General features: G+C 33.7%; 7 protein-coding genes and 4 long non-coding RNA genes across 25 annotated transcripts; 2 read left to right on the top strand and 9 right to left on the bottom strand.

Moving 5' to 3' along the window:
* Positions 1–1958: 1958 nt before the first annotated feature.
* LOC111421255 (uncharacterized) lies at positions 1959–3023 on the bottom strand. Its single transcript, XM_071200763.1, has one exon. The coding sequence runs from the start codon at positions 3021–3023 to the stop codon at positions 1959–1961; it is 1065 nt and encodes a 354-aa protein (XP_071056864.1).
* Positions 3024–20679: 17656 nt separating this feature from the next.
* On the bottom strand, positions 20680–20975 carry LOC139432276 (uncharacterized). The gene is made up of 3 exons (XR_011642127.1): positions 20880–20975; positions 20757–20824; positions 20680–20707 (listed from the first exon to the last, which is right to left on the bottom strand). It is a non-coding gene; the product is annotated as an uncharacterized lncRNA (long non-coding RNA).
* A 5517-nt stretch (positions 20976–26492) lies between these two features.
* On the bottom strand, positions 26493–28434 carry LOC139432272 (uncharacterized). The gene is made up of 2 exons (XR_011642124.1): positions 27898–28434; positions 26493–27705 (listed from the first exon to the last, which is right to left on the bottom strand). It is a non-coding gene; the product is annotated as an uncharacterized lncRNA (long non-coding RNA).
* Positions 28435–30810: 2376 nt separating this feature from the next.
* LOC111421762 (neuropeptide CCHamide-2 receptor-like) lies at positions 30811–38646 on the bottom strand. 8 transcript variants are annotated; one of them, XR_011642122.1, is made up of 11 exons: positions 38252–38645; positions 38151–38194; positions 34974–35137; positions 34698–34917; positions 34278–34635; positions 34104–34223; positions 33876–34047; positions 33111–33693; positions 32370–32995; positions 32068–32315; positions 30811–32001 (listed from the first exon to the last, which is right to left on the bottom strand). XR_011642122.1 is itself a non-coding variant. In XM_071200754.1 (6 exons), the coding sequence occupies exons 1-5, from the start codon at positions 38282–38284 to the stop codon at positions 34105–34107; spliced, it is 774 nt and encodes a 257-aa protein (XP_071056855.1). In that variant the 5' UTR covers positions 38285–38646; the 3' UTR covers positions 33700–34047; position 34104. The 8 variants fall into 8 exon arrangements, 1 of the variants encoding a protein (XP_071056855.1); XR_011642117.1 differs by lacking the exon at positions 34974–35137 and having other exon boundaries at positions 38252–38646; XR_011642119.1 differs by lacking the exon at positions 34974–35137 and having other exon boundaries at positions 32068–32302; positions 38252–38646.
* A 304-nt stretch (positions 38647–38950) lies between these two features.
* On the bottom strand, positions 38951–40455 carry LOC139432273 (uncharacterized). Its single transcript, XR_011642125.1, has 2 exons — positions 39878–40455; positions 38951–39812 (listed from the first exon to the last, which is right to left on the bottom strand). It is a non-coding gene; the product is annotated as an uncharacterized lncRNA (long non-coding RNA).
* Positions 40456–55738: 15283 nt separating this feature from the next.
* LOC111425082 (neuropeptide CCHamide-2 receptor-like) lies at positions 55739–99167 on the bottom strand. Its single transcript, XM_023058847.2, has 7 exons — positions 99039–99167; positions 57329–57482; positions 57062–57272; positions 56638–56998; positions 56464–56584; positions 56235–56415; positions 55739–56048 (listed from the first exon to the last, which is right to left on the bottom strand). Exons 2-7 carry the CDS (start codon positions 57478–57480, stop codon positions 55896–55898), a joined length of 1179 nt encoding a protein of 392 aa, XP_022914615.2. The 5' UTR covers positions 57481–57482; positions 99039–99167; the 3' UTR covers positions 55739–55895.
* On the bottom strand, positions 69785–74980 carry LOC139432277 (uncharacterized). Its single transcript, XM_071200762.1, has one exon. The coding sequence runs from the start codon at positions 74978–74980 to the stop codon at positions 69785–69787; it is 5196 nt and encodes a 1731-aa protein (XP_071056863.1).
* A 12121-nt stretch (positions 99168–111288) lies between the features above and the next one.
* LOC111416705 (ras-related and estrogen-regulated growth inhibitor-like) lies at positions 111289–111735 on the bottom strand. Its single transcript, XM_023048799.2, has 2 exons — positions 111630–111735; positions 111289–111575 (listed from the first exon to the last, which is right to left on the bottom strand). Exons 1-2 carry the CDS (start codon positions 111733–111735, stop codon positions 111289–111291), a joined length of 393 nt encoding a protein of 130 aa, XP_022904567.2.
* Positions 111736–112706: 971 nt separating this feature from the next.
* LOC111416704 (E3 SUMO-protein ligase ZBED1-like) lies at positions 112707–113795 on the top strand. The gene has a single exon (XM_023048797.2). The coding sequence runs from the start codon at positions 112707–112709 to the stop codon at positions 113793–113795; it is 1089 nt and encodes a 362-aa protein (XP_022904565.2).
* Positions 113796–115132: 1337 nt separating this feature from the next.
* Positions 115133–117608, bottom strand: LOC111416725 (uncharacterized). 2 transcript variants are annotated; one of them, XR_011642129.1, is made up of 5 exons: positions 117198–117608; positions 117012–117144; positions 115673–116344; positions 115496–115626; positions 115133–115409 (listed from the first exon to the last, which is right to left on the bottom strand). It is a non-coding gene; the product is annotated as an uncharacterized lncRNA (long non-coding RNA). The 2 variants fall into 2 exon arrangements; XR_011642128.1 differs by having other exon boundaries at positions 115496–115613.
* A 17004-nt stretch (positions 117609–134612) lies between these two features.
* LOC139432274 (neuropeptide CCHamide-2 receptor-like) lies at positions 134613–142486 on the top strand. Of its 7 annotated transcripts, XM_071200760.1 has the most exons (11): positions 134615–135106; positions 135164–135207; positions 138160–138323; positions 138380–138599; positions 138662–139019; positions 139074–139193; positions 139250–139421; positions 139604–140186; positions 140302–140927; positions 140982–141229; positions 141296–142486. In XM_071200760.1, the coding sequence occupies exons 3-6, from the start codon at positions 138304–138306 to the stop codon at positions 139190–139192; spliced, it is 717 nt and encodes a 238-aa protein (XP_071056861.1). In that variant the 5' UTR covers positions 134615–135106; positions 135164–135207; positions 138160–138303; the 3' UTR covers position 139193; positions 139250–139421; positions 139604–140186; positions 140302–140927; positions 140982–141229; positions 141296–142486. The 7 variants fall into 7 exon arrangements, with proteins under 7 accessions (XP_071056859.1, XP_071056860.1, XP_071056857.1 ...); XM_071200758.1 differs by lacking the exon at positions 138160–138323 and having other exon boundaries at positions 134613–135106; positions 139634–140186; XM_071200759.1 differs by lacking the exon at positions 138160–138323 and having other exon boundaries at positions 134613–135106; positions 140904–140927.
* The last annotated feature ends 1693 nt before the right edge of the window (positions 142487–144179 follow it).

Raw genomic sequence — 144179 nt, 5'->3', positions numbered from 1 at the left:
AATATGTTATTACATATTATAATAATTTCAATTTTTTGTGCCCCACGTTCGGGTGACAATTTTATGTGTTGATTTTGGTGGGCCTTACGTTTTGGTGCCAATTTGTAGCGTTAATAAAGAAAAATTATTTGATTTTTTGATAACAAACTATATAATTTTTTTATTTTTTGAGAACAAAATAAATATTTAAAAATATTTAATTAACAATAACAAACAAAAATGTACTTTAAATTCTAACCTAGCACGAGACTCAAATTATTTTACGCTCAGGGATTTTAGTCGGTTCTCTTAGCGAAACACACAAACTCCAATTATCTTTGTTTGTAAATGAATGTTTGAAATTTAAAATATTATCCAGAAATAATTAAAATGATTCAGTAATTTAGAGGTTTCTATTATTAGATCAAATATAGTTATCGAACTGTCAAAATACTAAATTGGATTCATAACCTCGCTTTCTGTTATGAGATGAATGAATACAAACAAAAATAGTTTCCGCAGAATTCAATCAGAAAAATTTGTTAATTGTGGAAAATGAGTGAAATTATCATTAAATTTAAGGTAAGTGATTTGTTTAAATAATCAAATGAGAAAGAAAAAATCGAAAATTTTTAGCTTTAATCCTGTTTTCAGATGTCGATTTATCGCATTGAACTCGAAACAACCAATTCCTCTCTGGCTGGTCTTTCTTTTTTGGATGGTTCCTTTTATTTCTTCACCTCGTCAATATGGACCTTTCCTTCAGCTCGTCGAAGATGGATCTTCTCCTCTCGGGAATATTTCCTTATTTTTTTTTTCTCTTCTTCAAACTCCTCCGGGATTAAATTTTCTTCTTCCAGGTACGTAGATTTTGAGTTATTATTTTGACTATTTCTTAGTTAAATTCTTTTAATTTTCTTCTCTTGATGATAATTATCTTTTCTTCTCTTTCAATTTCTTAATTTCTTTTTTTTTTTTTTTTAAATACTTCGTAGTTTTAGGTTAAATGTCAAAAATTTTGATACACGAACTGACCACTTCGACTGACTTACGTAGACTCTTCTGTAGACTGACTTTTCTTCGCTCTTATATAGACTCGGTGTTCCCCCTCTGAAAATTTCCTCATTCCCATGGCAACTGGTCCTTCGCCGATCAAACTTTCCAAATTTGGTCAAAAATTTCGATTTTCGCGCCATCTCTTGATTAAATTCGGAACTAACCAAATTTTCCAAACTTTCACAAAAATTTCCATAAAATGACCATTTTACTCACATTTCTTTCTACTTTCTTGATTCGCGCACTTTATTTTACCCCAGCAAATGGAGTTTCTTTAATTCTCCTTCATTTCGGACATTTGGCAAATTCACTCCGAACTACCCAATTTCCCCTTCAATCTAAGCTTTCACCATTGAATTTTCTTTTGATTTATGATATTTGTATTCTAATCTTTCTCTTTTTAGTTACTAAAAGGTTTTCTTTTGGAAAATAAATACATTGAAAAATTGACATTTGAGGTTATGTCTTTCGCTTTTGAGGTTTCTCTAGCTAAGTTAAATTACAAAGGAAATACGCAACTTTAAACGAATCAACAACGGCAAATACCCTGGTTTACGAATAAATTTACTAACAATACAACGGAACTTAAAATTACAATAACTTAATCTAAACAGTGAACAAAGTACATGGCTACTCGTAGGAATCTCTATTAAAACGTTAAACCGTAAGTTATTTCTTTTTAATTCGTTCAATACTGATCTGTTCATTTAATTTAACTAATTTGGACTCATGGTTTTTTATTTGATATTAATTTAATTTATCTCTTTTAGGTAGAGGAACCACGTTTTGGTCTCCGATACTAATGATTCTACAGTTGTACTTCTGATCTCCCTAACTTCGTATTCTGGACTTTATTTTTTAATGTATTCTAATTATTTAAGTTAGATCTTAATACTGGTAGGTAGATATTACTACAATATTTTTTACAATAATTGCTTCACAATTTTTGTTAAGGGTGAGTACTGGAATGCCTTATCATGCAATATCAAACAGTAAGCCGTTGTATTATCGGGAATCTCCTTTTTCGTGGAAAATTCAATTTTTATTTCAACTCCACTTCTATGCAGAGCTTCAGGTTGATGACTACAATCTATTCCAATTAATGGAGCGTTGATAGAATATTGAGATGGTGATAATAATGGTTCACTTTGTTGATAATAATAAAATTGTTGAAATCTAGCATACATATCATACAAGATAGCAAAATGATTACTTTCAAAATCAACATTCATATTATCGTATGGATAACGTTCACCATTTAAAAATACAGTCAAATTACTTGATGATATATTATCAAATTTAGCCATAGATTCTGTTACCCGACTTTTTCTATTCGTTTGAAAACCGATTATTATAAAACGAGGGGTTTCCAGCTGTGGTGCCGTCTTAACGGACCAAGATTGTTTTGTAGTTTTCGGTAAAGATTGATATTCATGAATTTCCCAACTTCTAAATGGCATAGGTATATTAACATTTTTACCAGCTAATTTTGTTAACATCAATTGCTCTCGAAGTCCAACTGATACATGTGGTACCCTCCAAACTACTCTATCTATCACAATCTTAACCTTTTCATCCTTAGCGATATCTGGTTGAATGATCACATCAATATCATCATTATTACGAATTAGTACCAGTTCTTGTCGAATGTTCATTATAACTTTCTTAAAATCCTCTGCGAAACCTAATAATGTATTGAGGGGTACGCTAATACCGAACTTTCCATTAACATCTAAAGCATTAGACGTTCCTGTTAAAACACCTTTTCTACCTTTGATTGATTCGTCTATTTCAATATTCCACCCAGCATTTTCTAGTTTTACCATATCATTTCTTTTATATGAAAAATAACCTTTCATGCATGATGTAATCCCAACATTTCTGACAGAATCGACTTGAACACCGTTTAAAAGATATCTGATATCGCTGAACATAAAAGCTGCTGGGTTATTAACCAACTTTGCCGTTTTACTAACGTCTTTTACCATCAGCACCTACCTTCAAAACACTACCTTCAATATATAAGTAACTATCGCTAGGTAAAGTATAATTGTCGATTTCAGGTATAGTTATTCTAATTTCGTCACTGTTATCATAACTGACAGAACCGAAAGGTTGATGTGTGTGATATTCATAGCTAACTATAGAATTATCAACTGTGACTTTATCGGTAACGTTCAATATATCCATTTATAACAATACTGTGTATCCTAACTGCTCTAAAAAGTTGCGGTTAATAGGTGTTATCCTTTGAGTGGATTTTTGTCGACTGTTAAGTTGTAAACTTTTTGTGTTCTTCTTATACTTTCTTTTAAAAATGTTGTTTAAAAAGTATTTTGTTTGCACTTGTTGTCTCTGATTATATATTACACCCATATTATTATTATTGTTATTATTATTGCTATTTATTATTATTATTATTATTAGTTATTATTATTTATTTATTATTTGTTATTATTATTATTTATGTTATACAGATCTTAAATGTAGTCGAATCGTTACTTCTTCACCTCTAAAATCAACCAAGTTTCCGCTTTAATCTATCACACGCACAATTAGTGTACTAATTACATTTTTGGTAATCGGTAAATATATAGGATGTTGCGGTGTCTCGATTATTTTAAAACCGGACGCTACATTCGGAAAAAAATGGTATAAGACATGCACGGGTTCACCATTATTGTATGAACCGTTAACTATGTTACAATATATCTGTAAAGCATTCACCTTGTTGACATTTGCAATAAAATCTGATACATCTTCTATGTTTGCAGGTATGATCATGCTTCGTATGATTCGTATGTCAACTTGTTTTCGAACGTACTCTGCAATATCATCAATGTCATAAGTTCCTACAGGTATTACAATTTTGTCCGTCCATACAGCATTATGCATTTGATGACTATAATTCAATTCATTGTTACTCTCATCAACATTTAGGATTGAATTAAAAGCATCAAAGTTTAAAAGAGCTAACTCATAATCACGCGAAGGATCTAAAAAAATCGGTGGATTAAAATAGCATGACAATTCTGATGCCTTCCCCGTTAACGTAAACGTATAGGATGCTGTTGTCCGCGCATCCATCGTATATAAACTAAAGTAATAACCTTCTCGTCAAATCGTTTTATGTAACAGAAATTTTAAGCACAAATGCCCGCAATTTACTTCCCAATCTTTTTGAAAGTTCTTATAATTGTAAGATATAATGTTAGCAGGCGAATCCGACAATAAATAAGTTTCAATTTCATGTGGGGGTTTCAAATCTCCATAGCTATCGAAGTATGACACGATTTTACCTTTCTTTTTGTATGCCACCCAATGAGTACCATCACCTTCCATATCATCTAAATTAACAACCCCACTTTCACATTTTCTTATTTTACGCCGTGTGGGAGGCGACGTTTCGCATATAAACTCCTCGAAAATATGGTATCTTTAATAAACATGCATATTTCTCTAAATCAATATTAGTTAACGGTCGCCGAGGCAATTTAATCAGTTTTTTGACACATTCCCTAAAAATAACCCACATCCTTTCTTATACGGTTTTATATATAACCCTCCGTCTATCGATTTCGCCTCGATCGCACGATTATGACGTTTTTCCTCTTCCAGTTTCTCCCTGGCATTCTTTGCATTATTAATTGTTTTAGCTATACCACCTATAACACCACCTAAAGATCCTAATGCACCTAAAGCTGCAAACAAGGGTATCAAAGGTAAAAAACTACCACTTTTAGGAATTCTAATTACTCTTCCTCGAGGTGGATTTATTCTACCACGAGCATTCTTTAAAATGTTATATGCGGCATTCACATTTTGTAAAATATTTTTTGATCCGGTAGTACCGATTGCACGACGAGCTAATTTAATTGCGTTTCGAAAGGTTAATACCCCACCACGTTTTCTGCGCTTCAAAGGTCTTGATTTTAATCTTCGTCGACGGATACCCATTCCTAGTGCGGTTTTTACTTTCATAGCCGCGGCCACTGTTGAAGACGCTAATTTTTCACCAATGCTCGCGTCTTTACTTACAATTCGACTCTTCGCTGTCTCGTATAACTCCTTATCTGCTATGTGTCTGTTTGAAATGTTTACACTATCTGTATAAGCTATATCGTGTTTTTTACACGCTTCATCTAATTTATTCACACCACTATCACCTCTTGCTAATCTTTTTTTAAATTTTGTTCCGGGACCACAAAAATTGTATCCGGGAAGATGTAATTCAATAGGTAATTTATCAATTAACTTATTTAGAATTCCACGACCAGATCGCTTCACTGTTCGAGTACTACTATACTTCGATTGATCTCTACAACGCATTATATATATTAAACAGGGTTTTTAACTAACTCTGCACGGTTGGATATCTGTAATGAAACTAAAATTTTAAATTCAATAACACATATTTATTTCCAATTACTTACATATCGATGATAAATGACTAATCTTACTGTTTAAATACTATGTTTAAATCGTTCATCATACACTTTATTTCGATGATATAGACCTAAATACGGTTCTAATATTACTTTCATAATTTTAATTCTATTATTAAATCTAACATTATCTAAATAAGCTTGCTCCCAATCACCCTTTCTACTTTGCGTATACGCGTATGACCAAGTATACATAAGATATGTTTTATTATTTTCTTCACAAAATCTTACTTTTCTCATGTTAACAACAATTTACGTAAATCTATGTCCCACATAATCTTATCTATACCATAAACCAGTATTTCTTTTGTTATACAACTTTGTTCACAGATAGCACCATTTAGTACCGATACTACACATTGTTTAACATCACCACACATTAAAGACACTGCGTTAATAATTTCATCGTAATAGCTTTTGTAGTTCAAATTTCTTAACAATTCTAAGCGATTAGAAACCACATCACTAATCTTCCATAGTTCGTGAACAGAATCATATGCCAGGAGTAGATGTTCAATACCTCGTTGTAATTTTAAAACTTTTCGAATATTCTCAATCCAATCGCAAGAAAATGTAATACCAGAGAAAGCTAAATTTAACGAAGTTTGACTTCCGAAACCATTCGTTATTGTGGATTTATGACACAACATATTGTTCCACTCGGTTTGCTTTAACGTTATACACTGACCTTTACCCATTATTCTTATTACTGGTTCAAAGTGCAGGTCGGCTAATAACCCCACAGCCAACCATTTTGTGTGGCTTTTATTTAAAAAGTACACCGACTGAATATAGTGGGGCTCTGTTCCCTTTCTGAATATACTCGTCAATAGGACTTTGAATATTATTATCTCCATTGATTGAATAGTCATTGAAGTTTTGACCCATCTCGTCAATGGATAGAGGCTTATCGCTTTGATGAATTGTTATAGTGTCGTGATGCTCATTAATTTGAGATTGTCTCCCCTTTTTTGATAAACTCATTATATCAGCTGATGTTGTCGCCCTCTTTTGCCTAATTTTTCCAAATTGTTGTTGATGTTGACTTTTTTCTGACACTGTATAATTATAAAAAATAATTAAAAAGTTATTGATATATTTTTATGAATCATTCGAAGAATAGAAAAAAATATAGGAAAAATATATAGAAAAATAGAGGAAAAATACTTACTTTTGAATATGTCTGGTGTAAACACAATATTACACTATGGTACCTATTATGAACTAACAATGATAGCAAGTTCCGCATTTATATACCTTTCAAGAAATAGAGGGGGTTATGTTCCAAGGTCACTTGTCATCTAAAATTAATAACCTATATTTCAACATCAACCTTGCAAACTTTGTTTAAAAAAAGAAACATATAATGTATGTATGTATGTATGTATGTCTGTATGTATGTACAGTGTGGCACTTCTTTTTAAACAAGCAAAAGGGCAAACAAAACACCAGACGACGTCAAGGTTACGTAAAGGTTTACTTACCTCAGCCAGCCTTTAGACAGTGGAGACGGCGTGGATTTTAAAGTAATATTCAAAGATGTTAATGGGCGCCACGGACTTATATAAAACCTTTACGAACGTACTTGACCACACCCTAATCAAGTCCGAACTTAGAGCTACAGAAAGGAATGAGAACAAATAACCAACAACCACATTTGAAACTGAAGAAAGAATATCTATATTATATGTAATCGTAGAAAAACATTCATGTATACACATGTAAATATACGTGGGTATATAAAAAAATATGTAATGACAATTGGAACAAAGTTCTCAAATTATAAGAATAAAGTTTATACAACTTAACCAAAATGTTGCTGTAATCGCATACAAAAAAAGAAAATATAGCACCCCCCTGTATCGTAAGTTACACAATTACGATCCTAACTTTATTTAGAATAAATGAACTAAAAACATTATCGCGAAAACTTTTCAGATTGGCCAATTTGAACAGTAAGGGGATATCAAAAATAAACGATAAAAAAATTATAACCCCAAATGCAATTACCCTTACAAAAATGTAAATAATTAAAAAATAATACTTTGAATTGTCAAGACAACAAAAAAAAGTTAACAATTAATATATCAGATTTTAGAAGTTGAGTAACTCTAACTTCTCTGATCAAAATTCAGATTTTATACAAAAAAATAATAAAGTTGATGTTCACATAAAACAAAAAAATACAACTTAGCCTTAATCTTCCACGGGCCCAAACAGCATCCCACGGTTCCAATTCCAATCCAATTCAGAATAATCTTCTCCAAACAGATAACAAAGGTACCAAAATATTGAGGTTATGGATGACCCAAATCTGTCATCAACAGATTTCAAATGACTTTCAAACGACTTTCGATGGCGCAGTTTCAAGATGACGTTCTAAAAATTCTTCCACTAAAATTCTTTACCAAGGGGAAGATGATCTCGTTGATTGGTGGGTTGATAATCGTTTAAGACATTCCACGGAGGACCAAAACTACCGTAAACGCCTCCAATAAAATAACCTTCGTTGAAACGATGATGGCGTCGCTGTTAACGTACGTGATCCAGTTTTATATCCGCAATTGCGACGTCGAAATTTATCGACTAATAATAGATACGGAAGTCCACAAATCCCATCAAATGGTCGAAGAACAATCCCAGTAACAACCAAACTCAATGATTGATTCTTCAAAAGGACTAAACCATTCTAAAATTTAACTGAACCACTAACGACAGTGAGACAAGATCTTCTCGAGACCACGACCTTTTCTCATCTCCTCCCAAATCGCGACCGGAAATTTAACGTTCCGCATTCATCCGACCAATCAAAAAGAAGCACGCAACAACTCCACTAAAAAAGGCGCGAACTATTAGAATATGAGTACGAAAAATAACGATTTAAAGAACGAAATCTAAGAAATTCAATAACCTCAAACGGAACCGTTACATTCCCCCCTTACAACAAGAAAGTTTACTCGTAAACTTTAAACTTTAGACAAGCAACCCTAACAACCAAAATCCAACCCAAAAATAAGTATATGCAACTATGGAACCAACCACCTGATCCACCTCGTGCCCATAGCCTTCAGGTCTTCGACATTCGGTCGGAAGGGAAAATAATAAAATAATAAATGAAAATACAGAGATATAGAAATCCATGAATACTATCAATAAGTCGCACAGTGATCACTCCAACCTCTGACATCCGTAAACAAAAAAATAAAATAATAAAATGGGGGAATAGAAGGGAATAGCACTAAACGAAATAACTAGTTGTATCAAACAATCACAACCAATTAGGACAAAACACACTCCGTAAGTTCCCAAGATGGACAGAACCAAAATAGAAACAGATGTACACGAAACGGAGACAGCCGGTCTTCTGGAGTAGTCTAAGGCCCCTGCCAGGTGAGCCAACAAATCAAACAAGGAACAACTAACCCGGGTCAACAAGGTAAGGCTTCAAATCCTTAGCGTGCCAAGTTCCAACATTATTACCCTCACCATCCCTCAACTCGTAAGTCCAAGGTGACAAGACCTTATAAACAGAATACGGACCTACAAATTTAGGAGCCAGCTTTGCCGAAAAATATTTAGATGCATTAGACAATACAAAGTTTCTCTTCCAAACCTTTTGGCCAACCATAAACTTATCGCTTCTCCTCCTCAAATTATACCGCCTCTCATTCACACCAGACGCCTGTGCAATGCGTTTCCTAACATCAGCAAATACCTTCGACAGATCTTCGTTATCTAAGCTCCACTCACCATCACTCATGACTTTATCATACTGTTTCCCATTCAACACCAACTCTCGACCCGTACATACGAAATGAGGTGTTAATTTCGTAACCTCGTGACGAGCGGAATTAATCGCGCAAGTTATTTTAGGAACACTCACATCCCATTTACGTTGATCGTCTTTGCAATACAAGGACAAAATTCTTTTAAGCGTACGATTCACTCGCTCTACAGGGTTAGCCTGAGGGTGATAATTGGCGTTAAACCTAACAGAAACACCATACTGTTGAGTTAGTAAGTTCAATTTCCGGGATCTAAATTGAGGACCATTGTCACAAATAAGGGTTTTAGGAACTCCAAATTTAAGAAAGACTTCCGTCTCAAGTATCTGCGAAATCTTATCTGCGGTAGCAGTTCTTATGGGATAAGCAAGTACAAATTTACTGAAGTAATCGGATATTACGAAGATAAATTGATTACCTTTTCTCGAACGAGGAAGAGGGCCAACAAGGTCAATTGATATAAGTTGCCAAGGTCTATCACTATCTGGGGTACGAACGAACTTACCAGCTGGTTTAACATTCGGAATCCTATAAGAAGCGCACAACCTACATCCAGAGATATACCTTACCACGTCTGCCTTCATTTTAGGCCATATATAGAGCTCAGAAATTCTACCAAGAGTCTTGAAAACACCCATATGACCAGCGGTTTGAGAGTCATGAGAAAGAGCTAAAATCTCTTTACGAAAATCTCTTGGGACAACCCTTTTCCAAGGTTCGGAATTTCGTCCCAGAACAGATGACACTACATACTTATAAACCTCGCCATTCTCTACTCTAAATAAGGGGTGTTTAGCGGGAAAATTCAGAACTCTTTCTTTCAGCCTTCTATACCACGCGTCAGAAGTATCAGAGAATTTCAATTCGGTCCTCTCTTGGATCGAATCGACGACCTCGAACGATCTCGAAAGTAAGTCAGGCACAACGTTCTCACAGCCTTTACGATGTTTAATGACAAAGTCGAATTGTTGCAATCTAATTGCCCATCTCGCGATACGCCCAGTAGGAACTTTCAACTTTAAAAGCCAAAGGAGAGAATAATGATCAGTAACCACCGTGAACGGGACTCCCTCAAGATAAGGTTTCAGCTTTTCCGCAGCCCAAATCACTGCCAAACACTCGCGTTCTGTGGCCGAGTAGTTACGTTCGGCCGGACTTAATGACCTACTCAAGTATACCACCACTTGTTCACCATCCTCACCAGGTTGCAACAACACGGCACCCAAACCAACACCAGAGGCATCCGTGTGCAACTCAAAAGGTAGCGAATAATCAGGACATCGCAAGATTGGAGCAGATACAAGCTTTTCCTTAATGATTCTAAAAGATCTTTCACATTCATCCGTCCATTCAACTGGCTTATTCTTTTTCAGCAGGTTCGTAATCGGAGAAATCAAAGTCGCGAACTCGGGAATAAAACGTCTATACCATGAAAAGGTACCAAGTATACGTCTAACATCTTTCTGACACTTAGGAACAGGAATCTTAAGCATGGCGTTAACCTTTTCAGGGTCTACATGAAGTCCGTATTTATCAACGACATAGCCAAGGTAACGCAATTCAGATCTGCACAACTTACATTTCTCCCAGCTGACCTTCAATCCAGCAGCGAGCAACCTCTCAAATACACTCGACAGAACCTCAAGATGTTTTTCGAAGGTATCGGTAACAATGACAACATCGTCCAAATAAACGAACACATTAGGTTCCAACTCAGGACCCAGGACCCTATCAACAAGCCTCTGCCACGTGGCAGGAGAATTGTGCAAGCCAAAAGGCATACGTGTAAATTGATATAGCCCTCTACCGGGCACCGTAAAAGCAGTAAAAGCCTTAGAAGCATTCTCCATGGGGACTTGCCAAAAAGCGGACTTAATGTCCAGGGAAGACAAAAACTTTGCGTTCCTGAGTTTATCGAGAGTTGCGGAAATATACGGGAGCGGATAACTATCACGTTCCGACACCGCATTCAGACGACGATAATCAACACAGAACCGATATGTGTTATCTTTCTTTCGCACTAACAGGATTGGGGAAGACCAAGCACTCGATGAGGGTTCGACAACGCCCTGCTCTAACATGATATCAAGTTCTTTATTAATGTGCTGCTGCATGACTGGAGAAACGGGGTAATAGCGTTGTTTAATGGGATCAGCTGAAGTTCTAATTACGTGACTCACCAAGTGAGTACACCCTAAACCGTCACCCATTTTAGCTTTAAAAGAGTTAACCATGGTTTCCAAAAGTTGCTTATTAGAAGGGGACAAATCATCATCAAGAGAATCTATCTCGAAAACAGTCTCGTACGCGAAGTTCCAAGAGTCATTTCTAAGGTCAGGCACTACTCCAACGGACTTGAAAAAATCAACACCCAAAATAAGGGTTTGGGGAAGTGTAGGTATCACCAACATGTCAATAAGGGTAATTCTGTCCCTCAAAGTAACCGGAACCGTAACCACACCCAAACTCTCAACCAATTGTCCATTAGCTATTCTGACCGAAGAACTAACGCGACGACAATGAAATCCTAAATCGGACACGACTTTCCATCCCACACCTCCTAATATAGTTCTAGAGGCACCAGTGTCCAACAAACCTAGTAACTCTCTACCTAATATCGATATTTTCAGATAAGGCCTTTCATCCTTCTTACAACTATCTAAAACGAACTCCAACACGGAAGAAATCCTATCAGCCGGTTTTTCGTCTTCAATGTCAATTAGCCGGCGACCTAGTGACGACGATTGGCATTTCCCGAAGACCTCCTATTACCATGGGGACATTTAGGACAATTTTTTGTAGTAAAACCCTCATTTCCACACTTAAAACAATGCAGTCTCTTGGGACTAGGACAACCACGAGCCATGTGACCCAAAACTCCACAATTGAAGCACTTAACAGGACTTGACTCAACCGCAGAAAAATCTGAAGTTTGGGGGTAGCTCAAGCAACCTAAATAAGCTAATTCGGGTTCCAAAGTCTTATTGCGAATTTTAGGGGGCTGAAATTCCTTTACCGCGCGCCTAGACTCCTCTAACTGCTTACACTTGACCTTCAAATCAGAAACCGTATCAATAGTGTGAAGAGCTAGTTGGGTTTGAAAATAAGGTAAGAGGTTCTTACGGATAAGTTTAACCTTCGCCTCCTCGGAAAGTGGACAAGTGAGTCTACCGAATAAACCTAACATATTGGCGACGTAGATTGCAATAGGCTCTCGCTCACCCTGGGTTCTGTGTCGTATCTCATCCAACAGTTGTTCGTTGTAGTCGGAAGGTAAAAATTCACCCCTCAATAACACCTCTAATTCTCCCCACGAGCTAACTTCATCCCTGACAGAACGATACCAAAGTAAGGCGGGACCCTCAAATAAATCAAGAGCCGACACAAAAACTTCTCGAAGAGAAACACCTCGAGCTGCGGACAATTCATGTACTCGCTCTAAAAACGCTCCCACCGAAATACCCGTCCTTCCGGAAAATTTAAGGCCCCATTTATGTACGGGAATAGCCTTAGAAGACATCAAGGGTGGAGGACTAGTTGTTACAGGGGTAGACGAAGCAGCGCCCCCGCCTAAAGATACGTTCAGGGATCTTTCAAGGGCTTCTAACTCAATTGGCCTAGAAACGGAAGCAATGGCCTTCGTTAACCTATCCTTCAAAGACAAAGCCTCACGGAGAACAACGGCACGATCCTCACATAATTCACTCATACGCCTTATTCGCCCCAAAACATGCCAAATCTTAGTTTCAACCTTCTTAACATTCTTAGATCGAAAATCATCTAACAATGTGGTAATTTCGGCCAGCTTGTCCCTAACCGCTAACAAATCTTCCTCTTCTGTGTAAGGGTTATCTGGGTAATCGTTGACCAAATCAGGGTTAAGTTTCTCCTTCTGTAGTAAAGAAGCAAACAACCTACGCATCTCATCGACACTAGAGGGATCCAAACCTCGGACAGTAAATTCATAACTCAATTCTTCCTTAGAAAGGTAATTAATCGTGACTTTAAGAGCCATCCTAAAAGGGTTGATCTCTCCTGAACCCGAGAAGAGATTGGTCAAATCGAAAACAGGGAACCGAAGAGTCGAAATAATTGGAATGGAATTAAGACACAAACCGAAGTCACTTTGTGTCCTCGATACAAATAAGGGTTCCGATAAAATTAAGAACTTCCAAGACAATACAACAAGGGCTCCCAAAACGATATGGGTCTCCAAAACAATAGGGGACTTTTAAAACAATATGGCCCTCCAAAACAAAATGGCCCTCCAAAACAATATGGCCCTCCAAAACAATATGGCCCTCCAAAACAATATGGCCCTCCAAAACAATATCGCGCCCCACGTTGGGCGCCAAAAATTTGTGGCGGCTTTTCAACAAAACGACAACAACACAATCGAACCCCTTTTAAAAAATACAGATCTGCAACACCTCGGCTTCCCAGTGAAGATGGGGTGGGTTTGAATTTATAAGGCGCCACGCAGTTTCAGTTACAGATCGCTCTAACTGCGAAGAGGGCTGGAAGGGAAAAGGTTCGACAACACCAACATATAACAAAACACAAAGAAATCGCGAAATCATATACCATATAAAAACAAATTTATTAAGGGAAAAAAAATATGGTAAAACAAAATATAAAGTATATAAGTAGTAAATAAAATAACGGAGATTGTTCAAGGAAAAAAAATCCCGAATAACTAGGGGGGTAAAAGAAAAGAAAGAAAAATGTAAATAGATAATTAGGCAAGAATGTAGGGTTGGATGATTTTATGTAGTGTGAAAGGAGTTTAAATGAATTTAGGTTTAAGTTAGTATTAAACTAAAATTAGAGAAAATGTAAAAAGAAAAACCTACCTCAAGGTGGTATGAGGTTTTAACCAGCAAAATGAATAGTCTTTGTAAAAATGTGCAATAAATCCGGTGAAACCGTAATCGTTGAATAATTTCCAAACGAAAAATTAAAGGATTAATTAACTCAGATCCCGATAAATACGGATATAAATCGATCCAAAATTCTACACAGAATTATACCAAAATGTCGACTTAAAATTCTTGTTAACCATCCAAACACTACAAAGGCTGGTTTCAAAAGAGGAAGAGTAAAATCGCGCACGGGTATTCATTTCCCAAGATTTTAACCAAAAAACTCGTTATAAAATCGCGCGGTGCCAAGAATTCAAAATCACTCCCTCCCTCTATTATTGACAGTCCGAACTTAAAAATGTAAACAAAATTCATGATAGTAATGAAGAAGAGAAAAAGAAAAGTTTTAAGGTTAAGATTTATTGTGTGATTGTAATGAAGGTAATGAAAAAGAAAAAGGCGTTTAAAATGAGCGAAAGGAAAGGATTTAAGAAAAGTGATGAAAAGGAAAGGATTTTCAAGTGTTTCCAAGTTCGGCTTGCTGTAACAAAAAAACAAAAATTATAACAAGGTAAATAAACAAAATGGTATATAATTCCCCGACTTCTAACAATTACAGACAAATCACAAGGAAATTCAATAACCTCGAACGGAACCGTTACACCCAGATGCATCAATGTGGAGAATTTTTCAAAAGTGTGGAAATTACAAGAGTGTTGAAAAAAAACGGTATCCGGAGCAGAATACAGAAGAACTTTTACCACAAAAGTTGTTGCAAATTGTGCCCTTAACACAATGGTCTGTAGCCTTTTTGCTCCCAGATGCATCAATGTGGAGAATTTTTCAAAAGTGTGGAAATTACAAGAGTGTTGAAAAAAAACGGTATCCGGAGCAGAATACAGAAGAACTTTTACCACAAAAGTTGTAGCAAATTGTGCCCTTAACACAATGGTCTGTAACTTTTTTGCTCCCAGATGCATCAATGTGCAGATTTTTTCAAGAATGTGGAAATTACAAGAGTGTTGAAAAAAAACGGTATCCGGAGCAGAATACAGAAGAACTTTTACCACAAAAGTTGTTGCAAATTGTGCCCTTAACACAATGGTCTGTAGCCTTTTTGCTCCCAGATGCATCAATGTGGAGAATTTTTCAAAAGTGTGGAAATTACAAGAGTGTTGAAAAAAAACGGTATCCGGAGCAGAATACAGAAGAACTTTTACCACAAAAGTTGTTGCAAATTGTGCCCTTAACACAATGGTCTGTAGCCTTTTTGCTCCCAGATGCATCAATGTGGAGAATTTTTCAAAAGTGTGGAAATTACAAGAGTGTTGAAAAAAAACGGTATCCGGAGCAGAATACAGAAGAACTTTTACCACAAAAGTTGTAGCAAATTGTGCCCTTAACACAATGGTCTGTAACTTTTTTGCTCCCAGATGCATCAATGTGCAGATTTTTTCAAGAATGTGGAAATTACAAGAGTGTTGAAAAAAAACGGTATCCGGAGCAGAATACAGAAGAACTTTTACCACAAAAGTTGTTGCAAATTGTGCCCTTAACACAATGGTCTGTAGCCTTTTTGCTCCCAGATGCATCAATGTGGAGAATTTTTCAAAAGTGTGGAAATTACAAGAGTGTTGAAAAAAAACGGTATCCGGAGCAGAATACAGAAGAACTTTTACCACAAAAGTTGTTGCAAATTGTGCCCTTAACACAATGGTCTGTAGCCTTTTTGCTCCCAGATGCATCAATGTGGAGAATTTTTCAAAAGTGTGGAAATTACAAGAGTGTTGAAAAAAAACGGTATCCGGAGCAGAATACAGAAGAACTTTTACCACAAAAGTTGTAGCAAATTGTGCCCTTAACACAATGGTCTGTAACTTTTTTGCTCCCAGATGCATCAATGTGCAGATTTTTTCAAGAATGTGGAAATTACAAGAGTGTTGAAAAAAAACGGTATCCGGAGCAGAATACAGAAGAACTTTTACCACAAAAGTTGTTGCAAATTGTGCCCTTAACACAATGGTCTGTAGCCTTTTTGCTCCCAGATGCATCAATGTGGAGAATTTTTCAAAAGTGTGGAAATTACAAGAGTGTTGAAAAAAAACGGTATCCGGAGCAGAATACAGAAGAACTTTTACCACAAAAGTTGTTGCAAATTGTGCCCTTAACACAATGGTCTGTAGCCTTTTTGCTCCCAGATGCATCAATGTGGAGAATTTTTCAAAAGTGTGGAAATTACAAGAGTGTTGAAAAAAAACGGTATCCGGAGCAGAATACAGAAGAACTTTTACCACAAAAGTTGTAGCAAATTGTGCCCTTAACACAATGGTCTGTAACTTTTTTGCTCCCAGATGCATCAATGTGCAGATTTTTTCAAGAATGTGGAAAGTACAAGAGTGTTGAAAAAAAACGGTATCCGGAGCAGAATACAGAAGAACTTTTACCACAAAAGTTGTTGCAAATTGTGCCCTTAACACAATGGTCTGTAGCCTTTTTGCTCCCAGATGCATCAATGTGGAGAATTTTTCAAAAGTGTGGAAATTACAAGAGTGTTGAAAAAAAACGGTATCCGGAGCAGAATACAGAAGAACTTTTACCACAAAAGTTGTTGCAAATTGTGCCCTTAACACAATGGTCTGTAGCCTTTTTGCTCCCAGATGCATCAATGTGGAGAATTTTTCAAAAGTGTGGAAATTACAAGAGTGTTGAAAAAAAACGGTATCCGGAGCAGAATACAGAAGAACTTTTACCACAAAAGTTGTAGCAAATTGTGCCCTTAACACAATGGTCTGTAACTTTTTTGCTCCCAGATGCATCAATGTGGAGATTTTTTCAAGAATGTGGAAATTACAAGAGCGTTGAAAAAAAACGGTATCCGGAGCAGAATACAGAAGAACTTTTACCACAAAAGTTGTTGCAAATTGTGCCCTTAACACAATGGTCTGTAGCCTTTTTGCTCCCAGATGCATCAATGTGGAGAATTTTTCAAAAGTGTGGAAATTACAAGAGTGTTGAAAAAAAACGGTATACGGAGCAGAATACAGAAGAACTTTTACCACAAAAGTTGTAGCAAATTGTGCCCTTAACACAATGGTCTGTAGCCTTTTTGCTCCCAGATGCATCAATGTGGAGATTTTTTCAAGAATGTGGAAATTACAAGAGTGTTGAAAAAAAACGGTATCCGGAGCAGAATACAGAAAAACTTTTATTACAAAAGTTGTAGCAAATTGTGCCCTTAACACAATGGTCTGTAGCCTTTTTGCTCCCAGATGCATCAATGTGGAGAATTTTTCAAAAGTGTGGAAATTACAAGAGTGTTGAAAAAAAACGGTATCCGGAGCAGAATACAGAAGAACTTTTACCACAAAAGTTATAGCAAATTGTGCCCTTAACACAATAGTCTGTAACTTTTTGCTCCCAGATGCATCAATGCGGAGAATTTTTGAAAAATATGCAAATTACAAGAGTGTTGAAAAAAAACGGTATCCGGAGCAGAGTACAGAAAAACTTTTACCACAAAAGTTGTAGCAAATTGTGCCCTTAACACAATGGTCTGTAGCCTTTTTGCTCCCAGATGCATCAATGTGGAGATTTTTTCAAGAATGTGGAAATTACAAGAGTGTTGAAAAAAAACGGTATCCGGAGCAGAATACAGAAAAACCTTTATTACAAAAGTTGTAGCAAATTGTGCCCTTAACACAATGGTCTGTAGCCTTTTTGCTCCCAGATGCATCAATGTGGAGAATTTTTCAAAAGTGTGGAAATTACAAGAGTGTTGAAAAAAAACGGTATCCCAAGCAGAATACAGAAGAACTTTTACCACAAAAGTTGTAGCAAATTGTGCCCTTAACACAATGGTCTGTAACTTTTTTACTCCCAGATGCATCAATGTGGAGATTTTTTCAAGAATGTGGAAATTACAAGAGTGTTGAAAAAAAACGGTATCCGGAGCAGAATACAGAAAAACTTTTATTACAAAAGTTGTAGCAAATTGTGCCCTTAACACAATGGTCTGTAGCCTTTTTGCTCCCAGATGCATCAATGCGGAGAATTTTTGAAAAATGTGCAAATTACAAGTGTGTTGAAAAAAAACGGTATCCGGAGCAGAATACAGAAAAACTTTTACTACAAAAGTTGTAGCAAATTGTGCTTAACACAATGGTCTGTAGCCTTTTTGCTCCCAGATGCATCAATGTGGAGAATTTTTGAAAAATGTGCAAATTACAAGAGTGTTGAAAAAAACGGTATCCGGAGCAGAATACAGAAAAACTTTTATTACAAAAGTTGTAGCAAATTGTGCCCTTAACACAATGGTCTGTAACTTTTTTGCTCCCAGATGCATCAACGTGGAGAATTTTTTAAAAGTGTGGAAATTACAAGAGTGTTGAAAAAAAACGGTATCCCAAGCAGAATACAGAAGAACTTTTACCACAAAAGTTGTAGCAAATTGTGCCCTTTACACAATGGTCTGTAGCCTTTTTGCTCCCAGATGCATCAATGTGGAGATTTTTTCAAGAATGTTTAAATTACAAGAGTGTTGAAAAAAAACGGTATCCGGAGCAGAATACAGAAGAACTTTTACCACAAAAGTTGTTGCAAATTGTGCCCTTAACACAATGGTCTGTAGCCTTTTTGCTCCCAGATGCATAAATGTGGAGAATTTTTCAAAAGTGTGGAAATTACAAGAGTGTTGAAAAGAAACGGTATCCCAAGCAGAATACAGAAGAACTTTTACCACAAAAGTTGTAGCAAATTGTGCCCTTAACACAATGGTCTGTAACTTTTTTGCTCCCAGATGCATCAATGTGGAGAGTTTTTCAAAAGTGTGGAAATTACAAGAGTGTTGAAAAAAAACGGTATCCGGAGCAGAATACAGAAGAACTTTTACTATAAAAGTTGTAGCAAATTGTGCCCTTAAAACAATGGTCTGTAGCCTTTTTGCTCCCAGATGCATCAATGCGGAGAATTTTTGAAAAATATGCAAATTACAAGAGTGTTGAAAAAAACGGTATCCGGAGCAGAGTACAGAAAAACTTTTACCACAAAAGTTGTAGCAAATGGTGCCCTTAACACAATGGTCTGTAGCCTTTTTGCTCCCAGATGCATCGATGTGGAGAATTTTTCAAAAGTGTGGAAATTACAAGAGTGTTGAAAAAAAACGGTATCCGGAGCAGAATACAGAAGAACTTTTATTACAAAAGTTGTAGCAAATTGTGCCCTTAACACAATGGTCTGTAACTTTTTTACTCCCAGATGCATCAATGTGGAGATTTTTTCAAGAATGTGGAAATTACAAGAGTGTTGAAAAAAAACGGTATCCGGAGCAGAATACAGAAAAACTTTTATTACAAAAGTTGTAGCAAATTGTGCCCTTAACACAATGGTCTGTAGCCTTTTTGCTCCCAGATGCATCAATGCGGAGAATTTTTGAAAAATGTGCAAATTACAAGAGTGTTGAAAAAAAACGGTATCCGGAGCAGAATACAGAAAAACTTTTACTACAAAAGTTGTAGCAAATTGTGCTTAACACAATGGTCTGTAGCCTTTTTGCTCCCAGATGCATCAATGTGGAGAATTTTTGAAAAATGTGCAAATTACAAGAGTGTTGAAAAAAACGGTATCCGGAGCAGAATACAGAAAAACTTTTATTACAAAAGTTGTAGCAAATTGTGCCCTTAACACAATGGTCTGTAACTTTTTTGCTCCCAGATGCATCAATGTGGAGATTTTTTCAAGAATGTGGAAATTACAAGAGTGTTGAAAAAAAACGGTATCCGGAGCAGAATACAGAAGAACTTTTACCACAAAAGTTGTAGCAAATTGTGCCCTTAACACAACGGTCTGTAGCCTTTTTGCTCCCAGATGCATCAATGTGGAGAATTTTTCAAAAGTGTGGAAATTACAAGAGTGTTGAAAAAAAACGGTATCCGGAGCAGAATACAGAAGAACTTTTACCACAAAAGTTGTAGCAAATTGTGCCCTTAACACAATGGTCTGTAGCCTTTTTGCTCCCAGATGCATCAATGTGGAGAATTTTTCAAAAGTGTGGAAATTACAAGAGTGTTGAAAAAAAACGGTATCCGGAGCAGAATACAGAAGAACTTTTACCACAAAAGTTGTAGCAAATTGTGCCCTTAACACAATGGTCTGTAGCCTTTTTGCTCCCAGATGCATCAATGTGGAGAATTTTTCAAAAGTGTGGAAATTACAAGAGTGTTGAAAAAAAACGGTATCCGGAGCAGAATACAGAAGAACTTTTACCACAAAAGTTGTAGCAAATTGTGCCCTTAACACAATGGTCTGTAACTTTTTTGCTCCCAGATGCATCAATGTGAAGAATTTTTGAAAAATGTGCAAATTACAATAGTGTTGAAAAAAAACGGTATCCGGAGCAGAATACAGAAGAACTATTACCACAAAAGTTGTAGCAAATTGTGCCCTTAACACAATGGTCTGTAGCCTTTTTGCTCCCAGATGCATCAATGCGGAGAATTTTTCAAGAATGTGGAAATTACAAGAGTGTTGAAAAAAAACAACACTTCTTTGTTTATTATTTTTTTTTCATTATATCGAGCTTTACCTTAAAATTTTTTTTTTGTATTTTGTTAATGAGTATCTCCTCAACCTACCTTAATCCTATTTCACACACATCGTCACTTCCTCGTTAGTGGGTGTCGCAGGATTAACGAGGTGGCGCCTTTAAATAAATTAAATTGTACCCCTCCCCCGACTCCACTGAGTCATCCAGGTACCTGCGGCAACAACACTTGGGTTGGAAAAGTTGAGGAATTGGGATTGTCCTTGTTTGTGTGGATTTTCAACGTAGATAACAACGCTAACGATTTAAGGCGTGACAAATTTGAAAGTAACCTGCAGCGATTGCAAAATTCTATCAGACTCGGAAGCAACCTCTGATGCCGATAGTTTTTTGATTTATTTCCGTACTCATAATTTTGTTTACGGTTATGAACAGGTTGTTTTCTTTGTTTTTATCTGCATCCTCCTTTTTTGTCCACCTCCACCTTTTTGTAAGCCATACTTTTGCAATGAATGACCTACGATACAAAGATCAATAGTTATTATTGCTATACAATAATTAGCGATAATTTGAAAAAAATAAAATACCTTCATTGCAGCGCAATGCTGTTATATGTGCTCGCGTTTGGAATGAACCTCTCTGGGTCAAATTTAACCTTTTTCCGCAGTTCAATTTTGCCAGCAACGACATATATAATTCTGCTTTATTGTTCACTTCATTGTGAATCAATTCATAAGCTTTTTTTAATAAATTCTCTATTGCGCCTATGTAGGAATAATTACAGTTAGCAATAGTATACAGGTGATCCAAAAGTAGGCAGCAAAATTAAAATCCCATGTACAGCAACTAGTTTCAAGTCGAAATGAGATAATAAAGTTTTTCTGGTCGGCTTTTGCTTTCGAGATATTCGACATTAGTTTTATGTGGGTGTGACATTTTAGTCATTCAGTTCAACTCGAAATTGGTTGTTCTATACGGGATTTCAATTTTGCTGCCTACTTTTCAATTACTCTGTATCTCGTAATAATATATATTAATACCATACCATTTATGTGATATAAAATTCCAGTTGATTTCAAGCGGTTCATCGTTTCTATGTTTACAACGCCACCCTCTTTGCAGAAATCAGCACTACAAAACTGGTGATTTTTAAACACGTGATTTATCGTGTTCGGTATTTTTGCTTTGAGACGTATAACATCTCCCTTGCCACGATCAATCGCCCTTTGTGCGCTCTTTTGCAGTTGTTCTTTTGTAATTGGGACGGTAAGGTATTTACGCCCTTGCGAATTAATAGAGGTGTCCATCTTTATTTTGTGCAAGGATTTTCCATAATTTTTTATTGCATGGTTTGTGCATTCGATTTTTTCAACTGCACACCCATACGACACCTTTCGCTGTATTTGATAAAAAACACTGGAATCCCATCAGCTATAAATTTTAAATACATCACTCCACCTTTCTCCTGTTTTAAGAGGCCACCCTGGACGCTTGTAGACAGGAGAGCACATGGCTGTTTTAAGAAAAATATAATTATACTTGCAGTTTTTTACATACCACTTCACTGTTCAGCACATCAGCAAACAAATTGTGAATTTAGCAATATTCATAAGAAAAATGCGCGTACAGTTTATCCCCAACTTAATATTCACCAAGTCGGGGGTTCTCTGTACGCTTTCAAGTATAGATACTTACCAATAATAAAAATATAAAATTCACTAATACTAACACAATAAAACAAACTTGCACAAAAAGTGTCTAAAGTATATAAATGTAACAATATAAAATAACTAAAATAAAAATAACCATATATAGACCACGAAAAAACACAAGAAATAGATATTATAATAACGACACGCCTTCATACGAGCTTCTGCAAATACGCTATGAACGTTTACGGCATCGAAATAATGAATAAATTTTTTATTAAATAAAAAAAAAAAATTACGGTGCCAGTCGCACGTTGAAAATCCGAACGCCGCGCGCGCCACGACGGCACTAGCGCCCTCTCTACAGCAAGGTCGTAACTATATAAATTTTGTTTGCACTTTTAACAACCTCAGCGAATTGAAACGCGGCCTTAACAGTTAGTGTTTGCTTAATTATTTTTTTTCTCAGAAATTATTGAATTTTCGAAGAACATCAGAGAGACAAAAAAGTTTTAGAATAGTTTTATCTATCTAACTGAAATTTTTCCAATGTATTTATCATCTTCATAAAAAAGATAATATATATTATAATATAATATAATATATGTATAATATAATAATATAATATATATAATTATATATATAATATAATATATATATATATTCATAATATATATATATAATAAATTTATTATATATATATAAATAAATATAATAAATATATATATGTATATTAAATTTATTATAATCTGACCGGCAAAAAAAACCGGCCACTATAAATTTGCCACAACTTCAAAGCTGGCTTTCTCGCGAACCGCGCATTCGATTTTGATGATTCTTTTTTTGATGGAAAGGTTGATTCTTCTGTAATAATCCTGTGATAGAAATTTTCGTTCAGATTTTAATTTGAGCATATACGGGGTGAGAAAAATGAGAAAAACTTTTATTCTCGAAATTTGTAACACCTTGTGAGGTGCAGCTGCTACAGCAGAGGGTATTACCTAGAATCAAACAGTAGCCCAATCTTTTCTGAGCATTTTCTTTTTTTATTTACTCTATTATCTCTGTTACTAACGAAGATGCAGCATTTTAAAGCGATCGCCTGTGAAAACAAGATGTGTGACAATAGTAGCTGATCACCGTTTTATTGTTCTAAGCAATCGTAGAACGACAGCTGCATAAGCTCAGCATCGTCTTCAAATGGTGCGTGTTGTTGATGTCAGTGAGAGAACCATTCGCTGAAAACTTGCTAGAACTGGTCTGGCTGCAAGAAGGCTGCCAAAGGGCCGAGGCTGCTTCTTAGATATCGACGTGCGCGTCTTCAATCTGCGCGCTTACATATGAATTGGGACATCGAGCAATAGAGGAATGAGTAGTGCAATGGAGGTCCTTTTTACGGATGAGTAATGGTTTTGTCTACTATCACCCGATAGTCAGGAGCGAATATGAAGACGTTGAAATGAAAGATTTGTGGACTATACAATTATGAAACTCGAAAGTTTCGATGATGGTTCTGTGATGGTGTGGCCGGGAATTTCCAAAGAAGCCTATACAGAATTTTAATCATTGTGGCCAAAAATGGCGCCTTAAATCACTGACCTTGAAAACTAAAACTGGGCACTCGAAACAGTTTTTCAGAAGCACTTACATTTTCTTAGAATTACAGAATTGCGTACGTCCTTCATTATTGTAAACATCTGTTCTCAGTTCTAATATGCAGTAAAAACAAGGACACATAAACAAGAAAAAAAATTTAATTTAATGTAATAATTAATAATAACACGAAAATTAATAACGTGTGTGCCCCCCACGAGCCAAAATAACGTCATGTAGTCGACGTGGCATCGAACTGATTAGGTTTGTAATTGATTCCTGAGGAATTGCGGTAAACTCTTCTTCAAGAGCAATTCGTAACTCCTGAAGGTTGTCCGGTAGGACAGGACGACGACGAATGCGTCTCTGAAGTTGATCCCAAAGATGTTCGATAGGGTTAAGGCCCGGGCTGCACGCTGACCACTCCATCCGTTCAATACCCACCTCATCAAGATATTCGCTAACCACACGTGCTACGTGCGGTCGCGCATTGTCATGCATTAGCATGAATCCGTCACCAATAAAATGGGAATAGGGCACGACAGCTTCTTGCAGAATATCTTGGATATAACGGTGGGCATTTAGCGTGCCATTTTCAACAAAGATGAGCGCTGTATGCGCTTCCATCGAAATACCCGCCCATACCATGACCGAACCTCTATGGAAAGGTACTCTTTCCGAAATTGTGCAAGTCGCAAACCTTTCATTACGACGTCTCCACACTCGTTCTCGACCATCAGGTGACCGGCGACATAATCGGGACTCGTCAGTGAAGAGCACCTTACCCCATTGTTCCATTTCCCAATTCGTATGTAGGCGCCCAAATTGAAGACGTGCTCGCCGATGTCTCTGGAGCAGCCGCTGTCTTTTGGCTGGTCTTCTTGCAGTTAGATCACTTTCAGCAAGTCTTCGACGAATGGTTCTTTCACTTACGTCAATCCCACGCACCATTTGAAGACGATGCCGAGTTTCTATAGCAGTCGTTCTACGATTCTTCAGAGTGTTTAGCACAATAAATCGATCATCAACTGCTGTTTTCACTCGTCTTCTACCGGAACCTTGCCGCCTAGTAAAATTTCCTGTTTCCACATATCGGTTCCAGGCATCCTGAACTGTTGTTCGGCGTATACCCAACGTATGGGCAACGTACCGCTGACTTTTGCCATCTTCAATTAAACTAATAATACGCGCAACATCAGTTATTGACAACGGCATCTTTGACAACTGTCAATTTACTATTCGAAACAACTGACATACGCTACTTACCGCGCCACCTTAGATTTTGTATGCTTGTTTGTCTTGTTTTCACAGGCGTTCGCTTTAAAACACTGCATCTTCGTTAGTAACAGAGATAATAGAGTGAATAAAAAAACAAAATGTTCAGAAAAGATTGGGTTACCGTTTGATTCCAGTTAACACCCTCTGCTGTAGCATCTGCACTCCACAGGGTATTACAAATTTCGAGAAAAAATACTTTCTCATTCTTGCACCCTGTATATGCTCAAATTAATATCCGAATAAAAATTTCTATCGCAGGACTATTACAGAAGAATCAACCTTTCGATCAAAAAAGGAATCATCAAAATCGAATGAGTGGTTCGCGAGAAACCCAGCTTTGAAATTGTGGCAAAATTTTAGTGACCGGTTTTTTTTGCCGGTCAGTTTATATATATAAAATAAATATAGCTATTATAATAAATTTATTATATATAAATATAAGAAATTTATTATATATATATAGATCATATAATGTTTCTTTTTCTTTTTCTAGTATCCATTTATTTTTTTATATATAAAAATTTTAATTATTAATCCTCACATATTAGGTTAATATTATTAATTAATAATATTTATTAATATTATTAATTAATAATATTTATTAATATTATTAATTAATAATATTTATTAATTAATAAATTCTCCTTATATATATTCATTAAATATTTATTGAAAAAAAAAAAATTTTTTTTTTTCATTTCTACACATTTTACCATAATACCAAAAATCGAAAAAAAAAAATCCGAAAAAAAAAAATTTCAATTTTTGCTAATACACATTTTACCATAATGCCAAAAATCAAAATTCTTAAATTTTTAATTTTTTTTTCATTTTTAATTTAACTGAAAAATACAAATAAAAATTAAATTAAAATAATTTAAATTCAATTTTCATAAATAAAATTTTAATTTTTATTATATATTTAAATATTTATATTAAAATTTAATTTAAATATAAAATAAATAAATTTTTTTTTTTTTTTTATATATTAATTTATATATATATATATAAAAAAAAAAAAATATATAAATATATATATACTTATAACGCCGTTACGTACCGGAATCAACAAAAAAAAAAATTTTTGACCAAGATGGTTTTCCTTTAACCCTTCCGTGCCAACCCAAAAAAAAATGAAAACACCGCCGAACCTCAACTAGCTCAGTGAAGACGGGGAGGTTCGTTAATTTATATCTGGCGCCACGTAATTTATTACAGCGATGTCCATCAATTACGAAATGTAGATGTTCAGGAATAGGAATAGACACACAAGGATCACATATACAAAATTTCTATAAAACACCTGATATTACAAAAAAAATAATTTGGTTTATTAAAAACAAAAAAATTTAATTGTAGAAAGAAATGGAATAATAAAAAAAAATGAAGATTCGAAAATATAAACTAAAGTATTATAACTTATAACTCAAATTTAAATAAATGGGAAACCCACTGTTTTGGGAGAAGTTAAAATTAACTTTAAAATGAAAATAAAAAAAAGACTGTAGAAAATATTCGGGGGTAAATACACAAGAGCTTGACTTTTAATCGGATAATTTTATTTTTACACGAAAGTTTTGTTACCATGGAAATAACTCGAAATCAAAAGCATGATAAAATCGCGACAGCTTTAGCTGGAGCGATTTTATCTTTTGATTTTGATTGAGAGTTATTTCCAAAGGGTAACAAAACTTGAGTGAATTAAAAATAAAATTATCCTGATTTAAAATCAAGCTCGAGCGTATTTTAGGGAGATTAATACACGACAATTGCACAATTTATCAACAATTTTTAATTATTTATTAACTATTTTTGACTTAATTATAGTTGTCAAAAATGTGACGTAAGCAAAAGTATATATATGGTAGTCGCGTTTTAATCAGTTATAAAATATCACGTGTGATTTATTCAGTTGAAAAACCTAGGTAACTTTTATCCACTTAGAAATACACCTTATTGGTCGAAATTTTAAACGATCGTTACTCTGATTGGTTGTATATTATTGGAGTGCATTAATCGGTAATAAAAAAAAATTCAACAAAAGAACTTGAAACAAATTGATCCCGATACGTTTTGTTTAAAGTACAAGCTTGTCTTTTGAAACGTAGTAAAACCAAAAAAAAAATTCGACGAGAAAAAAAAAATAAAAAAAAATCACCCCAAAATTTAGATTTTACCCTTACAATCTGCAATAATTTATTTGCAAGGTAAGTAAAATTTTTAAATGTTTATAGTAAATTCTCAAATGTAAGTATTAGTAACTTTTCTTTTTATAGCGATTCAACACATTAATGAACACAAAATAACTTTACATATACGTTCTGACCTTGATACGGGTAAGATTCTTCTTTATGCAGCGATTCCTCTGGAGAGGGAAAGTATTCGGAGTCGGCAGAGGGGAGGCACTCCACCATACAATTATATTATTTGATTTTTTTTTTTTCTTTTGGAATGGAAAAATCCCAATGTAAAAATCCAAAGAAACTATTCCCGGAATAATAATATCCCAAAATAGGAGGCCTAAAAATTAGTAAAAGGACGATACAAAAAATTAAAAAAGAAGGAGAAAGAGAAGAAAGAAAAAGAATTGTTAAATTATTAAGTTAAACAAATTTTTTTTTTTTTTTTTGGAATTACCAAATATTATAAGTATTGATTGTGTCTGAATAAATGATTGAATGATTAAATTTCTATTAAATTACTATCACATACCTCAGATGTTAAAGGCCTCGCACGTGTGAAAAGTAAATCGACTCAAAACGCAAAATAGCCGGGTTAACCGTAAGAAAGAACTTAAACTTGTTCTCAAATAAATTGTCGATGTGATGATCCCGATTAATTCGGATGCGTTAAATCAAATTATGACCAAATGAATCACTCAAAATGTCAACCAAAACGCCTACACAACGACGTTACACGTTGAGTCTCGTGCCACCAAAAAGAGTGAGACTTCCTCTTCGAAAACCTAAATCCAATTTCGAAAAAAAAAACTCGACCTGCGCGCAACAACTTTTCCGTATGAAATTTAAAATAAGTAAAGAATTAAGAAAATAACATCTATTAAAGAGAAGGCGAAATATAAGAAAAGAATAGAAAGAAAAGAAAATTTATAATGATAATTCCGTACAAATGAAGGAATAATAGGAAGGGAAAAAAGGATCTCCAGATTCTGTCGCTTAAAAAAAATTACAATATAAAAAAATTTACAAGTAACATAAATACAAAACATTGGAATAAATTAGACTGTAACAAAATGTAGGCATAAATTGAACGGGGGTGGTTACGTTTAGTAGTTTAGAAGGGTAGGTTGAAAGTACAAATAGGGTCAAAACGTGCCCTATTATGAATTAAACGTATTCCCCAAATTTCATTTTGCCAGCGTTTATGGTTTTTGAGAAAAAAAAGTTAAACCAAATTTTTCCGCCATTTTTGGAGGGGTGTAGCTCCTTAGGGGAACCGAAGTCGCCCATGGTTCAATGTATCAAAGTACCCTTAAAATTCACTAAAGAATCACCCCTTGAAGTTTGTTGCAGTCATTCAGATACACCTGTATATACACCTTTTTTTTCGTTGAAGGAATGAAAGGAGGATTGTATGATTCAGGAATGGCTGTGTGAAATTACCGTATTTTCTCGAATCTTATCCGCACTCGAATCTAATCCGCACCCCAATTTTAAAAATGCATAGTGGTAAAAAAATTTTGTTTGCGAATGTCAACACCAAAACGATGCGATGCTTGTTGTTAACCATAAATATATATTTTTTCCGTTGACTGACGCTAATGTACCTAAAGAAACCTTGCTTACGACGAGTTTTTATTAGACTAGACTTTAAATTTACCAAGCCAGAAAAAATTGGAAAATAAATATAATTTTAAAAATAAATAGTAATGCCTAGCACGAATTCTGTTCATATACTGCCCTCGTAGTAGCTCGAACGTGGTGTGTGCTTAATTAATCATATAATAGCGTAATTATAAAAAAAAAGTAGCAAAAATCTGAGATTCTTCTATACAGCAAAGTTTAAAGAGATGTAATTAAGTTAGCGTTAAGGAAATCGAAAAGCTGGTACAATTTTTGCTGTTAATGAGAGTAACGTTGCGGCTGTTGCGGAAAGACAACTGTTGCGGACTGTGAGGCATCGTGCAAAAAATTTACCGGGCCAAAGAAGAGATGATTTCATGAAATTGACGAGGCAGTTTTTAGTTCTCTCAAGAAAAACGAAAGGAGGGACTAAAAGATTTTTAATACTAGCTAAGGTTGGACTGTGGGATTTATGCGCCGAATGGTGTTATCGTTGAGGCGCAGAACTGCAATTTCCCAAAAGCTCCTAATGATTTTCAAGAAAATTTCAATTTGTCTCAAACTGTAAATGTCAACACCATTTCGTTGACATTTACAGTTTGAGTATATCTGGATTGCCACCCAATTACACACTGGCAAGAAGAGGTGTGTGGGAAATTTCTTTATAAACGAGTAGTTGCGAAAAATTGCGCATAACATTGATGCTAGCAGTAACAAGTGATAGGGAAAAATTGCTGTCATTATTAATATTGAGAAAAAAACCATTCTGAAATCTGAAAGACTTCCCGAATGATGTTGTAGTTAGGGCACAACAAAAAGGATGGATAATGGAAAAGCTGATGATGGAATGATTAAGACAAGTATGTAGTCTTAGACCAGGAGGATTATTAAATAAGGATATTAATTAATCATAGACTGATTGCCCTTGGTTTAGACTTCTTGTCATAATAATAATACCTGGTGGAATAACATCCATACTACAACCTGTGTATGTATATGTATATTAACAAACTCGAGAATTAACAAAACCGGGACCAATTAAAGGAGCTTCTGAACTTGCTCGGTGAGTGTAGGCGACATGGAAAACGTTCCCTGAAAACAATATTATAACATCATTTAAGAAGTTTTGTATAATCCGAATTGATCTGTATTGATCCGAAGATGACGTAATATGGGAAGAAAATGGTACATAAAAATGTAAATATCGTTCTAAAACCCTTAATAAAGTCTTATTGTTATAATGTGATTTTATTTTACTATTTTTCAAATTGCAACTATACGACTGCGAATCTAATCCGCACCCGATTGTAATCCGCATTTGATTTTAGAGCACATAAAATTTGTAAAAAAGGTGCGGATTACGTTCGAGAAAGTACGGTAGTTTTTAAGATATTAATTAATTAAAATAAAGTTGTAATGTGAAAATAAATGAAAATCCGAAATCTAAATCCGTTGTCGTAATTTATCTAATTAAATACGAACTTCACCAGTGAAAGATGAATCCGATAACTACGGATTGGTAATCGTCCCAAAAATTTTATAAATGTCGCAAAAGTACCAAAATCTCTAACACCGTGTGTTCATTAGGACAGCTAACGTACAAGAGAATGAGTTTCCGAAAACTCGTTTCTAAAATATAATACGGAAAAACAAAAATGAAAACAAGTAATCGCGCCATCACGTAGGGAACAGGAAAAGTAAGGATTAAGGAAGAGGAATCTCGAATTCAGCTGCCAAAAATTCAACAAAAGATACATAGAAAAGATAATCGAAGGTTTAAAGAAAATAAAACGTAACAAGATTTATATAAAAAACAATAATATTTAAGCTGTTTAATATTCAATTATTATTGAATAATTTAATGCTATTATACAATATCACATTTATTATATATCCATTTGAACATTAAAATATCGCGTCCAACGCGTCACTTTATTTAAAAATAGGAGCACGAAATTCAATCTTAATGAAGACTAATCATTAAGGTTGAATTTTGTGGTAAATCAAATTTGAATTTGGCTCCTAATTTTTAAACGAATAGTAGATTGTACATCACATTAAGAAATTTTAAATTGTATAATATTACAACAATATCTATAGTATGACTGGAACACATAATTATTTTGTTTTTAAAGGTCGATTCGTGTACAATTTATATTTTTTAATAACTTGAGTTATTTCTAGGGCTGGGCGATACCTCAAATAAGGTATCAAAGTATCGAAAGTATCGAAATATCGGAAGTATCGAATTATTGGAAATAATTATTTTATCACTTAAAAACTAAAACATCAAAAAATATTAAAAACAAAGCAAATATCTTAATTTAAACTCACTTTGTTTTATCTTTATTTACGTATTGTATCTAAGTACATTTTTTATTTATTCTTCTTCGTAGATTTTAAATAAATTACGCACCCTTCATATATTCTTGATAATTTTTCTCGATTATCGTACTCGTCGCGTAAAAACAAGTAGATACGTAAAATATCGTGTTTGAACCCTAACGGTTTTTGAAATAATGAGGAATAACCACTTTTTTAATGCTCCCTTGAAGCATTTTAGGACCTTTACGTGAATTTTTCTTAATATTCTTTTATGTAGAATCCACGCAATTTCCTGTATATACAAAATATTTTCGATACTTCGATACCAATACTTTGCGGGTATCGAGTATCGATACTTTGCCCAGCGCTAGTTATTTCTTCTCATCGATATACTCATTCGTCTATCTGCACGTGCAGTTGGATAAAATTCTTGTTGACCATCTCCATGTCTTTTGGAGATGTCCGTCCGTTGAAGCTCGTTCTCGGAACAAAGCCTCAGAAGGACTCAAACCGCTGTCTTTGGTGTCGTTCTCTTCAACTTCGACCTCCATCCAACGTCGCGTCGACTTAAAAGGCCCGGTTTACAAGGGCGTAGGAAGAAACCACTGGGTGAAACCGTCGCCGAACATAAATGACGAATCGTATTGGGTTGAATAGGATTTTAGTTGTTGCTCCCGCTTCGTTTCATCTAAAAAGAAAAAATTAAGAAATTTTTAGAGATGTTTCATTAGAACGACAGGAACTTCGGGAATACTTTTTCGACGTTTCTTGTAGTTGATCAAGAATTTCAAACGGTAACATTCGTCGAACGAGCATTTATCGGTCATCGAATACATCGAGATAAAAGCTTCTGCCCATCTTATGTTGGCTTCTAAAGTTAAAGATTCACCGTTTTCTTGTTCGATTTGTCCCGTACTATCTAAAATCTCAAAATAAACCATTTTTCCAATGTTGGGTTGGCTTCACCGATGTAACGTCTTGTAATAAACCTAACAACCATGGCTAAAATTAAATTAAATTAAATTAAAAAGTAAAGCTTGATTTAAAAATTTAAACCTGATTTTCCAATTCCCGCTTGTCCTAAAACAATAACTTTTAAAGTTTTTTGTCTTGGATAAAGTCCTAATTTAACTAAAGAAGTAGAAGAGGTAGTTGTCACTGATGATGGGGCTAGCCCCGAAACCGGTCTGACTGCATATTAAATTAAATAAAGCAAGTTTAGAAGTTTTTTCGTTATATTATTTATATAAACCACTTGCAACATGGATCTACATTCTTACAGTTCTAAGTATTTTTATCAATTTTCAAAACACCGTAATTATTCTTATAAACCGCGCATGGGACTTTGGAGGTACTTTTTTGTCTCTTTAGTTCTTATCTTGAAGTTAATAGTTTTCGCGTAAATAAATAAAAATTATAATAAAATTATTCTAAAAGTTGTCTCTGAGTTTTGAAATGCAAGTACGTACAACAGGTATTATTGGTACAAACTCACCCCCAAAGTCCATGACACGGTATATACGTGTAACAACAAATTTTGTTTCTCGAAAACCGTTAAGGGTTATGGTGTTTTGACGACCGATTTAAATTGCTAAAGGCTTCTAAATCACTCTAAAATTTCATCAATTCCGGAAGTGCCAATCGGGGTCAAATTTACCCCTAAAGTCCCATCCGCGTTTGCCCTGCAATTTATTAGAAGATTTGAAGATACGGTAAATTTGGAAGATTACATTTTTGTCGTTTCAAAAAAAAAGGATTTTGTTAGTAAGAAAATAATTTATAATTTTTTATACTTACGTTTGAAGTCTTTAACAACAGCCTCCTATTTTGGAATATTTCCTTTGGATTTTACATGGGGATTTTTCCATTCCAAAAAAAATCTATGGTGGAGTACCTCCCCCCTGCCGACTCTGAATATTTTTCCGTCGAATCTTTTTTTATTTTATTACGTTTCAAAAGACAAGCTTGTACATTAAACAAAACGTACCGGGATCAAATAGATTCAGTTTTGTTTTGTTGAATTTTCTTATATCGAATATTTTCTTGAGTTTTTTTTATTTAAAGTTTATTTTAAATTTTCCCAAAACAAATCCGGATCGTGGACGTAAGAAGATGTGTACCAATATTTACGAACCACCTAAGTTATTAATTAATTATAAATTATATTTCTTCTTTTACAATTTTTTTTATTTTGATTTTTTTAACAATCATACATTTTATTTATTCCAATTTCTTTCTACACAATCTTATTTTTTCCAATAACTTTCTTATTTTTGACATTACTTAGTGGTTTCATGCGAACAATCGTTGATTCACAACATTTTTTGTTCGTCAACATCGTCTTTTTACCCTGTATAAAAAAAAATTCGACCGTCATTCGCTAAAACAATCAAAAAGCATTTCTTGATATAAGTCGCAAGCAAATTAATTTATCTAAACTTATAAATTCACGCTCGGAATTAACAGAGATAACGCTCTTTTAAGTGGTTTCTCGTTGTTTACTAACCCCTTCTATTTACAACCATGAAAGGTTTATTAATTTATCTATCAAGAATTTATTACCTGCGTGGTGTTTTTTGTAGAAGTTGAGTTAAAACTTGTTTCGCAATTACCAAGTCGCGATAAAGGTGTCATTCCTTGTAGTCTTCTTTGGTCCTTACAGAATAAGTAGCGGTTAAAATATTGTCGGAAAACCCCACTTAAGCAGTATAAAGCGACAGGGTTGATACAAGAACTAGAAAAACCATAACTAAGAATTATTGAAATAAAAAGATTGTTTTAAATTTTTACCTCAAACAAAATGGAACGATTTTGAGTGAGTGCCAATATTCGTTATAATCAGTTTCAGCCGTTGGATGAAAGAGAAACCATAAGAAAGAAACGTGGTATGGAAGAATACATAAAAAAATACTAAAAAAAAATTAATAAATCAATAGTTTTTGATTCCATTATTTGAAAGTTTACAAAACGCAAAACATAAAACCACTCTGGCGACATTTCTTCTTGCTCGTATTTGGGATATACTTTGATTATTATGCCAGGGTATTTCGTTAACACTGGCGTAAAGTTTTTTAGCCATCAAAATATAAAAGGAAGCGATTACAAAAAGCGGCACGATGTAAAACACAAACGCTTTTCCTGCTATTATGTATTTTTTGTAAGTTGTCGTTACCGTTGGGGGAAATGGGGTGCAAATGTGGATCACATTCGACGAAGAGTTTTCGGTGTACGAAGTAATATCGGTAAAAATATCATCGGGAATTGATAAAATTATAGCTAAAAGCCATATTAACACCACAATCATCACCGTTAAGGATTTCGTCTAAAAAAAAATCCAAAAAAGATTAAAAATAAAATTAATTAGGTAATTTAATTTAGTTTTACCTGCAATCTTCTTAAAGGATGTGCAACAGCACGATATCTTTCAATTGATAAAGCAGTGATTGTAAAAACGGAAACGCCGGTTGAAATATCTTTAACTACTTCAAAGGTTTTACATAAAATAACCCCCCACGGCCAACTCTCCACCGTATAAATAGTCAAAATATATGGGACACAAGTTAAAATTAGTAATAAATCCGCCAATGATAACGAAAAAATATATCTAAAAGAAATAATTAAATATATAAGCAAATTAATTAATTGATTAATAATAATTACGTGTTTGGTACATTTCGCATCGATTTGTGCTTTAGAAACACAATAAATAAATTTTTAATAACTTTCTCAAAATAACATGACCTAAATAAATAAAAATGAATTTTTAATAATTTCGTCTCAAGTTAATTGACCTCCTCCTCTCCTCATCGAATCTCCTCCGACTCCTAAAAGAATCACCGATTCAAGAACCTCCTCTGACCCCCAAAAAAATTTGCCGATTCAAGAACCTCCTCCTAGAACGCAGGTTCGAGGAGGAGGTACTACTTAGATTTATCGCCGTTAAGGAAAATAAATTTATAAAATTTAATAATCCCTGTAAAAAAATAACTAAAACCGAATTTTTGTGTCAATATCAAAGAGAACACAAACATTGAACAAGTGTCAATATCAACTAGTATTCAAAAATGTAATAACTGGCAAACGGTTGTGAAGTTAGCCATAGATTTTAAAATCGAAAAATGACCAATTTCTGCAACTTGAAACGCAAATTAAAATTCATATTTGAGTTTAGCGGTCTTAGAATAACCCGTATACAAAAATTTACGGGGGGGTGTTTTCATTTAAGGGAGTAAAAAAATCCCAAAGTTGTAAACATCGCGTGCGCGCGAATACTGTTCGACAAAAATAGAAAAATGACCAATTTCTGCAACTCGAAACGCAAATTAAAATTCATATTTGAGTTTAGCGGTCTTACAATTAGAACAACCCCTATACAAAAATGTATGGGAGGGTAATTGTAATTAACGTTTTTAAAATATATGCTTCGTTTTTGATTTTTTCTATTAATTCATCCTGAGAGTTGACTTGTGTAAACATGCACCTTTTCTTTCATGAGGTCGTCCCACACATAAAAATCAAGGGGCGTCAAATCAGGACTCCTTACAGGCTATGGAATTGGATCTTCTCTCCCAATCCAACCATTAGGAAACATTTCATTTAATGAATTTTCAACATTTTGGGAATAGTGTGCAAGGCATCCATCATGCTGGAAACCCACATTACATCTGTTTTCTAAAAGTACATGGTCAAGCAGGCCTATGAAATTGTTATGTAAAAATTCATTGTATGCTGCGCTAGTTAAACCATCCGGTAAAAAATAAGAACCAATTAAATTATTTCCAATGAGCCCCATCCACAAGTTTAGGCTAAATTTTCTTTGATTGTTCATTTCCCTTGTTAGATGCGGATTTTGAATACGGTGAAAATGATTTAAGAATACAGTTCATTAATGGATGTCCGAGAATTGTTAAGAAAAACTAGTTACTTCCCAACGGACAGAGTACAACATATACTATCAAAACAAATTTTTTACTTCGGTCGATGCATCGGACTTTGATATTATTGCTCTCAGTGAAACTTGGATCAAGAAGAGCGTCCTAGACTACGAGATCTTTCCAGACAGGTATGACGTTTTTAGATGTGATTGATCTTTCCATAAGGGTGGAGAGATGTTACGGAAATATTCCGGAGTTGCTACTTCGAATATCATGATTGCCTCCTGTCCTATTGAATCCATTGACTTGAAAGCTGTACGGATTGACTTTAAAAAGACGAAATCGGCTTTTAACATTGTTGTCTGCTATTTCCCACCTGTTACACCTGGAGGAATGTATGTATAGTTACACCTTCGATTACATTGAATCAATGTTGGATATGTCTTTGGATACCATAGTCATGGGTGATTTTAATATTGAAGTAATAATGACTTTCTGCAATTAAATAATGTAATGAATATCATTGATAGAACTCTTGATTTGATACTTGCTTCCTCAAACTTGAGTTTCAAATTAAACACTCAGACTTTACATTGGTACGAGAAGATAATTACCAATCGGCATTACTACTTACTATTGCGGTAACGGTGCCTACGCATTTGATAGCTCGAGATGTTATCTTATCTGCCTGACATGTACGAGGCACTGCTTAATATCGACTGGACTCATCTATTTACGTTATCATCAGTTGAACAATACTGTAATGTTTTTTATGAAGCATTATATAACCTAATAAGAATGCTTAGATTAAAAAAACACCACCATAAATTGTATCGCACAAGTTTATGTCAAATCTCTGAGGGACATAAGAAAAAAACCAAAAAACGTTTGGCGTTTTGTTAACATAAGCAGAAACAATATAATAAGATCTCCAGGCTCTCTTAAGTGGGCCGATGAAAGTGTGTCCGATTTGCCAACAGTAGTTAACTTACTTGCCGATCACGATTTTGAGGCTATGCATCATTTGGTAACCTACTGGTAACGATCACGCTGTTTATGATACTAATTCTGTCACCTTTGGTATCTCCGAAGTCAGTTACGACGAAATGGTTGAATCTTTCAAAAAATTCAAGGCAAAGGCTACAATAATTGGCCTAGATGAGATTCCTACATTTTTAGTCAACGACTGCGCCCCTCTTACATATTTTCAACCTAATAATCAAAAACTCTGAATTTCCAAGCGCGCACGTGATATTCACAACTTTTTTGTATACGGGTTATTCTAAGACCGCCAAACTCAAATATGAATTTTAATTTGCGTTTCGAGTTGCAGAAATTGGTCATTTTTCTATTTTTGTCGAACAGTATTCGCGCGCACGCGATGTTTACAACTTTGGGATTTTTTTACTCCCTTAAATGAAAACACCCCCCCGTAAATTTTTGTATACGGGTTATTCTAAGACCGCCAAACTCAAATATAAATTTTAATTTGCGTTTCGAGTTGCAGAAATTAGACATTTTTCGATTTTGATCGAACAGTATACGCGCGCACGCGATGTTCACAACTTTGGGATTTTTTTACTCCCTTAAATGAAAACACCCCCCCGTAAATTTTTGTATACGGGTTATTCTAAGACCACTAAACTCAAATATGAATTTTAATTTGCGTTTCGAGTTGCAGAAATTAGTCATTTTTTCGATTTTAGTCGAACAGTATACGCGCGCACGCGATGTTTACAACTTTGGGATTTTTTTACTCCCTTAAATGAAAAGACCCCCCCGTAAATTTTTGTATAGGGGTGGTTCTAAGAGTGCTAAATCTAAGAGTTGCAGAAATCGGTCATTTTCCGATTTTAAAATCTATGGCTAGAATCTATGGCTAACTTCACAACCGTAACTGGCAATTGTAATTTTGTAAGGTTAGATAAAAAAAGAGGGTGGAAGTACTGGTTGTACAACTTACAGCTTAGCTTTCGATAAATATATTCTTATCTTCGTCAGGGTACGCTACAACGAATTAAGGGAACATTACACAAAATTCCAGCAATCAATTAAGAGACTTACATTTTGATTAGCGATATTCACCTCCAGGTTCATCTTTATAATATTAATTATATGTATTGAGAAAACAATATTTCCTTTGAAAGATGATATTTTATTTTTAATTATCGGTGCTACAAATTTGTTTCGGTTATTAAACCGTCATCAGGCACCACGTCTAATTGTCAATAATAAGTTTTGATTTCGCTTCTTTAACAAATAATTACGCGTTCTTTTGGTAAATAAATAAATCACAGAGATGCACTACATTAAACACACTACTAATTGAAAAGTAAAAAGTTACATAAAACTCGCCAAAAATAGTTAAAAATGCAGTAAAATTAGACACGTTAAAATGGAGAACAAAACAACCACAGATGACCAGATGCTTAACTTATACCCCTCTCATTTGGACCCACAGATGACCAGATGCTTAACTTATACCGCTCTCATTTGGATCTAATATTCTATCTCTCTCTAGAGAATTGAAACTGTGTAGATGGCGGTAGTGTAGTCGATCGATAAATACGAGCGGGAATTTGAATGCTCGTTTAAATAAATCTCATTACTCTTTAAATTTAAAGTTCCAAAAAATCAAAAATTGTCATCTCAAAACTTGAACAAGTTTTAAGATGAAAGCAGTGATTTTTTTGGACTTGTTATTAAAAAAAACAACTAATAAAATATTATTAAATAAAAATGCAAACTTCAGAAGAAGAAATATAAATTTTTAAATATTTAATCGTTTTCATGGCAAAAGGGTGCGTTTTTGTACAATGTAAAGCATTTGCTTCAAGGCTAGAGGAAAACCCATGAAAAACTCTAGCATACCATAAGTCAAATAAACTTCTAGACAAATTTAGGAATACAAATTGTTATTGTAAACAACAGATTTAAGACAGCCAGAATAAAAAAATACTACAGAGCAACTAAAATTAAAAGTACACAGTATTAGTGATAAAATGTTGTTTTAGTTATAAAATAATTATTGTTTCCGAATTAACAATTGATATAAAACTTTAATATTTCTTTTTATTTGTTTCTGTTCCTATCAATTAAAATGCAAAAATATTTGAAACTTAATTAATGCTTTATTATTATTACTATAACGTAAAGTTAATCTTAAATTAAAGTGAGCCAAATAATAACAAACCTAGCAAAATTTATCAGAATTAAGACAAAACGAAAAGGAACAAGATTCATGTAACATGTTTTAGTCTTATTGTTAGTCATAGTTTTAAGTTCTTAGTTCATCATTTATCATAATCATGGTTTGCATTGCTTTAACTATGATCACAACTAAGACTTAAACATATTGCCTCAATTCGTGATTAGATAATTGGAAAGTAAACATTATTACCTTTAAAAACCTGAGTAAAATATTCTGGTTTGTTTAACATATCTCTCAGTAATGTGGTTTTATTTTCATAATTCTTCTTAAGTCTCCGGATCTGTTTCTCTTTGTTCTTTAAAATTCCTATTCAACATAAAACTTTCCATTGTAAAATGTTTATTGCAAATTGTCATTCGGCTAGAATATATGTTTTCTACAGGAACACCAAGGCACTCATTCCATGATCGCTGTCTAAAATATCAAAGTAAATTTTCATTTAGTACAAAAAATGTATCTAACTAAATTTATAAATGTACTCATCGATATTTAATGGCAATCAAAATAACTTGACCACTTCCTCTACCGAACGTCCGCAAATGTAGCAAATCCTATCCAGTTTGGTCCTTACTTTACCACCAAAAACCAACTAATTCTAAGATAACAAAGTATGATAATAAAACTAAGGAAAACTAAATTATACAAACAAATAAACTACTAAACAAATCTATAATCAAACGATATAGATTTGTTTAGTAGGTTAAATAATCAAACGGTAAACACGCAAAACTGCACAATAATTAAACAAAATACAGAAAGTTCGTTCGATCTGACAGAACTGGACGTAGCTGTGGGATTTACAGATTTACGACTTAAAATACATAGCGCCATCTATTGCTTTCTCTTAACTCTAAGAATTTGCAACTTAAAAATTTTGAAATAAATGATGCCATCTATTGGTTTGTTTAAATACTACAGTAACGCGACAATTGCGCCATCTACACAGTTTCAGTTTATGTGAGAGAGAAAGTACCATACGAATTTTTCATTTGTTGAACAAGGATAGATAGGAGTGCCAATTTATTAGCCGGAGTCCGGCCTCTGTATACTCTGTGAAAACAACATTTGTTAAGGTCACCGTTCAATGGCCATTTTTATATGGGCCGATATAGGCCGATAGAGGTTACTTTCTAACACATTTATGACTTTCTGCCAAATTATTACAGAAAAGTAAATACACAGGTTTGAAGTACACATATTGTAGTAGTGAATGACATAATTTATTTTATAAAATAGTTGTTATATTAACAATAATTAATTACTAAACTTCGTCATAAAAAGGGTGTAATAAAAACTGACTTTTATGACAAATTAAGCACTTAAACGAGGTGACAATGCTTCATTCACTAGATGTGTAATATAAGAAGAGATTCCGTGACAGTACAAGTATAATAGATTTGTTGTTATCTCAGGATAGTGTTTTATCTAAAAATGTGTAATTTTCACGTAATTATTGAAATATGTAAGGGAATCTACTGAACAACCTAACTTTGGTATTTTGGCAACCGTCTTATAGATGGCGATATTTAAAGAATAAAATATTGCTTTATTATTTTAACTTTGAACAGTTAAAATTAGTCAAGCAGTTTTATACACGTGTGTCTTCTATGAGTTTATTGAAAGGAATGAATAATTTTATATAATAACAAATTTTTGTTGCCAAGATATATTTTTAAAAAAACAAGGTCCCTAAATCTTTTTGTTTGACGAAGGAAAAATAAATGGTGGCATCTTGGATTTAGGAAATGGATTTTGTAGATATGACACTACAAATACTCCCCCTTCCAAGAAGAAATAAGGTTAACAATGAAATGTAAATCAAGTAGTTATAAATATTTCAATTTTGAAAACGTATTCTTAACGATTTATTTGGAATTGAATTTTGATTAGAAGCAATTTCAAGTTTATCGTTAGCTATAAATGCTGGTGGTAATCGATCAATATTAACTGATAACACTAGTCTACAAGAAAAAATTCATAAAATATACATTTGACGCCACTGTATTTTTCTTATGTAGTTTGGTCCCCTAAACCCAAAAATCACATTTAAAATTTTTTCTATGGATACGTTTTGGAGCTATGATTTTTTTAAGGGTTAGTTAACTATTTGCAGGATATCTCGAGTTAGATATAACAGATCAGGTTGTGCTATTCATCAAATTAAAGACTATTGTGTAGCCAATAAATGGTATTAATACTTATTCCAATCGGTTCGGTAGTTTTAAAACAATGGCCCATAATATGTGAAAAGGGGATATTTTTTGGACAAAATGTGAACCAAAAATTCGTTCAATATCCGTGGGGAGTCGCAGAAAAATTCTTTTTCACCTTCTACGTAAAGTTTGCTCTTTTTAGAAGACAACAAGATACGCAGGATGAGAAGCGGTGGAAAAATTACCAAAAATTATGATCTTCTATATGTGAGAGCACAGCTCGGATACCTTGAGAAATATAATTCCGCAGCTAACGTCGCATTCTTATCTGATAACATATAGCATTCCATCATGTTACATTTTTCATAATTTTCGAAATTCATTGTAAAGTTTTATTCAGTTTTGTTATACATTCCAGCACATAATACCAGATTTGTTAGCGAATTTTTAAATACAAACTTTGGTAATTATCTGATACATTATTTTCCATCATAGTATGTATGGTTATTACTATAGCAACATTAACTTTTAAATACATACATTAGTTTCAGATAGAACAAAAAGAATTTTTGTTAATTATTCAATAACTATAAGAAATATACCCAACAAACTATATATATTTGTTATCAGAGAAAAATGACAATTTATTTTAGCTCATACCCAACTATGGTTTCCTATGTTTTCCATTTACAAAAAGAAAGTTCACTGAATTCTTCGTAAAAAGTTGCCCATATAATGTTTTATTTATAATACTCCATCTTTGATAATAAGTGAGATATTCGTGATTGTCGTTTTTGCAAAATTTTCAATTTTTGCCGATAGGGCGAAAACAAAGGACGATAGCTGTTCGCAGTTTTCGGCATTAATATTTTCTCGAAAAACGAGATCACGACATGTAAGCTACTTTTTTTCTATCTCTTTTAGTTTTGGAGATAGCCTATGCGTACAACGAAATTGGGACACCCTGTACAGGAAAAAGCTGTGCTCTTACATATAGAAGATCATAATTTTTAGTAATTTCTCCATAGTCCATCATCCTGCGTACCTTGTTGTCTTCTTAAAAGAGCAAACTTTACGGAGTCTTGAAGGATATCGAATGAATTTTTGGATCACATTTCGTCTAAAAAAAATCCCTTTTCACATTGTTTTAAAACTACCAAACCGATTGGAATAAGTATTAATTCCATATACGATACTCTTTAGTTTGACTAGCTCGGTCATCTCTAACTCGAGATTTGCTGCAAATAATCAAATTACCCCTAAAAAAAATCATATCTCCAAAACGTATCCATAGAAAAAATTTTAAATGTGATTTTTGGGTTTAGGGAACCAAACTACATAAGAAAAATACAGTGGCGTCAAATGTACATTTTATGTTTTTTTTTTGTAGACTAGTTAAAATAATAAAGTTTTTTTGAAAGCGTTTAATAACTTTAAAAGGGCCTTCAAACCTCAAGATTTTGTGTATCTTGGATTTTAGTTTTCTGGCAAGGTATGCAAGTTTTACACCATGATTTTACTTGCTTGGTTAAATGTGGCCAAAAGAAACGATTTTTGATATTATTTAAGGTGGTTTTGAAACCTAAATGTGTTAGAAAATGAAATTTGTCGAAAATGATATTTCGGAATTTCATAGGTATATATATATATAATCTAGGACGTGTAAAAGAATTCTCGTACCAAAGATCTAAGTTAGAGGTGGATGATCTAATCTTAGATAAATGGAAAGTATTGTTTAAATTTAGATTTTGTTTTTGAAGTAGAAATTTTAGTTCTTTATCTAAATTTTGTGCGTTTCCTATTATTGCCTCTGAGGGATAGTCAGAAGTTAAGGTATTGATGTCAACTCTTGATAATGCATCCGGGACTGTGTTGAATTTGCCTTTGATATATAATATCTCGGAGGTAACTTCAACTATATAGTTGATATATCGAGTTTGTTTTGGGGTTTTTTCAATGTTTGAAAACAATGCGTTTATTAGAGGTAGAATGTTTAACTGCTAGATATATAGCTACCAGTTCTCTATCGAATGTGGAATATTTCATTTGACCATTGGTCATCTTTGTAGAGAAGAAAGCCGCTGGTGGAAAGTTAGGCCAGTAAGAACTTCATTGATAAATCTCTCAAATATTTGTGCGGCATTTCGCAAACCAAAAGGCATTCGAACACCAAAAAAACACGAAAAAAACACCAAATAATATCGAGAATAGGAATCGCGTAAGACTACACCGGAATATATTCTCCAACGAATAAAATCATTCAACGGTAGGATGACTAATTGTAAGCTGATATAAAAAAGCGTCGCTATGAATAACTGAATTTAACTGAATTGAGCTCAGGACGACCTCTTTTAACCAACAGCGGAACTATACAAATTTTTTTTGTACTTTTGCGAACATCACGTGATTGAACGGCGACCTTAAAAACTAAATATCTCTGTGTCCCACCCACACAGAGAGAGATATTTATATATATTATACATATATTTATATACCCTGCTCAAAAAAATTAGGGGAACACTTTTCGAAAACTGTAACTTTTTAAATAGTAGTTCTAGACAAATCAAATTTGGTTTACTTCTGTCCGTGTTAAACGTAAAACACATCGAGAACAATTTGAATCGGCAAAGTTTGAGTTATTTTAGATTGTTGTATGTTTTTTAATTCTTATTGTGTAATTTAAAACCACTAACGCAAGAATTACTGACTGAAACTTCCAAAAACTTTAATTTTCAAAGAGTAAAGTGTCCTTTATAGAGTTGTTCTAGTGAAAATAATAGCTGTTCCAGATTGCGTTAGCTACAATAAGTATATATTTGAAATATGGAATTGACAATAGAAGAACTATGGTCACAGCAATCAACTAGACATTTCGGCGGCCAAACCTATTTTTAGTTATAACTTCATAACGCTGTATCCCATAATTTTGATTTTCTAGAACAATAACTAGAACAACCCAGAACAACAAAGAAAATTCGATTTTTCCAAAAATGGGGGGCTAGTCAGAAAACCCGTTTTTTTCGGTTTTCTCGCGGAGTTTTTATTTTTTCGATTTGCCACTTTTGAACAATGTAGAACAACTCTAGAACAATTTAGAACAACAATAAAAAATTTGGAAATCAAAAAATGGGGGGCTAAGTTCCCGCACTCCTAAATTTCTCTATTTTTACTTAGTTTATGTTATTTTATCGTCGTTACGTACGGGACACGATAACATACATTGGTATTCGATGCAACAAACTCAATTAAAGCTTACAAGAATAAAATACTAAATGGTGGTCATATGAAATACTAAAACCTGTTGGTACAAGTGCGTGATGATGTCATCAAAACCGTTGCGCGACGTATTAGGTACGCCATATTTGTACGTTACATCTTTGTACACGTTTCAACTTGGTGCTGGAGATTAGTGGCAGTTAACGGAAATGAATTTGGCCAAGTTTTTGACCCATTGGGGATTTCCACACTTAGTGGAGGTGTCTGTCGGTAAGTATTTTTGGATTTTTTTTTAAGTAAAAAGACAACCGAAGTCCGAAAGGAATCCTAATTCGTTATTCTGTCGTCATCTCCTTCAATTTATATTACAACATTTGCAACGTTTGAAGAAAAAATATGTGTTCTATGTTTTATTCGGAAGAGAGGCAGTTAGAGAGCCAGTCATTGCCGTACTCTCTTTGTTCATACGGAAAACTGTTCGCCACAATTTTAAAAAACACTGCGTCTCTTCAGCATTATACGGTTGAAAGATACGTTATTCTGAAGCGATTTTTCTAACAAAAATTTGTTGAATAATGTTTATAATAATCGCACGGGAACTGTTTAAAGTTGTCCAATAGCGATTCACGGAAAAAGTTTATTTTTCTTTCCGTGTCGAATCTATTGGCGCCGTGGACCAGCTTATGTGGGACCGATTGGCTGGGTCTGACTTTGTTACGTGGCTTTTTTTTTTTTTTTACCAAACTATAATTACTCGATACAAAAAGAATTGTTCAGTGTCTGTTAAAAAAATATATATTGGTGGAGTAGATGGCCGCTTGTGCTCCAGCCGGCGGGGAATAAGTTCGTGCAAAAAAAATATCTAATGAGCGCCACGTAGTTTAAAAATATTACATCCACCCGCACCAAATTATTGTTGAGTAAAACTACGAAACTTTGCTTTGACACCGAAATAACTTTAATTGTAGAAAAATTAATCTTTATCAATAATAAAGAAATATTACAAAAGTAATAATACAAATGTATCAAAAACGAAATTAAAATAAAAAGAAACAAACTCGTTTTACTACGACGGCGCACCAGAAAGCGGTAAAAAAAATAATCTGAAAGGAAAATCGGAACGAACCGAAATTTGGCCAAATTTTCGTCGAAACCGAAAAATAAACGAACAACACGAAAATTAAAGAAAAACGAAAAACCCGCTTCAAGGTAACCACCGGTACAATGTTCAAACGTAAATGTAAAAAAAATATATAACTTCTTCTCCTATCTTAATAACAAAACCTAAAATAAAAATAATTTTCCAAATCCAAGATCTGTCTTCAATTCAACAAAAGGGGGATTGGGCGTAATCGAAGATATAAATATTCTTATTTTTATTCTTTATATTTAGGCGAACGATGTAAAAGTTAAAAAAAATTATTTTAACCGACCTCTCTTTCCAGCACTTTCTTTTCCTTCTTTCCCTTTACCTCAATGTTCTCGGGGTGATGTCGGAAGAATATATATATATATATATATGTATTTGGATGACCAGAAAAACGTGTTCCATGAAAGGTCGGAACTAAGTAAAAAAAAACTATAATGAATGATTTAATCAGCGGTAAACTGAAAGAAAAACTTGTTCCTTACGCCTAAGTTGTTGGGCGGCTTTAAAAACGTGTAGAATCGAATTTTTTTTAAGTGTTTAACTCCCCGAAGGCGTTCCAAAACTAATGAATCGGTTGATGAAATCCACAAATTGTGTATTTTCCAAAGTTTTATTTCCACAAAAATTATATTTCAATAAATCAACTACGATATCGACCAATTCAGCACACTTGTAAAACTCGACTGTTCATCTCCACCCGGATGTATTTTTGAAACTTGAAACAAGTTTTCTACGTCAACATCTCCAAAACAAAATTCTCCCAAATTCAACGCTGGTTCAATTTCTATTTCTTTATTTGATTCTAAATTAAAATTTCGCCGTAATAACTTACTACCTGCTATTGGACGACTTTAAACAGTTCCCGTATCCTTCTACCGTATAATGCTCTGATCCGGAAGATACGGGACACCTGTATATAATCTACATTACAGTTATACAAAACCTAGCAAACTTGTCATTACAGTCGCACATGTTAAATAGAGCTTATAATATACTGATTCAAGTGAAACGGTAAAAATTAAATACAGTGCGGACGTGTCTGTAACTTTTTATCGTTTATAACAGTGGTGTCCACTAATTTTTGATCAACATCGACTTTTTATATAATTGTCTTGCCAAGATCGACCGAAGGGTTTAAAATCTTTTTTTACATTTTAAAAGTAACCTTCCTTTTTCTTTTTTTGCTCTGAGGCCCAGATATTATAGACAGACGTTATAGACACCACTGGTTTATAATAATAAGTTTATTCTAACCAGCCACAAAAACTATTTAAAAACGGTTTTTATCGTATGTTGGGACAAGACTATCATACCGCACTAGAACGGTTATTGTAATGCTGTAGAAATGACTTACCCACAACAGATAATAAAATAAATAATATTTAAATCACCTTACAGAGAATGATATTGATTGGGAGCTTTTTGTAAAATTAACACCTGATGAATTAAAGGAAGTAGTACCTTCAGTGGGAATGCGGGCTAAATTAAAAAGAATCCTGAACTCATTCTTTCAATATTTCATTTTTATTTTATAATAGGTACTAAATATTTTCAAACCATTAACATTTTAGGTTAATGCTAACAAAGAAAGTGAATCAAATAGCATAGTCAGTCGTTTGAGTAGTGACATTTCATTTGGTGAACTCGATCAGAATTTGAATCCCGCAATCTTGGAGAGCAATTTTCCAGATTTTGAATTATTAAAAAGTAAGTGATATGTAAAGAATAATTCCTTTGTGAATGTATTAAATATTTTAAATAATACATTATTTTTATAGCCGATTACAACATGAGCACTATAATATCTTTGCCAGTAAAGTAATAGAACTATTTCCTACCGAAACTGTGGGAACGCGAAAAAAACCTGTTTACTGCTGTGAAAAAAAAGGATTCGCTCACCGGAAGACCAATATTAGCAAAAGGTCGGCTTGTGGATAAATGCAAAATCTAATCTGCCGTTGTGGAGAAATTTCTTCAAAGAAACGTCGTTTGTCCGGTAATTCTGCTGAAGAACAAGGGGAAGATGTGGACGAGTGTAAGTCAAATTACTTTATTTGTTATTTTTGTTCTTATTATCCATGTTATAGCTCTCATATCACACCAAACGTGGCTAAAAATAAATTCAGAACTGCATTTTTGCTGCATTTTTAGTAAATTGGCCTAGCCTTAACGATAAAAGAGCTGATATCTTGGTAAGCAGTTATTATAAATATGATTAATAGTAGATATCGTGAATTTATTTTTAGATAAATTAAGATTACAATTTATTATATCCGGAAACAAGTACCCAGTTGTATAGTACATGGGCAACTTTTCTTGATGCCGTTTTGAAACTGAAAATAAACAATATTAAAGACAAATATAATATTGAACTTTTAGATGAACTAAAACTGTCAATAAGATCAATAATTGTTTTCGTTCAGGTATAATAATTGTGCACGTGATGTATTTATATTAATTTTCATAAAATTGCCTAGATTCCTGAAGATATTGACAAGACTATATTGACGAACGAAGGGCAGCCGCAACATTAAGGAAACAACCTGTTCAACCCTACCTTCTTGTTCTTGGATCCGCTAAAGAATCAAAGGGGTTCTTCGTAATCTTCGATACATTAAAGTATGAGTATCCCACATTAATAAAATGCTTTGATATTTTGTTTAAATTATTTCATGTGGTGAAATAATGAATCCAATTGAAAGTGAATACCTCTGGGTATTATTTCAAAGAATTATTTATAAAATTGTAACCGTCCACGACGTAATTCCGCCACATATTTACGATTTATTAAAGCTGATTAAATATTACCTTGTACAAGCTGCGGTAAATTATTTTCTTGTTTGAAAAAATATGCTTTACATTTGGAATGTGTCCATTAGTTAAGAAATTATTTTGTGTGCCCAATAACGGAATGTAAAAGGTTGTAGCATAGAAAGTTTAATTACAAACACCATATGCTACAGAAACATTCGAACTCTACAGACTCTGAATTAAACACATCTCTCGTTAAGAGTGATTCTATAAAATGTTCAATAACCAACAATGTCGAAGATTCACCATTATCGTCTATCAATTCAGAACCCACAGAAATTGACATGACTGTATATTTAAGAAAATGTAAAGCTGTTTTCAGTGAATCACTGAAGATATTTGTCGCTGGCCTTTGTGATAATTTATCAATAACAGGAAATTTGGTACAACAAATTTTAGATTGTGTAGAAAATACTTTATTGTTTAAACCACTTGAAATTTTAAAGCAGTGTTTTGACATTTTATGTAAGCCTGCATTAGACTCTAATCATGCAGTTATGTTTGATGACATGTTTACATTGCTTCAAAATCCATTTCTTACTGTTAATTCTGAATACAAAAGATTTAAAATATTTGATACAAATGAGACTTTTATAAAGCCTTTGAACCACAAAATTGGAAGTTCCTCGGATCGAAAAAGAAAGCGTAATACCGTTCACGTAACCATAAAAGACAGTTTTGTATACTACGTCCCTATGGCAGAAACATTAAAACATTTTCTTGAGTTACCCACAGTACAGTGTCCCGTTAAGCGTACGGAGCGGCTGTGTCTCGACAACGGTAAGGCCTAGAGCCTTGTTTCTAGATATAACTCCTATATAATCCAACTTGTAGTAGAAGTTGCATACTCAGAATAAAAGATTAATTGAATTTATGTGATTGAACACGAAATTGTTTAACATATAAAATATTTAATTACTTTAAGCATTACAACTAAATATTTTAAAAAATATCTGTCCTTTTTTTATAATAGAGAACCAAAAATTAACTTGCTAATTAACCCATTAATGGCCAAGGGTTGAAAAAATTTAACTTTAAATATTTTTTTAATTAAATCTATTTAAAAACATATTAAATAATACAAATCTAAAAAAAAAAATAAATAAAAAATATGTAGGTGAACTCAATACAAAATGTTGCGTTTACGCAACGTTGGCTGAAAAAGGAGTAATTTTTTTTCTTTATTTTTCATGGAATAGAGCAAAACATTCGGTATGTAAAAAAACATTACATTTTATGCATGAGAATATTGTTTGGCTTCTACATTGTCGGCATCTACGACGAATACCTTGGTCATTTTTTATTATAACATGTCCCACCTTGTCTGTTCTGATTTCGTTGGGAAGACTATTTTTGGATGGTCGCCCAAGAGATATTGTCTGTACATTTTTGAAATTGATTGGGTTCTCTGTCTTTTCAGAATCGGCTTGTAATTTTTGCGATTTTATCAAAGCTAATGCCAAATAGGACCGGAATTCTAATTGACTCATTTTGCTGTCATTTCCCAATCTATATATTCTCCATGCATTTACTATCAACTACGTTTATAAAAAAGGGCCACCACCATTTTTTTCCTCGTACCCTAATTCTGTAGTTTGCAATACCGTTGTCATGTAAATCCACTCCCCCCATATGTTTGTTGTACTGTTGTATAACATTAGGTTGAGGAATGTTCACTTCTTTCCTCTCTTTCCGATTATATCTCTTTGGCAAGCAATTATTTGAAATAACAGTAACCACAGCATTATCGTTCCAACGAACAACAGACACTTCTGCAGCTGAATCAAAATAAAAATCGAATTCACCTCTTTCTTTTTTTCTAAGAGATTTAGCCGATTCCAGGGGACATTTCTCTATTCGGTTGTCACGAATAGTTCCAGTCGCAAAAATTCCCAGTTCCTTCAAAACAGTAAATAATTTATAAGAGGAAAAAAAATTGTCGAAAAAAATTCTGTGTTCTGAAGGCGATTTTAAAACTTTTAGAAGACTAATGATTACGTCTGCTCCTAATCCCAATTCGCTTTTGTCAACTCTGGCACCTCCATATGGTATGAACTGGTACAGGTAGCCATCAGACGAACAGAGGCACCATAGTTTGCAGCCGAATCTTACAGGTTTCCCTTTTATAAACATTTTGGCTGAATGCTTACCAAAATACGGGACCATTTCTTCATCGATAGATAAGTTATAGGTAAATATTCCAAACTGCACATTTCTTTTATTTATAAGTTCAAATAAAGGACGGAGTTTGAAAAATTTATCTGTTTTATCTAGTAGAGCATTATCACATAGATGTAAATTTTTCTTTATGTCTCGAAATCTATTTCTGCTCATACAATTTTTGACCAAGGACACACCTTTATCCTCGTCTTTACTCCAGTACATATCCATTTGTGGAAGAGTGTGATAACCCGTTAAAATCATTATTCCCAAAAATTTTCTTAAATCATCTATAGAAAATATATACTGATGTCTATTATTATCATGGGCATATTTTATCGAAAAATCTACAATAAGTGTTAGAACCTCATTGTCAAAATACATTTCAAACACTTCTAGAGGACTTTTTCTTTCTACAGTCTCTTTCAACGTATGCTCACGGGTAATTTGATTGGACTCAGGCGATGAAAAATATGTGGGATGTTTTTTATGTTCCCATTTTGGACAAAATTTAGATAATTTGGCTCTTTTTTTTGGTCCAGGTCCAGAAGTAATTGGGGAAATTGGCGTCTACCGTATCATCAATATTATTTGAAATTATTTCATAAGTGCCAGCAACATCTTAGGTCAATTCATTTTCATTGCCTGAAAAATGACTAGTAAAAGTCTATCCTCATGAATGTAACGTATAGAGATAGCATTCAGAAGATTATTTTACGAAAATTACCTGTTAAATCGTTGTCGTTAAAATACTCTTCATCAGTTAGGTCATCTCCCGTTGGAGGAATAATAGCAACGTCAATTTCATTATCGGTAATATTTTCCATTTCGACTTCCAATTCACGTAAAGTTAGGGGTCTTTTTGGATTATTTTTCCACTTATTTTCACACATTTTAAAGTTAGGAAATCGAAATCAGTGTTTATTAACTGTTTTATGACAATTCTTAAAAGTTAGGTTAGAAAAATTTTCTTTTAGTTTGTATTTTTACGACAAGGGGCTCGGTCGTTAGTGCGACAAGGTAAAACTTCAAAATTATTTTTGCTCTATTCTGGAGCAAGTCACATGTCACCGTTTTATTCCCTTATACTACTTCGCGATGTCACCCCTCGAGTTTAGAAATATACTGTCAATATAAAAAGTATCAAAATAGAAATTTATTGCCTTATACCGCCAACGTTGCGAATACGCAACATTAAAATTACACTCAATTTCTTATTAAAAATTTTTTTTTTACAAAAGTGAAATTTACGTCAATATGATCCGAAAAGATAATAGTTTATAATAGACATGACAAAATCCAAAAATTGTTAGTCACTCGTCGCAAATAAATTTCAAAGTACAGTGCTGCAGAATACCTAAAAATCGGCAAAATTCAAAATTATTTTTTTTTAATTGTAATGAAAATTGTGCCAAACTAAAATTTTTCCCGAAAGCTTCATAGTATACTCGAATTACTACCAAATAATTAAACTCTAAAATAGCTGCAAACGGTTAAAAAAAAATTGTAAACAATATGTTGCGTTTACGCAACGTTGGTAATTAATGGGTGAAATAAATCAATTAGTACTTTTCTCGGATAGAATAAAAAAAAACCAATAATTATTTTCGGTTTAAATTGTAGTAAAAATATAAAAAGTCAGTTTTGATTTTTGTTCGTCCTATTGCAGACGTGGTTGCGCCGAGCGTTCCTTTGAGCAATTGGCCGACCGACAGTTTAATGGATCACACATATCAAACGAGTATGTAGTATAAACAAAGTTTTTTTGCTACTACCCGAGTTTGGATAAACGACTTCTCGTATACAAATTGCTTCTTTATTATTTCGTCATTAAGAATTCTTTGGTTAAAATACAAATACGAAAATTAAGAAATATTAATTAGAATCAATTAAATAAATAAAAATAAAGTATTTCTGATTTTATTATACCAGTGTTTCTAAATTGATGTGAAAGATTTCAAGGATGATTTTTCAGCGAAAATTACGGGGTGTCTTTCATATAACTTTTTGTTCAAAACCCCTTCTCCTCCAAGTTATAGCCCTCTAAAATTATGGGAAAAATGTGCAACTTTCTTATCTCTTGACATTTTACAACTAACAAATTGTTAATTTGATCATAAAAAATAAAATAATGCCGAGATCAATTTGACATAACTTCATTTCTTTGACTAATAATAATTAATCTCTGAATTAATTCACTTGAGCCTATGTATTATCTTATTTTTTTGTGATCAAACTAACAATTGTAGGAGAAAACGTCAAGAGACAAAAAAGTTGCGTATTGAATCCCACTATTTAAATCAAGTTTTTAAATAGAAAAATGTAGACGTATTAAAAAGTTCTAATGCAAACTATTATGGGGTTGATTTGTTCAGCCTCTTGTAATAACATTTTCGGGTTATAGAAATCGTGCAAAATTTCAATCTTCTAAATTTAAGTCTTTTCATGCGATGTTAACCGTGAAAGAGAGAATTTATTTAGTAGTGTGCTATGGTACTAGTGAATCATGTTTTCGTGAAATTATACAAAAATTCCAGCAAAAATATCCGAACCCAAGAATATCTCATGTGGGGCTCGGAAACTGATGAAAAAAATTTGGAAACGGGTTCTGTATTATCCATAAAGAGGCAGACAAAGAGACTAAATGAGGAAGACGCTGCTTTTCAGATAGCTTTTCAACAAATGACATTGTTTCTTCCCAGCATTGTCGTTATTGGAGCGATGCAAATCCAATTACCCTTAAATTTTATACGGTCAATGTACTTTCACCAAAACAGTTGCCCAGCTTACCATTCACACATTGTGCCAAATGGTTAAATTTACAATTTCGTCAAAAATGGATTGAACGAAATGGTCCTATTTGATGGCCAGCACGTAGTCCTGATCTTACAATTACGGATTTTTGTTTTTGGGGACGATTGAAACAAATTGTTTACAGTGAACTATTACAAGATGATGCAGAACTATTAAAACTAAGAATAATTAAAGCGATAGAATCTCTACCACTGGCGGAAATTCGTACTTCTTATAAAGAATTTAGAACTCGTCTTCAAATGTGTGCCGAATTGGGAGGGAATTTGTTTGAATGAGGATTTGTTCACTTACAAATAAATGATATTTATTACTTACATAGTGTGTTATTACTTAAATTTACATTTAAAATATTTTATTCAATTAGCCATATTTTAATTTGATTTGTTCGTATATTTTTCACTAACATAACTTGTAACTTTTCGGTTTCTATGGTTACATAAGGTAAATTGAACTTGAAAAATTTTTAATTTAGGAAAAGTATAATTTTTACATAAAAATGGCTATAATTAGTTAACTTCTATAGTTAGAATATAAAGTTCGTGCGATTTAGTGGTGTGAACATATCCGACGTATTATTTATGCTGAGATAAGTTTGAAAAATCAGTAACAAAAATTTGTTTCCTCTTTGTAACTCGATCCAGACCACTCAGCGTGTCATCTTGCTCTAAATCCAAAATTTTGGACAGTGTAAGATTCGTTAAGAAAGGACATTTCATCAAAAGGAGAGTAAATCAACGTCGATGTCAAAAAATGCGATGTTACCTTATGTGTTACTTGTTTTAGAATGTTACATTACAAAAACACTAAATAATCCTAAAATTTCATCAATTTCAGAGGTGCCCATCGGGGTCAAACTCATCTCCAAAGTCCATGCCGCGCTACATATGTATGTGTAGAGTCTAACAACAAATTTTTTTTCTCGAAAACCTTTCTAAGTAAAGGCACCTTTCTAGATCACTCTAAAAATTCATCAATTTCAGAAGTGCCCATCGTGGTTAAATGTACCCCTAAAGTCCCATCATTATAAGAATTTTTTTTTTGGTTACGAAATTATAAATGTTTTAAGTTTATAGCTGGGATTTATGAATAACTTCACACCACTATAGAAAAAACTTCACCACGACTTTTCAACGCGAGTGATATTTGCCTCGGATGGCCTCGGATTAGCCTCAAGACGCAAAATCTTAACCAAAATTTTCCCAAAATGTAAATTTTGAAACTACGTGGCGCTCATTGGCAATAAATTTTTGGACGAACTTATACCCCGCCGACTGGAGCACAAGCGGCCATCACTAAAGAATTTTATGAATAAGTTTACTAATAATGCGATGTTGCATTTGTGCACGTCTAAACGTCGGGTTATGTTCAACTGGTTTTGTAAAGTCCGGTGTAGACGTTAATTTTGGAAAACTTCTCAAAAGTGTGCTGTATATTTCGTTTCAAAAGAAAAGATTTTGGGAGTTGGGATGGTGTCTTTGACAATGGAACCGATTGAAAACAATTTGAAATCCGCACCAATGATTGGTTTACTAACATTGGCCATGGTAAATACGAATGGAAAATTCCTTCTTAGATTTAATGAAACCGTAAGTATTTTTTTACCGTATGTACTACCACAGAAGTGTTGTACCGAGTGCCAAAGAAACAACTCTGTTACGGTGCGACGCCTTTAACAACTAAGGCCTCCTATTTTGGGATATTGTTATTCCGGGAATATTTTCTTTGGATTTTACATTGGGATTTTTCCATTACAAAAAAAAATCTATGGAGGAGTACCTACCTTCCCTCTGCCGACTCCGAATATTTTTCCGTCGAATCTTTTTTTATTTTATTACGTTTCAAATAGACAAGCTTGTACTTTAAACAAAACGTATCGGGATCAAATAGTTTCAGTTTTGTTTTGTTGATTTTTTTATATCGAATATTTTCTTGCGTTTTTTTTTATTTAAAGTTAATTTAAAATTCTCCCAAAACAAATCCGGATCGTGGAACTGATTACGCATCCTTGCGTCAACGTCACAACTTTTCTGCACAGGAAGTAAGAAGAGATGACTATTGTGTCAACTTTTTACAGAAGTTAGTGTAAGGTGTTTACGTGTACAATACGTAGTACCAATATTTACGAACCATATAAGTTATTAATTAATTATAAATATGTTTCTTCTTTTACAATATTTTTTTATTTTGACTTTTTTAACAATCATACGATTTATTTACTCCAATTTCTTTCTGTACAATCTTATTTTTTCCAATAGCAATCATGCGAACAGTCGTTACTTCACAACATTTTTTGTTCGTCAAAATCGTCTTTTTACGCAGTATAAAAAAAGATTCGACCGTCGTTCCCTAAAACAATCAAAACGAATTTCTTGGTATAAGCCGCAAGCAAATTCATTTATCTAAATTTAAAAATTTTCCCCAATACGCTCGGAATTAACATAGATAACGCTCTTTTAAGTGATTTCTCCTTGTTTACTAACCCCTTCTATTTACTACCATGAAAGGTTTATTAATTTATCTATCAAGAATTACCTGCATGGTGTTTTTTGTACAAGTTGAGTTAAAACTTGTTTCGCAATTACCAAGTCGCGATGAACGTGTCATTCCTTGTAGTCTTCTTTGGTCCTTACAGAATAAGCAGCGGTTAAAATATTGTCGGTAAACCCCACTTACGCAGTATAAAGCGACTAAGTTAATACAAGAACTAGAAAAACTACAACAAAGAATTATTAAAATAAAAACGATTGTTTTAAATTTTTACCTCAAACAAAATCCAACGATTTTGATTTTGTGCCAATATTCGTCATAATCAGTTTCCGCCGTTGAATGAAAGAAAAACCATAAGAAAAAAACGTGGAGTGGAAGAAAACATATAAAAAATACTAAAAAAAATTAATAAATCAATAGTTTTTGATTCCATTATTTGAATGCTTACAAAACACAAAACATAAAACCATTCTGGCGACATTTCTTCTTACTCGTATTTGGTATAAACTTTGTCCCTGTAATTGGCCGGGGATTTCGTTAACACCGGCGTGAAGTTTTTTAGTCATCAAAATACAAAGGGAAGCGATTACAAAAAGCGGCACGATGCAAAACACAAACGCTTTTCCTGCTATTATGTATTTTTTGTAAGTTGTCGTTACCGTTGCGAGAAATGGGGTGCAAATGTGGATCACATTCGACGAAGAGTTTTCGGTGTACGAAGTAATATCGGTAAAAATGCCATCGGGAATTGATAAAATTATAGCTAAAAGCCATATTACCACCACAATCATCACCGTTAAGGATTTCGTCTAAAAAGAAAACCCAAAAAAGATTAAAAATAAAATTAGTTAGGTAATTTAATTTGCTTTTACCTGCAATCTTCTTAAAGGATTTACAACAGCACGATATCTTTCAATTGATAAAGCAGTGAGTGTAAAAACGGAAACGCCCGTTGAAATACCTTTAACTACTTCAGAGGTTTTACATAAAATAACCCCCCACGGCCAACTCTCTACCGTGTAAATAGTCGAAATACAAGTTAAAATTAGCAATAACTCCGCCAATGATAACGAAAAAATATATCTAAAAGAAATAATTAAATATATAAGCAAATTAATTAATAGCTTAATAATAATTACGCGTTTGGTACACTTCGCATAGATTTGTGCCTTAGAAACACAAAGAACAACGTTCCATTTCCGAGAACTGCAACCACAAATGTCATGAAGAATAGGGCCAGAACTATGTACGTTTCAGGGCGTTCATTATACGGTGTATATTCGGAATCCATTTCTAGTAAATTTTATTAAAAGTTAGATATTATAAAAATAACTTATTGTTAGTATTATTATGAAGTAAGCTTATAAAGATTTTTAGAGATATTTTAGTGGAGGTTTAGAAAATGAAAATGTTGGATACTAAGGAACAAAAAGAAACGTGTGGTGTTTACGGAAAAACTATTCGGAAACGAGGTCACATACCTCCATGTGACCTCGTTTGAAATAGACGAAATAACTTGTCTAGCTATATCTAGTAAGGAGATAGAAAAAGCAATCCAAACCCGAAAAATCATAAGACACATTACCACTTTATGTCAACTGTTTAACACAATTTATGATATTGTTTGCAATCCTTAACAATGGTTAAAATTTATCATTATCGCACTACCTAAAGTAAGAACTTGAACCCTAAAAATCTTCCTTAAAATAATTTATCAAAAATATCGTAGTTTTACAAGTTATTAATGGTAATACTCGCGAATCTGAGTATGTTACAGAAAAACTTTTAGAACAAAAATTGTAGCAAATTTTAGTCCCAATAACATTGTTATCTTTCATTTTTGCTCTTTGTATATGTAAATATCGAGAAAAATACGAAAGTATGAAAATTTGATGAATTTCGTTAACACTCGGGAATCGGAGCATGTTGTGAAAAAACTTTTAGAACAAAAGTTGTTGCAAATTTTATTCTTAACAATATCTCTTTTAATTTTGCTCTCAGATATATAAATATCGCGAAAAATTGAAAATTTGATAAATTTCGTTGTTTACAAGTTGTTAATGCTATATAAAACTTGGGAATTGTAGCATGTTTAAAAAAGGTTTTAAAATAACAGTTGTTGCAAATTTTATTCTTAACAATAGTGTTCTCTTGCACTTTTGCTCTCAGATGCGTGAATAGTTGCACGCGCCGCATTTTCCCCCAATTTTTAATTAATATCATAAACATTAATTACTCAATATTTGATTGTATTTGATCCATTAAATAATCTACCAATGCCCTAAGTATTGTTCATGATACTTGGTTTCTTATCTCACGAACAATACTCGGGGCGGCCGGCGGGTTCCAAGCCGACCGAAATTAATTCCACAGGCCCATTACTCACACGGTTCACAGAATGTCCCAACAGTTTTAACATTACACCGCTGCATAGTGGATAATATGCCAAGTATTTTTTCAGAATTAATTCCAAAAACGGTAAACATTAATTGGTCCTTCTTCCAATGAAATTTTCTTAAAAAATACGTAAAATGAACTTGCTTCGTACATTCTGTCGGTCTCCATAGGTATTATATCTATCAAATCATCGGCATCTATATACTAATGGTACATCAGCAATAAAATTGGATTTTAGTGTATATATGGCGCAACAAGTTTGAGTGTTAAAAGAGCTTGAACACAAAATGATAACAATATTTGAAAACCAAATTTTAATTAGAACAAAATTATCAATAATTAAAAGTTTGGCTAACATTCTCTTTACTGTCTCCCTGCACTTTTTATCTGTGTAATAACTATTTACATCTTTTATAATTATTTTAATAAAATGCGCAATAAACAGCAAAGGTGAATTCCTATGAAATCATCGTGTTTTTCTTTTTGATTGACAATCATACCATAGCATATGTGGAGATAATCTAAATGTTTACATCGATCTACAAATGGCGTGAATATTAGCAAAACTAAAATCTGTTACAATTCCGCTTATTAGAGGCCATTTACCTTTCTTATCGTAGAACGTTTTGAAATCATTTAAAATTTTAAATATTGTTCTTGAAAAATGAAATTCCGACAACATTTCAAATACGGGACAAATTCTATCCGTTGATATTTTCAAAACTCCAGAATACAAGAATATCCTTTTATAATGTAATATTGGCTTCCATACATGGTACCGGTAGAGGTACCATGTATTTTTTTTAATAAATTATATTGTTGCAAACTATACATTTTAACGGTAAACGGAATTGTCACTTCTTTGATGTAATTCTTGTTTTCTTTTTCCTTTTTTATTACATCAATTATATCATCGGAATCTCTATCCATGATGGATTTCGCTTCTGAACTAATTTTTCTAATCGTGGAGTCTGATTTTATATTTTGAAGATTGCCACCATTTATAACTTTTGTGTTAGCTTTCGCGATTATTTCTTAATATTATACGTTCAATGCCTTTCACATAACCCGTCAGTTTTCGTTTATGGCAATAATCCCACGATGAGGGGAAAACCATAACTTTTGGTTTATCGAGAATTATTGAATAGTGCGACGTTTATATGTTGCAGCTTGTACGACCTTGTTACAACTACCTTCAGGTAAAACATGTTTAAAATTAGGTTCTGACAAATTTAATATTGGCTTTGGTAAATTTATTTCGTTTGTGGATACATCGAATTTCATACTATAGTCGGTTATACTATTGGTACTATTCATATTATTCAACTGTTTCAAATTGAGATTAAAATTAGTACTGTGACAAAATGTGGAACCATTATCTAGACTATCTAGAGTAACAGTTAAATGTTCGCCTACGAGACTCATTATTATTTTTAATTTCACTTATATCTCTGATTAGTTTTGAGTGGTGTAGAAGCATTGTCTGGATTAACAATAAAACTTGCATCTTTTGATACCAAATCGTCAGGATTAAAGAAATCAAAGTTTTTAAATCGTTTCAGTTGATCATAAAGTTTACGCCTTGCCTTTAAAGTATTTGCTACGCCAATTTTCATGCACATGTCTGTATAACTTGATTGTTCCGATCTATATGACGGGCAGAAATAATTCGCATTTTGTACATAATCTCTAAAAACACTTTCACGGCTTAATACTTCACTGTTCAGATTAGGTATTTTGTATACTCTGGTATCAAAAATGCCTCGGAAAAATGTTTCGTTTCGTACCAGTACTTTTAACAACACGCTAGGATATTTTATCTTTCTATGCTTTAATAACCGTATGAGTTTAATTAAAAACTGATAACCTCCCCTTAATTGTTTTAATACATCGTCAAATCCTGCGTTTGGCATGTATCTGTTAATTAGCGAGGTTATTTTGATTAAAATCTTATCCATATTGATTGAAGTAGTTCACCAAAGTTCAGAAGAAAACAACACTTAATAACAGTTAAAAAGAACTTTAAAACTAAAACCAACTTTAATAACACTAAAAACAAAATTTACTATATTTACTATAAATTCATATTTCCACACTCAATTTCTAAAATTGTTCTTCTTTAACCATTCACGATGATAAGAAACATAAACAAAACGAATAACTTTCATACAAAAAATGGCAGTGAATAAGCAAATTATGCACAAAATAGAAAATATCCTTCAATCTAATGAAGTCTTAATAGAGTGCGGTCATCAGCCGTTCATTTTAAAAACTAAGGGCGTTTACACACTGCCATAGATTTTATATAGATTTTATATTCTATTAGTTCGTTTATATTCGATTTTATTTGTATTATTACATCTGTTTAGTCTAGTATTGGAGTGTATTAGGATTTTTTATCATATTATTTGTATGTTTAGTTAAGTGTTGAAATGCGTTGGGGTACATTTTTGCCTATACCTCGAAATCGAAAAATTAGCTCGTAGCCAAGTAGGTTCAGGGACGCACTTCTTTTTCGATTTAATTTTAAATTCAACAAAATAAAACAGAAATATATTATTAAGAGTTTATTGTATACAGTAATTGTTTACAATTCTATACATTATTCAAATATTACTTTCACTCTCTACCCTCTTCCTCCATTTCCACGCCCTCGGCTCCTCGGCCCAATCATCCCCTCACCCATCCCTTTGTCTCCTCACCCCCATCACCATTCTCATCCATCGTTTCCCCTCTCCCCCCTCTCCTAAGATCTGCCTTCGGTCCATCTCCTCCTCCCTCAACTCACTGCACCCATTCAGCATGTGTTCTAACGTTTCCCATTCCTCCCTGCACAGCCTACACCACCTCTCCTCATCGGCCATCCAGTATTTGTTGGCTCTCTCCTCGTTTCCACAACGGAACCTAGCCACCAACTTTTTCCCTTCCTCATCTCTTTCCAATAACAAGTATCTAGGCAGCCCCTCCGTAATTATGTCCCTGTATCTTTCGTTATACCTTCCCTCTTTTATTTGTGTCCTTCTTTCCTGTCTCTGCACATCTCGGTCCCTGTCTCTCAACTCCCTCCACATCTCCCTACCCACCCTTCGTCTACTATTTATCTCCGTTACCGAGTAGCCCGCTCGTTTATAATAGTTGTCTCTGTGTCCTCTCCCATATCTGACCTTTCCCTCTCTAATTTCCCTCCAACACTCCCCCAGGATCCCGCAGCTTGGCTTCCCTTCTATTCTTTCTTCATATTTCACTGCCCTCCTGCCCGCCTCCACCCTGACCTTATCCACCTTTACCTCTTCCCTCACTATATACCCCGGTGTTTCTCTCGCCACCCCAAGCACCCATCTCCAATATCTAGCCTGCACGTCCTCCAGCGGTCCCTGCTCCCTCCATCCCCATACCTCTGCCCCATACATCATCACACTGCTAACCAGACCTTCAAACATAATCTTCCTCGCTGCCACATTCCTTCCAAAGACTCTCTTCCCCCAACCCCATACTTGTCCCATCACCTTATTCGCCTTTTTTGCCATAGCTATCACATCCTGTTATCCTCCCTAAACACATACCCCAAGTAAGTATACTCCCTAATCTCCTCGATCTCCTTTCCCTCCCATCTCCAGTTTTCTGTTCTTTTTCTCCCACCCTTACAAAACTTCATCATCCTTGTCTTCCCCACATTTACTTCCAGCCCCTTCCCCCTAAAATATCTTTCCAATGTCTTTATCATCTCCTTCATCTCCACCGCTTCTCTCGCCATGACCACGATGTCATCCGCGTATGCTAACATATGCACCTTTCTACCTCCCACCACCAATCCTCCCATCTGCCCCTTCCCCAATCTTTCCTCCAGGTCCGCCGTATACAGTGCAAACAGACTTGGGCTCAGCGGACATCCCTGCCTCAGTCCCTTCGTCGTCCAGAACACGTCGCTCAGCTTATCTCCCACTTTTATCCTAGCCATCGTCTCCATGTATATTTCCTTCACTCTCGCAATTAGGTGTTCCGTTATCCCCCTCCTCCCATCTCCTCCCACAACTTCCCCCTATCCACCTTATCAAAAGCCGCCTTCAAATCTATAAACAGGGCGTACAATTTCCCTCCCTTCTTATCCAGCTCTCTATCTGCCAAATGCTTCAACACATACACGTTGTCGATTGCTCCCCTTCCCTTCCGAAAGCCTGCCTGCCCATCCGGCAAAATTCCCCCCAACTCCATCTCCTCCTCCAATCTTCCCAGCAGTATCTTCGTGTATACCTTGTATGCCGAGTCTAGTAGGAGTCCTGTAGCTCTCTACACTTCCCTTATTACCCTTTTTATATACTGGGCAAATTACCCCCACTTTCCATCCCTCCGGAATCCCACCAAAAGACGATAGCTGTTCGGAGTTTTCGGCATTAGCATTTTCTCGAAAAACGAGATCATGACATGTAAGCTACTTTTTCTCTATCTCTTGTAGTTTCGGAGATAGCCTATGCGGACAACGAAATTGGGACACCCTGTACTGATTACACTGTGGAACATTTTCGGGGTCACTGTCTGGGGGTGAGAAATTCCAAGTCAGGATGAAAGTACTTGGCCAGTATAGTAAAACCTCCAAAGGGTTTGGCGTTCTCAGCCCAAACTTTTTTTTTATTACCTTTTATATCTCTTTCCTTATCTTGATGTTTGTTTGCTTAATTTTTCAGTTATAACTCAAGAATCATTGATGATTTCTCATTTCCTTCTTCAGCAAAGACTAAGGCCTAGCTAAGGCTTAAATAAATAATTTTCATTAATATATCCATGTAAAAAATAATAATTTTATCGACTGAAATCTTGAAAAAATTGCCAAATTTCGAAAAAAAAAAAATTCTGTAAAACACATATAAGATAAATCCAAAAGGTGCCGTCAGATTTGGCGGTATCACTATCAGTGATTAATGCTCGATACCAGATTGTACTGCCTGAGCGGCAGTCCTGGATCGAAAATGAAAATTCTCTGGTTCGGGCAGACATTTGCTTGTACACAGATGGATCAAAAACGCCTGAACGGGTAGGAGCAGGAGTATACTGCCAGACACCACGAATTAATTGTAAGAGAACATTAAACACACTGAGTTGTGATAACAGAGTCTCTCTGATCTGGGTCCCGCGTCACTCTGGGGTTGCTGGCAATGAAGCGGCAGATAAGCTAGCACGAGATGGCAGCGCTGAAGCGTTTGTGGGGCCGGAACCAGCAGTTGGTGTATCATTTGCGATGGCCAAATATAGGATTGGACTGTGGGCTGAAGAGAGACTTCGCCTACTGTGGACCAGTTCTCCTGGAATGAGACATGCTAAGGTGTTTATTAACATCGCCACTGTCAAACCCGGGAATATTCAAGGACTTGCCCGTAGTAGCATAAAAGTTCTAATGGGTGTTTTTATTGGGCACTGCCGATTAAAAGCACACCTCAACTTGTTGGGTTTAGCCGAAGATGTTGAATGCCGACTATGTGCGGAGGAAGCAGAGACGGTTGAGCATGTTTTATGCCACTGCCCTGCCGTTAACCGTATCAGATTCTCGATTTTTGGGTCGCAGTTTATCTCCTCAAAAGATCTGAATGACCTTTCGCCTAGCAAGGTATTAATGTTCGTTAAGAGCATTGGACTGCACGGTGAAATTTGATAACGATATCTATCGGGGTACAATAGATCCTTAGGGTCGCGGTGCAAGGTTGGTTGGTCCGCCTACCCGATATGTATTCTATGTAATGTAATGTAATGTAAGTCCAAAAGGGCTGTAGACCTGAGTCTTCCTGCCCGAAGAGTATTGATTTGATGAAAATTAAGAAAAATTAAGGACAAACAAAGTTTAAAGAAGAACAAAGTTTTCATAAACATTGCTCTAGAGTCTAGGCCTTTTCGATGGTGATTGTTCGAGGCTGGGTACTGCAACTTCTGAAAATTCTTCATCATCTATCCTGATCCTCCACCAGCAAATTTCCGCAAGTATTCCTCTCGGCGACTGTTTTCCTCTGCATCTGTGATTTGTTTTTTTTATTAAAATCCATTGTTGTGACAACCTGCCCGCAAACTACGTCACACCATTTGCCACGCCCCGCAATGACAGCTGATAGGGCAATTAACTGTCATTTTTTTTTGTTTTTTTCATGGACAGTTATTTTGTTAGATTCTACTGTCCTTGATTTTAACTGCATTACTATGAAAACCTAAAATACACGTTATCATTAAAATTGAATATTTTTTATTATAACAAAATAATAAAACGATTCTTATGTGGTATACGCTCCACAATACGTATTTCACATTTTGTATGGACATAAACATTCAATTTAACGCGAAAAATGGAAGTGTGCAAGCCAGATACAAATAGCTTTTGCTATTGCTGTGGTAAATATGTACCAAAACATGAAAAAAAGGGAAATTTCAGTGCATATTTTGTTCAAACATACAAGATGTACTTCCACCAAAATGTTATAGTGAACAAAAATTGGGTGCCAAATATAGTGTGTAAAAGTTGCTACAATTGTCTAATGTATTGGAAAAATAGAAGACGTGAATCTATGCCATTCGGTGTTCCAATGATTTGGACTAATCCTGGCAACGGTCACAATCTATTAAATTGCTAAGCATGTGCGAATAAAGGAGCCGTATAATTAAGTTGGTGTTGCAAGTGGCCAAAGACCATTGCTTCATTCGGGCTACATTCCTGTACCAAAATGTTTCAACCCGGATGTTCTATTCTCTGTGACCGCTCCGACTTTTGCACCAACATATGATTCAAGTGATGATCCCCCATATGATCCCGAACCGTCTGTATCCAATCAGCCTATTTTAATAAATCAACATCAGCTTGATTCCATTGTTGCTAAACTGGAATTGGTACAGGATAAATCAGAACAGCTGGCTTCGTTTTTGAAATCAAACAATCTTTTGGCACCCGGTACGAAAGTCACAGCTTATCGAAGTCGTCAGGCAACACTCCAATGTTTATTTGTTATGAATGATGAAAAAACTTCTGCATATTGCTCGGATGTAGGAAAATTGATGGACGCAATGGAAATAAAATATGAAGCAGATGACTGGAGATTACTTATTGACAGTTCAAAACTCAGCTTGAAAGCGGTTTTGTTGCATAAGACCAATGAAAAACCTTCAGTTCCAATCGCGTATCCTACAGAAACGAAAGAAACATGTGATGCACTAGAACATATTTTAAAAATGGTTAACTACACTAAACATATGTGGCACATATGCTACGATTTAAAAGTTGTAGCATTGCTTTGCGGTCTTCGAAGCGGCTATATAAAATATATGTGCTTTTTGTGCGATTGGGACACAAGGTTTACCGGAGGTTTACCAATATGCATGCCACGAATGGAATCATAGAGAGCACAGCAGGTTAGAAATGGCCAATATTATTCGTGAACCTCGAGTGCCTATTAAACTTGGAATTGTTAAGAAACTGGAATTGTTTCATCAAAACTGTCGCCAAAGGAGATACAGTTTTCTTGTGTTTGAAATTAATTTACCGAGAGTCAGCGAAAGTAAAGTTAAAGAAGGTAGTTATAATAACACTCATTTGTTCAATTTCATGGAAAATTCCAACTTTTTCAAACATATTTCTCATGATTTTCTACCGCAATAAATTCATTTTTTCCATTAGGCGTACTAAATGGTCCAGATATACGAAAGCTTATTAAAAGTGACGCATTCAACAATATTTTGATTGACGCTGAATTGAATGCTTGGAATGCAATTAAAGAAGTAATAGAAGGCTTGTTGGGAAAGCATCGTTCTAGCAACTACAATGTTTCTGTCGCCAGGATGTTAACATTGTTCTCGAAAATTGGTGTCCACATTGAAAATTCACTATTTATATCATCATCTGCACTACTTCAGCGGACAATTGGCCACTGAATCTGATGAACAAGGCGAATGCTATCATCAAGTTGCTATGCCATTTGAAATTAGGTAATATCTATGAGATTTTTTTAAACTCATTTTAATAAAAAAACAAATGACAGATACAGAGGAAAACAGTCGCTGACCTGGTGGGGTAGACATGTGTTCGAAGACATGGATTATCCTGATGATGAAGAATTTTCAGAACTTGCAGTAGGGTCAGCAATGGAGTCACAAGTTGACATTATGTGTGGCTCAGAAACTGATGACAGCGATGATTGCGATAGCGATGACACCAGCCCCGAGCAATCATCATCGAAAAGGCCTAGACTCTAAAGCAATGTTTATGAACATATAAACTTTGTTCTTCTTTAAACTTTGTGTGTCCTTAATTTTTGTTAATTTTCATCAAATCAATGCTCTTCGGGCAGGAAGACTCAGGTCTATAGCCCTTTTGGACGTATCTTATATTTGTTTTATATATGTATTTTTTTTAATTTATTCGTATTTGTTATAGTTATTATTTTTATATTCCAAATAAATATTGTGCTCTCTCTCTAATATAGTACCACTATATTACTATGTACTTATATTAGAATACTTTTTGATAGTTACAATTCGTAGAACTCTCGAGTGAAGATGTTATTTTTCAAAGAGAATTTTTTTTTTCTAAATTTGACAATTTTTTGAAGATTTCAGTCTATAAAATTAGTCCAACTTAATTTTTTACATGGATATATTAATCAAAATTATTTACTTAAGCCTTAGTCTTTGTTGAAGAAGGAAATGAGAAATCATCAATGATTCTTGAGTTATAACTGAAAAACTAAGCAAACAAACATCAAGATAATGAAAGAAATATAAAAGGCCATAAAAAAAGTTTGCTCTGAGAACGCCAAACCCTTTGGAGGTTTTACTATATTGACCTAGTACTTTCACCCTGACTTAAAATTTTTCACCCCCCAGAATTGCTGTTGCACTGTGTAATGTATTGAATCAATAGTCATGTGTTGTAACACATTTTTTATTTTTCTACTCAATTTTGCTGCCAAAACAGCCCCGCATAGTTCTAATCGTGGTAATGTTTGTTGTTTTAATGATGCAACACGTGATGTTGCACATAATAACTGTACATGATACTGATCTGTTTCATCGCTTGTCCGTAAATAAATACAAGGTCTGTATGCGGCTTCAGATGCATCACAGAATACATGAATTTCAGCTGAATGAAACTTGATACAAGTTGCATACCTTGGTATTTCAAGAACCCTTAATGTATCCAATTGTTTGTATATTTGAGTCCATTCATAATGTAAATCTTTGGGCAATGATTCGTCCCAATTAATTTTTAAAACCCATAATCGTTGTGATAAAATTTTTGCTTTGATTGTCAATGGACCTATTAATCCAAGTGGATCGAATATACTTGAAATAAATGACAAAATGTTTCTCTTTGTTGCTTTAGTTTCTTCAATTTTAATTTATCGAAAATTAAAAACATCATTCTTAGGATTCCATGACAAACCTAAAGCTTTGATTTCCTTATCTTCAACCATTAATTTTTCCATGTTGTCATCGTTTGATATACATATTATAGTTATTTATATTGACAATTGAACAATTGAAGAATTGTAAGACGAGGTCCTAGACCGAGTACTGTAATTATGCTCTAGCCCACGTGTGATATACAACATTTTATCTATGACTGCTAAAAATTACTTAAAAATCGATTTCTTTAAAAACGCCTATTTGACATTTATAAAAATAATTTGAAATGATTGTTAACAATTTTGAATTACTGTCACTTTCAATAACATGTTTACTCATCTGGAATAAGTGTTTCGAAATGTAAAAACATAACAATTAATGTTTATAAGAAATAGTATTGTTTCTCTTTATATAAGTAGCACTTTTTCTTTTGTATTGTTGCTCGTTTTAATAAATTAAGTCTGTTCTAATTGGGATAAAAATGCGTTACGTAATGAAACCAGTGCGGTAATGAACTTCATTACGTAACTCAAATCACCTTAAATGAGTGTGGTAATGATGACTTATCCAAGCAGTCGTAGATAATAGTATATTATTCAACAAGCGTATAATGGCGGCTGTTACCCACGAAGACGAAGTTGCAATCTGAGTGGGTAACATCCATTATACGCAAGTTGAAAAAAAGAAAAATAAAACTTGATAGACATTTCAGGCATAATCTCAATATAAGAAAGCTGTCATTTCTATTAATATTCTATTTTTTGATATAATAATGGCTTCATTATTCAACACTTTGTCAGTCATGAGTAATGCGTGTCATTACCCGTCAAAAATCAAATGTATAACGAATAGATAATTCAATAGTTGTTGTTAGATTTTATATTATATTAGCTCATTTATATTGGATTTTTTTGTATCGCCTCATTTGTTTAGTCTGGATTTGAAGGGTCTCGAGTCGCAAGATTAGGGTTTTTTATCGCATTATTTTTTGGGTTGAGTTAAGTGTGGGAATGCGTTGGGGTGTATATTTCGGTGTTTAGGTAAGGGTTTTTAGTTATGACCTTAAATAAAGAAGGAGCCTGCGAGCTCAACTCGTATCAGTCATTCAGTCAGTCTTCGATTTAACACCCACCGAAACAGTACCCCTTCAATTCACGCGGAGCAAGGCTCCCTATATAACTCTCGCTATATAACTAATCGCAATTTATATGTATTAAGTTTAAGTGTAATTAATAATAAAGTTTATGGAAACGTAAAACCAAGATTTTGTTGTTAACCAGCGCCCACCAGATAAAAATAAATAATCAGTTGTAGATAAAAATATTTACTTTGCCACTTCGTGACAAAAAATCCTCTTGTTACAAGTAAATTTGTGATTTTATGCTTTAACTCAATGCAAGTTTCAACCGAATTTGAACCTGTTAACAGATCATCAACATAAAAAATGTTTTAAAATTATATTGCACGCTTCTGGTTCATCTTCCATGTTTTTGTATGCTACTTCCTGTAAACATCGTATGGCTAAAAATGGTGATGATTGTTTCGTGATCACATACAAGAGAACTACCCGTTCTCTGAGCAATCGTCCAGTAATTGTGGTTTTCTATTTGGTTTTATTCTTAAATCACTTGAACTCAATCGAATTATTTGACAAAACTAATATTTATTAATAATCTTTTTTTTGTGTTGCTATGACATTGTTACTAATGAACGAACAACTATTTTGCGTTTTGGATTGCACGTTCTTTTAAAAATAAAAACTTAAACGTCCCAAATCATCAACATTCTCCCACCTGAGACAGTATTTATCCGACACTGTCTCACACTTACTCACAAAATTTCATAGGTAATTTGACTTCGCGTCCACATCGCGTTTTCCGAACAGCGTCACTCTCGCACTTATCACTATCTTCTTCAACCGATGCTGGCTCCGACGTCAATAAGGGTACTGGTTGCTCTTCTGAATCTTGACTCGTGCACTCTAAGGGATAGAGTCTCTGAAGTGGACGGATAACTTGTCCATATGGAGTGTGGAGTTTCACTAGTCGCACCTTTCCATCGATTCCAGGTATCAGTTCAATAACCCGTCCCATGATCCAGTCAAGCCGTTTCGAATTGTCATTTCCAATTAAAACCACTTCGTTCAAGCTCACGTTTCGCGGATTTTTCACGAATCGCGTTTGTCGTAATTGTCCTAGGTATTCCGACCGAAATCTTTTGCGCAAATCGTCACGTAACTTTTGCAAATATCGATACCGTCTGTTTAACGCGTTTCTATCCACGGTATCTAAGTCCGGTACACCACTTTCTCTCAGATCGCGCAAGAACACTACCGGCGATAGAGTAATTAAGTCCCCCGTTTGCTCGGAAAGAAATGTTAATGGTCGCGAATTTACGACAGACTCACAATCACATAAAACAGTATACAGTTCGTCTTGTGTCAATTTAGCTTTACCTAGCACTTTCTTTAGCAGTTGTTTAAGCAGTCCTATAAGGCGTTCCCACCAACCTCCCCACCATGGTGCAGACGGCGGATTGAAACACCATTTAATCTTCTGTGCTGTGCCGAAATTTGATACTTCTACCCAATTTAATTTAGAAAACAGATTTTCAGTTCCGACAAAATTTGTCCCATTGTCTGAATAGATCACATGTGGTCTACCCCTTCTAGCAATAAATCTTCTCAAAGCCCTTATGAATGTTGCCGTCGATAACGAATCCACCAACTCTAAATGAACCGCTCGATAAATAGCACACGTGAACAAACATATCCAGGTTTTTCCTCCATCGCGTAAATACAATGGACCGGTCAAATCCACTCCAACAACCTCAAAACAAACAGCATCTTTCACACGATTTGTGGGTAAAGGCGGGGCTTTCTCTTCCGCACATTTTGCAGTGTATCTTTTGCAGATAACACAATCGTTCACGATAGTGCGAATTGCTTTTCGCCCTCCAATCACCCAATATTTTTCACGTAAAATGTTCATTAAGCCTTGTACTCCCACATGACAATTTTCGATATGGCAATCTCTAATCAACCTTCTTGTCACTGGATGCTTTCCTGGAAGAACGTAAGGACTCCGGAAAGTTTGTAAATCGTCTCTCATAGATATTCTCGTTTCCAACACCAAAATTCCATCTTCATCTTTCCTAACATTCAGGGTTGAAAGCCGATTATCTTTTGCTGGAAAACATTCTTGCTGAATGATGGACATCAGCCTCTTTTCTGCCTCATTTTCCTCTTCTACAGTTAGAGACTTTTCTCTTATCACATCAGGATATCTACAGTTATACACAAACCGCAACATCCAAGCAATCATTCGAACGTTTTTCCTATAACTTGAGAAAAATCGATAGAAACGACTTGCATCGTTGATATTCATCATCGACACAATTGTTTTTTTCTTTCTTTCAGCATTAATTTCTTCTTCATCTTCGTCTGGTTTAATCCCAGGCCATTCATTTGGAGGTTTCATTAGCCACTTAGGGCCCTCCCACCATTTCGATTCGAACAATTGTTTGGGAGAACACCCTCTAGATGGCAAATCCGCTGGGTTAATCGTACCCGGTAAATGTTTCCATGCTTCTACGTTCGTGAGTTCCCTGATCTCCTTCACCCTGTTCCACACGAAAGTTGACCATTCTTCACGACGTTTTATCCATCCAAGCACCGTGGTAGAGTCAGTCCAGAAATAAACATCCTCAACGACGTTTAAGGTTTCTTGCACGCTTATAGCAAGTCGAGCACCAATTGTAGTCGCTAGCAATTCCAGTCTTGGAATGGACATCTTCTTGATCGGCGCCACTCTCGACCTTGCTTGTAACAAGATTGTTTTGACCCCTTCACAGGTTTCAACTCTCAAAAAGACAGCCGCAGCATAAGCGCTGCCGCTAGCATCGCAGAATGTGTGTAGCGATGACCTGTAGTTCTCGTTTGGCCCCATTCTTATCCACCTGGGAACCTCTATACGAAAAATTAATGGTAATTCGCTCACCCATTTCATGAACATTTTGTTCGTTTCATCATCTATCTCCTCATCCCATCCAATTTTATTTTTCCACATTTCCTGTAACATCAGCTTAGGGTACAAAGTTGTGGGGCTGGTTACTCCAATTGGATCGAATATTCGCTGAGCGTAAGAAAGAACAATTCTCTTCGTAATCACGCCATTCGTTGTCTTAGGTGTATAACAAAGCATTAGAGTGTCATGTATTGTATTCCAATTTAATCCCAATAATGGCACAATGTGATCTTCCAAACTTTCTATCTTACTACACTCCCACCCTGTCAACTCAAACCTACCTTCGGCCATCAGCGCAGTAGCTTCTCTTACGAAAAGATCTTTTGTTTGCTCATCCGGTACGCTAGTAACACAATTGTCTACATAAAATGCTTTTCTTAACCGGTTTACAGTGGATTCAGAATAAATGTTTTCCTCTTCTCCTCCACAATATTTTTCAATATGTTGCTCTAAAGTAGCGCCGAGAAGGAAAGGACTTGAATTCACCCCAAATACCACCCTTCGGTGACGATATAGTAAATCTTTTCCTTCGTCTGTCTTCCATATGAATCTCAGGAAATCTCTATCTCTGACATTCAGGCTAATTTGTAAAAACGCTTTTCTGATATCCGATGTTACTCCAACCCTTTCTATTCTAAAGCGTAACAACACATCAGGAATCAACTCAATCAAATTTATACCTTTTTCCAAGCAATCGTTTAGAGATGGTCTTCCTTTTTCCTTGGCTGAAGCATCAAATACCGGACGCACCTTAGTTGTGGTACTGGACTCTTTGAATACGGGTCGATGCGGTAAATAATGTGCGGTATTGTCGATTTCATCTTGAGGTATCCTTTCTATAATCCCTTCCGACAACCACTGTGCAAAAACATCAGAGTATCTTTCAACGTCCCCAGTTGCCTGAAGTTTGTTGTATACAGATTGAAGTCTCTTCTTCGCCAAATTGTAATTATTCGGTAATGGTGGATGTCCTTCCTTCCAAGGCAACTGCACCTCATACCGTCCTTCTTCATTTACTACTGTCGTCTCCTTAAATAATGTTTTAACTGCCTTTTCTAATTCAACTTTAGACCGGTTCTCTTCTGGATCCGAAATTCCTAGTACATCCAGCTGCCAAAGTTTTGAAATCGGCATATCTTTTGTCAATAACGACGTGCTAGTGGCAAAAACGTTCCCTTTTAAAACTTTTGTCGTTTTTATTTTTCCCATAAGTGTCCACCCGAGTAATGTCTCCAACGCTACGAGTCCACATTTCAATTGCAGTTTCTTACCGGTAAGTAGTTTCCCAACAACATCTGCTCCTATCAATACGGATACTTCACGGCAATTGCCTGTGTCACTCAATTTAATACCAGCGTTTTTTAATTCCGTCGTCCAAGCCCCATTAAAAACATTGGGAATTGCGGAACATATAGTTGGCTGATCTAGAACTTCAAATCTACAGGCAAATTCACCATCAAGACGCACCAATCTTATTTCATAGCATCGATGTTCTTGTTCTTCAGTTTGAGTTCCTCCAAATAACGCATGAACAATCCTTTCTGTTCGTTTTGTCCGACACTTTATTTCGGTGGCAACAGATTTCAAGACATAAGACCTTTGAGATCCAGTATCTATAATAGCCCGAACTTCCTTCTCTCCGCCGGACCCGGTTATCTTTACCACAAGTGTCTGCAGAAAAACGTGCATATTCGTGCAATTACTCAAGTTTACATCTTCGGTCTTCTTTTGAAGTTGACTCGCCGATTTATCTGCTTCTAAGCTGGGACACAACAAAACAATATGTTGCTCTCCACAAAGAACGCATCTTAATTTCACGCGACATCTTCTACTCAAATGTCCCAATTGTGCGCATCGAAAACAGGCCCTTTTGTTATTCAAAATCTTTTTCTTTTCGTTTAAATCCATTTTCTGCGCTTTAAAACATTTGTCCGTAACATGATTCCCTTCACAAAAAACACACTTGCTTGCAAGTCCATTGTTGATGAGCCCCGCTGCTGTGGCTTGTGTTGGTTCCACATTCTTCATCTTCGCAGGCTTTCCTTTGGTTTCTACGCCAAAACCCTCCACCGCCAAAGCGATCCGTTCTTCTCCTTCAACCTCGGCCTTCAAAAACTCCATAAGGTGATTGAGCCTAGTCTTTGACGGATTACTTGCTTTATCTGTGGGTTCCGGTGTCCTTTGCCAGACACGTAACAATTCCTCAGGTAAACAGGACTCGACAAGCGGATACAACATGGCCGCACAAGTGTCGGTAGTAATTCCCAGCGTTTCCAAGGCTCTTAGTTGTGTTTCTAATCGGTCATACAGTGTTGCCATCTGGCATTTTCCACCGCGACCCAATGCGTTATTGAGCACTAACTTAAGCAATTCCCTAACATAGACTTCCACGAGCATGTCTTTTCTTCCAAAACGCGCTTCCAATGTCTCAATTGCTTTGACATAATTGTCTGCGGTCGGGGGAAAACTGTCTATTAAATCTTTGGCCCTCGAGTTTGGTATCATTGCCGAAATTAAATATTGAAATTTATCTTCCGGTGCTAAATCCTCGTCCTCGTGTACCTTTTTAAATTGGCTCCAGAAAGCTAACCATTCTCTTATGTCCCCGCCGAATTTCTTGAGTTCGATCTTAGGTAGTTTGAATTTATGCGATAAACTTTGATTTGCGAGTATCGGCGCAGATGTCGATGCCGTCGATACCGCGTTTGAAAATACTTTATTGCAACGAACTTTTAATTTAAAAAATTTAATCTGGTAATCGTCGCATTTTGCAAGTTCGTCATCAATATCTTTGTCTGCTACTCCGTTCGCAATCATTAATTTTAAAATTTGAGCATCGCTAACCTTTAGGTCTCCCATTTTCTCCGCTAAGAGGTTAAAAATAGCTTCCAAATCATCGAGATCAGGGTTGCTTGCTGCCAAAACAGTGTCTACTTCTCGGGATGATCGAGTAAAAGTGCTGCGAAGAAGTGCACGCCGCTTTCTTTCTTCGTCCATTATCGAAAACCACACCCAAACAAATTCTAACACGCAAAAGTGATAACGTCACGCGTACGGAAATCTTCACGTCAGCCTCGCGTACGTAAATCCAATCTTGCGTCCTGTCACGGTCGCCAAATGTTTCGTGATCACATACAAGAGAACTACCCGTTCTCTGAGCAATCGTCCAGTAATTGTGGTTTTCTATTTGGTTTTATTCTTAAATCACTTGAACTCAATCGAATTATTTGACAAAACTAATATTTATTAATAATCTTTTTTTTGTGTTGCTATGACATTGTTACTAATGAACGAACAACTATTTTGCGTTTTGGATTGCACGTTCTTTTAAAAATAAAAACTTAAACGTCCCAAATCATCAACAATGATGATGTTCCGTATGTTACAGTATTCAATTCAAAACATTGAATGGGATCACTCTTTTCTTTTCGCCACAAGATTCTTTGTAATGATCTATGATTTGCATGAATCATCACTTGCGTCTACATTTTTTGAATGTCTGCTGTCATAACACATTTGTAAGTTCTGAATTGCACGATAATATCAAAATGTTCGGGTTGAATTGTTGGTACCACAATCTCAATTTGGTAGTTGTGCTGGACTCTTATATATGTTATTCATAATATATTTTATTGCTTGATTGTTTAATATCTTCATTGATTTTTGTCATATGTCCCAAAGCTTCGTATTCATCCATGAATGCAAAGTATCGTTGTTTTAATGACGCGTTATTGCTGAATCGTTTTTCCATTCCCTCTAATCTGTTCAATGCAGTATCACGAGACTAGCCGAGCTCCTTGACATTTATCGACAATGTAACAACTTATCGTTCATCCTCATTTGTTGTTGTAGTGTTTTGAAAATTGATTGCACAGAACACATAATTGTTCATCCCAAAATCTTTTCCATTGGGTCTCAATATTGTGAGTAAAATGGCAATGAGTAACTGGATGTTGTTGTTGTTAATTCATGTATGTTCCAGAAATAATCCAATCAAATTGTGTCTTTTGTAGAATCGGCTGATATTTTCCTAATCATACTTGTCCAATGCACATTAATACCCAAAATATTCGTTCATAAAATTGAGGATCAGCAAGTGTAAGTTCATTTGGAATCTCTAATTTATTTGGATCTATTGATGTTAATGGTAAACACTCTGTTATTTGTGGTAAAATCAAAAATTCTAATTGTCTAGATATTGTATTTTGATTTAACTTGGGTTTTTGCATAACTAACAGCAGAAGTATTTGAATTACCAATACCTACTACAGATATATTCGTCTTGTTTGTAATTAGACCTAATTTAGTGCACAGATCTTGTGTTATAACATTATGAATATTTCTGTGTTTGTCAATTATACCAATTATTGCTGTTGACAATAAAACATTGAACATTATCTTCGAAAAAAGCATGTGATGTAACAGTCTTAATGTGAATTTTATCTATATCAGCTGATGATTTCTTCATCAATATGAAGTAAGGTATTGTGTTTTCTGTTACATCGTTTGCAAAAGCTGGATTTACAATCGTTTGACCAATAATTTCTTTCAAACAACTGATGCACACTTTTACTTCTTTATTTGTTGTAATCTGTCTGGTACATTCATACTAAGCAATTTAGGACATGTGAAGATAAAATGTGACTCATCGCAAATTAAAGATTTGTTATGAGTCCTTACATATGAATGTGCCTTTTTTGTGACTGATGCTTGTTGATTTGTATTGAAATTATTATTAGATTTATTGCTTGTTTATTTCCGTCATAGTAGGCAAATTCTAAGCCTGACGTCATAGAGATGGGCGCAGTTAAAATGCCATTTAAAATGTCATCTAAAAAGTCACTTAGTTTATTTTATTTTAACACTAATTGAAAAATTGCGTATGGCGATTTACTGTTAGCAACACGGTTAGCAACGAAAGTGTTTGGAGTCGGTATAATCTCCGTCCATGTCTGTGACGTCAAGGCTTAGGTTGTCTATGAAGATTCCCACTCTCGTAATGTTGCAGGATCCAACTTCTCACAAATCATATGGATCAAAAGCAAATCCCATTGTTCAACAGGCAGTAAAGCCTGTTGAACAATAAAAGTGTTCGTAATTGACTGCTGTGACATTCTCTTTTTAATTGTGGTAAATTAGTTATTCCTTTTATATGATTATTGATTATTAAACGTTTATTCTCGAAACGATTTTTTAATAAATCCCATGCGACATTGTAATTGGAAGCTGATGCTTCTAATGAATGAATTGCATTACTTTTTAAACATGATTTAAGGTAATAAAATTTTTGAATGTTGGCGCTTGAATCCGCACCATTCATACGTACATTTTAAATCGCGTTAATTGACCACGTAATGTACATTGCTTTTTTGTTAAAACCGTAATGTCATCCATACTGACGCTTGTATTAAAAGGAAAATCGATACCTGAATAGATCAAACAACGTACTTTCGTTTTCGTTTCAAAGAAACAAATTTTTAAAAAAGTTAATTTTTATTCAGGAACGGAATTACAGGTCGTGTTGCGCGAGATTACAAATTTAGACTTAATTCTAATATGATCTTACTCTCCTTTTATACTTTTATTTGGAATCAGCTTACTCAGATATTAAAAATGGTCTGCACCTACAAGTCCCAAGTGTATAACTCCTCCATCCCTAGATGTGACATTCTCCTGAATGTTAGAGAGTGTTTTTGAATACTTTGAATGCTCAGTTATATCAATCTTTTCTAAATTGAATTCATTTACATAACTGAGATTTTGTAAAAAAGTCACTATCGATTTTAATTGATATATTACCTTTCAGTTGGGAGCTAGATAATTACTTGTTATAATACAATGACGGTTCCGAAATCTAGTTCAATAATTTCAAATTTGTTATTTATATCTAACAGTTAAGTTTAATTATTGGGAAATCAACCAAAAAAAGGGGAAGGAATCAAAAAATCTCCTTTAATTGGATCAAGCCTTGACAAATATATTCTTATCTTCGTCAAGGTACGTCGCAGTTGGAAAACATCCAAGACACAAAGAGAAAGGAAAGGAACAGAGTTAAGGACCAGAAACTTACACAACGGACTTTACAAGCAGCACTTTTAACCCTAATAATAAATTTAAAATTTATTAAATAATAGACCCTCAGGCCGACATTAACATACGACAGAAGGCCGACGCATAAGTTAAACGTTGGTTTAAAATAACACAACCAGGGGTAACGTTTAATAGTTTCGCCTGAGATATCTAGTACTTTTCTAGCCTTAAAAAATGTATCACAAGAGATCAATAGATTACATGCTACAATATCATCCCCTCTTTGATGTTTAGTGAATTAAAAAAATTATAAATATTATAAAAAAGTTCAATGAATTGACATCTGATTTTAAGTTCGATAACTTGGTTTAAAACAACTCCAAATGGTTTGCTAACCAGTCTGACTGTCAAATACCCTAGGACGTCTAACTTTCTCTCGCTGGGTCCTAAGTTTGGCCTGCCGGTCATGTTAGATTCATCCGTGATTGAACTACTGGATAAAGAATACATTTCCAAACAGGTATACATGTCGTATGAGTAGTATAAGAAGGAGAGTTCTGCAACAGGATTATCCCATATTTTGCGCTCTGTGATTGGCTGAAATGCCAATATGGCGGTCAAAAATCTAGTAACTTTTAGTGATTTTCATTTTACATGTTGGCTGTTATGATAGCTTTAACTTGGTAGCACTGTAATTAGTTTTAGTATGAAAATGGCGCTAGTCGTAAAGCGGCAAAAACTACTCTGTAGAGAATAATAATTGTGTTGACTGAAGAATCAAATCAATAAAGATTAGTAATAAAAACAAGAGTATATTAATGTCCTTGGTGGAAATAACAACATAACATGGTGTCAGGTAATTAAAAAAAAAAAAAAAAAATGGCCGAAGGCGCGAACCGCCCGAGCGAGTTGTCGTTAGAGGGAAACCTGTGTAGAAATTGGCAAGAGTTTAAACAAAAATTTGAGATTTATTTGAAAGCAACCGACAAAACGAAGAAAAGCGACGATACAAAGGTAGCGATATTACTTAATTTGGCAGGTGAAAAAGTCTTAACTATATACAATAATCAATTAAAATTTGAAGAAGAGGAAGACAAAGATAATCTTGCAAAAGTGATACAAAAATGTGAAGAATATTGTAATGTGAGAAAGAACGTTGTGTACGAGAGATTTTTGTTCATGAATACGATTCAAAAAGAAGGTCAAGAGTTTGATAGTTTCGTTATGGAATTAAAAGTAAATGCGAAGATGTGTGAATTTTTAGAAGAAGATGCATTAATCCGTGATTGTTGAGGGAAGAAAAGTTGGATTTGGAAACTACCGTAAGGTTAGGTCGTACATTTGAGGCCAGCAAGGAGCATCAACAATTGATGGACGGAGGTGCAACAATGGTCGTGGACGCTATACAGGAGAAGACTAGACGAGGAACAAAAGTTCAACAAAATTATGACTGTAAAAAGTGTGGTAAATCACATAGTTATGGACAATGCCCAGCATATGGTAAAGTATGTGCTAAGTGTGGAAATAAAAATCATTTTGCGGTAGGTTGTAAGCTAAATAAAACTTATAAAAATTACAATAAGCAAAGTAATAACAAAAGCAAACAGGATAATAATTATAAAGATGAAAAGAAAGTCAACAAATATGTTAAACAAGTAGAAAATAAGACAGATAATCAGTCTGATAGTAATGATGACTATTATATAGATTCGTTAATGTTAAGTAATGTTTGTAACGTAAAAAGTAATAACACTGATGCATGGTTGATTGGTGTTACTATCGATAATGTATCGTTTAAAATGAAGCTTGATACGGGAGCAACATGTAATATTTTACCTAAGCATTGTTTAAACAAATTAGACAAAAATTTTAAACTAAATAAATGTAACACAAATGTAATTGTATTTGGTGGTAACCAAATTGATACTGTAGGTTCAATAATTTTGAAAGTGTTAATCAAAGACAAAATTGTAAAAATAAAGTTCATAGTTGTCAATGTTCAGGATAGACCGATATTGGGACTTAAAGTTTGTGAATATTTAGGTTTATTAAATAAGGTTAATGTAATAGATCTCGATTTTAAAGCTGAATTTATAAAAAAGTATAATGATAATATCCAAGGAATAGGGGAAATTCCGGGTACATACAAGCTGAAGTTAAAACAGGGAAGTACGCCGGTAATAAAACCTGTTCGTCGAGTTCCAGAGATAATAAAAGATAGGTTGAAAGAAACATTAAACGAGTTAATAAAGAAAAACATCATTGAAGAAGTGGAGTATCCTACAGATTGGGTAAATCAAATAACAATAGTTGAAAAAAATAAAGGAAAGCTACCAATATGTTTGGATCCGACCGAACTAAACAAGGCTTTGAAATTGGATAATTATCCAATACCCACGATAAGTGACATTCAGAAAAGACTTTCTGGTAAAGAAATATTTACGGTAATTGATATGAAGGATGGATTCTTTCAAATAAAATTAGACCAAGAAAGTAGTCTTTTAACAACGTTCATAACGCCATATGGTAAGTTTAAGTACAATCGATTACCATTTGGATTAAGTGTAAGTCCAGAAGTATTTCAACGAACCAATGAAAAAATATTTGGAGATTTAGAAATAGGAATATATTTCGATGATTTAATAATTGCAACTAAGACAAATGAAGAACACGATTTATTACTTAAGAAAGTAACGGAAAGAGCAAGTAAGTTTGGTGTCAAATTCAACAAAGAAAAAGTACAATTTAAGAAGGATCGAGTTAAATATCTGGGTAGAATATTTTCGAAACAAGGCATGGAGCCTGATCCAGAACAGGTAAAAGCGGTGTTAAGCTTGGAACCACCGAAAACTAAAAAAGAGTTACATAGCATCATGGGAATGTTTAGTTACTTGGCTCGTTTTATACCTAACTTGTCAGAACTTTCTTACCCATTAAGATTACTTTTAAAAACGAACGTACAGTTTGAGTGATCCGAGGCATAAATAAATGCGTTTAACAAACTAAAGAAAATAATCAGTAAAGCACCAGTTTTAAAGATATTTGATGGTAATTTACCAATCGACATGTATGTGGATGCTAGTAGTACTGGTTTGGGCTGTTGTTTAATTCAAAATGATTGTCCGGTGGCATTCGTGTCAACAAGTTTGACAGATACTGAAATTAGATATTCGCAAATTGAAAAGGAATTTTTATCCATATGTTTTGCTGTTAATAAGTTTCATGACTATATTTATGGCAGGAAGGTAACAGTTTATACCGACCATAAGCCATTGGTGGCAATAAATCAAAAGAATATTTGGAGAGTACCAACCAGACTACAACGCATGAAATTAAAATTAATTAAGTACAATTTAGATGTGAAATTTATATCGGGAAAAGATAACATAATAGCAGATATATTATCAAGAAATTACACCAAAGAACCATCTAAACAAGACAATACTTACACTGAAATTGTTCATTCAATTGATGAGCTCCCAATCAGCAACAACAAATTACAAGAAATTATGAAACACACTAAAGAGGATCCGGAATTAATGAAGTTAATGGTATATTTCCATGAAGGATGGCCTCCATTAAAAAAAGATATAAACTCAAAGTTATCGACATATTGGAAAATGAAAAATGATTTGATGGTTAAGGAAGGTTTAGTATACATAAATGATAAATTGTTAATACCAACAAAATTGAGACAGGGAATACTGAAAAGACTACATGAACCACATTTTGGCATTGAAAAGACTAAAAGGTTTGCAAGAAAATTTTTATATTGGCCGGAAATCTCGAAAGAAATTGAGACAATAATAAAAGGATGCCAGATCTGTGAAAAATGTGCAAAAAATAAGACCAAAGAACGACTATTACCTTACAATATCACCGAATATCCTTTTCAACGAGTAGCAGTAGATATATGTGAATGGGGAGGAAAATCATTTTTGATATTAGCAGACTACTATTCTTTCTGGCTAGAAGTCAAAAGTTTAAAAAACAAAACTAGTAAAGAGGTAATCAAAAAGTTGAAGTCCATATTTACAACTTTTGGTATCCCTAATGAAATGATAGCTGACAATAATCCGTTTAACAGTGAGGAATGTAGAAAGTTTGCGAACGAATGGAAATTTAGAATAACAACAACAAGTCCACATCATTCTCAAGCGAATGGTTTAGCAGAAAGAGCTGTGGGAGTTACTAAAAATATGTTAAAAAAGAGCGTGGAGGGGAATGTTGATTTTAAATTGATGTTACTTAATCATCACAACTTTCCAACTAGAACGACAAGTATTTCCCCTGCTGAACTGATATTTAATAGAAATATAAACACTAAATTACCAATTGCGATTAATAAATTAGTACCAAAAAAGATGGAAAAGATAAACATGTATCAAGAAAATTTCAAGAGGTATCAGGAAAAATACAAAACTTATTTTGATCGATCTGCAAAAGCACCAGAAGAATTTAAGGTGGGAGAAAATATAGTGATGAGAGATGTGAATAAGAAGGTGTGGAAACCGGGATTGGTGATGGAAAAGTGTGATACTCTAAGGAGTTATAAAGTAATCGCATCATCGATTAAAGGAAGTTGTTGTGATGTCAATCACTGTCATAACCATTACAATAATAATTTAAACTGTGCTCTTCAGAACGTACACTTGTTACAAAGGTGGATTAACTTGAATAGTGTTACTTCTGAATGGTTTGATCATCATCAAGCCTGATGCTTGGTGTTCTAACATAATTTCTCAAACTATACATTAACAAAAAATTATTTGTAAAAATTACGACCCTTGGTTTTTATTATTTTATAGAAATAAACAGATATGTATTAGAATATTATTTTTTTTATTTATAACACTTAGTTACAGCAGTTTTCTTCCATCTCCTGCAATTGAAGCACTTTTCAGTAGTTGTACTAAGTGTCCAGCACTTGGTACAACAAAGTACCCTTGGTAGAGGACATCTTTTCTGCCAATGTCCTTCTTTCAAGCAAATCCAACACACTTGGGGTACTGGAAAAGGTATAACGTTTTCCGTACTCCAACTTTCTTTTTCTTCTTGTATGATTTGTTCTAAAAGAAGATATTATGTATGAATTAATTATTTAAATGAAAAAAAAAAAATAAACTTACTACTCATCTCTATTTAGTTAACTGTACTCGAAGATGATTGATTACTTGTTTACTTACTACTCAAATTGAATGTAATATATAAACATTTCATATATGTTTATAGTATAGAAACGATTTTTATACAAAAGTAGTTATGACCTAATAAACACAAGTGAAAGGTAAAAACTAACAACATATATCAACATATTTTTTTGATAGTGGTGATTTTTTAATACTTTGAAAGCAAACAGATGAAAAAATGATAGTTTTTATATAAATTATTTTTATAAGAAATCGTATATAAATACATCACCTTAAAAGATACGTCAGTTCAAGAAATAACACCAATAGCAACAGCCAACCACATAGAGAAGACCATGGATAGTCTAAGATTATTGAACAACACATCTAACGGATTTAGAAAATTCAGCCAATAATAACATCGAGTGTAAAACATTCATGCGCTACTAGATTAAAACGTTAGTTTGCTTTTTGATGGGGAAAGAAATGAATTTTTAAGAAAAACAAAATACTATCGTAAAAAAAATGTTTTTAGGATCTCAACAACAAAAAAGAAATTTTGGCATTCCATTTAAAAAAAAGTAGACAGTTGCCATTTTGAAATAATTCGTCCAATTGAAAAGATGATATCACCATCGTGCAGAGAATGTCCTAAAACATATTACTGCCAAATATTTTGAAAGTAGTGCCCATAGTGTGGCTACAAATGTATATTAGCATCTCATTACCAGCTCAATTTACTAATCAAGTTAAGTATATCGTCTGATAAAATTTACTACGTGAATTTATCATTGCGTTTCTACTTTTAAGAAAATATTTTCTTGTGAAAAATGTCAACAAGTGTTTTCATTGAAATACAGTTTGAATCGACATATGCGCAATAAGCATTGGTTGAAACCTTATATTGATAAGAACACAAAATTACGTCAATCCGCTTAAAATGATTTCAAAAGACGCTGTGCGGAAGAGGTAGGTCAAAACCCGGAGCACGCAGTCTAATCGCAAAGTTTTTATTGAAACCTTTTCGGCAATTCAAATGGAGCGACTTCTTGTTGTTTACAACAAACCTACATACGTTGGTTTTACACTTTTAGAAATTTCAAAATTGTTAATGTATGAATTCTATTATAATTTTTTTTGTTATATGGATACGGACAGCTTCACTGTACATATTAACACCGATGACCTATATGAAGATATTAAATTAAATTTAGATAAATTTGACACGTCGAATTACCGTCTGGATAATAGTAATTATGACGGACTTTATCGGGTTACGATCGAAAATGTACGCAAATCGTGTTATTGATGGTCGTGTTACAAAAAAAGCTAAAGGTGTGAAAAAAGCTGTTGTGAAACATAAAATTAAATTTGAAAATTATTTCTACTGTTTAACTTTGAAAAACACTATGTTTGCAAAACAAATCTTATTTAGAAGTTGAAATCACACCGTATAGACGGTATTACAAAATAAATTGCTTCTTTCACCATACGATGCCAAGAGGTTTATTAAAGATGATGGTATAGATACGTTAGCTTGGGGTCATAACCGTACTGTTAGTAGTAGTAGTGAGGGTACATTACCAACTCTTAAACCTTAAACGTTAGCTTTTTTTAATATACCTACTTTTATCATTTAAGAATCTTTATCAAAGAAAATAATCTTGATGGTGTTAATATCATATTGGAAAAATAATTATCCCAAACCAGATTTTAAAATATCGAAATCTACACCTAGTTCTTAGAGATAAACTCAATTTTGATTATGTTGTTAAGCAATCATTAGAATCGCTTAATTGTTACGAGCGAAACAACAACAATGAATTGAACGTTAAAGATCTAGAATCACTGACTAGTAACGTAAGTGTTAAATTTACTGATGAAATGTATAAAAAATATTTATTAACTAATTTATTCGCTGATAACGAAGGAATTGTTTCTGTTAATAATCTTATATGTAAATACCGTAATTTGCGTTATTATTGTGATAAATAGATTTGCGATGCATTGTATTGTGCAGACAATGAATTTGTAAAAAGATGTATACAAGTTTTCAAAGCACTCGACTATGAATTTAATTTTGAGCCTCTGTCGCGAATATCACACCAGAATATAATGGCATGGTTAATAAACAGCATGAGAAATGGAGTTAAAGGGAAACTAGTTGGATGGCAATCCGTTCCCGATTCGGCACATTGGCCCGCTACAAACAAACGCGATTATGATTAAACAATATAAAGAATTACGCATTCTGAGTAACGAGACAGCTGCAAATTTCCTTCAACAACTTGCAACAGAAGAATGGTCTGATGTTTATTGTAATGGAAACGACTTCAATATTCAATTTGATGGTTTCATGAGTATATTTCTTGGACATTTCAATACATATTTTCCATTAAAAAAAATACCTCTTAATAACCGCAAAAGAATTTTTAGCAAAGACCTGCTCGCTCTACGAAATGCAGTAAATGCATTAAGTACAGCAACAAACTATGATGATAGTTTTAAACCTACTTACATTCTCTATAAAAAAACTACATGATAATACTCTTACATCAGCAATACGTAAGTTTTATGACGATAAAATAATAGACGCATCAAACAAAAACCGAGAAGTATGGCGTATTATAAAGAGTCATACAGGAAAATCATTCAAAGAAACTCTACTTTAAGCAAAATTAATGAAGGTCTTAAACTTTTTAAATGAGTTTATTAATTTTAATTTAACTATCAATGAACAGAAATCAAGATGCGTTCTTAACGCCAGTCGGCTGCAGAGTGTCGAATGCATGTCGAATGTCGCTTCCCCGCTCAACCGATTCGGCTCTTCTCAGATTCGCTCCAGGGGAAGGAATTCATTCTTCTCAACACCCGCGAGCGAACAGGGTCGACGCAACTTTAGCGACACCGCTAACACTACCTAACTTCGATAATATACAATTCCTTGCCGAAGCCTTTAACGACACGTTCTCACAAATGAACGCTGGAACTGTGCTTTCTTCTAGCGCTGTAAATATTTCAATCCAACCCAATTCATTTTATTTTTTCATCATCTGGTACTGATGATATACCAATCGATTTCCTAAAAAAGTATCCCGGATCTTATCTAAAACCCTTAACCTATTTGATAAACAAGTTATTTGAGAATGGAATATTTCCGGATTACCTCAAACAATCCAAAATTCGACCGATTTACAAGAAAGGAGACGTCAACGACTTTCATAATTAGCGACCTATAAGTCTCTTAACTGGTTTTTCAAAAATTTTCGAAAAAGTAGCTTACGACAGACTTTATAAGTTCTTCATGAAGTATGATTTGATAAATATACACCAACACGGTTTCCTCAAAAACAGAAACGTTGAAACTGCACTGCATGATTTCACGGAACAAATATATAACGCTCTTGAAAATAAAGAAGTGCCCTGTGGAATTCTGCTTCACCTGACTAAAGCTTTCGACAACATACATCATAATCTATTACTATGGAAATTGGAAAGATATGGAGTGAGAGGTACTGCTTTATCCTGGTTCAGATCTTATCTCTCTAATAGGAAACAGTTAGTCCATTGTACTGGGGCTTCAGTACAGTCCAGAAATGTGATAATATCTAAAGGTCCTTTACTTTTTGTTATTTATATCAATGACTTACATGAAATAAAAGGTAGTGTTCATAATAATATTCTAACAATAAATTTTGCGGACGATACTAACATATTAATCACCGGAAAATGTTTAAATACAATAGTGGATATAGGAAATGAATACCTACATGAGCACTTACACTTACATGAACGCATTTAAAACTAACAATCTACTAACCATATATGGAACATATATACCGGGTGATTCAGACCACCCGTACCAGGAATTTTTCTCAAAAACGCGATTACCTGTAATAAAGAATATGATAATAAAATTGTATATGAAGAATCCAACGCACCAGTTTTTATCACGCTGGTAACACCGGAAGTTGGTGTTAATGACATCAACTTAAAAATTTTTCAAGTTGTCATATGAATAACTTCAGCATTTTTTATAATACATGTTTAGTTATCATTACTGTAATCATCAATAGCACTTAAATGTTGCATTAAATCTAAGAAGAGTTAAAGCAAAAGTTGTTTATTTTTAAAATATCTATTCTACGATAAAACTTAATTCATATGACAACTTGGAAAAATTTTAAGTTGAACTTCCGGTGTTGCCAGTGTGATAAGAACTGGTGCATTGGATTCTTCATATACGATTTTATAATCATATTTTTTATTGCAACTTCTTAGGTAATCGCGTTTTTGAGAAAAATCCCTGGTACGAGTGGTCTGAATCACTCGGTATATAAAATTTTAAATTTTGTGTTTAAAAATAAACATCTTTTTGAGGCAAATATGTTCTACCATGAATATCCTACAAGATTCAAAAAAATTTTTTTTCTTCCGCAACACCGGCTAGCACTAACACAGTCCAGTTTCGGTTATAATTAATAATCAAATTAATAAATTTATAAGAGAACTATTTTTAAGTTATTATGGAATATAGAACCGTACTCTATGTGAGAGTTGTACAATAGTATTTGATAAGGGTAATAATTATTATATTATAATTTTTGTTATTATTGTTACCTTTTTTTTTTCATTTTTGACTTTTGTACGGTTCATGCATAACATTGTATGTTTGATCGCACAATAAATACTAAATACTAAATATGAAGATGTTTTAAACCTAATAGAACCATACATAAGATTACATCTTTAAATAAATAATATATTAAATACCTTTTAAAGTGTTTTATTTATTTAACTTCTCATTTTTCTTACGTAATATTTCATACAATAATTTTTCAGTTTCTTCAATACGTCTCTTAAATCGATACCTATCTGCAGTTGCTTGCAACCATTTCGATCCGTTTCTAGCATTTTTGCTATATTCGTCTTCATCAATACATATAGCACACATCTAAATCTTCTTTAAATTTTCACCTGAAATTACACGTAACTTTAATTCTTTTAAGATGTTCTAGGAGAGTAGAATAAACTCTATAGGTGAATTAGATTCGCGGTACCCGGGTGTAGTGAAGTGTACATTTATTTTATGAAGTCTTAGCAAATCTTCAATTAATTTATTCTTGAATTAATATTTAATTTTATTAATTTATTCTTGACATTGTCACAAACAGTCTTATCAGGAATTCCAAATTTACTGATATGTGCGTCAACTTATCTACAATAATAATAGCGTTTTTGTCAGGTATTTTATATGCTTGTGATAATTTCGAGAATTTATTAATGATGGCCAAAAAATTGGTTCCGTCTGCATTAAACAAATCGATATGAATTATCTGCATCCTCTTGCAGATATATTTTCCATCTTTGCAATTTCAAGTTGTTATCCTTTAGATGATGGATCCATAAAAGTGGTCGATGATCTTTAACTAATGTAAGCTTCGTGCCATATACATATGGGCGAAACTACTTACAAGCGTAGATAACCGTCAACAGTTCCCTTTCTACTGTTGAGTATTTCAATTCGGTTTTATATATAGCCACATTGCAGCATCAGTTGTTACGACAAATGGCTTTTTAAAATCCGGGAATTGTAAAATCTGGTGTTAATTCAACTGAATAATCTATCCAATCTGATCTTTGGATAAATATATTTTTGCATAATCACGAACAAATTTTCTATAGTATCCCAGAAGACCTGTAAACGCTTCAATTTCTCGTTAAGCCTGAAGATATCCTAGTCGTCTGGTTTTGTCGGAGATTGGAAAGAATGATCCGCTCCTTGGGGTTGTTTTGATGTCAGGAATTTTACCTTTGGCCTTGGGTCCAAATCACAAATTTTCCTCACTTTCACAACTTTTTATTTGTTAATCCCGTCGACGACCACTTTGTCCGTCGTGTCACTAAAGTTTTGAAAAACTACCGTCGATACACTTAATCGCGACGTTGACACGATCCTACTGAAATTCGTTTTCGTTTCAAAGAACCAAATTTTTAAAAAGGATAATTTTTGTTCAGGAACGGAATTACAGATCGTGTTGCGCGATATTGCAAATTTAGACTTAATTCTAATATGATCTTACTCTCCTTTTATACTTTTATTTGGAATCTGCTTATTCAGATATTAAAAATGGTCTGCACCTGCAAGTCCCAGGTGTATAACTACGTTGTTGTTAATAAAATACACGTTTAGCCAGAGTAACAATATATCGTCACCCTAATTAACTGTAAGTAGCTCGTTTATCAGTTATATCAATATTTTTAAAGATCCATACAATACTTAGGTGTTACGAGGTTTTTCCATGAAATCCCAAAGTATCTGGAGTTACGAAGTCACAAGATCATTACAAAAAGGTGAAAAAAATAAAAGAAATATTTTTGTTGATGATCAGTATTTACTTATTTGAAATTAAACAGAATGGTATTTCAAGAAAATATAAAAAAAAATATATATTTCTTAGAACTAGCATTAATTTACTTAAAATTAATTATAGCAAATTATCATAGACTGCGTGGTAATTAGAAAGCATAGCGGTTTTTAATGCCTGCATGGAGATGTTGAAACTTTTCTTGTTTAATTTTCAATTTTTCTTGATAGAGTTGTGGTATCTAATTAAAGGGTATGCCTAAAGGTACCTTTTTGTTAAATCTAATTGGGAGAGGCTGCCAGTCCTCAGTGTGTCGAAGCTTAAATTCAAGTGTACCATTTGGGTTATAACGTAGTTTACGCAAGTCAGTTACAGTAGGATCTCCTGATCTTTTTCCTGGCTTAATAGAAGGTACAGACTGCATGCTGCTAAAATTTCGGAAAAAACTGTACTCTAAATATTTTACTTGATATGGTTCTGGTCGTTTACGAGCTTTTTGAACATGTGACAAGAAATCTGCAGGCACATTTATAATTTTATTTCGTAGTTGCCATTCTATGCAAGAGTGCATAGAAGCAGTTTCCATTTGTGTGTGGCCACGTTCTAAATATTTCTGGACAACACGCACTTTGTGATGGACGGCAAAATTACGTAAGGCACTGGACAGAATTGCATTGCGGTTTTGGCCAGTACAGCATCGCTGAAAAAAAATTAGTTTTTGTCCAGATTGAAGATGTGGCGGCTGAGTTTCTGCAAAGTAGCGAATTATTGTAGAAAATTCATTTGCACCCACCGTTTCTTCTATTTCGCTCCATAAGGAGCAATATCCAGCATGTGTTTTAATATCGAAAATAGTGAAGTTGTGTACAGCTAACTTTGTTTTATAATACAAGGTGGAGACATTTAATTTTGGGCACAAAAGAACTGCCTGCAAGTCCATAGTATACACTTTGTTGCTCTCACTGCTTTTATCCTGCTCCTTCTCCTCTCTGGCTTCTTTTTTCCTTTCTTGATGCTTTGTGTATTCTTCTTCTAAAATATTATTCGCATTTTTTAGCCACACATAATTTGTCCTTCTTTCTTTGAAATAGACTCAAATTCATGTCGTTGAAATAGTGGTCAAAATAAGTAATAGAAAATGGCTCGACGTTCCTTTGATGACACCAATCCTCAATTACTGTAGAGTTCATATAACTGTTGTTTGGACTGCCATTGTGGTTCGAGATATAATTTCTTAGATGTTGATCTGCAATAATGCGACTCCATCTTTGGCAGAGTTTCAAAAAATAGTTTAAGGGAATCTATTCTTGTAACATCCAATTTTCTCCTTTTCTTTTGAATTGGGTCCTCATTTTTCCGGTTTGTCGCAGTTTCTATAGCTTCGTGTCATCATCAGCCGTAGTGTGTAAACCAAGTTCTGTTTCGTCTTCTTTCTTTTCACGTTGCCAGGTACGCGCTGTCCATTCTCCTATTCCCAGTAAATTAAGAATCATTCTTTTGCACATCTTGAGTGGTTTTTCGTAAATAGTAAAGCTATTTACCCTTCGTGAGTTCTCCTCGTCCTTTCGATCTCTGTGTCGTTGAGTATCACCCAATTTCATATTCAGCTGCACAAAAAGTTTTTTATGTTTTCAACTCAATTTCCAAAAACTGTCGAATTCTGATTTTCTATCGTCCTCAGGAAATAAGTAACATTTTAAAGTAGGTTTTTTTGCTGAACCTTTGATTTTTGGTAGATATTTTGCACGAACACCTTTCGTTCAGAACTCGTTGTTGCTTTGGAATGCTGTATTCCCATTTCCCATAAACTATCTTTTTTCCTTTATAAGAGTCGCCTAGCTGTCTTCTTGTTTTATTCTGCTCCCTCTTCCAGTTGCCTTCTTTAACGTGTCTTCATTTCAGTCTTTTTCTTCTCAAAGGCTCTTAGTTTTCCGCATTTTCTTCTTCGCTATTCAAGTCTTCAGTAGGTCGATAATCAGGATCTTCGGCTATTGATGTTTTAGTAGTATTTTGATCCACGCTGCCTTTCACAATTTGATCCCTAGAAATATTCCGATGAGTTAGGCTCCTAATCTTTTTCTTTGCAACTATGAACTACAGTAGGTTGATAATCTGTATCTTCAGTTTGTGACGCCTCATTGGCATTTTTCTCAGTAACTTCTATGTTTTCGTCTTCCAAAGTATCTTCAGATAAGAAATATACTTCAGTAGCTTCTATCACCACATCTTGTAAATTCCTTGCTGTGTTCTGTTGATTGGAATTAGAATTTATCTCTGTTATACTGTGTTCTTGAACTACAGTATATTCCACATTGTTAGGTGTCTAGTGCAAATTTTTCGTGCACGGGACACCATCTAATAGTTGGCACTTTACAAAAGTAAATAAATTAAAAAAAAAACAAACATTTACTTCAAAAATTACTTAAAACAATATAAATGTACATTACCTTGTTAGAAGCGATGCAAATTACGGCTCACGGTTGACTTCGACCACACCTAATTTAACATTACACACAACTATAACCTCAATTTCAGCTTTGGAGATATACGAGGTTTTCCCTTTGCACAAACCGTTACGGAGTTACGAGGTTTTTTTTAACGCTATACCGACTAAATAAACTACCATGGAGTTACGATGTTTGATCACAACGTAGTTACCAAGATATGTATAACATATGTATGTATAATTGCTAAAAACATAAAAGAAAATCAATGAAATGGATTAATTTTTGAAATCTAACAACATTAACAAACTACATACATATACAATTATTAAAAAACAAACGTATAATATTGTAACGGTTTTATTTGTAATAATTTGAAAACGCGAAATTTTTTTGGAAAAAAGTTACTTATTTTAAATATGTTTGAAGGGTTGATGAGGGGTTAAATTTTCTTAAATTTTCGGATCGTGGGTTTTTGGCGGAACGAGTTTGACGCGGCGCACAGTGATCTGAAAACACTCAAAACCTGATCGAAAATCAATTAAAAAAAAAAATTTATAGTGTTGTTTTTTTAAATGTTACATATATTTTAACTATTAATAGACTCTTAGTGAAGTTTATGAAGTCTTTGATGTTTTATAATAGCTACTGCGCGAAATAAATTGCTATTACAATTACCTTATTTTGTATAAGGAAATTTTTAAAAAAAAAGACACAACTTTAGAAAACAAAAAAGATGGTATATCACTACTTGAAAATATTGTGTCGTTGGTTTCTTATAAAGTACAGAAAGGTCTTCATTTTACGCCTTTCCAAATTTCAAAAGATGTTTGTTGAAAAAAATTACAACCATTTCTATTGACGTCAATAAATACTTATATTTTTTGACCATTCAATCTTTTAAATTAAATATCTTGCGAGCGAACAAAATCGAACAATTGTAGCTAACATTTTTTTATTGCTGAAGGTATGGTGTACATAGCATAAGAAAGAAATCTTGCGCCAACGTGCGCCTTAACCAAAAAATTGGCAGTCAAAGATTACTTAACACATAATTGTGGATCTTATTTATCAAGAAGCAAAAAACAAACAAGTACGCAGATTTAGAGAGTGTCACACAAGAAAATGTGGTAGACTTCAAACAAATGAAGATTTATTTAAAAGACTATTACTGAGCTCCGATCCATTTATTAGTAACTTTTATAAAGAATGTTCAGAAAGATATAAAAATATGAATGAAGACATGAAAAATTTACTTATACTGGATAAATCTCTAGAAGAAAAGGAAGGTAAAGAAGAAGTGATGATGATGAAGAAAGTGAAGAAGAAGACAATAATGATGAAGAAGTAAATATAGAGACTCACACAAATTGAGATAAATAACAAAATATTTTATATTATCTCGAATAATTTGAAATGTATGTGGACTATCTCAGTATCATGGGAAAATTTTACTATAAATAGGCTGCAAACTTACGTATTATGGTCTCCAATATCACTTCAAATTAAGAGCGATGAGTTTATTCTCGAATAGTTCTTAAAACATTTTTAGTAAAAGCTAATTAAAATTGAGCTATCTAACCAACTAATTCTGCCAATTAATTTTGCCACATTTTTATCAAATTCCATTTCTGATAGGGTAAAAAAATATGGGGCGTTCCATTTAAAATTTTCGACTTTCTTACCATTGAATATGGAGAAACGATAATTCAATTTTTGACCACCCTGTATAAGATACTTTAATACAATAAATGACAATCTGTTTGACAACATCTCAAGAGTAATCGTGCCAATTTAGAGCTTTTTTGAATGAACGTTGGCTGAGATATAAGGTTTTAAAGAGCATAAAGTAATTTGCCAAAGAAAAACTTAAAAACAAAATAACTCGAAAACGAAAAATGGTAGGTACCAATAACTTTTATCAAAGTCAACTTATTTTGTCGAATATAATTAAAAGGTGCATTAAAAACTATAGCATTCCATTTAAAATAACGAAGTTGTGGTCTACATCCGGTGGACCGGAAGTGGCGGCCATCTTGAAAGTATTTTAGATCGAAAGCTTCGAATGAATAATCCATGTTGTCAAAATTTCAAACCGCTACGAATAGTGGTACCTAAAAAAGTTCTAACGAACCAGTTACGTGAGACATCCGGTATAGGTCCTCTATAAAACAATTTAGATAGGAATTTGCGATCACGTAATTACACAAAAAAATGTGAAGTAATATACGTCTAATGTTTTGCACAAAATTTTATAGTAATATTCTTCTTTAAAGTCCTAATTTATATGAAAAGAAAATGAGTATGAATTTAAATAAAGTACTGCTTGCGTAGTACTACTTCCGGTTGACGAATTTAATTCAAATTTTGACACAACATTACCCTTTTGGTCTTATAATCATATGCCAAGTTTCATAAAGCTAGCTAATTGCTAACACCAAAATAATATTTTCGATCGGGTTTTCTTACCGCTCGGACCACTGTGCGGCGGGCCGTTCTTGAAAACGTAGAGATTTTGGAGAAGTGGTTGAAGCGTTGAGCTAGCGACGAAAGTTTAAATTTTATTAACATCCGCGTGCGTTTTTTTACGTTGAGATCAAATTAAGGGTTTAGTAGTGCCCTCCAAAGTTATTTCGGGATTGTGGGTCTCATTGTGAATTTTTTTCGACGATTAAGTTAGTTTTTGCAAATTTTCGTCGGTACTCCTTTGGGAGGATTTTTCAAACCACGTTTTGCGTTTTTACGCGTGCTTCTAATAAATTTTCGTGCGTGAAGTGAGACGGTAAGAATAACGTTAATTCTTTTTCTCATTGTTTCGTCGGTTATAGTTTTTTTAAAAAAAAAACTATAACTTTTTTTTTAAAAAAAGCGTGTTTTTCAAATATATATGAATTTTGAGAGAAATATTGAATTAAATATATAATTTAATATAATAAAGTTTGAGATAATAAAAAAGAAAAAGAAAAAAATATATAAAAAAAAAAGAATAGAACAGTTTATTGTTACTTACCTAGAATTATGTTTGATATTTTTATACTCACCTGAAATAATTGGTTATTTATTATTATTTGGTTTAGTTTATTTTTATTTCATTTTCTTACTTTTTTGATTTTGTAAGATCACAGTTAACTCGAGTAAACTTTGGTTAAATTAAATTTTTTGTTTCTTATAGTTTTTGAATGATTATTATTATAATTGATTTATTTATTTTTTTACTTTCACGAAAAGTTACTTTATTTTTTTAATTCTTTTAATAGAGTATTATTATTATCCGTTTTGTTTTCTTTGATTTTCGTCATTCACTTTCACTTCAGAGTGGGTCCTGTTGTGATTGGCATTGAGACAAGGAATACTATCGTAGATAAACTGGCGCCCTATAAAAAAAAAAGAAATCCACCCTTCTCTACTGAGATTGCCGGCACCTTGTTTTTCGTGGCGTTTTGTTTTGAGTTTTGGATTATTAATTTTTTTTGTACGCTACAATATATCAGTTCACATTCAATTTGAATTGGATGAAACAGGTTATATTTTTCATTTTGCAACAGTTCAAAGTTGTTGCGGTAAGGTTGACTAGGTAAGGAACTTGTTAAATATTTTATATTTTAATTTGAATTGGATCCATTTTCATATTCTAAACAAATTCTATTTACTACAGAATGTTTTTTGCAAGTAAATGATAGACATTTTGAACACTTTATTGACGCTGTTGTACGTATTTTCTCTATTACACATAAATGGCAAGTTCCACGTTTCGCTGAGGGTTGTTCGTTAGTAGCCTTTTCTGCTATCGATTGAGAGTAATTGCATTTTAAAAATGCTTCCATATCCGGTGGTAGGGTCTTATTGGTTGCTCTATAGTGTAAAGGAGGTTTCATAAATCTAACGGATAGATTTAAAAAAATGTCTACGCCAGTTTGCTATATTTGTTGGTGAAAACGAATATAAAACATTCGCATTTGTGCGAGCAATATTTAATAAATCAAAATAGATTCCACATGGCCATTTTTTTGTAATGTGAGTTACCGTCTAAGTGGCACACAATTTATCTAGTGTCAACTTTGACAAAAGGTGGAGTTACCTTTTGTCGAATTATAATCTATTATTATTTCTGGCTTATTTGTGACTACATTAATTTTTTCATATACGCACCATCTAGTTGCTTGCGGCAATAAATTTCTTGAAACTTGACATACAAATAGTGTACGGAAAAATATTCGATGACGATATACATCGTCATATCTGCCCGATCGCCGTTTTAAGGGAGAAATCACTCTTTCCGATTTTGAAGACAAGTTATTTTGACGAATCTGATGTCCGTTTTCGAGAATTTAAAATGGCGGAATTGCGAGCGCACTTTTTTTAAAATGTATGGCGGATTTCTAAAAAACGGTTAATATCAAAACTATCCCTAACAGTAACGAATCATGGAAACTCATCACTACAAGTAGCGATGCGACGTGGACGTGATAGGCTTCTCATCCCATCGGGGTGCTTTTTGAACGTGAGAGGCAAGGGGCTCTCACGAATCGGGCTGCTTTTTGACCTATACTTTAAAATTAGTACAGACAGTAATGTGGAGAGTTGTCATTTGTTACAGCAAAGAATGCACATTTGATGTTGCTTGCACATATTTAATTATTGCAATATCATTATTAGCAAGTTATTGCAGTTTTTGAAACAGAAGTCTGCAGGCGTTTCGCATTTGTCGGGCTTTTCTGCAATATACCCACATTTCCACCAAGCGTATCGAAATATATACTTAAATCTCGAAGAGAGAGAAAACGGGTTGTGTATTAAAGATTGTATTTTGAGGATGTTGTTCCGTAAATATAAATTTACATCATAATTATACAGCATAACAATGTCAGAAAATTGTCTTAAAAAATTCTTCCAAGGCCTAAAAGTATAAACTTCTAGCGACTGAATGAACCAGTTGTTCCAGCGGGAATCGTAAAAATTTGGATGTTTTTATCGCCTTTATCAATATTGACAATACGGTAGGATTAGTGGGTGCGGCGATCAGACACAAAAAGTAACTAACTTATTACTTGCAATATTTCGAAACTTTATTGTTTCTTCTACAGGCAAATTAATTGACTACTCATTAATGGATTATTAACTACTCACAAAATGGATGAAAGTTTCATCCATTTTGTAATGGTCAAATGATTGTGGCTTTTTTGGTCTTAATGAGTAGTCAAGAATTGTTTTGATGAACTTCAACTACCCCGATTTAATTTAACTATGATTAATTGCCTGTAGAAGAAACAATAAAGTTTCGAAATATTGCAAGTAATAAGTTAGTTACTTTTTGTGTCTGATCCTACCGTATTGTCAACAGTTTTTGCGATCAAAAACTCCGCCTAGCGTTTTTATCAATATTGTCAATTTTTTTTTCAGTCTGGCCAGTCTAGGAATCTAGCAAAAGAACAGAGTTTTCCCGGGTGTTTGGTAAAAACCGTGTTTGAACCAATTAATGGCAAGATCGGATGTTATCTTGCCTGATTTTGTTGCAAATACGGCAATATTGTCTGCTTTGTACAAAGTTTTTACATGCATCACTACTTGTAGTGATGACTTTCCATGATTCGTTACTGTTGGGGGTAGTTTTTGATATTAACCGTTTCCTAGAAATCCGCCTAAAAATTATCCTCATTTGTTACATTTTCTCATCAAGGTTGTACAATTTTTAAACAATTCTGTATCCTCCATTTTGAATTCTCGAAAACGGACATCAGATTCGTCATCAGCGACCTCTAAAACCTCTAATGACGTAATTACTCAACAATCGTAAAAATAATTCGAACATATCTCCAAAATCGGAAAGGGTGATTTCTACCCTTAAAACGGCTATCGGGCAGAAATGACAATATACGTGTCGAATATTTTTCCAGACACTACTTGTATGCCAAGCTTCAAGAAAATCGCCGTATGGCACTTCCCAAGTGTTACTTGTAAGTTGAATGTATAAAAGGTTTTAAAATTATCGCAATATTGAATACGTGCCCGCTCGGAAAATATTGAACCTTTGAATATTTCTATAAACTCACCAACAAAAACCGATGAAGAAGATGAAGAAAAAAAATGTCGATTCCGACAAAATTGTCATTACGGACCTGTATTTTTCAAAAACGTGCAAACGAGCCGAAACAAACCTTCATATATGACTCCAAAACTATTTATAATACCTTTATATCCCTAAATACATCCCGTAATATAAATACCGCCTCATAAATCAGCAATTAATGTGTAAATTTCTTCCCTTTTTATGGAAAAAAAGGTATAAAAATACCTTTTTTGCCATAAAGACAATATATTTTTTTTTTAATTTTTTTTCATAAAAAAAATATATACAGGTGATTCACATAAGAACCGACACAGAACAGGGACATGTAGAGGACAATAAATTAAGACGACTTAACACAACTTATCTCTATACTAAGTTGTACTCCTGAGGAGTTATAGGCCTTCAAAGTTGGGTCTTAAATTTTTAAAATATTGAATATCTTCGTAATACATTAAGTTAGAAAAACCAAATTTGGTATACGTTATGAGTGTACCGAGGGTATTAATTGGTAGCAAGTTGAGACCAATTGAGGCATTTGAAAGGGTTGATTAAGGGTGATGGTCCCCTAAGTTTTGACAGATTTTTTTAACCTTTTGGAGGATTTAACACATTATTACCTGATTTCACGTGGAATTTAATTCTAAAACTTTGTCTACTCTTATTATTTTTTGAAAAACATGTCGTTTTCATAAAAAACTCAAATAACTAAAGACACGAATTTCGTTAATGCTACTTAAAATCATCGAAAATTCAGTAGTCGGCTGTGAAATTGTACGTCAAACTTGACAAATAGGTTATAAAACCTTGTCGTCAAATAACTTTATAACCTATTTGTCAAGTTAGACAAATAGGTTGGTCGTGCGGTTATTATAAACATTTCGAAAAAATTTTATTAGAAAAATCGCTTCAGAATAATGTATCCTTCAACCGTATAATGCTCTGATCCAGAAGATACGGCACCCCTGTATATCGCGTGAAGTTTACGAAGTTTATTGAAGATAAAATAAATTTTCTTACTTTATATAGAAATTTTTCTACGGCTTTTTTCACTTTTTTCACTTTGTTTCAATTTCACATTAATTTTAAATAATGCACAATTTTTAAAATAAACAAAAATAGAAAGATGTTAATGTTCCCGATGTTACCCAGATACTGGAGCGTTCCGGGACGCACTAGCGCTACTCTGAGTATGGTTACGGCACACGAATTTAACCAGAAAATTGAGTAGAGGGGAAATCAACTCAACAAATCAGCCCAGTAAATCAAAAAAGAATTTTTATTATACTTTATATACCAGAAAGTGTTCATTTTAAACTAATTAATTATAAATTATTTCATAATACGATTAAAACTCATTAAATCTTGAAGAAAAGAGGGAAAGAAAGAGAAACTCTCCGTGGGGATGATAATTTAAAGTGAAAGTTTCCCTTGAATTGAGGAAGATCTTCATCAAGCGTGTCTTTATTACATTCGACGCGACGGTTTGTTTCAATTAATAAATGTATTACATAGAACGTAGATTCAAGGAGTTTTACAGTTCTTTTAAATGTTTACATTTCAAGTTACACGTGAAAATGGTTTAATTCTTTTTACTTTCTAGAAGGTGAAAAATTCTAAGAAAATACAACGATAAAGTTAAATCTGTAAATTAAAAAATTATTTCTCTATTTAATGTTAATTAATCTCAATTATGATTAAATAAGTGCATTATATGTGCATGGAAATGGAATAGTTTACGATTTAGTAAACTCCCATTATCCACCAAGCTTCGGCAATCAAACACTATTCACATATATTATCTCTTATAATGCGAAAGAAAAGAGAGATGTGCGTGTGGCCAGATGGAAATATTAAGAGTGCAGGAGAATAGGTGTGGATGTGGAAACAAAAAGGGATGTGTTTATGGAGAAGAGAAGGGTATATAAGAAAGAGATAGTGGGTGGCAAAAGATGGGTGATAGAAAAGTTGTACGAAGAGATTTTTCATTTTACATTTAAATTTATAAACATACTAATGACAAATATATTGGGAATAATAAGGAATTTCATTTCAAACCGGTAGCAACTTTTACCAATATGGATAAAGCAACTATAATTTCGTTATTATTTTTAGAATCGACTTACGTATCTCATAAAGGAAAAGCAGATTATAAATATTCGGTATGGTAGTCACTACTATCTAACTGGTTGCCGACCACGGTGAAACGGCAAAATGCAAAAAATGTTTTATCATTCTGAAAACAAAGGATTAATTGCTCATTTATTAAATATGCACAAAATAAACATTAAAGAGCAACTAAAGGCACGAGCTTGTCTTGCAACTTTAAATGCACCAAGTACTCCAGGCACATCCACGCCCAACAAATAAAATTAACATATTACTGTTTGAGAAAAACTGAAAAACACTTGCTGCATGTCTCGCTAGAATGACATCATCAGACGGGTGTCGTTTTCTGTTTTCATTTCATCCACGGACTTACGAGAAACCCTTCAAGCTCGAGGATTTGTATTGCCAACTTCTTCAAACACTATTAGTAAACTATTATGAAAAAATTCGCGCACATATTATTGAATTCATAAATAAAACTACGGAAAATGAAATAAAATTTAGTCTTACATTTGATGAATAGTCGTCCATTTCTAATAGACGTTTTATGACCTCAGCTGTTCCATCAGCTGGATCAAACGTAGTGTTTAACTTGTTATTTGATTTCTTTTTGATTTTGTATTTTCTTACAATTCGTATATTTAAAAATGTTGGTTTGGGTTTTTTCTTTTGTATAAATACTCCCATTTTGCTGGCTTATTGCAGGGTGTTTAGATTTGAGCCTGGTAGATGAGACAGCTTGACCAATATTTTTTTGGTATTCTCGGGCTAAAACGTCCTGTGTATGGCTGAACGCAGGCAGCCAGTACTTTTTATAATAGTTTTTATTATAAAATATTATCAAGTTGGTCGCAATTTCCGGTTCAGCGGAAATGAACAACAATTGACATTTTCAATGAAGCTCCATCTTGCATAAATATAAATCATTCACTGATCTGCGGCAATTAATGTAAGAAGTTTTTTAAAACTTCTTTACATTCATTCTCTTAATCCATTCAGTTCCTTTCCTATTAATAACAAACCCAATTTCGTTGGTTGCTTAACGGTTTGCACGAAATATTATAAATACTACTCTTTCATTGTAGCTGGTAACTTGAGCTTTCTGGCGAATCTACAAGCCATGAAACCTAATTTATTTCACAATTGTCTACGCATAGTGCGTTCCGATGCATGTAAAACGCATTTGCGGTTTGAATGGATTTTTGTGTTTATAAAGGATCTCCTTTTTTTGAATTACTATAATAGTTTTCTAATGTTCAAGTGACAGATCAAAGCACAAATAAACAGAGATATTCCCTATCTTTATGATAACTTGTTGCTTGTGGATTTTGAAACCCATCGCGTAATGTCTTCGTTTCCACTGAATATGAAATTGACTCATTAAACAAGAGATTTGTTTAATACCTATACATTGATATACGCGATTCGCTAATTTCAGCCATGTATGAGCCCGGAAAAGGGGAGGAGTGCTGTCGTCGTAAGGATACAAAAAAAATGATGTGTTTAAGAAATACATTTATTATTATTTTCATTTATATGTTCGTATTGAATTAGCATTGTGCCAATGTGGCAAGGACGAAAATTACAATAAATAAGCGTATATATGTATTATTTATATATTATGTTCCCCATAAATGTTCTCCTTTTACACCTTTCCTCAACTACTTTCAGTGATATCAAATAAAATCAAGTTTCGGATAATCACCACTTCAACTTGATAGAAATATGAATAAAATTTTATTAAATGCGAATTTCGTGGAAAACATGAACTATTAACAGAATCAAGTACTAAACATTATTAAAAATTAATGATGTATTTTAAATAGAATGCGAGTAATTACGTATTTTCTTTTAATACAATAAAAATTCTTGTGTTATAGTATTCATAATTAGTTTAACTTTGCCTTCTATAAATATATTATAGAACATTGCGGCTCCATTATTTCGATAAGGTTTTACTCTGCGTGAGTAAAGTTCCATAAGGAAATACACCCTTCAATACGCTAAAAGCTTTCTAATAATGATGTTCCTAGTGAAAGATAATTTACCGTCTATAACAAGGTTTAAATTAATATAATTTCTGCAACACCAACTTGTTTTCGCTATGAACGTTTATAAATACCGGTCGCTCCACAGCACATTTGACCTACACAGCGATGAAAATCAGGTAACATGTCTAACAACGCTTTACATATCCTATAACATAACTGAATCAGATTTTTAAATACATAGTCCAATTGTGTCTAAAAAAATACGTAAAGGTTGAAATTAAAACACTTTTTTAGCATTAATTTATGCGTTTCTTAATCAACTAATCTAAAAAGTTATTCAATACATCTGTAGTTTACACTTCTAAGATAACATTAAAAAAAGAAATTCTGAATTCTAATGATAATTACACTGTAAACTACGTCGGGGAAAAGTCGTAACCAGAGCCACGACGCGCGTTTCGGGCTGTTGATGTCACCATCTGTATAGAGCAGCGAACAGGTTATAGCGTAGTAGCCTTGTTTATAGATATACATAGTTATCCAAAGAATTTAGTTCGTGGTCGTGATGCCTAGATGGCAGGACGCCATTCATAAAAATTTAAATTTTACTATACGCGCCCTAACGTATTACTACGAAAAACGTAAAATAAGTTGCATATATTTTAGTATTTCTTGCATAGAGAAAAATCGAAAATGTATCCTTCAAGAATAATACCGAATTGTTGAGACTATTCGTCGGTAAGTACCGATTTGTAGACGCCAAATTTTTTAAGTAGGTGTATGAACTTGTTTTATAAGAGGACACCAACTGCGTTGAATCTTTTTAAGAAGTTTGTTTAAAAGACTATATTTAATATACTGAGTAAGGCATTGCAATTGAGACTACCTAATAATAACTCATAAAATATCGATTTTATCAAAAAAGTTTAACAAAACTTTCATCGTGTAAAGGGGGAAAGTATTTTGAACGATTTCCATTGCATTTTAGAAGCGCCATCAATATTTTTCATTTGTTAAGTATGCTTTTCTAAAACGGCCCTTACACGATCGATAATATTGACAATACCTTAGCATATTGACAATAATATTGACAGTGTAAGATAAAAAAATTTAGTGACGGTGGCTGCGCAAGCGCGGGCATTTAGCAAAAATTTAAGAATTACGGCTCGACCCGAACCACACACACATATTTTTGACTTCGCCTTTGTAACGCGTCTTTTTAAAAATTATTTTTATAAGTTACGCATTCTTATAATATACAGTGCTAGCGTAAAGTAACCCCCCCCCTGTTTAACTTCCGAACAAATTGAGATATCACTATGAACAAAAAAACGTCAGTTTCTATATTTTATCAGCACAAATATTTTCTTATGGAAAATTTTGCCATCACTTTTAGTTTTTCCGGAAAATAGATCAACTTTGTTTTTTTAAATGGAACACCCAGTATATTATGGTATCTTCCGAAAGATGAAACCAATACGAATCCAACGGTACCTCACAATCAAATATCGGTTTATTAGTTTTTCGCATAAAAATTAAACAAAATGCGGAATTTTGCCGGAAAAACCAACGTATCTTCGTCGACTACCTGTCGAAATGCAATCGGCCAGGTAAATGGTGGACGGTAGGTTAACGGTCGGTATACGCTCGAGCTGAGACGGATTTAAAATTGCAAGTTCAATTACTTATTTTTTTTAGAAATGAAATAAAAGTTGTTTGGAAGTATATTAAATTTATGAATTAATCATATTTCATATCAAAAAATATTTATAAAGAAAAAAAGTCAATATAAGAAATGAAATTTTCTTATTAAAGATTTTGCTAGTATAGGTAACGGTTGAAAAATTTGCTTAGTGTTGTTATTGAATAATAAAAGAATTTTTTATTTATTAAGAATCAAATATTAAGTAAATTGTTCGATATGATTACCTTGAACTTCTAGGCAGTGGTACCATCTTTGTAGTGTTTCCTCTTTCACACGGCTTAACATGTGATGATCAATATTTTGGCAGACGTCAATAATTTTTTGTTTTAAATCCTCAATACTACCCAACGGAATTTCATATACCTTGGATTTTAAATAACCCCATAAAAAGAAATCTAAAGGTGTCAGATCTGGTGATCTTGTTGTCCATTAAAATTTTTATCAAGATAATTTCGTACCATTGGCGCATAATGTGGAGGTGCTCCGTCTTGATGAAACACTAGTTCCATTTCAAAATCGTCAGAATTCTGTTGTACAATTTGCAAAAGTCTTGAAAAAAAAACATTTACTTTCTAATGAAATTGAGTGATAACGTCACGATATTCATGTGGATTAACATCACGCCGATGCAATTTTCCACCCAAAAAGAAAGTACATTCATCACTGAAACAAATATGTTTCAAGTATAATCGATTTCGTTCAACCATATTTGTCATTAGCTCACAAAATTCTGTTCTTCTATATCAGGGTCATCTTCTGTTAATTCATGAAGCATTTTTATTTAAAATGGATGATATTTATTCTTCTTTTAGTATTTCCACGTCGTCCAACAACGACGCGGAAATATTTAACACATCACACGTTGATGCGATAGCAGCAGACGACATCATGGGCACATTAAATACTTCTGTTAATATCTGACGACCAGTTCTTTTGCGGTCTTCGACGCTTCCAGTTTCCAAAGACTTATTCACAAGTTCTCTTAAATATTTTCGACTAATTGGATGTTCAGGAAATCGTTCCTTAAATTGTCGCTCTGTTTCATGTAGATTTCTGTCAGCACGAGCGAATATTAAAATTGCTTCGATATTGTGCTCTAAACTCCTTCTAGCCATTTTGATCTCGCCTTTCTTTGGTTATACTTGGTCGGGTAGAATTCAAAGATAGAAATGAAGGAAAATATTTGCATGCTGCCTTAAATACAAAATTTCAAAGTACCTACAAACTTTAAAATTGTTGTTATGACAATTTTTTCTTAGAAGTTTTAAAAAGAACTTTCTTTTTATCCTTTTCTTGTATTGATTGTTTCATAAAAACATTCTAAAAGAATTGCTGATTTTAACCCTGCTTAATCCGAGCGTAGACCGACCTTTAACTGACCGTCCACCATTTATCTGGCCCATTGTATCTCGACAGGTAGTCAACGAAGATACGTTGGTTTTTCCGGCGAAATTCCGCATTTTGTTTAATTTTTATGTAAAAAACTAATAAACCGATATTTGATTGTGAGGTATCGTTGAATTCGTATTGTTTTATTCTTTCGAAAGATACCATAATATACTGGGTGTTCCATTTAAAAAAACAAAGCTGTTCCATTTTCCGGAAAAACTAAAAGTGATACCAAAATTTTCCATAAGAAAATATTTGTGCTGATAAAATATAGAAACTGACGTCTTTTTGTTCATATTGATATCTCAATCTGTTCAGAAGTTAAACAGGGGGGGGGTTACTTTACGTTAGCACTGTATATAAAAACTGTGATATAGTGTCGAAATCGCGATAGGGAACAGCGATAGGGACAATAAAGTAAGAAATTAATAATAATTATTCATGGTCTTTTCCTTTTAATATCTTCCTTTTTTTTCTTTGAATCAGCACCTTTTATTTTGTTTCCGAACCGTTTTCGAGCAAACATTGGTCCTTCGAGCCGGATCTATTCCGGAATCTATTTTTTTTCTTTTCTCTCCCATTTAAATTAATTATTCATCATTCTATCTTTATCTACTAAATCAATTCATCATTGTCGCTATCTTTTTCCCGTTGCCACGCGCTCAAATTCGTATTCACCCACATCTGGTGAATTTGGTTCGAAGTTGCAAAAAAAAAGTGGTTCAATTTATTTTTAGAATTTATTGTGGAATATTTTTCTGTTCTTCATAAAAATCATTGTCGAATTATAATAATAACTATTATTTTAATCCATATTCTTCTTTAAATGTAAAATGTAAAATCGGCTAAAGAACGGCGGAGTAATTAACAATTAATCAACAATAATTAACGGACAAATTTATAACACAAATCAAAAGATACCCTTACTTATACGGAAAATCACAAAAATATTTTCAACAAAATCGGCCACTGTTTACGGCACTTATATTCACAAACGTTTTCCCGACCACATGTTTCACGTTAAAACCAATTAATCGGTATTAATTTACGCGCACCTTAACACAAAACAATTTCAGCAGTTGGGTGATGTTCGGGGCAATCCTACATGGGCAATATTTTCAACGGATGACCATCAGGAATGGAGTAATTTAATTAATTACGATGCGGGATGATTTTCGGTGAATTATTGTATTAATAATAAGCGGATCATCTTTAGAATCGTTCAACGGTTATTTCATGATATTTGTAAATGTTTGAAATCGGTTTGATCCGTCTACGATTTCTAATTCCGCATCATAAAAAATAGTCGCTATACGGTAGCTCGACGGTAGCTCGCTGGCTGCTGAAACTTCCTCGGGACGGTCGGCTGGACTGATAGAAACATGTGGCTTGTCGTATCTTGTTTGGAAATTCGTTAATTTCGGAATTATTTAATTATTTGATAATAATTTTTCGGAAAGCACATGTTTTCGTGATTCAGAAATTTTATTAATCACTTTCATTTATTGATGATTCGGTCAGGGAACGTTGTTGGAATTTAAGATAACGGTTTTGAAATGGAAAACGGAGAAATTCAAAGTCTAATTAAGAAAGTTATCAAAATTAATGAAATGTGAATTGGGTTGCATAAACGGGCGGTGATAAGGTGATAAGATATCTTTTTCGAAATTTCTACAAATCGGGTGGAAACTGTAACGTATCGAGGTAGTGTGGGAAGTATACTCGGATATATTTAATTTTCGGTAACTTTTCTGGATATTCGGTTTTTGAAAAAATAAAAATAATGTAACTGCGTTACACATTTAATGACTGTTATCAGTTTTTCGGAAAATGTTTTAATTGTTTTTCTTGCTAAAATTACAATTAATGTTAATGTATTGTACAGCAATGGGTTCAGAAAAAAAATCTGTATCCAATAACGCGAAGGAAAACATACCGAGCAATTTGAAAATCTGAAGTTGATAATCGCTTGAAAACGAAGATGACGTTGGAAAAAGTTTATTTGTAGCATGAATCATAGTATTCATCAAACCATTGCATTTGATACCTCGTTCATGAAAATCGGAATGTAATTGGCAGAGTTACAGCTTGGGGCGTTTTTTATCCGACAACTATTCAATTGCCCCTGTACCTGCAATTAAAAAAATATTAATTATGGATTATGGATACTATAACAAAATTGGTAGTGTTTAATATTTTTATCTTTTTATTTGTTTAAGCGCCATTGGATGTAATTTGATATGGGATATTATGAGAAAATACTTGATTGATAGAAGTAATTATAGTTTCTTTTCAGCCGTATTTCTCCATTGACATTTTCTAAGCATAAATATATATTTTTTTAATGTAACGGCTTCAGATAATGTCATTCCACTTTTATGAAGGCTGTACAAGCTCTTTATCTCAATAATAGAATCGTCGCCTATAGGTCCTATATACCAGAAAAAAATAATTACTTTTAAATTTTAAATATAGATTAACAATACCATCCGGCGATGCTCCCAAAAAGCCATTATGAACATCTACAAATCAGCCAGCAGGCTTTACTGTAACGCCAAACTCCCTTTCAAATCTTGCACGGGCCACTATTTCTTTTTCACTGCCATAAATCATACCGGCACTTTTAAATGGTTTATTATAAAGTAACCGATACAATAAGTTTTGTGAAGTTGTCGTTTGGCGTCTTTTAACAACTTCACCAAAGTTGGATGCAGTTAGTCAACTTCTTTTTCCTGAACATAAGTGTCACAAGCATACTATCCAAGAGTTTGCTCCGCTATTTGATTGCGTTGCTCTGGTGAAACCTGATATTATTACAATTATTTTAATTTTAAAAACAACGTGCTAGATACATGCAGATTTACATATCCACTAATCTACAAATCACTTGTAAAAAAAATCTACATACTGTAAGCTAAATTATATTGTAAGTACACAAACCCTGAACGTTGTCAATGTGCAAAAATAATGCTAGGAAAGGCAACACAAAAGAATACATGAACTATTAAAAAGCATGAAGAAAAGAATGCTACTATGCAATACTATTACTACATATATTATAGTTGTACCCTACACACTAAATAACCTGTACTTCTGTAATGTCAGGAGTACGTCTGAAAAATATAATATTTATGAAATAAAAATATATATTCTTTTTTAAAGCCCTTGTTCGAAATTTGAAAATAACCTGCAGCGACTGCAAAATTCTATCAGACTCGGAAGCAGCCTCAGATGCCGACAGTTTCCCTTGTTTTGATTTATTTCCGTACTCATAATTTTGTTTACGGTCATGAACAGGTTGTCTTCTTTTCTTTGTTTTTATCTGCATCCTCCTTTTTTGATATTTGTCAATGTATCTTAAAAATTGCTGCCCAACTTGTCCACCTCCATCTTTTTGTAAGCCATACTTTTGCAATGAATGACCTACGATACAAAAATCAATAGTTATTATTGCTATACAATAATTAGCGATAATTTGAAAAAAATAAAATACCTTCATTGTAGCGCAATGCTGTTATATGTGCTCGCGTTTGGAATGTACCTCTCTGGGTCAAATTTAACCTTTTTCCTCAGTTCAATTTTGCCAGCAACGACATATATAATTCTGCTTTATTGTTCACTTCATTGTGAATCAATTCATGAGCTTTTTTTAATAAATTCTCTATTGCGCCTATGTAGAAATAATTACAGTTAGCAATAGTATACAGGTGATCCAAAAGTAGGCAGCAAAATTAAAATCCCATGTACAGCAACCAGTTTCAAGTCGAAATGAGATAATAAAGTTTTTCTGGTCGGCTTTTGCTTTCGAGATATTCGACATTAGTTTTATGTGGGTGTGACATTTTAGTCATTCAGTTCAACTCGAAATTGGTTGTTCTACACGGGATTTCAATTTTGCTGCCTACTTTTCAATTACTCTGTATCTCGTAATAATATATATTAATACCATACCATTTATGTGATACAAAACTGGTGATTTTTAAACACGTGATTTATCGTGTTCGGTATTTTTGCTTTGAGACGTATAACATCTCCCTTGCCACGATCAATCGCCCTTTGTGCGCTCTTTTGCAGTTCTTTTGTAATTGGGACGGTAAGGTATTTACGCCCTTGCGAATTAATAGAGGTGTCCATCTTTATTTTGTGCAAGGATTTTCCATAATTTTTTATTGCATGGTTTGTGCATTCGATTTTTTCAACTGCACACCCATACGGCACCTTTCGCTGTATTTGATAAAAAACACTGGAATCCCATCAGCTATAAATTTTAAATACACCACTCCACCTTTCTCCTGTTTTAAGAGGCCGCCCTGGACGCTTGTAGACAGGAGAGCACATGGCTGTTTTAAGAAAAATATAATTATACTTGCAGTTTTTTACATACCACTTCACTGTTCAGCACATCAGCAAACAAATTGTGAATTTAGCAATATTCATAAGAAAAATGTGCGTACAGTTTATCCCCAACTTACAAATCGAAATTGGAATTATTCACCAAGTCGGGGGTTCTCTGTACGCGTTTAAGTGTAGATACGTTTAAGTGTAGATACTTACCAATAATAAAAATATAAGATTCACTAATACTAACACAATAAAACAAACTTGCACAAAAAGTGTCTAAAGTATATAAATGTAACAATATAAAATAACTAAAATAAAAATAACCATATATAGACCACGAAAAAACACAAGAAATAGATATTATAATAACGACACGCTTTCATACGAGCTTCTGCAAATACGCTATGAACGTTTACGGCATCGAAATAATGAATAAATTTTTTATGAAATAAAAAAAAATTACGGTGCCAGTCGCACATTGAAAATCCGAACGCCGCGCGCGCCACGACGGCACTAGCGCACTCTCTACAGCAAGGTGGTAACTATATAAATCTTTTTTGCACTTTTAACAACCTCAGCGAATTGAAACGCGGCCTTAACAGTTAGTGATTGCTTAATTATTTTTTTTCTCAGAAATTATTAAATTTTCGAAGAACATCAGAGAGACAAAAAAGTTTTAGAATAGTTTTATCTATCTACCTGAAATTTTTCCAATGTATTTATCATCTTCATAAAAAAAATGTAGGCATAAATTGAACGGGGGTGGTTACGTTTAGTAGTTTAGAAGGGTAGGTTGAAAGTACAAATAGGATCAAAACGTGCCCTATTATGAATTAAACGTTAAACTAAAAGGGGTGTAGCTCCTTGGGGGAACCGAAGTCGCCCATGGTTCAATGTATCAAAGTACCCTTAAAATTCACTAAAGAATCACCCCTTGAAGTTTGTTGCAGTCATTCAGATACACTCTGTATAAGGACTTTTTTTCGTTAAAGGAATGAAAGGAGGATTGTATGATTCAGGAATGGCTGTGTGAAATTAGTTTTTAAGATATTAATTAATCATTACCGTACCTCAGATCGTCGAGGTCTATGTCCCAAAATAAAGTTGTAATGTGAAAATAAATGAAAATCCGGAATCTAAATCCGTTGTCGTAATTTATCTAATTAAATACGAACTTCACCAGTGAAAGATGAATCCGATAACTACGGATTGGTAATCGTCCCAAAAATTTTATAAATGTCGCAAAAGTACCAAAATCTCTAACACCGTGTGTTCATTAGGACAGCTAACGTACAAGAAAATGAGTTTCCGAAAACTCGTTTCTAAAATATAATACGGAAAAACAAAAATGAAAACAAGTAATCGCGCCATCACGTAGGGAATAGGAAAAGTAAGGATTAAGGAAGAGGAATCTCGAATTCAGCTGCCAAAAATTCAACTAAAAATAATAACAAAAGATACATAGAAAAGATAATCAAAGGTTTAAAGAAAATAAAACGTAACAAGATTTATATAAAAAACAATAATATTTAAGCTGTTTAATATTCAATTATTATTGAATAATTTAATGCTATTATACAATATCACATTTATTATATATCCATTTGAACATTAAAATATCGCGTCCAACGCGTCACTTTATTTAAAAATAGGAGCACGAAATTCAATCTTAATGAAGACTAATCATTAAGGTTGAATTTTGTGGTAAATCAAATTTGAATTTGGCTCCTAATTTTTAAACGAATAGTAGATTGTACATCACATTAAGAAATTTTAAATTGTAACATTCGTCGAACGAGCATTTATCGGTCATCGAATACATCGAGATAAAAGCTTCTGCACATCTTATGTTGGCTTCTAAAGTTAAAGATTCACCGTTTTCTTGTTCGATTTGTCCCGTACTATCTAAAATCTCAAAATAAACCATTCGGTTGTCTATAACGGTATTAAAATTATAGACTTTTTCCAATGTTGGGTTGGATTCACCGATGTAACGTCTTGTAATAAACCTAACAACCATGGCTAAAATTAAATTAAATTAAATTAAAAAGTAAAGATTGATTTAAAAATTTAAACCTGGTTTTCCAATTCCCGCTTGTCCTAAAACAATAACTTTTAAAGTTTTTTGTCTTGGATAAAGTCCTAATTTAACTGAAGAAGATCTAGGTGATATTGCATTCATGTTGATTGAAACTAAAATTTAAAAAAATGATTTTAATTCGTTTTAACGTAAATTAACAATCACGTCAATCAAGTCGAAACATGTTGTTGTGGTACCACCCGTTTACGTAGTACTGCTCACGTAGTATTTATCTCTATAATAATAGGAATATAATAAGTTTACAATATAATAATGTAGGTATCAAAAGTAATGATTCTGTAACTAAAAACCAAACAACGACCAGAGACATGTGTGAATAATAAACATATCAGGGGACGGAACCAGATGGGAACAACCCCTAATTCTCCTTGTCTCTGCGTATATCAAGAAACAGATGGAAACATACTTAGTTATATGATATTTTGCGTGGGAAGCACTGCTGTAAAAACAGAGTTCACTAGGAACAGGGGGGTTAAGCTAGGCATGTGCGATATACATCGATGCATCGGAAACATCGATATTTCCGTTTCGATGCATCGGTTCCATTCGATATATGAATTTATTCAATACATCGAATTAAAAAAAAATCTGAGAAAGTGTAAACTATAGACTAGGAAAAAATTTCTGATGCTTTTTGTATTAAAACTAAATCTGATAATTGTTGCCAGTTATGCAAAAGGCCATAAATTGAATAAACTAAAGAAGAACTAGATCTGGTTTTATTGCAGTTTTACGGTTGGTGTTGGTACTGTTTGTATTATTTTCTTGGTGACTTTAATGATGAAATCTGTCAAAAAAGTGTAGGAATAGGTTACGTTTTTATCTTATATTACGTATATTCTCTTCGTATTTACAAACGCAAATCGAATTTAGTTTTGGTAAGTTACAATGTTTAACCTATAATGAAACAGTTATAATTAATGTATAACCTATAATAAAAAGTTATAATTGTTATTTTGTGTTATAGTAAAGAAATTTTTGGTTTTAGTAATTTATATAAAAATGTGTCTTCAGTTTTTTTAATACTGCATAATCTTATTTTAGAACCCAATATGGCTCCTAATAAAAAAAGTAGTGTTTGGACTGTTTTTATTAAAATTGATGAAAAAACAGCAAAGTGTAAACTTTGTCAAAAAAATATTAAATCAGCTGGCAATACAACTAATTTGATGGGACATATCCGAAACATTCACAAAGCCACCTACTTGGAAATTGGTCAGCAAGAAACTAAAGAAAGAGGAAAGACACAGGTGAAACTTAATGATGAAGAGGCACTATCTGTACCGTTTTCTTCTACCTCTGCGTCCTGTCAAAGTTCACAACAACCGTCAGCTTCGAAAGAAGTTAAATCATCATTGGCTGATGAGGATGAACCTGATGAATCAGCATTGGCAGAATCCATCCTTTCAATTAAAAGAAAAATTAATGAACAAAATGAAGGCGGATCTAATGAAAACGTAATTAAGCGACAGAAAACAATTACATCCAGTTTTGAAGATATGTGTGCCTTCACATCATCAGGAAACAAAACAAAACGTTTCAATAATGCCTTATTATTCATGATCTGCACACATGCAAAGCATGTGTTTAAGGTAGTAGCTCCACAATACAAACTGCCGTCTATAAGTACAATAACCAGATGGGTTGATGAAAGATATGATTGTTTATCTAAATTGTACAGTAATAAGTTGAAAGAAGTGCAGAATATTACTTTAACAACTGACATCTGGTCAGATAGTATGCAAATGCGTAGTTTTTTGGGTGTCACAGCTCACTTTGGAATTAATACTGAAATCCATTCGATTACATTAGGAGTATATGAACTTGACAACAGACATACTTTAGAGTATATATCTGAGAAAATTCTAAATACATGTATGGAGTGGGGAATCGAGAAAGAAAAAGTATCCGCAGTGGTAACTGATAATGCTGCTAATATGGTGAAAGCTATTGATATAGCTTTTACAAAAAGAAAGCACATTCCCTGCTTTGCTCATACATTAAATTTAGTCGTTCAAACTGTCCTTCAATATAAAGACCTGCAGGAGATTATAATGAAAATGAAGGCCATTGTCACCTGGTTCAAACAAAGTTGCATAGCCAGTGACGAACTAAGAAAAGCCCATCCGAAAAGAAATTAATACAAGATGTGCCAACTAGGTGGAACAGCACCTATTACATGATGGAAAGATTTTTGGAGCTTCGGAGTTATATCAATGACATCGTAATAAGGCATAAATCTGCACCTTCTATGCTGAGTGGACTGGAGTTAAGCATTGTTGCTGCTGTAGTTCCAGTACTGAGACCGTTAGAAGCTGCCACTAGAGAAATTTCGGCTGAAAAATTCAGCACAAGCAGCAAAATAATACCATTGGTGCAGTGTATTACTTCGAAGTTACGATCACTTATAATTGAAGAACCTGTTGCGAAAGAAGTTCAAAATCTCATGTTAAGAGAAATTAATAGAAGAATGGGTACTATAGAGCAAGTAACACCATTAGCGATTGCCACTGTTTTAGATCCACGTTTTAAGAAAATGCATTTCAATGACCCAATTGCATGTGTGAATGCTGTTCAAAAAATTAAAGAACTTTTTTTTTTTTTTTACACCACAAGAAGGAGAATCATTTGAAACCGATTCCGATACTTCCGATAAAACTGAGGAAAGTTTTAGCCTCTGGGCCGACCATCACAAATTGGTTCACAAAAACTGGAAAGACAGCAAGAGTGAGAATAGTCTTTCCGATGAAATTTCGGTTTATTTAAAAAGTCCAGTTGGCAGATTGGGTGAAAATCCTCTCGAAATATGGAATGAACTAAAAATTCAATTTCCTAAATTATATAACGTGGCACATAAACATTTAACAATAGTGGCAACTTCTGTTCCATCTGAGAGGTTATTCTCAAAAGCAGCACTGACTTTAAATCAGCAAAGAAACCGCCTTAAGCCTAAAAGGTTAAGCAAAATTCTGTTTTTACAGAGTTTACCAAAATCATATTGGGACATTTAATTTGGTCTTACTTAGTCTTAGTAATTGTTTGTCTTAGTCTTACCGTTTATTTATGTCTTTACATTTATTGTATTAGTTATAAACACGTTTTTAAAAATAATGTTTTTTAAATTAAATGCACCTCTTTGTTTTGCAATATTTTCGATTTTAGAATAACCTATATTATTATATTATTCGATGTATTCGATACATCGATATTTTCATTCGATATATCGTTATACATCGATGTCTCTTTACGATGCATTACATCAAAGAAAACATCGATGTATTTTTTTAATGAGATTCCCTAGGTGTGGCAACCACCACAATTATAAATTAAATCATAAATGAATAAATCATAGTAATAAGTTCTTTTTTAAACAAAAATTGTAAATCCATAGTGATACAAAAAGTGTTGTTTATTATTACTACAAAATAAAAAGTCAAGTCACGTTGTAACGCAAATTGGTTTTACTCTCTTTATAAATTGTCCCACAAATTGGTGACCACGAACAAGAACTAACCCGACATCGAAAAAGAAGTAACCCAACGTTAAGTTATAAGAACCAATAAGAACCCGACGTTTTGGAGAAAGAAGTGAAAGATTTGACGTAAATTAGAATTGTCTTCGTCGTTTTCTTCATCCAATTCTCCCCAACCTCGCACCAGTGACCGAGCCTGCTATTTTTCCACAACCACAACGACTTGGTGATACCTATCCAGCGACCATCCACGAGTCTACATCCGGATTTTTAGAGACGAAACCTACATTGCAGGTGTTTCGATTTCTGGTAAGGGTTAATAAGTGTTGATCAGCAATATAATTATTTGAACCTAAATAAGTATCCTACCACAATCATGAATACTTCTGGTGATCAAAGCGTTGACATTGTCACCAATATTAGATTGCCTCCCTTCTGGAATGCAAATCCTGCTGCATGGTTTCACCAAATTGAAGCGCAATTCAACCTGTCAAGAATAACTAATGATAAAACAAAATATAATTTGGTAATTACGCATTTGCCTACCGAGATAGTTTCGATTGTTTACGACGTCGTAGATGCTCCACCGGATATCGATTCATACTTATACTTAAAAAACACTTTGATCAATAGGCTTTCTCTAAGTGAAGAGAAACGTCTTGATGATCTCCTTTCCGGCTCTCAGATGGGAGATCAAAAACCATCTGATTTCTATAGGAGTATGTTATCGACAGTCGGTGGATCGCAAGTCGTAAGTCCAAATTTATTGCTAAAACTTTGGCAGAGAAGATTGCCCCAAACTATCTCGGTAGCGTTATTGTCTTCAGGTAAAGATGAGATCAATGATTTGCTTAACATAGCCGATAAAATCTGGGATTCATTATCTTTTTCAACGACTCGTTTTCCTAAAATTGAAGTCAACAAAATTAACGACGAGTCCTCTTCCAATGTGCATACAACTTCTCAATTGTTACAAGCCATAAATAACCTTTCAGTTTCTATTGATAAAAACTCACAACAACTTCATCAATGGCAATCAAATATCCAGACGAGCATTAACTCTCTTGCTGCTCGACTTAACGAACCTGACATAGCAACAAATCTTTGCTATAATTGTAAGATGTTAAGGTATCGATCACCTCGTCCAAGAAGTTCTTCCAGGCAACGTCAAAACCATATCTGTTATTATCATTCCAAGTATGGCGATAAAGCACGAAACTGCGAGAAAGAATGTATGTTTTATAATTCCTTTAAAGACACAAATCCTTTCATCATCTTCACAGAAACAAAAAAACTGAAGCAAGTTTCGCTAGAGAACAACAATTCAATAAATTCAAAACTTGATTCAAAACAATTCAATGAACGACGAACGCACCCGATAATTAATCAAATCAGTTCTTGTCTTTATGTTTACGATAACCAATCCAATTTAAATTTTCTGATTGATACAGGAGCAGACGTCTCTGTGCTGCCTTATAAATTCTTTCGTAAACATAAGAGAGATACCATTTCTACATTAACGGCTGCAAATGGTACGCCAATAATTACCTATGGAAAAAAATTGTTAACATTAACATTGCAATTAAGAAGAAATTTTCCACATGTTTTCACAATTGCTGATGTCAACAAACCAATTATTGGCGCTGATTTCTTAAACAAATTCGACATTATCGTCGACATCAAAAATCGTCGTTTAATTGATAATACTACCAAATTATCTTCAATAGGTAGCATCAAAAAATCTTTTATACCAATACCCAAACTCTTCTCTATCGAAACTAAATTCACTTCTCTCGTTAAATCTTTCCCAAAATTAACTTCATCACCTAATTTTTTATCTCCAATTAAACACACAACGCAACATCGAATCATTACAAACACTCACTTGCCGTTTTGTCGTCCAAGACGTTTAGACCCCATAAAATTTTCTATCGCTAAAAAAGAATTTGAACACATGGTATCACTTGGAATCTGTCGGCCATCTTCTTCACAAGTTTCTTCCCCATTGCACATGGTGCCTAAAAAAGATTCGAATGATTGGCGGCCATGTGGCGACTATCGTCAATTGAACCTTGCCACAATACCTGATCGCTATCCATTACCTCATATCCATGACTTCAATCTGCATCTTCATGGTTGTACAATATTTTCTAAAGTCGATCTTGTACGTGCATACCATCAAGTACCTGTGGCTGAAGAAGATATTCCCAAAACAGCGATTTCAACACCATTTGGCTTATTCGAATTTTTGAGAATGCCCTTTGGCCTCAAAAATGCCGCCCAAACGTTCCAACGCTTCATGAACGAAGTACTTTCTGGTCTCGATTTCATTTTTGTCTATTTAGATGATATCCTTGTCGCAAGTAAAAACGAAGAAGACCATTTACTTCACTTATCAACACTCTTTGAGAGGTTAACCGCTTACGGTATCAATATCCAACCATCAAAATGTCTTTTTGGAGTTTCCTCTTTAGATTTCCTTGCGCATAAAATCTCTTCAGAAGGAATCCGCCCTTCTCAATTGAATGTAAAATCTATTAATGATTTTCCAAAACCTACAAATTTAAAGGAACTTCAAAGATTTTTAGGGATGATAAACTACTTTCACAGGTTTGTACCAAATTTTTCAGAGATATTACGACCTCTTTATAATTTGGCAACTTCCCTTCGTTCCAAAACACAACTTATACTTTGGTCTCAATAAAATTCCAATTCTTTTGTTTCGGCCAAAAGTGCTTTAGCAAATTCAATCGCTTTAGCTCATCCTTGCCCTGGTGCTGCTTTACATTTAACCACAGACGCTTCCGACACTGCTATGGGAGCCGTTCTTTCGCAAGCAGTTGATAATTTTACAGCACCACTTGCTTTTTATTCAAAAAAGCTCACTTCTACTCAATCGAAATATTCCACTTTTGATCGTGAATTATTGGCAATTTATTCCGCCATTAAATTTTTTAAGCATTACCTACATGGAAATCATTTTACAATTTTTACTGATCACAAACCATTAATAAATTCCTTTTTTAGTCTTTCAGATAAAACTCCTCGCCAAACCCGTTACCTAAATTATATAACACAATTTACCTCAGATATCAAATTTATTAAAGGTGACTCTAATATTGTAGCCGATGCTTTGTCACGAATCACTATTGAATCCCTTTCATCTAATTATCCATTGCCTGAGGACATACGAGCAGCCCAAGTCAAAGATGAGGAGTTAAATCATCTTCTACGCAATCAATTTTCGAACAATACTCCATACCAATTATCTCTTCAAACGGTTGCAAATACAAAATGCAAAGTTTGGTGTGAAACTTCTTTAACTTCACACAGAATTTATATTCCTAAAAATTTGAGAAAAGAAATCTTTGATAAATTTCATAATTGAACTCATTCTGGCATTCGATCAACACTTCACAATCTTAAATCTCGCTTCTTTTGGCCTCACATGTCTAGAAACATTCAATTATGGACAAAAGCTTGTCTAAATTGCCAACAAGCGAAAGTTCATAGACATATCAAATCTCCTCCTCAGAACATACCCATTCCGAGAGGTAGATTTGAACATATACATATTGATTTAATTGGTCCTCTTTCCCCATCACTTGGTTGTACTTACATACTAACCGTTATTGATCGGTTTACTCGATGGCCTGAAGCGTTTCCCCTCAAAGATATAACCTTTTCCACCATAGCGACTACATTACTTCGTCATCATTTTTCAAGATTCGGTATACCTCACACACTATTACCCATGATCGAGGCAAACAGTTTGAATCCAAACTTTTTTCTCAATTTAATAAAATACTTGGTATCCATCAAATACACACTTCCACATACCATCCACAAAGTAATGGTATTTTAGAGAGATTTCACCGAACTCTCAAAACCGCTATTACTGCTAGTAGTTCTGGTAAAATGTGGAACGACGCTCTTCCACTCATTTTATTAGGACTACGATCTACATTAAAAGAGGATCTCGGTTGTACTTCCGCTGAATTAGTATACGGTCAAACACTCCGATTGCGCGGAGAATTCTTTATTACTTCTACCTCACAAGTGGAAATTGAACCACCATTTTATCAAATTTGCGACAGAGTTTCTCCGCAATTAAGCGAATTTCTTCATCATTCCATTGTTATTCAAAACCTTTTATTCATAAAGATTTATTTAATTCAAATTATGTTTTTGTTAGAATCGAAGGTCGTCGACCTTCACTTAATTTTAGTTATGATGGACCTTATAAGGTTATTAAAAAATATGAAAAAACCTTTAAGATTCTTCGTAATAACTTACATGATACCATCAGCATAGATCGTTTAAACCTGCATTCATTTTGAATGATAAGTTGCATGACAATTATGACAATGTCAATTACGTTGATACATCAGAATAACTAATTAACCAAAATTCATCACATTGTCAATTTAAAATAACCAAATTAATTTTATAAACATCAGTTGACAGTACTATACGTCAACAGATGCGTTTCTTTTTATATGCATTTCAAATGGTCTGTTGCTGAACCAATATTTATTTTCCTTTGTTGGAAATCGAAATATTGGTAATAAAAACAGCGTTTTTCATTTCAAGACTGAATGTTTCGTTACTCCTTTTCTTTTTATAGCCATTATCATTTACCAATCTTTTCTAAATTTACTTCATTTACATAACTGAGATTTTGTAAAACAAAGTCACTATCGATTTTAATTGATATATTACCTTTCAGTTGTGGGCTAGATAATAACGGAATCTTAAAATTCATCCCATTAAAGTTTATTATGATGAAATTTTTTAATTTATAATTACTTTGATTTCTTCTGTTTAATAAATAGGTTCATTTTAGCTTATAAATTTTAACAATTTTATTACATGATTCTACAATTTCTAATTTTTCGAAAGCACTCTTCTCCAAATGACTACACTGATGTCGGTTATTAATTAGAAAATTACCAATTTTATTCTTGTTTTTGAAAGCTAATTGTATATAATATTAGATAAATTCTTTTTTATATTTAAATGAAGTTGTGGGTTGAAAGGAATACTAAAATATATAGGTTTAATAACATGAGTCAGGATTCGATTTACGTATTTGAATGGAAAAGTTATTTTTATGTTACTTGAACTTGTATTTCGAGAATTGTATATTTAGGTGTTTTATTTATTATTTTAAAAAATATTTTAAAAAATGTTTTTCTAATACGATTATACCTGCATCTAGTTTATAGTTCATAATACATGTGAACGAGTGCATTTTCACTAGTTAATAATACTTTTGGTTTATCAAAATTAAATTCATGGTGTTCCTGTTTGCTATGATAGCATAAAGCTGTCTTATGTATGTTTTTTATTTGTTTTGTGACGTATTCCTGTTGTTGCAGTCTTTTCTTTAAATGTTGTTTTGATTCACCGATGTATAATTTACAATTTAGTTGATATATTGTATTAACCCATTTAGTCCCACGATGCTTTATATTAAAAAGAATCGTTTTTTTGTAATTTTCCTTAAGATAAGATGGAATGAAAAGTATAAAAATTTACACAGTTGTTTAAAAAAAAAAATGTTTTTGAGATATGAGATGGTGCAAAAATGCACCACTGGTAAGATAAATGAACAACAACACACACAAATTTTGATTATCACTTATTAACTAAGTAATAAATTAGTCGTAAATAAATAATAATACTAATACAACATAATACTAACAAATTCCAACTTTAGTATGAAGTTTAAGTTAAAAAATATTTATACTCAAATTGGTGCAAAAATGCATCAACGGTGTATAATCATTTATTGTGATACTTCGCAAAGCACTCTTCATGTAAATGAACGCTAAACTTACTACATATATATTGACATACTATGTCCATAAACGACTATTTCTAGGGAATTCACCGAATGAATGCGTCTAAACTGGTTTCTGATAATACGAAAGATAATGTAATCCTTATATCTCATCAATCAACCCAATGGTGTGTTTTTGCTCCGTTAATGTTTCAAGACATATTTTCAGAATTCATATTTTTATTTTGCGTTTCAAGATATATACAGTGCTAGCGTAAAGTAACCCCCCCCCCCTTTTTAACTTCCGAACAGATTGAGATATCAATATGAGCAAAAAAACGTCAGGTTCTATATTTTATCAGCACAAATATTTTCTTATGGAAAATTTGTTGCTATCACTTTTAGTTTTTCCGGAAAATGGATCCACTTTGTATCTTCCGAAAGATGAAACCAATACGAATCCAACGGTACCTCACAATCAAATATCGGTTTATTAGTTTTTCGCATAAAAATTAAACAAAATGCGGAATTTCGCTGGAAAAACCAACGTATCTTCGTCGACTACCTGTCGAAATGCAATCGGCCAGTTAAATGGTGGACGGTAGGTTAATGGTAGGTATACGCTCGAGCTAAGACAGATTTAAAATTGATAGTTCCCTTACTTATTTTTGAAGTATATTAAATCATATTTTATCAAAAAATATTTATAAAGAAAAAAATCAAAGTCAATATAAGAAATGAAATCTTTTTATTAAAGATTTTGCCGTATCGGTTGAAAAATTGGCTTAGTGTTGTTATTGAATAATAAAAGAATTTTTTATTTATTAAGAACAAACATTTTTGTAGTGTTTCCTTAACATGTGATGATCAATATTTTGGCAGACGTCAATAATTTTTTGTTTTAAATCCTCAATACTGTCCAGCGAAATTTCATATACCTTGGATTTTAAATAACACCATAAAAAGGAATCTAAATGTGTCAGATCTGGTGATCTTGCTGGCCATTCAATCGGCCCACGTCGACCGATCAAGACCGTATCATGATAATTTCGTACCATTGTCGCATAATGTAGAGGAGCCATTTCAAAATCGTCAGGATTCTGGTGTACAATTTGCAAAAGACTTGGATCAATATCTTCTAATAATCTTAAATACAATTCCTGTCTAATTTTCGGTTAGGAATATTGGTCCCACGATGTGATTTCCCAATATGCCTGTCCAAACATTTATTTTCTTGGGAACTTGAGTGTTAACTTCACGATATTCATGTGGATGAAAATCACTCTAGTAACGTACATTTTGCCGATGCAGTTTTCTATCCAAAAAGAAAGTACATTCATCACTGAAACAAATCTAAAAATATTTCCCCGTTGTTGTTGGACCCACATCACACGTTGATGCGATAGCAGCTGACGACATCATGCACGCATTAACTACTTCTGTTAACATCTGCACTTGTGTGTCTTCAGAAATCGAACGACGACCAGTTCTTTTGCGGTCTTCGACGCTTCCAGTTTCCAAAAACTTATTTACATGTTCTCTTAAATATTTTCGACTAATTGGATGTTCAGGAAATCGTTCATTAAATTGTCGCTCTGTTTCATGTACATTTCTGCCAGCACGAGCGAATATTAAAATTCCTCCGATTTTGTGCTCTAAACTCCTTCTAGCCATTTTGATCTCGCCTTTCTTTGGTTGTACTTGGTCGGGTAGAATTCCAAGATAGAAATGAATTTGCATGCTGCCTTAAATACAAAATTTCAAGGTACCTACAAACTTTAAAATTGTTGTTATGACAATTTTTTCTTAGAAGTTTTAAGAAGAACTTTCTTTTTATCCTTTTTTTGCATTGATTGTTTCATAAAAACATTCTAAAAGAATTGCTGATTTTAACCCTGCTTAACTCGAGCGTAGACCGACCTTACTGACCGTCCACCATTTATCTGGCCCATTGTATCTGGTAGTCAACGAAGATACGTTGGTTTTTCCGGCGAAATTTCGCATTTTGTTTAATATTTATGTAAAAAACTAATAAACCGATATTTGATTGTGAGGTATCGTTGGATTCGAATTGTTTTATTCTTTCGGAAGATACCATAATATACTGGGTGTTCCATTTAAAAAAACAAAGTTGATCAATTTTCCGGAAAAACTAAAAGTGATAGCAACATTTTCCATAAGAAAATATTTGTGCTGATAAAATATAGAACCTGACTTTTTTTGCTCATATTGATATCTCAATCTGTTCGGAAGTTAAAAATGGGGGGGGGTTACTTTACGCTAGCACTGTATTAGGAAAATATGTACTAAAAACTTGTAAATATCAAAATTTTAAAGAATTTTATGCACTAAAAATAGTTTTATTTCTATTGTATATTTTGAACAGAAATGTTCAATAGAAAAGAATTGATGCAAATATGGTTTAAATAGCAAGAATTATGAAATATTTTGATATGTATAGTCTAACAACCTTATAGTATTATCGTACAAACAGCTAGTACCTTGAAATCTGGTAATGTATTTTAAAAACGCTTGTGCGCCTTCACACCAGTGGAACTAAATGGGTTAATATAAATTTTAGAAAAATTGATTAAAAATTACAAAGATGATATTGAAAAATAGTGACATGTAAATGGGAAAAATAACGATTTTCTAATATGTAGCAAATTGTTTGTGATTTCAATTTGTAACAACTGGTTTTAAATTTGATATCAAAAATTATCATTCTTTTTTCCAATTTGACTCCCCTTAATCTTTCGATGGTAAATACATTATTTATCATCATGATCTTAATTTATATTTTAATACCTTTATATTTTATTTACTAGTCGTGTCTGAAGCCGTTCTCAAAGAGAACGAAACATATATAGCACCGATAACTTAATAAATTTACCATCGCTTCTCACCAAATTTTGGTTTATTTATTTAATATTAACGCTGAAATTGGAGGAAACTCTTGCCATAATACAATGAACCATCATTGTTCGAAATCTAGTTCAATAATTTCAAATTCGTTATTTATATCTAACAGTTAAGTTTAATTATTGGGAAATCAACCAAAAAAGGGGGAAGGAATCAAAAAACTTCCTTTAATTGGACCAAGCCTTCGATAAATATATTCTTATCTTCGTCAGGGTACGTCGCAGTTGGAAAACACCCAAGACACAAGGAGAAGGAAAGAAACAGAGTTAAGGACCAAAAACTTACAAAACGCACTTTATAAGTAGCACTTTTAACCCTAATAATAAACTTAAAATTTATTAAATAATAGACCCACAGGCCGACATTAACATACGGCAGACGGCCGACGCACAAGTTAAACGTTGGTTAAAAATAACACAACCTAGTACTTTTCTAGCCTTAAAAAATTTATCACAAGAGATCAATAGATTACATGCTACAATAGGAAATATCACCCCCCGCTTTGATGTTTAGTGAATTAAAAAACCGCCTTTATAAGAGTCAATGAATTACATAAAAAATCGTAATATAAAAAAGTTCAATGAATTGACATCTGATTTTAAGTTCGATAAGTTGGTTAAAAACAACTCCAAATGGTTTGCTACCCAGTCTGACTGTCAAATACCCTAGGATGTCTCTAACTTTTTCTCCCTGGGTCCTAAGTTTGGCCGGCCGGTCATGTTGGATTCATCCTTGATTCCTCAGCATCTCTGTGTCGTCGAATGTGTTTTCAGATCTATCCCCCAGGTATCCCTTTACTCGAGAAGGGCCAGAGTCACCAATCTCATTACCATTCTTGTAAAAACAAATGCTCTCCCTATGGCTGGTCTTATTTGCCGTCTTCACGTTAAAGCTGTGTTAATTTTTGAAGGAAGACAGGCCTGACCCGCTTGTGATGGTTCCTGCCGATATTGGGACAAGTTACTGTGGTCCTCAACCAATCCCAATATGTTAACAAATCATTAACATTACTTGGAGACTGATCCACCTATGAGGTACTAAAGTCTGATCCCACCTCGTCCATCCAGGGGAAACAAAACAAACCTTATAAGGAACTACTGGATAAAGAATACATTTCCAAACAGGTATACAGGTCCTTGGTGAGTCATAATGGTATAGCCCCTAAATTCTATGGCCTCCGGAAGATCCACAAAGAGAGGTCGCCTTTAAGACCGATTATTTCCTTAGCCGGGCCCCCTACTTACCGGTTGTCTAGTTACCTGGCTACGATCTTGTCCTTAGCCCTTGCCAACAGAACCACCTACACCATCAGTTGTAACAATTCCGAAATTATTTAATGGTTTTCTGGGAATAAACCGTACAAACTATATATACCTGGCGCGTAACTTTTTTCTTTTAGAAACCAAAAATCACGTCTCGCGTTTATTATTATTGTAAAACATCCGCCCCGTATTTTGGATTGGCCCCAGGTGTCGGGGACATCCAGGCGATAGGAACGCCTCAAAAAGGTTTTTGCACCTCTCCAACACCCGAGGTTACTTAAGAGCTTGTAAGACCTTTTACTAGACAATTACAATCACAACCATAATGAAATCATAATCACAACGATAATCTAAGATATTTTTGAATCGAAACCTCATCAGCGCTCCGTTAGACAGCAACTTAGAATTCGCTTCAACGCCAACTCTAAGTTTCGCCGCATATCGAGAACTGTGACTTAGTTTCATTTGTGAACATTCTTTGCACTTCGGGCATCCGTGGCGTGTCGGTAATTTGTGTCTCCACTGAGGATTTGGTGCGAGTGTGCTTCACGGTTAAATTCCGAGAAGCCACCAAAAAGACCCACCAAATACAAGTCCTGAGTAAGTCTGTTTGCCAGTTTCCCTTATCACCTATCTGTCAACGACAATTAGCTGTCGGGGTTAGATTCAGAAAGATCTCTTCGTAAGTAACGTCCCGCAACGATTGTACAATACTGCATCAGCGTATTCTCTGATCGAAAACAGACAAGAAAAGTCTAATAAACATAGGTCCGAAAATGGACCAATTTCGAGATATTCAAAGTTTTAGTTTCATAAGCTTGGTTACGATGGTTAAGATAAAGTTTAATAAATAATAAGATAATATTAAGTTAATTAATACAGTTCATTAATAATTTAACAAAACAAGTAACAAAGATTGTCGAAGAAAATCGTTCAACCAGCATAAAAACAACGAATATTTAACAAATTGGAAAAGATTCATGTCATAATAAATGTTCAATATGCGCACCATTTACTTCTAAACACAAACGGATACGTTTTCTAAATGAACTTCTAATGCGTTCAAAGATACCAGGAATTTGTTTTACTGTGTCAAATGCGTTACTAATTTTATTCTTCAAATCCTGCACATTTTGAACGTCTTCAGAATAAACAATTTGTTTTAAATGTCCCCAAAACCAAAAATCTAACGGATTTAAATCTGGTGAACGAGGTGGCCATGGGACAGGACCTCCTCGGCCAATCCACTTATTGCCAAATCTGTTATTTAAGTATGCTCGAGTAGCGCGTGCATAATGTGCTGGTGCTCCATCGCGCATAAAGTAGCAATCTTCTAGAATTTGTTGAGGTAATTCATCAAATGCCTCTGTAAGGTCATTTTGTAAAAAATGTATGTAGGCATCGCCTGTCAATCTCTTTGGAAGAAAAAATGGACCTAATAACTAATCACCTATAACTCCAGCCCATACATTAACACTAAATCGCCACTGATGATGAGTTTCTAGTATTGCATGGGGATTTTCATCGCTCCAAACGTGCGCATTATGAATATTAAAAATTCCGCTTTGAGTAAATGTTGCTTCATCCGTAAATACAATGTTTATGGGAAAGTCGACGTTTACTACCTCTTCCTGTATGGCCCACCTACAAAAAATCTCTCTTTTTCGCCATCATTTTCTGTTAGAGCTTGAACGGTGTTGTAATGATAAGGATAAAGCAACTGCTCCCTTAAAATGCGGTGAACGGTTGTTTTGTTAATGTTTTCTTGTGCAGACATTCTTCTAATGGTGATTGAGGCATTTTCATCGACTCTTCTCAAAACTGCTTCTTCTAATTTCACCGGCCTTGTGTAATGTCTCTCCGTGGAATGGCTGTGGGTTACGCTTCCCGTTTCTTTTAATCTGAGAAATAGTCTGCTAAAGGTGTGACTATTAGGCAATCGTCTGTTCGGGAACCTTTGCGCGTAATGACGAGCTGCTAACGACGCATTTCCATCAGCTAGTCCGTAACAATACACCATATCCGCCATCTCTTCCTTGGAGTAATTAATAGGAGCCATACTTAATAGCTTTATTAAATTAAATAGTAAAATAATAATTTCGTGAAGTATTATTATTATTTTTTGATTAGACAACTTATCGTAATCATAGTAACGACTTAATTATTATAAAAACAAATTTAAATTCATGATGTTAACAATATCAACTTATGAAACTAAATCTTTGAATATCTCGAAAATGGTCCATTTTCGGACCTATGTTTATTAGGCTTTTTTGTTTATTTTTGATCATAGAATACGCTGATGCAGTTTTGTACAATCGTTGCGGGACATCCTGAATAGTTTAAGCTTCATTTTTGTTTCATGTTAATTCTCTTTTTTGTTATTTTGACTAAGAATTAGGAAGCGCGAAATACTGTTTCTGGTGGCAGCGGTATTACCAAAGGTCGAGATCGTTCAGAGGCGGCCTCGCCACGCAGTGACTCCTTTGCTTTTGCCGGCGAGATGAGGAATGACTATTGACTATTATCCGGATTTTGTTCTGATATCGTTGGATGGGTAGTCCCCTCAGCCCTATCTTGGCCATCATTGTTATGGACTGGATCTTCGACAGCTGTATTCCTAGGCTTCCTTTCCGGCCACCTTTCATTTATAAATACGTCGATGACGTTATCTGTTCTGTTCCGTTCGACAGATTACTATATGTACAAAGGTAGTTCAACCGACACATTCAGTTCACTATCGAAATTGAAGCTGATGGCGGTGTTCCCTTTCTGGGCGCATGAGTCATTAGAAGGAGTGATCAACACATCGTCTTAGATTGGTATAGAAAGCCCACATATTCTGGTCGGTTCATTAATTTCTTTTCTTGCCACCCTATTCAGATAAAAATCAACACCCTCAAAGGCATGAAAAATAGGGTCCTACGCATTGCCGACCAAGAATTAGAGATCGTAATCTTAAACTCCTGTCGGATATTTTTTACAACAACGGTTTTCCCCGTTCGTTGGTCAGTAGAGATAGATAGGTTAACCCATAGCAGTCCTAACCGTACTGTCCCTTCTCAACTTGATTGGTCAACCATACATCCTTCTGATGACGATGTGCCTCCTGCACTTCCCACTTTTGCCAAGTTTCTCTTCATTCCTGGTTTCACTGATAATCTGATCAACATCTTCAGTGATTGTCCTCTGAAGTTTGCCAAATACACCTGCAAACCGTTAAGAAGGTTGTTTTCCAGGTTGAAGGACCTCACTCCTCTTCTTCTCCAGTCGAATTTGGTTTACAAGATCGATTGCAAAGGTTGTGAGATGTGCTATGTAGGCACCACTTTCCAATATCTTAAATCAAGGGTGTCGCAACACATTTGGGATTGTGCTGCTTTGAAGTCTGGGGGGACTGCGTTGGTTGAACACCATGTTTCCACGGGTCACAAGTTTGACTTTGATCAGACCAAGATTCTCTGCAGAGAAAACCTATACAACAGGAGACTCTTCCTGGAGATGTTTCACATCTTTGCTCATTTCCACCCCTTTCGTGTTTTTACCATCATTGGGGTTTTATTGCCTTCGGGCATCAAATAATGTTCTAAAATTAAAATTAAACTGGTTTACCGAGTCCCACTACCGTTTATGTTCAAAAATTTACACCGGGCATGTTTCGGCCATTTGTGTTGCCCTTTTAATTTTGTTTAATAGTTTCCACTGCCCCTGGTTGTGTTATTTTAAACCAACGTTTAATTTGTGCGTCGGTCTTCTGCCGTATGTTAATGTCGACCTGAGGGTCTATTATTTAATAAATTTTAAATTTATTATTAGGGTTAAAAGTGCAACTTGTAAGGTCCGTTTTGTAAGTGTCTGGTCCTTAACTCTGTTCCTTTCCTTTCTCCTTGTGCCATGGATGTTTTCCAACTGCGACGCCATCTTCTCTCTTTGTCTGCCGTCAACCTGGTGACTTTTATTTCCTTAAGTTTTTCTCCACAGAGCCAGTTGCCGTCATTGTTCGATCGGTACGCGCCGTTTATTGACGGTTGATCGCGTTGGTAGTTAACAGTTGTTAACCACGTTGTCGTTGTATTAATTTAGTGTTTTTGGTCTGGATATTAGTTTTCCCTATTATAGATGTCCTCTTGGGGATTTAGTTCTGTTCAACATCAATGTATTAATTTAATAATTTTTACATTTTAACCTCTAAATGTAATTATATGTATTGAGAAAACAATATTTCCTTTGAAAGATGATATTTTACTTTTAATTATCGGTGCTACAAATTTGTTTCGGTTATTAAACCATCATCAGGCACCACGTCTAATTGTCAATAATAAGTTTTGATAATGTAGCTGGATAAGACATATCAAGACGAACCAAGAATTTCGTGATCGTGACGTGATGTTCGCAAAAGTGCAAAAAAAATTTGTATAGTTCCGCTGTTGGTTAAAAGAGGTCGTCCTGAGCTCAATTCAGTTAAATTCAGTTATTCATAGCGACGCTTTTTTATATCAGCTTACAATTAGTCATCCTACCGTTGAATGATTTTATTCGTTGGAGAATATATTCCGGTGTAGTCTTACGCGATTCCTATTCTCGATATTATTTGGTGTTTTTTTCGTGTTTTTTTGGTGTTCGAATGCCTTTTGGTTTGCGAAATGCCGCACAAATATTTGAGAGATTTATCAATGAAGTTCTTACTGGCCTAACTTTCCACCAGCGGCTTTCTTCTCTACAAAGATGACCAATGGTCAAATGAAATATTCCACATTCGATAGAGAACTGGTAGCTATATATCTAGCAGTTAAACATTCTACCTCTAATAAACGCATTGTTTTCAAACATTGAAAAAACCCCAAAACAAACTCGATATATCAACTATATAGTTGAAGTTACCTCCGAGATATTATATATCAAAGGCAAATTCAACACAGTCCCGGATGCATTATCAAGAGTTGACATCAATACCTTAACTTCTGACTATCCCTCAGAGGCAATAATAGGAAACGCACAAAATTTAGATAAAGAACTAAAATTTCTACTTCAAAAACAAAATCTAAATTTAAACAATACTTTCCATTTATCTAAGATTAGATCATCCACCTCTAACTTAGATCTTTGGTACGAGAATTCTTTTACACGTCCTAGATTATATATATATATACCTATGAAATTCCGAAATATCATTTTCGACAAATTTCATTTTCTAACACATTTAGGTTTCAAAACCACCTTAAATAATATCAAAAATCGTTTCTTTTGGCCACATTTAACCAAGCAAGTAAAATCATGGTGTAAAACTTGCATACCTTGCCAGAAAACTAAAATCCAAGATACACAAAATCTTGAGGTTTGAAGGCCCTTTTAAAGTTATTAAACGCTTTCAAAAAAACTTTATTATTTTAACTAGTCTACAAAAAAAAACATAAAATGTACATTTGACGCCACTGTATTTTTCTTATGTAGTTTGGTTCCCTAAACCCAAAAATCACATTTAAAATTTTTTCTATGGATACGTTTTGGAGATATGATTTTTTTTAGGGGTAATTTGATTATTTGCAGCAAATCTCGAGTTAGAGATGACCGAGCTAGTCAAACTAAAGAGTATCGTATATGGAATTAATACTTATTCCAATCGGTTTGGTAGTTTTAAAACAATGTGAAAAGGGATTTTTTTTAGACGAAATGTGATCCAAAAATTCATTCGATATCCTTCAAGACTCCGTAAAGTTTGCTCTTTTAAGAAGACAACAAGGTACGCAGGATGATGGACTATGGAGAAATTACTAAAAATTATGATCTTCTATATGTAAGAGCACAGCTTTTTCCTGTACAGGGTGTCCCAATTTCGTTGTACGCATAGGCTATCTCCAAAACTAAAAGAGATAGAAAAAAAGTAGCTTACATGTCGTGATCTCGTTTTTCGAGAAAATGTTGATGCCGAAAACTGCGAACAGCTATCGTCCTTTGTTTTCGCCCTATCGGCAAAAATTGAAAATTTTGCAAAAACGACAATCACGAATATCTCACTTATTATCAAAGATGGAGTATTATAAATAAAACATTATATGGGCAACTTTTTACGAAGAATTCAGTGAACTTTCTTTTTGTAAATGGAAACCATAGTTGGGTATGAGCTAAAATAAATTGTCATTTTTCTCTGATAACAAATATATATAGTTTGTTGGGTATATTTCTTATAGTTATTGAATAATTAACAAAAATTCTTTTTGTTCTATCTGAAACTAATGTATGTATTTAAAAGTTAATGTTGCTATAGTAATAACCATACATACTATGATGGAAAATAATGTATCAGATAATTACCAAAGTTTGTATTTAAAAATTCGCTAACAAATCTGGTATTATGTGCTGGAATGTATAACAAAACTGAATAAAACTTTACAATGAATTTCGAAAATTATGAAAAATGTAACATGATGGAATGCTATATGTTATCAGATAAGAATGCGACGTTAGCTGCGGAATTATATTTCTCAAGGTATCCGAGCTGTGCTCTCACATATAGAAGATCATAATTTTTGGTAATTTTTCCACCGATTCTCATCCTGCGTATCTTGTTGTCTTCTAAAAAGAGCAAACTTTACGTAGAAGGTGAAAAAGAATTTTTCTGCGACTCCCCACGGATATTGAACGAATTTTTGGTTCACATTTTGTCCAAAAAATATCCCCTTTTCACATATTATGGGCCATTGTTTTAAAACTACCGAACCGATTGGAATAAGTATTAATACCATTTATTGGCTACACAATAGTCTTTAATTTGATGAATAGCACAACCTGATCTGTTATATCTAACTCGAGATATCCTGCAAATAGTTAACTAACCCTTAAAAAAATCATAGCTCCAAAACGTATCCATAGAAAAAATTTTAAATGTGATTTTTGGGTTTAGGGGACCAAACTACATAAGAAAAATACAGTGGCGTCAAATGTATATTTTATGAATTTTTTCTTGTAGACTAGTGTTATCAGTTAATATTGATCGATTACCACCAGCATTTATAGCTAACGATAAACTTGAAATTGCTTCTAATCAAAATTCAATTCCAAATAAATCGTTAAGAATACGTTTTCAAAATTGAAATATTTATAACTACTTGATTTACATTTCATTGTTAACCTTATTTCTTCTTGGAAGGGGGAGTATTTGTAGTGTCATATCTACAAAATCCATTTCCTAAATCCAAGATGCCACCATTTATTTTTCCTTCGTCAAACAAAAAGATTTAGGGACCTTGTTTTTTTAAAAATATATCTTGGCAACAAAAATTTGTTATTATATAAAATTATTCATTCCTTTCAATAAACTCATAGAAGACACACGTGTATAAAACTGCTTGACTAATTTTAACTGTTCAAAGTTAAAATAATAAAGCAATATTTTATTCTTTAAATATCGCCATCTATAAGACGGTTGCCAAAATACCAAAGTTAGGTTGTTCAGTAGATTCCCTTACATATTTCAATAATTACGTGAAAATTACACATTTTTAGATAAAACACTATCCTGAGATAACAACAAATCTATTATACTTGTACTGTCACGGAATCTGTTCTTATATTACACATCTAGTGAATGAAGCATTGTCACCTCGTTTAAGTGCTTAATTTGTCATAAAAGTCAGTTTTTATTACACCCTTTTTATGACGAAGTTTAGTAATTAATTATTGTTAATATAACAACTATTTTATAAAATAAATTATGTCATTCACTACTACAATATGTGTACTTCAAACCTGTGTATTTACTTTTCTGTAATAATTTGGCAGAAAGTCATAAATGTGTTAGAAAGTAACCTCTATCGGCCTATATCGGCCCATATAAAAATGGCCATTGAACGGTGACCTTAACAAATGTTGTTTTCACAGAGTATACAGAGGCCGGACTCCGGCTAATAAATTGGCACTCCTATCTATCCTTGTTCAACAAATGAAAAATTCGTATGGTACTTTCTCTCTCACATAAACTGAAACTGTGTAGATGGCGCAATTGTCGCGTTACTGTAGTATTTAAACAAACCAATAGATGGCATCATTTATTTCAAAATTTTTAAGTTGCAAATTCTTAGAGTTAAGAGAAAGCAATAGATGGCGCTATGTATTTTAAGTCGTAAATCTGTAAATCCCACAGCTACGTCCAGTTCTGTCAGATCGAACGAACTTTCTGTATTTTGTTTAATTATTGTGCAGTTTTGCGTGTTTACCGTTTGATTATTTAACCTACTAAACAAATCTATATCGTTTGATTATAGATTTGTTTAGTAGTTTATTTGTTTGTATAATTTAGTTTTCCTTAGTTTTATTATCATACTTTGTTATCTTAGAATTAGTTGGTTTTTGGTGGACGTTTGCGGACGTTCGGTAGAGGAAGTGGTCAAGTTATTTTGATTTCCATTAAATATCAATAAGTACATTTATAAATTTAGTTAGATACATTTTTTGTACTAAATGAAAATTTACTTTGATATTTTAAACAGCGATTATGGAATGAGTGCCTTGGTGTTCCTGTAGAAAACATATATTCTAGCCGAATGACAATTTGCAATAAACATTTTACAATGGAAAGTTTTATGTTGAATAGGAATTTTAAAGAACAAAGAGAAACAGATCCGGAGACTTAAGAAGAATTATGAAAATAAAACCACATTACTGAGAGATATGTTAAACAAACCAGAATATTTTACTCAGGTTTTTAAAGGTAATAATGTTTACTTTCCAATTATCTAATCACGAATTGAGGCAATATGTTTAAGTCTTAGTTGTGATCATAGTTAAAGCAATGCAAACCATGATTATGATAAATGATGAACTAAGAACTTAAAACTATGACTAACAATAAGACTAAAACATGTTACATGAATCTTGTTCCTTTTCGTTTTGTCTTAATTCTGATAAATTTTGCTAGGTTTGTTATTATTTGGCTCACTTTAATTTAAGATTAACTTTACGTTATAGTAATAATAATAAAGCATTAATTAAGTTTCAAATATTTTTGCATTTTAATTGATAGGGACAGAAACAAATAAAAAGAAATATTAAAGTTTTATATCAATTGTTAATTCGGAAACAATAATTATTTTATAACTAAAACAACATTTTATCACTGATACTGTGTACTTTTAATTTTAGTTGCTCTGTAGTATTTTTTTATTCTGGCTGTCTTAAATCTGTTGTTTACAATAACAATTTGTATTCCTAAATTTGGCTAGAAGTTTATTTGACTTATGGTATGCTAGAGTTTTTCATGGGTTTTCCTCTAGCCTTGAAGCAAATGCTTTACATTGTACAAAAACGCACCCTTTTGCCATGAAAACGATTAAATATTTAAAAATTTATATTTCTTCTTCTGAAGTTTGCATTTTTATTTAATAATATTTTATTAGTTGTTTTTTTTAATAACAAGTCCAAAAAATCACTGCTTTCATCTTAAAACTTGTTCAAGTTTTGAGATGACAATTTTTGATTTTTTGGAACTTATTATTAAAAAGAAATTTAAAGAGTAATGAGATTTTTATTTAAACGAGCATTCAAATTCCCGCTCGTATTTATCGATCGACTACACTACCGCCATCTACACAGTTTCAATTCTCTAGAGAGAGATAGAATATTAGGTCCAAATGAAAGCGGTATAAGTTAAGGATCTGGTCATCTGTGGTTGTTTTGTTCTCCATTTTAACGTGTCTAATTTTACTGCATTTTTAACTATTTTTGGCGAGTTTTATGTAACTTTTTACTTTTCAATTAGTAGTGTGTTTACTGTAGTGCATCTCTGTGATTTATTTATTTACCAAAAGAACGCGTAATTATTTGTTAAAGAAGCGAAATCAAAACTTATTATTGACAATTAGACGTGGTGCCTGATGACGGTTTAATAACCGAAACAAATTTGTAGCACCGATAATTAAAAATAAAATATCATCTTTCAAAGGAAATATTGTTTTCTCAATACATATAATTAATATTATAAAGATGAACCTGGAGGTGAATATCGCTAATCAAAATGTAAGTCTCTTAATTGATTGCTGGAATTTTGTGTAATGTTCCCTTAATTCGTTGTAGCGTACCCTGACGAAGATAAGAATATATTTATCGAAAGCTAAGCTGTAAGTTGTACAACCAGTACTTCCACCCTCTTTTTTTATCTAACCTTACAAAATTACAATTGCCAGTTACGGTTGTGAAGTTAGCCATAGATTCTAGCCATAGATTTTAAAATCGGAAAATGACCGATTTCTGCAACTCAAAACGCAAATTAAAATTAATATATGAGTTTAGCACTCTTAGAACCACCCCTATACAAAAATTTACGGGGGGGTGTTTTCATTTAAGGGAGTAAAAAAATCCCAAAGTTGTAAACATCGCGTGCGCGCGTATACTGTTCGACTAAAATCGAAAAATGACTAATTTCTGCAACTCGAAACGCAAATTAAAATTCATATTTGAGTTTAGCGGTCTTAGAATAACCCGTATACAAAAATTTACGGGGGGGTATTTTCATTTAAGGGAGTAAAAAAATCCCAAAGTTGCGAACATCGCGTGCGCGCGTATACTGATCGACCAAAATCGAAAAATGACTAATTTCTGCAACTCGAAACGCAAATTAAAATTCATATTTGAGTTTGGCGGTCTTAGAATAACCTGTATACAAAAAAGTTGTGAATATCACGTGCGCGCTTGGAAATTCAGAGTTTTTGATTATTAGGTTGAAAATATGTAAGAGGGGCGCAGTCGTTGACTAAAAATGTAGGAATCTCATCTAGGCCAATTATTGTAGATTAATTTTTTGAAAGATTCAACCATTTCGTCGTAACTGACTTCGGAGATACCAAAGGTGACAGAATTAGTATCATAAACAGCGTGATCGTTACCAGTAGGTTACCAAATGATGCATAGCCTCAAAATCGTGATCGGCAAGTAAGTTAACTACTGTTGGCAAATCGGTCACACTTTCATCGGCCCACTTAAGAGAGCCTGGAGATCTTATTATATTGTTTCTGCTTATGTTAACAAAACGCCAAACGTTTTTTGGTTCTTTTCTTATGTCCCTCAGAGATTTGACATAAACTTGTGCGATGATATCTGCAATGAATTTTTCTATACAATTTATGGTGGTGTTTTTTTAATCTAAGCATTCTTATTAGGTTAATTGAATACCATACAGGATATTTCGACCTTGCATGCTTGCCCTCAGATTTAAGTACGTGAGCGTCCAGGTCGTTGTATAATGCTTCATAAAAAACATTACAGTATTGTTCAACTGATGATAACGTAAATAGATGAGTCCAGTCGATATTAAGCAGTGCCTCGTACATGTCAGGCAGATAAGATAACATCTCGAGCTATCAAATGCGTAGGCACCGTTACCGCAATAGTAAGTAGTAATGCCGATTGGTAATTATCTTCTCGTACCAATGTAAAGTCTGAGTGTTTAATTTGAAACTCAAGTTTGAGGAAGCAAGTATCAAATCAAGAGTTCTATCAATGATATTCATTACATTATTTAATTGCAGAAAGTCATTATTACTTCAATATTAAAATCACCCATGACTATGGTATCCAAAGACATATCCAACATTGATTCAATGTAATCGAAGGTGTAACTATACATACATTCCTCCAGGTGTAACAGGTGGGAAATAGCAGACAACAATGTTAAAAGCCGATTTCGTCTTTTTAAAGTCAATCCGTACAGCTTTCAAGTCAATGGATTCAATAGGACAGGAGGCAATCATGATATTCGAAGTAGCAACTCCGGAATATTTCCGTAACATCTCTCCACCCTTATGGAAAGATCAATCACATCTAAAAACGTCATACCTGTCTGGAAAGATCTCGTAGTCTAGGACGCTCTTCTTGATCCAAGTTTCACTGAGAGCAATAATATCAAAGTCCGATGCATCGACCGAAGTAAAAAATTTGTTTTGATAGTATATGTTGTACTCTGTCCGTTGGGAAGTAACTAGTTTTTCTTAACAATTCTCGGACATCCATTAATGAACTGTATTCTTAAATCATTTTCACCGTATTCAAAATCCGCATCTAACAAGGGAAATGAACAATCAAAGAAAATTTAGCCTAAACTTGTGGATGGGGCTCATTGGAAATAATTTAATTGGTCCTTATTTTTTACCGGATGGTTTAACTAGCGCAGCATACAATGAATTTTTACATAACAATTTCATAGGCCTGCTTGACCATGTACTTTTAGAAAACAGATGTAATGTGGGTTTCCAGCATGATGGATGCCTTGCACACTATGCCCAAAATGTTGAAAATTCATTAAATGAAATGTTTCCTAATGGTTGGATTGGGAGAGAAGATCCAATTCCATAGCCTGTAAGGAGTCCTGATTTGACGCCCCTTGATTTTTATGTGTGGGACGACCTCATGAAAGAAAAGGTGCATGTTTACACAAGTCAACTCTCAGGATGAATTAATAGAAAAAATCAAAAACGAAGCATATATTTTAAAAACGTTAATTACAATTACCCTCCCATAAATTTTTGTATAGGGGTTGTTCTAATTGTAAGACCGCTAAACTCAAATATGAATTTTAATTTGCGTTTCGAGTTGCAGAAATTGGTCATTTTTCTATTTTTGTCGAACAGTATTCGCGCGCACGCGATGTTTACAACTTTGGGATTTTTTTACTCCCTTAAATGAAAACACCCCCCCGTAAATTTTTGTATACGGGTTATTCTAAGACCGCTAAACTCAAATATGAATTTTAATTTGCGTTTCAAGTTGCAGAAATTGGTCATTTTTCGATTTTAAAATCTATGGCTAACTTCACAACCGTTTGCCAGTTATTACATTTTTGAATACTAGTTGATATTGACACTTGTTCAATGTTTGTGTTCTCTTTGATATTGACACAAAAATTCGGTTTTAGTTATTTTTTTACAGGGATTATTAAATTTTATAAATTTATTTTCCTTAACGGCGATAAATCTAAGTAGTACCTCCTCCTCGAACCTGCGTTCTAGGAGGAGGTTCTTGAATCGGCAAATTTTTTTGGGGGTCAGAGGAGGTTCTTGAATCGGTGATTCTTTTAGGAGTCGGAGGAGATTCGATGAGGAGAGGAGGAGGTCAATTAACTTGAGACGAAATTATTAAAAATTCATTTTTATTTATTTAGGTCATGTTATTTTGAGAAAGTTATTAAAAATTTATTTATTGTGTTTCTAAAGCACAAATCGATGCGAAATGTACCAAACACGTAATTATTATTAATCAATTAATTAATTTGCTTATATATTTAATTATTTCTTTTAGATATATTTTTTCGTTATCATTGGCGGATTTATTACTAATTTTAACTTGTGTCCCATATATTTTGACTATTTATACGGTGGAGAGTTGGCCGTGGGGGGTTATTTTATGTAAAACCTTTGAAGTAGTTAAAGATATTTCAACCGGCGTTTCCGTTTTTACAATCACTGCTTTATCAATTGAAAGATATCGTGCTGTTGCACATCCTTTAAGAAGATTGCAGGTAAAACTAAATTAAATTACCTAATTAATTTTATTTTTAATCTTTTTTGGATTTTTTTTTAGACGAAATCCTTAACGGTGATGATTGTGGTGTTAATATGGCTTTTAGCTATAATTTTATCAATTCCCGATGATATTTTTACCGATATTACTTCGTACACCGAAAACTCTTCGTCGAATGTGATCCACATTTGCACCCCATTTCCCCCAACGGTAACGACAACTTACAAAAAATACATAATAGCAGGAAAAGCGTTTGTGTTTTACATCGTGCCGCTTTTTGTAATCGCTTCCTTTTATATTTTGATGGCTAAAAAACTTTACGCCAGTGTTAACGAAATACCCTGGCATAATAATCAAAGTATATCCCAAATACGAGCAAGAAGAAATGTCGCCAGAGTGGTTTTATGTTTTGCGTTTTGTAAACTTTCAAATAATGGAATCAAAAACTATTGATTTATTAATTTTTTTTTAGTATTTTTTTATGTATTCTTCCATACCACGTTTCTTTCTTATGGTTTCTCTTTCATCCAACGGCTGAAACTGATTATAACGAATATTGGCACTCACTCAAAATCGTTCCATTTTGTTTGAGGTAAAAATTTAAAACAATCTTTTTATTTCAATAATTCTTAGTTATGGTTTTTCTAGTTCTTGTATCAACCCTGTCGCTTTATACTGCTTAAGTGGGGTTTTCCGACAATATTTTAACCGCTACTTATTCTGTAAGGACCAAAGAAGACTACAAGGAATGACACCTTTATCGCGACTTGGTAATTGCGAAACAAGTTTTAACTCAACTTCTACAAAAAACACCACGCAGGTAATAAATTCTTGATAGATAAATTAATAAACCTTTCATGGTTGTAAATAGAAGGGGTTAGTAAACAACGAGAAACCACTTAAAAGAGCGTTATCTCTGTTAATTCCGAGCGTGAATTTATAAGTTTAGATAAATTAATTTGCTTGCGACTTATATCAAGAAATGCTTTTTGATTGTTTTAGCGAATGACGGTCGAATTTTTTTTTATACAGGGTAAAAAGACGATGTTGACGAACAAAAAATGTTGTGAATCAACGATTGTTCGCATGAAACCACTAAGTAATGTCAAAAATAAGAAAGTTATTGGAAAAAATAAGATTGTGTAGAAAGAAATTGGAATAAATAAAATGTATGATTGTTAAAAAAATCAAAATAAAAAAAATTGTAAAAGAAGAAATATAATTTATAATTAATTAATAACTTAGGTGGTTCGTAAATATTGGTACACATCTTCTTACGTCCACGATCCGGATTTGTTTTGGGAAAATTTAAAATAAACTTTAAATAAAAAAAACTCAAGAAAATATTCGATATAAGAAAATTCAACAAAACAAAACTGAATCTATTTGATCCCGGTACGTTTTGTTTAATGTACAAGCTTGTCTTTTGAAACGTAATAAAATAAAAAAAGATTCGACGGAAAAATATTCAGAGTCGGCAGGGGGGAGGTACTCCACCATAGATTTTTTTTGGAATGGAAAAATCCCCATGTAAAATCCAAAGGAAATATTCCAAAATAGGAGGCTGTTGTTAAAGACTTCAAACGTAAGTATAAAAAATTATAAATTATTTTCTTACTAACAAAATCCTTTTTTTTTGAAACGACAAAAATGTAATCTTCCAAATTTACCGTATCTTCAAATCTTCTAATAAATTGCAGGGCAAACGCGGATGGGACTTTAGGGGTAAATTTGACCCCGATTGGCACTTCCGGAATTGATGAAATTTTAGAGTGATTTAGAAGCCTTTAGCAATTTAAATCGGTCGTCAAAACACCATAACCCTTAACGGTTTTCGAGAAACAAAATTTGTTGTTACACGTATATACCGTGTCATGGACTTTGGGGGTGAGTTTGTACCAATAATACCTGTTGTACGTACTTGCATTTCAAAACTCAGAGACAACTTTTAGAATAATTTTATTATAATTTTTATTTATTTACGCGAAAACTATTAACTTCAAGATAAGAACTAAAGAGACAAAAAAGTACCTCCAAAGTCCCATGCGCGGTTTATAAGAATAATTACGGTGTTTTGAAAATTGATAAAAATACTTAGAACTGTAAGAATGTAGATCCATGTTGCAAGTGGTTTATATAAATAATATAACGAAAAAACTTCTAAACTTGCTTTATTTAATTTAATATGCAGTCAGACCGGTTTCGGGGCTAGCCCCATCATCAGTGACAACTACCTCTTCTACTTCTTTAGTTAAATTAGGACTTTATCCAAGACAAAAAACTTTAAAAGTTATTGTTTTAGGACAAGCGGGAATTGGAAAATCAGGTTTAAATTTTTAAATCAAGCTTTACTTTTTAATTTAATTTAATTTAATTTTAGCCATGGTTGTTAGGTTTATTACAAGACGTTACATCGGTGAAGCCAACCCAACATTGGAAAAATGGTTTATTTTGAGATTTTAGATAGTACGGGACAAATCGAACAAGAAAACGGTGAATCTTTAACTTTAGAAGCCAACATAAGATGGGCAGAAGCTTTTATCTCGATGTATTCGATGACCGATAAATGCTCGTTCGACGAATGTTACCGTTTGAAATTCTTGATCAACTACAAGAAACGTCGAAAAAGTATTCCCGAAGTTCCTGTCGTTCTAATGAAACATCTCTAAAAATTTCTTAATTTTTTCTTTTTAGATGAAACGAAGCGGGAGCAACAACTAAAATCCTATTCAACCCAATACGATTCGTCATTTATGTTCGGCGACGGTTTCACCCAGTGGTTTCTTCCTACGCCCTTGTAAACCGGGCCTTTTAAGTCGACGCGACGTTGGATGGAGGTCGAAGTTGAAGAGAACGACACCAAAGACAGCGGTTTGAGTCCTTCTGAGGCTTTGTTCCGAGAACGAGCTTCAACGGACGGACATCTCCAAAAGACATGGAGATGGTCAACAAGAATTTTATCCAACTGCACGTGCAGATAGACGAATGAGTATATCGATGAGAAGAAATAACTAGCGCTGGGCAAAGTATCGATACTCGATACCCGCAAAGTATTGGTATCGAAGTATCGAAAATATTTTGTATATACAGGAAATTGCGTGGATTCTACATAAAAGAATATTAAGAAAAATTCACGTAAAGGTCCTAAAATGCTTCAAGGGAGCATTAAAAAAGTGGTTATTCCTCATTATTTCAAAAACCGTTAGGGTTCAAACACGATATTTTACGTATCTACTTGTTTTTACGCGACGAGTACGATAATCGAGAAAAATTATCAAGAATATATGAAGGGTGCGTAATTTATTTAAAATCTACGAAGAAGAATAAATAAAAAATGTACTTAGATACAATACGTAAATAAAGATAAAACAAAGTGAGTTTAAATTAAGATATTTGCTTTGTTTTTAATATTTTTTGATGTTTTAGTTTTTAAGTGATAAAATAATTATTTCCAATAATTCGATACTTCCGATATTTCGATACTTTCGATACTTTGATACCTTATTTGAGGTATCGCCCAGCCCTAGAAATAACTCAAGTTATTAAAAAATATAAATTGTACACGAATCGACCTTTAAAAACAAAATAATTATGTGTTCCAGTCATACTATAGATATTGTTGTAATATTATACAATTTAAAATTTCTTAATGTGATGTACAATCTACTATTCGTTTAAAAATTAGGAGCCAAATTCAAATTTGATTTACCACAAAATTCAACCTTAATGATTAGTCTTCATTAAGATTGAATTTCGTGCTCCTATTTTTAAATAAAGTGACGCGTTGGACGCGATATTTTAATGTTCAAATGGATATATAATAAATGTGATATTGTATAATAGCATTAAATTATTCAATAATAATTGAATATTAAACAGCTTAAATATTATTGTTTTTTATATAAATCTTGTTACGTTTTATTTTCTTTAAACCTTCGATTATCTTTTCTATGTATCTTTTGTTGAATTTTTGGCAGCTGAATTCGAGATTCCTCTTCCTTAATCCTTACTTTTCCTGTTCCCTACGTGATGGCGCGATTACTTGTTTTCATTTTTGTTTTTCCGTATTATATTTTAGAAACGAGTTTTCGGAAACTCATTCTCTTGTACGTTAGCTGTCCTAATGAACACACGGTGTTAGAGATTTTGGTACTTTTGCGACATTTATAAAATTTTTGGGACGATTACCAATCCGTAGTTATCGGATTCATCTTTCACTGGTGAAGTTCGTATTTAATTAGATAAATTACGACAACGGATTTAGATTTCGGATTTTCATTTATTTTCACATTACAACTTTATTTTAATTAATTAATATCTTAAAAACTACCGTACTTTCTCGAACGTAATCCGCACCTTTTTTACAAATTTTATGTGCTCTAAAATCAAATGCGGATTACAATCGGGTGCGGATTAGATTCGCAGTCGTATAGTTGCAATTTGAAAAATAGTAAAATAAAATCACATTATAACAATAAGACTTTATTAAGGGTTTTAGAACGATATTTACATTTTTATGTACCATTTTCTTCCCATATTACGTCATCTTCGGATCAATACAGATCAATTCGGATTATACAAAACTTCTTAAATGATGTTATAATATTGTTTTCAGGGAACGTTTTCCATGTCGCCTACACTCACCGAGCAAGTTCAGAAGCTCCTTTAATTGGTCCCGGTTTTGTTAATTCTCGAGTTTGTTAATATACATATACATACACAGGTTGTAGTATGGATGTTATTCCACCAGGTATTATTATTATGACAAGAAGTCTAAACCAAGGGCAATCAGTCTATGATTAATTAATATCCTTATTTAATAATCCTCCTGGTCTAAGACTACATACTTGTCTTAATCATTCCATCATCAGCTTTTCCATTATCCATCCTTTTTGTTGTGCCCTAACTACAACATCATTCGGGAAGTCTTTCAGATTTCAGAATGGTTTTTTTCTCAATATTAATAATGACAGCAATTTTTCCCTATCACTTGTTACTGCTAGCATCAATGTTATGCGCAATTTTTCGCAACTACTCGTTTATAAAGAAATTTCCCACACACCTCTTCTTGCCAGTGTGTAATTGGGTGGCAATCCAGATATACTCAAACTGTAAATGTCAACGAAATGGTGTTGACATTTACAGTTTGAGACAAATTGAAATTTTCTTGAAAATCATTAGGAGCTTTTGGGAAATTGCAGTTCTGCGCCTCAACGATAACACCATTCGGCGCATAAATCCCACAGTCCAACCTTAGCTAGTATTAAAAATCTTTTAGTCCCTCCTTTCGTTTTTCTTGAGAGAACTAAAAACTGCCTCGTCAATTTCATGAAATCATCTCTTCTTTGGCCCGGTAAATTTTTTGCACGATGCCTCACAGTCCGCAACAGTTGTCTTTCCGCAACAGCCGCAACGTTACTCTCATTAACAGCAAAAATTGTACCAGCTTTTCGATTTCCTTAACGCTAACTTAATTACATCTCTTTAAACTTTGCTGTATAGAAGAATCTCAGATTTTTGCTACTTTTTTTTTATAATTACGCTATTATATGATTAATTAAGCACACACCACGTTCGA

The sequence above is a fragment of the Onthophagus taurus genome, unplaced genomic scaffold (assembly GCF_036711975.1).
Source record: "Onthophagus taurus isolate NC unplaced genomic scaffold, IU_Otau_3.0 ScKx7SY_13, whole genome shotgun sequence".
In the NCBI taxonomy this organism is placed as follows: Eukaryota; Metazoa; Arthropoda; class Insecta; order Coleoptera; family Scarabaeidae; genus Onthophagus; species Onthophagus taurus.
The sequence above is the reverse complement of the archived record's forward strand: the minus strand, read 5'-3'. Positions and strand labels throughout refer to the sequence as shown.

What these genes read in the sequence shown, in the direction of transcription:
- LOC111421255 (XM_071200763.1), bottom strand. Translation starts at nt 3,023, where the DNA reads ATGGTAAAAGACGTTAGTAAAACGGCAAAGTTGGTTAATAACCCAGCA.
- LOC111421762 (XM_071200754.1), bottom strand. Translation starts at nt 38,284, where the DNA reads ATGAACCTGGAGGTGAATATCGCTAATCAAAAT. An exon ending in ATCCTTTAAGAAGATTGCAG is followed by an intron (nt 34,636 to 34,697) that starts GTAAAACTAAAT and finishes ATTTTTTTTTAG; the next exon opens with ACGAAATCCTTAACGGTGAT. An exon ending in GGTTTTATGTTTTGCGTTTT is followed by an intron (nt 34,224 to 34,277) that starts GTAAACTTTCAA and finishes ATTTTTTTTTAG; the next exon opens with TATTTTTTTATGTATTCTTC.
- LOC111425082 (XM_023058847.2), bottom strand. Translation starts at nt 57,480, where the DNA reads ATGGATTCCGAATATACACCGTATAATGAACGCCCTGAAACGTACATA. An exon ending in ATGCGAAGTGTACCAAACGC is followed by an intron (nt 57,273 to 57,328) that starts GTAATTATTATT and finishes TATTTCTTTTAG; the next exon opens with ATATATTTTTTCGTTATCAT. An exon ending in GGTTTTATGTTTTGTGTTTT is followed by an intron (nt 56,585 to 56,637) that starts GTAAGCATTCAA and finishes AATTTTTTTTAG; the next exon opens with TATTTTTTATATGTTTTCTT.
- LOC139432277 (XM_071200762.1), bottom strand. Translation starts at nt 74,980, where the DNA reads ATGGACGAAGAAAGAAAGCGGCGTGCACTTCTTCGCAGCACTTTTACT.
- LOC111416705 (XM_023048799.2), bottom strand. Translation starts at nt 111,735, where the DNA reads ATGAATGCAATATCACCTAGATCTTCTTCAGTTAAATTAGGACTTTAT. An exon ending in AGCGGGAATTGGAAAACCAG is followed by an intron (nt 111,576 to 111,629) that starts GTTTAAATTTTT and finishes ATTTAATTTTAG; the next exon opens with CCATGGTTGTTAGGTTTATT.
- LOC111416704 (XM_023048797.2), top strand. Translation starts at nt 112,707, where the DNA reads ATGGCTCCTAATAAAAAAAGTAGTGTTTGGACTGTTTTTATTAAAATT.
- LOC139432274 (XM_071200758.1), top strand. Translation starts at nt 135,074, where the DNA reads ATGAACCTGGAGGTGAATATCGCTAATCAAAAT. An exon ending in TGAATATCGCTAATCAAAAT is followed by an intron (nt 135,107 to 135,163) that starts GTAAGTCTCTTA and finishes AATTCGTTGTAG; the next exon opens with CGTACCCTGACGAAGATAAG. An exon ending in ATCCTTTAAGAAGATTGCAG is followed by an intron (nt 138,600 to 138,661) that starts GTAAAACTAAAT and finishes ATTTTTTTTTAG; the next exon opens with ACGAAATCCTTAACGGTGAT.